General features: G+C 48.2%; 26 protein-coding genes across 26 annotated transcripts; 16 read left to right on the top strand and 10 right to left on the bottom strand.

The window, feature by feature from the left end:
* Window positions 1-3,653: 3,653 nt before the first annotated feature.
* On the bottom strand, window positions 3,654-5,666 carry N7509_008303 (uncharacterized protein; the record flags this gene model as incomplete). Its single annotated transcript, XM_056632940.1, has 3 exons — window positions 3,654-4,376; window positions 4,431-5,409; window positions 5,458-5,666. The coding sequence occupies 3 exons, from the start codon at window positions 5,664-5,666 to the stop codon at window positions 3,654-3,656; spliced, it is 1,911 nt and encodes a 636-aa protein (XP_056483560.1).
* A 20,402-nt stretch (window positions 5,667-26,068) lies between these two features.
* N7509_008302 (Short-chain dehydrogenase/reductase SDR) lies at window positions 26,069-27,076 on the bottom strand (the record flags this gene model as incomplete). Its single annotated transcript, XM_056632939.1, has 1 exon — window positions 26,069-27,076. The coding sequence occupies one exon, from the start codon at window positions 27,074-27,076 to the stop codon at window positions 26,069-26,071; it is 1,008 nt and encodes a 335-aa protein (XP_056483559.1).
* Window positions 27,077-27,390: 314 nt separating this feature from the next.
* Window positions 27,391-29,098, top strand: N7509_008301 (Zn(II)2Cys6 transcription factor; the record flags this gene model as incomplete). Its single annotated transcript, XM_056632938.1, has 5 exons — window positions 27,391-27,506; window positions 27,559-28,251; window positions 28,305-28,401; window positions 28,451-28,686; window positions 28,741-29,098. The coding sequence occupies 5 exons, from the start codon at window positions 27,391-27,393 to the stop codon at window positions 29,096-29,098; spliced, it is 1,500 nt and encodes a 499-aa protein (XP_056483558.1).
* Window positions 29,099-29,273: 175 nt separating this feature from the next.
* On the bottom strand, window positions 29,274-31,065 carry N7509_008300 (uncharacterized protein; the record flags this gene model as incomplete). Its single annotated transcript, XM_056632937.1, is given in 4 exon segments — window positions 29,274-30,231; window positions 30,276-30,482; window positions 30,538-30,775; window positions 30,789-31,065. The coding sequence occupies 4 exon segments, from the start codon at window positions 31,063-31,065 to the stop codon at window positions 29,274-29,276; spliced, it is 1,680 nt and encodes a 559-aa protein (XP_056483557.1).
* A 9,361-nt stretch (window positions 31,066-40,426) lies between these two features.
* On the top strand, window positions 40,427-41,937 carry N7509_008299 (uncharacterized protein; the record flags this gene model as incomplete). Its single annotated transcript, XM_056632936.1, has 2 exons — window positions 40,427-41,151; window positions 41,238-41,937. 2 exons carry the CDS (start codon window positions 40,427-40,429, stop codon window positions 41,935-41,937), a joined length of 1,425 nt encoding a protein of 474 aa, XP_056483556.1.
* Window positions 41,938-41,970: 33 nt separating this feature from the next.
* N7509_008298 (uncharacterized protein) lies at window positions 41,971-42,660 on the top strand (the record flags this gene model as incomplete). Its single annotated transcript, XM_056632935.1, has 1 exon — window positions 41,971-42,660. The coding sequence occupies one exon, from the start codon at window positions 41,971-41,973 to the stop codon at window positions 42,658-42,660; it is 690 nt and encodes a 229-aa protein (XP_056483555.1).
* Window positions 42,661-45,120: 2,460 nt separating this feature from the next.
* On the top strand, window positions 45,121-45,722 carry N7509_008297 (uncharacterized protein; the record flags this gene model as incomplete). The annotated part of the gene is made up of 2 exons (XM_056632934.1): window positions 45,121-45,265; window positions 45,541-45,722. 2 exons carry the CDS (start codon window positions 45,121-45,123, stop codon window positions 45,720-45,722), a joined length of 327 nt encoding a protein of 108 aa, XP_056483554.1.
* Window positions 45,723-56,344: 10,622 nt separating this feature from the next.
* On the top strand, window positions 56,345-58,581 carry N7509_008296 (sugar porter family MFS transporter; the record flags this gene model as incomplete). The annotated part of the gene is made up of 11 exons (XM_056632933.1): window positions 56,345-56,425; window positions 56,479-56,498; window positions 56,560-56,684; window positions 56,740-56,880; window positions 56,929-56,993; window positions 57,049-57,094; window positions 57,151-57,593; window positions 57,646-57,907; window positions 58,094-58,190; window positions 58,243-58,369; window positions 58,423-58,581. 11 exons carry the CDS (start codon window positions 56,345-56,347, stop codon window positions 58,579-58,581), a joined length of 1,566 nt encoding a protein of 521 aa, XP_056483553.1.
* A 5,131-nt stretch (window positions 58,582-63,712) lies between these two features.
* On the top strand, window positions 63,713-65,630 carry N7509_008295 (uncharacterized protein; the record flags this gene model as incomplete). Its single annotated transcript, XM_056632932.1, has 2 exons — window positions 63,713-64,926; window positions 64,967-65,630. 2 exons carry the CDS (start codon window positions 63,713-63,715, stop codon window positions 65,628-65,630), a joined length of 1,878 nt encoding a protein of 625 aa, XP_056483552.1.
* A 456-nt stretch (window positions 65,631-66,086) lies between these two features.
* On the top strand, window positions 66,087-68,816 carry N7509_008294 (uncharacterized protein; the record flags this gene model as incomplete). The annotated part of the gene is made up of 2 exons (XM_056632931.1): window positions 66,087-66,395; window positions 67,122-68,816. The coding sequence occupies 2 exons, from the start codon at window positions 66,087-66,089 to the stop codon at window positions 68,814-68,816; spliced, it is 2,004 nt and encodes a 667-aa protein (XP_056483551.1).
* A 2,610-nt stretch (window positions 68,817-71,426) lies between these two features.
* N7509_008293 (uncharacterized protein) lies at window positions 71,427-72,485 on the top strand (the record flags this gene model as incomplete). The annotated part of the gene is made up of 1 exon (XM_056632930.1): window positions 71,427-72,485. The coding sequence occupies one exon, from the start codon at window positions 71,427-71,429 to the stop codon at window positions 72,483-72,485; it is 1,059 nt and encodes a 352-aa protein (XP_056483550.1).
* Window positions 72,486-75,418: 2,933 nt separating this feature from the next.
* On the bottom strand, window positions 75,419-76,458 carry N7509_008292 (carbon-nitrogen hydrolase family protein; the record flags this gene model as incomplete). The annotated part of the gene is made up of 4 exons (XM_056632929.1): window positions 75,419-75,756; window positions 75,813-76,216; window positions 76,268-76,356; window positions 76,414-76,458. 4 exons carry the CDS (start codon window positions 76,456-76,458, stop codon window positions 75,419-75,421), a joined length of 876 nt encoding a protein of 291 aa, XP_056483549.1.
* A 3,682-nt stretch (window positions 76,459-80,140) lies between these two features.
* N7509_008291 (uncharacterized protein) lies at window positions 80,141-82,200 on the bottom strand (the record flags this gene model as incomplete). The annotated part of the gene is made up of 8 exons (XM_056632928.1): window positions 80,141-80,324; window positions 80,380-80,709; window positions 80,758-80,811; window positions 80,862-80,948; window positions 80,998-81,455; window positions 81,505-81,607; window positions 81,714-81,938; window positions 82,007-82,200. The coding sequence occupies 8 exons, from the start codon at window positions 82,198-82,200 to the stop codon at window positions 80,141-80,143; spliced, it is 1,635 nt and encodes a 544-aa protein (XP_056483548.1).
* A 2,058-nt stretch (window positions 82,201-84,258) lies between these two features.
* Window positions 84,259-85,427, top strand: N7509_008290 (uncharacterized protein; the record flags this gene model as incomplete). Its single annotated transcript, XM_056632927.1, has 5 exons — window positions 84,259-84,280; window positions 84,346-84,425; window positions 84,471-84,850; window positions 84,902-84,975; window positions 85,036-85,427. The coding sequence occupies 5 exons, from the start codon at window positions 84,259-84,261 to the stop codon at window positions 85,425-85,427; spliced, it is 948 nt and encodes a 315-aa protein (XP_056483547.1).
* Window positions 85,428-86,391: 964 nt separating this feature from the next.
* N7509_008289 (uncharacterized protein) lies at window positions 86,392-88,434 on the bottom strand (the record flags this gene model as incomplete). Its single annotated transcript, XM_056632926.1, has 1 exon — window positions 86,392-88,434. The coding sequence occupies one exon, from the start codon at window positions 88,432-88,434 to the stop codon at window positions 86,392-86,394; it is 2,043 nt and encodes a 680-aa protein (XP_056483546.1).
* A 2,506-nt stretch (window positions 88,435-90,940) lies between these two features.
* N7509_008288 (uncharacterized protein) lies at window positions 90,941-91,640 on the bottom strand (the record flags this gene model as incomplete). Its single annotated transcript, XM_056632925.1, has 3 exons — window positions 90,941-91,213; window positions 91,237-91,484; window positions 91,607-91,640. 3 exons carry the CDS (start codon window positions 91,638-91,640, stop codon window positions 90,941-90,943), a joined length of 555 nt encoding a protein of 184 aa, XP_056483545.1.
* Window positions 91,641-94,378: 2,738 nt separating this feature from the next.
* On the top strand, window positions 94,379-95,275 carry N7509_008287 (uncharacterized protein; the record flags this gene model as incomplete). Its single annotated transcript, XM_056632924.1, has 1 exon — window positions 94,379-95,275. The coding sequence occupies one exon, from the start codon at window positions 94,379-94,381 to the stop codon at window positions 95,273-95,275; it is 897 nt and encodes a 298-aa protein (XP_056483544.1).
* Window positions 95,276-97,608: 2,333 nt separating this feature from the next.
* Window positions 97,609-99,893, bottom strand: N7509_008286 (Zn(II)2Cys6 transcription factor; the record flags this gene model as incomplete). Its single annotated transcript, XM_056632923.1, has 3 exons — window positions 97,609-98,577; window positions 98,615-99,513; window positions 99,626-99,893. 3 exons carry the CDS (start codon window positions 99,891-99,893, stop codon window positions 97,609-97,611), a joined length of 2,136 nt encoding a protein of 711 aa, XP_056483543.1.
* Window positions 99,894-100,273: 380 nt separating this feature from the next.
* N7509_008285 (major facilitator superfamily domain-containing protein) lies at window positions 100,274-101,796 on the top strand (the record flags this gene model as incomplete). Its single annotated transcript, XM_056632922.1, has 2 exons — window positions 100,274-100,379; window positions 100,433-101,796. The coding sequence occupies 2 exons, from the start codon at window positions 100,274-100,276 to the stop codon at window positions 101,794-101,796; spliced, it is 1,470 nt and encodes a 489-aa protein (XP_056483542.1).
* Window positions 101,797-104,229: 2,433 nt separating this feature from the next.
* On the bottom strand, window positions 104,230-105,499 carry N7509_008284 (ketopantoate reductase family protein; the record flags this gene model as incomplete). The annotated part of the gene is made up of 2 exons (XM_056632921.1): window positions 104,230-105,068; window positions 105,274-105,499. The coding sequence occupies 2 exons, from the start codon at window positions 105,497-105,499 to the stop codon at window positions 104,230-104,232; spliced, it is 1,065 nt and encodes a 354-aa protein (XP_056483541.1).
* A 1,085-nt stretch (window positions 105,500-106,584) lies between these two features.
* N7509_008283 (uncharacterized protein) lies at window positions 106,585-107,165 on the top strand (the record flags this gene model as incomplete). The annotated part of the gene is made up of 3 exons (XM_056632920.1): window positions 106,585-106,754; window positions 106,821-107,062; window positions 107,158-107,165. The coding sequence occupies 3 exons, from the start codon at window positions 106,585-106,587 to the stop codon at window positions 107,163-107,165; spliced, it is 420 nt and encodes a 139-aa protein (XP_056483540.1).
* Window positions 107,166-116,725: 9,560 nt separating this feature from the next.
* N7509_008282 (amidase) lies at window positions 116,726-118,298 on the bottom strand (the record flags this gene model as incomplete). Its single annotated transcript, XM_056632919.1, has 2 exons — window positions 116,726-117,985; window positions 118,044-118,298. 2 exons carry the CDS (start codon window positions 118,296-118,298, stop codon window positions 116,726-116,728), a joined length of 1,515 nt encoding a protein of 504 aa, XP_056483539.1.
* Window positions 118,299-119,132: 834 nt separating this feature from the next.
* Window positions 119,133-119,849, top strand: N7509_008281 (uncharacterized protein; the record flags this gene model as incomplete). The annotated part of the gene is made up of 1 exon (XM_056632918.1): window positions 119,133-119,849. One exon carries the CDS (start codon window positions 119,133-119,135, stop codon window positions 119,847-119,849), a length of 717 nt encoding a protein of 238 aa, XP_056483538.1.
* A 240-nt stretch (window positions 119,850-120,089) lies between these two features.
* Window positions 120,090-122,702, top strand: N7509_008280 (Zn(II)2Cys6 transcription factor domain-containing protein; the record flags this gene model as incomplete). Its single annotated transcript, XM_056632917.1, has 6 exons — window positions 120,090-120,125; window positions 120,194-120,991; window positions 121,017-121,437; window positions 121,517-121,747; window positions 121,797-122,095; window positions 122,166-122,702. The coding sequence occupies 6 exons, from the start codon at window positions 120,090-120,092 to the stop codon at window positions 122,700-122,702; spliced, it is 2,322 nt and encodes a 773-aa protein (XP_056483537.1).
* Window positions 122,703-123,512: 810 nt separating this feature from the next.
* On the top strand, window positions 123,513-124,196 carry N7509_008279 (uncharacterized protein; the record flags this gene model as incomplete). The annotated part of the gene is made up of 3 exons (XM_056632916.1): window positions 123,513-123,646; window positions 123,773-124,064; window positions 124,122-124,196. 3 exons carry the CDS (start codon window positions 123,513-123,515, stop codon window positions 124,194-124,196), a joined length of 501 nt encoding a protein of 166 aa, XP_056483536.1.
* Window positions 124,197-125,069: 873 nt separating this feature from the next.
* Window positions 125,070-126,918, top strand: N7509_008278 (transmembrane amino acid transporter protein-domain-containing protein; the record flags this gene model as incomplete). The annotated part of the gene is made up of 11 exons (XM_056632915.1): window positions 125,070-125,206; window positions 125,263-125,393; window positions 125,448-125,577; window positions 125,628-125,825; window positions 125,882-126,006; window positions 126,056-126,191; window positions 126,241-126,373; window positions 126,421-126,455; window positions 126,557-126,665; window positions 126,715-126,769; window positions 126,854-126,918. The coding sequence occupies 11 exons, from the start codon at window positions 125,070-125,072 to the stop codon at window positions 126,916-126,918; spliced, it is 1,254 nt and encodes a 417-aa protein (XP_056483535.1).
* Between the last annotated feature and the right edge of the window lie 12,883 nt (window positions 126,919-139,801).

Below are 139,801 nucleotides of genomic sequence, written 5' to 3'. Positions count from 1 at the left end.
GATGTATGCTTAAGGAGCAAACTAAGAGACACCCAGGGTGAGAGGCCTGGTGAACCTCAAGAGTCCAGAAACCTCAATTATCGGGTGAAAAACTGGGGTAGTGGTCTATGCAAGTAGGCCTGTCAAAGCTACTTAATGTCTTTTGGGCCAGGCCACTCCGGGATAGCAGGGAACGAGACTGCCGATGAGCTAGCAAAGAGGGGCGCAGCGTTAGACGGCTCCCATATTCCCCCTTCCCTATCTTACCTAATGCGCGAAGCGAAACAACATACCCGCGCGGCAACGTGTACTGCGTATACCAGGGACGCACCTCAGGCATACCAAGACCTAAATATTCAACCTCACACCAAGAACAGCCGCGCTCGGGAACACCGGCTTCCCCGCGGGGTGCTCGGCCGGCTACTAGCCGCGCGGACTGGCCATGGTGACTTCCAGGCATACCACGAGAGGTTCCATCACAGGGACTCCCTTACGACCTGCTCCTGCGGTAAGCCAAAATCCCCCGTCCACTTCTTCTTCTGCCCGCCTGCGAGGAAACGCTGGAAGGATCGATGGAAAGGTCCAAAGGTCAGCCCATCTGCAATGATAGACTGGATACTGAGCACAGCTGCTGGGGCCGAGGAATTCGGCCGTTTCGTGCAAGAAACGTCCTTCTTTAAGGATATCTGCCCAAATCGGGCACAAACATGCGCCGCATAGCGCAACAGTCTTCACCTCTGCCTAAATGGGAGAGGCTGGCACCCTCTCCCATCCACGGGTAGTCAGACCGGGTACTCCACCCCCAGGAACCCAGGCCAGGATAGTGCCTGGCGCTCCTTCGATTCCTTTCTCAGCACGTAGTGCTCAAATTTGCTGCTTTCCAGCGTACATTTTGTTGAGCTAGTTAGCTAGTTGTAGTAAATCATCGCTTAGGTAGCACGTCCAGTTACCCCTCGGGAGGTAGCGGGTCACCTGCCAAGTGACCTGCCGGCGACGTTAAATAATTAATAATAATAATAATAATAATAATAATTTCAACAGGTTAATTGCCAGAGACACGCCCTGTCGCACCAAGAGCTTTACCGCTTCCAAGTGGCCATTTTCCGCCGCTCGACAAAGGGGTGAATCTGCCAAGTTTGTCGCATTGGTCTCTACGTCCCTCTTGCTCAAGAGCATCGCCATCGCATGAGTGTTGCCGTTCGCGGCCGCCGCGGAAAAAGGAGAGGCGCCTGCCACACAGAGATTGGGGTCGATGCCAGGTATCTCGAGAAGCCACCGCAGAGCGACTGTGTCACTTGCGACCGTTTGGTGCAGAGAAGTGGAAAGCGGTTGTGTTTGACCACGACCACCCACAAAGTTGACACCAATGTCTTTTGCAGTCAATAGTCTCTCGGTCATGTCGTCGCGCGAGGAAAATGTCGACAACCAGAGCGGGGTGTTGCCGTCTTTGTCTCGACAGTTGATCTTGGCACACGGGTGGCTCAGCAGCAAATCCACCACTTCCAGGCGTCGACATCGAACGGCGAGGTGAAGTGGAGTATCCCAGCTGTGATCCTGAGCATCCAGGGCCAGATGCTTCTGCATCAGAAGGAGCTTGGCAGCGTCTGCGGATCCATGGGCTACCGCTTGGTGGAGTGGCAGCTCATTGTCATCGGTCGTCTGATAGCCGGCGGATGGCCTGTAGAAAGAGAGCGAAGGCCCTGTCCCCTGTGCGCCTACAAAGATCCACTTTATGGGCGGCCGGTCGATGCGCCATGCCCATGCGCGGGGTGACTTGCAAAGTCATCTGTAGTGAGGGCATTGATGCCGCGGGAGAAGAGCAGTCGCGCCAGCCCCGTTTTGCCCCACCAGACCGCGAGATGAAGTGCCGTTCGTCCTCGCCTGTGCGGGAGGTCAACTCGTAAGTTTGGAACCTCTAGCAAGTTTTGTACCACAGAATAAGTTCCGTATGTAACGGCATACCATAGCGCGCTTTCTTGCGCCTGGTTTTGGAGGTTGATATCCAGTGCGGGGCTTTCCAGCAGGAGCTGCAATACGTCATAAGATGAGTACTTGAGAGCCCTAATCACCGGGGTCTTTCCTCGAAAGAACGCATTGACGTCTACCCTGCGTTGCAGGAGCCTTTCGGCGAGGTCAAGATCGTTGATCACGGCAGCAAGGCCGAGCAAACTGCTGTTTCGACATTCGACGTTGATTGCAAGTATGGCCGGTTGTAGTCTGGTTTGGATGTTTCGACACGTTCTCGCGAGAGCGAATATCTCGCAGCTTTCGAGATATGCTGCAACTCTGTATAAGACTGGATTCGATAGACCTCGCGTATGGGGCTGTCTTTAGTTTAGTATGTAGTTGCCAACGTAAAGGATACCTGCTACGAACCATGGTGAAGTCTGGGATGGCGAGGAAAGGATGGAACAATAGAAGCCCGCCTAGGGTTATGGTGGTCTGATGGAACGAGCGACTAGGCGATTTTATATCGTTCTCCGTGCCGCTACACGGGAATCATTGTACCTGAATCCATCAAGGCGGCTCGTACCACAAGAATGCGTCGCGAGTAATGGAAGTCCCTTAAAGCTAGTTGTAATAGCAGCCCTGCCCATGCCCCCAGGGTCACATTCATAATTCCTAGGAGCGCCAGGTTCCGGGGAGCCCCTTCGCGTATTCCTAGACACTACCTTCTACTCATAAAGGGGCTGGTGCTTGAAGCAATGCACTCTGGATGCAATGAGACTGCAGTGAAGTGTTCAATGAGAGTCTTGGTCCTGATTTCTACCCTCAGTCTTATTTGATTGAGTGTGACGGTTCATCCTTATTCCGTTTCGAAAGCTACTAGTCGAGGTTCTGTCCAAATGGACCAAGCCGACTATACATCCCATCCGTCCGCTATACGAAGCACCCTCACCCATATGGGCCCTATCATTTTATCTGACGGGAGTTTTTTCCGTTTGGCTTTCCTATTTATTTCTAAGGCCAAAAATCCTGGCATGTGTGGTTTCTGTTAGGTAGGCGGAATTCAGTCAATCAGTCAATTTGATTCGTCTGGATGACCGATTCTCTGTGACCTCGCTAATGTCTTTTCGAGCTCCAGAAGATACCGGAGACTAACGTCGGCGAACTTTGTCGCGTTCTCAAGCGGCTGCCGAAAGAGAATATTGCCGAGGACACGGAGCAACGAACGATATGCGGTCTGTCACAGACCATCCACTCCGTGTGAAAGTTTGCGCCATAGCTCTCTTTAATCGTCGTGTTGTTACTAGGAGAGCGGAACGCGATAGCAATGTGAAAGTGATCAAAGACGCGACTTACTCAGTCCATATACTTCCGTCTTTTGCTCCTCGGCTCTTGGGCAGATGAAACTGTTTTTCTCTCGTTCCTCGGCGGACCCGAACAATCGATTGGCCCGTGCCTGTGTTGGACATCAACGGGAGGCTGATCGCCAACGACAAAGGAGGGCCCAATCTCTGCCACTGCTAGGGGATACATAGGCTCCGGTATTATACCGTACAATGCAGACCTTTCGTTGAGTGAAACCATTGCGTAGTACCTTTTGGAGTCATCCAAGTCTGCGAACAGGCATTGTTTGGTCCGCTGCGGAACCAACTGCTGACGACACCCGCAGACTGAAAGGTTCGACGAGTCCAGGACTATATAGCAAGTATTAGAATTAATTGTCAGCCTTAAACGACGATCGAGAGGGTCTTACCTGGGTCCGAGTTGAGGAGCTCCTGCTTCATGCCGATACAGCTTTCCTCGTGTAGTATCACATGATACGCCGCCCCATCGAGACCATGCTTCCGAAACAGCTCTGTCTCGTTATCTTCCCAAGCAACCGCCAAGCCGCCCTTCGAGGGCGTCAAAGTGATCTGGTGTGGCATGTACCGGAGTAGACGTCGGATATGGCGCATATACCTCATCTCAGTGGTCCGAGGGGTCTGAGAGCCTCCAAACACCGACGAGATGGAAAGAGATAAGAGCTCCTCGACGATGTGGCCGCAAAAGAAGGGTTCGTACTCTCCGCTTTCCTTCTTCGCATCACGGAGAACCCAGTTCCGGCACGGCGTTCGCTGATGTATACCGTCAAAGTCCAGCCATCGTCGGTGGACCTTCAGCGTGCTTTGCTGAGGATTATACACAACATCCGCTCTACTATCGAAGCCCTTGACGTAAACCACTCGGATCTCCTGCATCGAATGCAGTAAGGCAAAACATGCTCTCAGTGCCTTCCGTACGGTTCTCGAGAAGGTGGTATCCGGGGGGCTACAGACCTCGGCATTCTGGAAAATCATCGAAAGCTCTTCCGCAGCACTGCGGATAGGGGTAGTCGATCGCAGCAGGCGCCACAGTTCTCGCGGCAGCCTCACTGGCCTTTTTCCAATGATCTCTCGTATCATCTTGACATCCTAGATTTGCGTTAGCCTGTGACAAGTGATGCGTATATTGGACTTTCCACAAACCTGGGCTCCGGATGTTTCGCAATAGAAGAAATCCTTGCCTTTGGACTCGTGTAGCAGATACGTCCAGATGCGGGATATCGTCGAGGGTAAGAGCAAATCAGCAGCCAGATCAACGTCCATCAGCGCTGGTGTTTTTCTGAGGAGGCTCACGTATATCGGGAGAAGGACGTCCTCGTGCGTTTGAAGTGCGGACTCCCAGATCCGGCACACTCGCTCTGCCAGTCCATGTCGGTCCATTAGCCATCGCCGATCGCGATTGAATTTCCCCTCTGTAAAGTTATAACCAAGTTTGCACGGGTAAATCGAGTTTGTTCCAGAGATTAGCACACCGTGGGCATAAATTCTACCGAGGAGATTTTGGTCAAAAAGCAGGTCCCCGTGGCTTGTCTCGACAACCGAGGACGGGTAGGCGAGGCCACGAATATCCAACGATATTTGCAGCCACTCAAGAAATTCTTCAGGTGCCACCAGCCGACCCTGGGTGGTGCGTCCGGGGCCGATGAGCACGGCAACATCTCGCTCGGTCTGGAAGCGCAGTCCCGCAATATCCTCGGCCCAGTCCGTCTGGGTGGAGCCAGATTGGCGCGATGGGGTGATGGTACAATGGAGGCAAGACTTGCATGGCTCCCGTAAATGAAAATACCAGGAACATCGGCTTGCCGCCACTTGCAGCCTATACCCATCCCGGGACAGGACCACGGCTGCCAGCTTGAGACCGTCGCCGTGGGAACCCGCCAGTTGGTTCTGGCCTACCTTGGTAGTGAAGCCCAACTCGAGAGACTTGACGGGAAATTCCATGCAGGCGTTCGCGAAAGTGACCCTACTGGACTTTTTGTCATACTTGATGAATCCCAGGGATCGGCGGCCCTCGGGGTCCGCGGGGTCTGGTACCAAGACGGCGTAATGATCGCAGGCGTCGACGAAGTATGGCCGGAAGGCGATTCGATCGATCTGGAACCGTTCCAATATGGCGTCCTTCCTGTTTTATGATTTAGTCTCATGATCCGACAAGACGACAGACACATACCAATTCTGATATAGTTCCCGAAAGGCATCGGCAGAGGTCCAGTGACTCACGTAATGAGGAGAAACGCCGAGCGAGACAATTCGCCGCGAATGCACAGCAGTTGGGGATGATTCTTTCTGGCACTGAAGAAGTTCGCGTTCAAGTTGCTGATTCGCGTCAGTCATCTCGCGACTATCGTCACTGGAGTCAATTTCCATGCGGTCGGCCATCCTTTTGCAGGGGGGTAGGTGTCCCTGAGAAACTAGGCTCTTTGTCGGCTATTTATATTCCGTCCGTCTGTAAGCCTAGCGCATAGCTCTGGTACGGTAATGCATGGCCAACTAGATAACGGTAACCAACGTCATGATATCAAGATAGAGCCAAGCAAAGGATCTTAATGGGAGAACGATGGTCAACCACCACCAATCCTGCGGCTGACTGCGCCTTCCCTTCCACCTAGGTGTATGTATCATCATGGGCCGTGCCACAGATTTTCCATCGCCGCCTGGCTTCAAGATGGTATGAGAATTTTGATCATATATTGATGTCTTCAGTCATGGCCTTGCGACGATTTTGCATCGTCGACAGTTGGTGCTCAACATTACGCAACAGTTACAACCAAGTTGTCGACAAGAATCAATATCTTTACAGAATTGGGGTGTGCATCAATTAAGTTCAAGTCATCTTGTTGAGATGAGTCCACGACACGCTGTCTCTGGCCGACTCGCAGACTGACCGCGGTGGTACTCGTTTCACCCGCGTCACCAACGTTGACGAGGCAAATGATTTGTCACGAGTCATCTGGGCCAACCAGGGGGTCAGCGCTTTCCGTGATTCAACCATCTTAATGCCCAGTGATGGTCCCTGCCAACACATTGCAGAATTACTTTTGCTTATTCTTAGAACTTAGCATTATGTTCCTCACCCGTCATCACATATCTTCAACCTTAAGCTACCGAGTACTGCCGGACGCCCATGATTCTATAAATTGGGATGATCTCTGCCCTGCTCGAAATATCCAACTCAATTGTGGCAAATCGTTTTAAAAATGCCAGAGAAAACAGAGGAAACTGGTAACGAGCTCTTCGAGGTTCTATCAAGTTACGAAGACCTCGATATTGAAGAAACGGACGACGATTCCACTACAGAGGAAGACCTTTCGGAAACAAGTGAAGATCGCAGGTTTGTGGTATCAGGGAGCGATGATGCCACGTATTCAGAAGAAGAGTCGCTAGGATCCAGTCTTTCCTGCATACACCATACCATGGATGGTCACGAGACATCGAGCACCGTAAGTGTGTCTGTGGGATTTCTTTGGACTGTCGAGCTAAATGGGTCAACTAGGTCAGCAAAAAGATACCGATTAGCGCCATTGCCTCTCGCTTGGTCTCCGAAGATGGGATTTCAGTGGTACAGTATTTGGTCTTGTGGCAATCGTGGGAGCGCGAGATGCCGCATGAGTATGATGTGAGCGAGGATCTGTCTTCTTCGCCAAGGTCATGTATATAATACGAGAAAGTTTTGGATGCTTTCTCATTATTCAACATCAAATGCTCACCACCAAACTTCTATGCAATATAGAGGTGATATCGAGCTGAACACGCAAATTGAGTCAGCTTGATCTCAGTGGATGGCAAGTCGGTCAGTCTCGCGTTTTCTTCGGAGCAGAATACCGATAGATAAAGTGCCCCCTGAAGATTTCAAAGATCAGATATATTTGCTTCGGAGCTCAACTTCTTTCCTTCTGAAATATATCGTCTTAGCGCTGCAATAACAACCAGAATAAGGCAGCAGTTCTGTCCAGGAACTTAAAACCCATCGAACACATTATAAATATTGCGTATACGGAATTCATACGTGCACGAGTGTTGTGAGTCCCGTTAAAGTCATACGAGGGGGATCTCTTTTGGACAGGAGATGGCCCTCACTAGACACAGTAGCGTATCGTATCTTCCTGATCATATGAGTATCTAAATATGACATAATTCCGTCTGTCTAAGATAAACTAATCATCATCTATGCAAGATGATTGATGTGAAATGGTATTGGTACCAACGAGGGAAAACGAGCTACAGGTGCCATTTCTTTCAAGAAAGCCTGAGCAGTTAATTGCCAGACTTTGGTCACTGTATAGTTTGAAATTACCAGCCCATCAATGTAAAAAGTAAGGTGTAACCCAGAGTTCCAGCCAAAATAGATCCCATTATGGCGTATAAGCCCCATAATGTCTTGAACCTAAATGTTCCTTGGCTCTCAGCCGCCGGTGTAGCAGCAGTTTCTGTGCCTGATGGCAGCTTCGTAGGAGACGTTGCCAGGGATTCCTGAGTGGAGAATGAGGCGCTCAGTACGCCCGGGAAATTTGATATCGTTGTCATAACTGGTATTGTCATCCAGTTGAGGTCTTTTGGGGCTAGTGTGGCGTGAACCGAAATCATGTTGGTAGCATAGCAGGACGCATACGTTGTTCCAGTAATATGACACGAAAGGGACGCGGTGCTGCAATAATTAATTAATATCAAAAGTTCTTTGAGTGTGTACGGGGTACCAACCTATTCTTTTTGTTGACATCCACCAGCTCTACGGAGTCCTTCCTAAGGATAGCCGTCATTCCTGCTTCGGAAACGCCGCAGTCAGATGCAGCGACGGTTTGAGGGCAAGTCACAAGGAATGTGGTCGCTTCATCATCCTAGAATGTAGATAAGAAATTAATTCAGATTCTTGAAGTCTAATATCTCGGCATTTCCCTCACATACGGTAGATAATATGCTCGCTTCCAATTCACCCCCTTGAAATCCGGGCAATAGGAAGCTGACTGTTTGTCCGAGAATTATTGTAGCTGCACCTAAAAAGGAAATGCAGTAAGTGAGTAACATATCCACTCAGAATTTGGCTGTTTCAAGCCTCGAAGGATGACTGTTTCAAGTTCGGACACTCAATCTGTCAAATCAGAGGCTTAGTATACTGCCGGTAGCTGGGATGACGGACTATTGTATTATGACTATGAAATTCTTGTTTTTCAAGGAGGAGCCGGGAAAAATCCTAAAGGCTTCTCTTGATAGACGAGAAAGCTAGAATTGAAAAGTGCGGCATTGAGGGAAACGTTTGTGGACATGTGGGAAGATTCTGTTGAGTGACCTCAAACACCCGGTGATTAAAAGCTATCATAATTGTGAGAAAAGATTTGGGGTTTGAGAATCTTTTCTTCTTTCAAAGATCCTTTGATGGATGTCTTCGAATTCTTGGGATACCCTCTGGAAACTTGGGTACCCCTTGAGCGGCCGCAAAATTGTGAAGGGAGCGGTACGACCGTAGTCAAAGGGCGCACACAACTTCTACCGATGAATGTCTCTTTAAGTAGATAGCTAGAATTATTTTATCATTTTTATGGGAACAATAAAAGGTTGCGGTCCGTTGGCTATTGATAAGTGAATAGATTCCCATTTATAATTCCACGACAACTCATCACAAAAAAGTCTCTACAGATACGTTCGGCATGAGTTCTTTGGCCAAGTCAAGATTTTGATGACTATGTAAAACCTACCGGAAATAGAGCATGCTCAAAATTTCGTGTAGCTTTGTTCGGAACGGAACTATAAGTAGTCTCGTGCGTGTCGCAAAATGCCTGGTTCAAAGAGCAAGATAGATCCCGGTTTGCTGAAGACACCCCATCTCCAGAAGCGAAAGAGACATGCGTCGTTTGTTTATTTATTCTACATTCATCTCGGCGGTCTTTGGCGGAACGCTTCAGATCATTGACCATAATAACCAATGTTTTGTGTATTCCACGGAGAACTTCGACTGCACCGGGATCTCGGAGCCGTTTGCGCCTCTTGACAGAATATCATGTTCCCGTAAGTAATGCAACCTATTGACAAGGAACTATTTTTCTGACATCTTCGAGACTTTGATCCAGACATTAAAAGCAAACAAAACAACTCCTCGTCTTTTAAAGCCATGCTATGTGGCTCCGGTCAGAATACTGCATGGGTTGAGGTACATCGAAGCGGCTTGATCAACTTCCATAATGAACAAGGGGATGCGGCAAGTTGCAAGGTCGCGGAGCCCCTGATTAAGGGAAGCTTGTGTACCGCCAGCAATAGAGCAAGGTCTTCGACGAAAGGCAATAAATCCCAACTGACTTCTTCGTCTACCACAACAATCCATGTGTCAGTGACAGCACCATCGGCGGCCCCGACTACTCCCTCGGGCCCGAACAGCTCTTCGAACACGACAGATTGCTGAACACGAAAATTGCTTGATTTTCAAAGCTTTTGCTAGTCTATGCTGCTTCCGTTCTATCGATTAAGTCTACCATTTGACAATGAAGCCCTAAGCCCAGCATGGGCCTTTGCTTGCGCCTCGCTGCCCAGGTTTCCAATTTACAATTTGAAGCAGTCCACCTTTTTAGCACAAAGATGAAATAAAATGAAATGAAATGACATAATAAAGAATTCGTTGTATGCCTGAAGTTTATATTAGAGTCCTGCATCTAGTGAGATAACACGAAGATTCAACCCAATGGATATGACTAAAGAGAGCCAGAGTTCTAAAGCACAGACTGGGTATTTGGTGTCTAATCTGATGCTGCTGTCTGTTTTTAGTATGATTCTCGGGCAATAGGTCGATCATTTATTCATTGCCGCTACATTTATCGGAATGGACAACCTCTTTAGGGGTTTATGGTGCCAGAGAATGGTTCTAGAATCCGCTGAATTGACAGCATGGCTAGTATATCAATATTATCTGCATGTATCACACGCGAACTACATCGAAATCTGGCTACACTTTATTTATTTGCAACCGGCGGCAGGAGAGGAAAATCCCTTTGAAGGCAATAGCAAATTCAGCTCACATCTTGGGGGACATATTTCATACTTTAAGGCGACCGGGACATCAGACGTAAGCCATGCAATAAAAGGGGTGGTCATTGCGGAACATCAACATCATCTTATAGGTAAAAGATTCGAATCTTCTCGAGAGTCGAGAGCTGGCCAGCCCTCTAATGTCAATCGACCGCGAAACTCGGGGTTGCAGGCAGGACTCGTATTGTCCAGGGTTGCCACATAGCGGTTGCGACCGCCCGATTTCGCATGAGTCAGGTAGTGAGCCTTCAGATTGTCCGAGCGTTTGAAGCTGCGATGACATTCTGGCACCCAACATACGTACGGTCTTTCATCTGAGTGGCATATCAGATGTCTCTCGAGGGCCGTTCGGCGCCTGAACTGGCGGTCACAGCCCGGGTATGTGCATTCGAACTGCCGCTGGGGTATTTTGTGTGGCAATTTCTGGAAGCTCCAGTCCGGAGGTACCTGAGTGGAAGAAAGAGACGTGGCGTTCGCAGGCCCTTGAGAAACCGGGCTCGTTGCAAGAACTTCATTGCTGTCAAGTCGCATAGAACAGGAGTTGCAGGCAGGGGCCACCTTTGCCTCAAAGGTATGAGGCTTGGAAGATGGCTCCGATGGGCTGAAAGGATATGAATGTGGCATATTTTCAAGCCAGTAAATGACAGGGATCGGCTCGCAATGGATGAAGCCAGGATCGGAAAAGTGTCCTGGTCGTTGAAAGCCACACCCGACGAGACCATTTCGATGAATCTGCCGAATGGCTTCTTCAGGGCTAAGCACCACAAGCGACTGTTGTGGAAAGGCCGTACGGATAGGACGTGTGATGAAGTAATTTTCGGAAATGAAGGGCCATTGATCGTTTGGCTCGTTCATGATTGATCTTTGATTCAAAGAATGCGAATTCATTTGGAAACAATCGTTCGGGAACTGCAAGCAAGTGGTATCGCGCAGTGGCATTTGGTTGCTTTGTACAGAGTAGAAGAAAGCGAAATACCACATTGGCGATCGCATAATCCAAACGCCAATATGCGACGGGAGGTGTTTGAGCGGCAAGATTCTGAGCGTGCGATAGACCGAGGCCGCCAGTAGCTTGATACAAACGGCGAGTAGATATGTATACAAAAGAAAATGGCGATATACAAATCGGTGGAAATATGGAAAATTTCCTCAATACTTCCATGGAATACTTTTGACAGCACCCAGTTGGTTCATTTTACAAATATAGGAAAAATACGTTTGAGCGATATCTCATTTTATCACTGTTTCAACGGCTGAAGTGACGGTGATGATTGCACGCTGAGACAACCAAAAGCTTACTCCGACTGTGCCACTTTTAAACTTTTCTCTTGCACGAATTTCTTCATCTTTTGTCAGTAATTACCAAGTTAACGTTGCTCCACTTGTTTCAAACTGAGTTATTTGTCGACCACATATTCCTTGCTAATAAACAATTGGTTATAACAACACCATCAAGCGTTGAGCATTATGGAGAACCGAATTTGCTGGCTTTATCGGTCTTCGTGGCTATAAATTAGATGAAATGAAGCTTAAGCTGTTCATACTACATATATCCAAATTCTCAAATATATTACTTTGAACAGAGAAATGGATCCTTTTGCTGTGTGCCATGACCTACAAGGGGACGAAAAGACCGATTCCGATCCAACTTCAGGCCCGGATGAGCGACTGAACCCGGAATTGATAGCTGAAGAGACTCCTACTCAGGTAAGAACTATTTTAACTTCTAATGTCGTGCATGATGCTAATCAACGCAGCCGGTCTCCCAGCGGCCAGCCGACGAAGAACAAACTTCAGCAGCAGAACCCTTCCAGCCGATACTACAGCTTCTTGCAGAGCTTGAACGGGATGATCCAAAGCTCGCCTTTCAAGCAGCTCGAATCTTGGGACTCTACCGACGACTTTGGGATTCATGCATGTCGAAACATACTGGCAGTGAGAAGCTCCGTCAGACCAACCAGGAGTTAAAAAGGGAGCATACACGACTGGAAAATGAAAAGGGGATGCTTCTAGCTCATCATGACGAGCAGCTATCTCAGTTCGATCATCTAAATCAAGCATTGGAGGCGTCTCGGGGGCGATTGCTCAGCATTCTCAATGATTGGGAGCAGTGCTCGGAAGGCCAACTGGCAGGGCTGATGAATTGCGAGCGAGGTTAGTGATAGAATTCTGATCCATTTATATTCCACTCTATCTATGAGATAGTCAAGTAAATTGTGGTGTTAGTCCAATTTTATGTCTTGCCCCTCGATATTCAATGTCGGATCCATTCGACCCCACACGTTACAGTATATCATAAATGAATTGATCACATCTGGAGAGAGCCGAAAAGATAGGATGGGCGTTTGATTCGATAAGAGCTGCAATGATTTTTAAGGTCTGTCTTTGAACTGTAAGAAAGAAAACAAGCTGTTCATGTTTGCCGATAGAAGACCTTCTATGTGAAAGGGAACCATATATGGATAGAAAATCACATTATCACAGTACAAGATATAAGTAGCTTATAGGTGGCTGGGGATTGAAGTCATGGAAGCTATTTAAGAAATATCACAAGACAGCAATTGAGGGGTCGTAGAGCTTCACCGTGCTTCACATACATGGCAAATCACGTTTCCGTGGAAGTTCCAGCTGAAGTTGTACAATCGAAAAGAATAAGTATTCCTTGACGGACAAAAGACGTATGGCTCCATGCATGAATCAAGGTCTTTCAATGTGATAGTAAGGGTGGTCGATGTTCTGCAAGGCCGACATGGCATTCCCGTGGAATGCCTTCACGATCCGTTTTTGAACCTCTAACTCCATTGCCTGTCGGTTGCAGCACTGAAGAAGACTATCAGTCTCTTCTTCCAGCAATTCGTTGGACTCGCATAACTGGCGCCGCTCATCTTCAAGCCGGATACTCTCCGCAGATTTCACAACATAACTTTCCCATAGACATAGATACAAATCTAAGAGTCTTAGGGCCGGTAGGGCGAGGTCGCTATTGCGGCGCAGGATTTGCTTAAGTTGCGTCGTAGGGAGGTTGCTCACTGCGGTAGAGCATGAGGCTGGTGAAATATCCTCTGCGTTTGGGTCGTTGCAAGTGTCCTCGGAGAGTCTTCGCTGTCTCTTGGCTGGCCGGTCGGCTGGTGAAGAGGATGCCGCGAGTGGATTCATTAGGGAAGAATGGGAGAAGATTGAGCGTGCACAAGAGAGCGGGTTTCCATGGATTTTAAATACAGCATATTACTCTGGGAGAGAAAAATCCTGCCATCAAATTATCCTGGGCCAGACTTCACCCTTTTTGAGTTGACAGACAGTTCACGCACGTTCTTACCTTTGATGCACGATGTTGAAAAACATGTGGTAAGAGCAATGCCGTCCCTGCAGCTTCTCGAGGCAATCTGGTTACCACCACGTATCCTGAGATCAACGATTATATTCCTTTCATGCTTGATATACGCTGCAGTGCACGTTGCGCATCGTGTATCAATACTGGTCGGCACTTTCCTGTAGCCCACATTCAATACCTCAAGCAGCACCACATCAGCACCCGCCCACGCAGACTACCCGCGTCAACTATGCCAGGGACCAGTGTGCCTTGATCCATCAACAATGGGCTCTGCGATCATCAATCTCGTACTGGATGGCTCTTCGGATACCCTCGTGCGTCGCGATTGCTCGTGCCTCTCGTAAGCTGTACGTATCCACCCTTTGATCCGCCAGCAAAGCGTCGACGACAAGAACATGTCCGCCTTTGACTGCCAACACCAACGGAGACTCCAGCCATCGGTTTTCCAGGCTAGGGTCAATTTTATTGTGTTTCAACAAAGCCCGGACTATGTCCAGGTTTCCCGCACGAGCAGCAATCCCCAGAGCTGTGTCATGCATTGTCAAGGTGCCTTGGTTGACTCTGAGCTGTTCGCCTTGCTGCACCAATAATCTAACAGCCTCCACATGGCATCCCGCTGCTGCTTGGCATAGAGGAGGATTCATCAAAATTCTACCTGTATTGATTTCCACACCCCTCTCACCCAAAAGTGTCTTCATTACGTTAACTCTACCCGCGGCGGCGGCGGCAGAAAAAGGGGGTCTATCTCGCAGCGCAGACGTTCAGGTCAATTCCTTGGGTCGCAAGCAGCTGCTTCAAAATCATTATATGCGACCGAGTCGCGGCATGGTGTAGTGGTGCCGAGGGTGTGTCATGCCGACCGAAGCCACCGATCAAGTTGGCATCAATGTCCTCCTTAGCTAGAAGCCTTTCGGTAATCTCGTAATATGACAAAAACATCGACCACCAAAGCGGGGATTTGCCGTCAGTATCTATACAGTTCACATCTACTCGAGGATGCCGGAGAATGAGGTCGACCACTTCCAAGCGTCGACTGCGGACAGCTAGGTGGAGGGCTGTCGCACCATCACTGTCGATTACCGCCAGGTCAAGACCTTTCCGCCCCAGGAGCAGCTTCACAGCATCCACTGATCCATGCGGGACTGCCTGGTGCAGCGCCGACGCATCAGAGTGAGCATACAGTGGCTGGACATACTCTTCCTCTCGTGAAAACACAGCCTTCATCAAGGGCCTATCGTATTGAAATGCCCAATCCCATGGCGAGCGACCAGAAACATCGTATGCGTAGGGATCACCACCGTTGGAGAGCAGCGCTTCCACCAAGTCGATTCGGCCCCACCATACGGCGAAATTGAATGCAGTCTGGCCTCGTCGATGCCGGAGATTCACTGCGCAGCTGGGCAATTCCAAGAGAGCCCGCAGCGTCGAGCATGATCCATATGTAACCGCAAACCATAAGGCACTTTCCTGCTCTCGGTTTTGGATATTGACATCTAGCCTAGGGCTTTCCAGTAGGAGCTTGAGCACTGCAGATGAAGAATATTTGAGAGCCCTCATGACCGGGGTTCTCGCACGAAAGAAGGCATCGACGTTTGCTCAGTGGTGAAGCAACATGAGCGTAAGATCAACATTGTCATCTTTGGCGGCCAGGCCCAGAAGATTGCTGTTCTGATATTCGATGTTGAATTGAAGGACTGCAGTTCGTAGTCGATAATACAGCGCTCTGCAGGATCTTGCAAGGGCGAACTTTGCGCTACCATGTAGGTATGTGGTTATCATCAACACTATTTCTGGAGGCAAGTCTCCGATTTGAGACTATTAATCTGTTTAGTTTCCCATGGGCAATATGTCGTGAGAATACTTAACGAACCATGATGTAAAAGAAGTTTGAGAGGGTGTGAAATTGAGAGAAGCTTGCAGAAAGCCAAGAGACGAGCGCAGCTTTATGAAGGGCTCCAGTCCTCAGACCAGACCATCCGACTAAAGCGTTTGCAGCTATAAATAGGTATTAGCACAGGGCTCCTGGGATCTCTTCGGTAGATCCAGGGGTCTTCTCTCTGATGCCAAAGTCACCATTGAGGGCCCAAGACGCTTTGTTACTCCTGGGAACGCGGAAGGTATTCCCCGGGTCGCTGCATTCTTTTCAGTATATCACAATCGGTGTGTCTCCAGACGACAGGCTATTTTCGCCCAGAGAAAAGGGTGTTGACAAAGAATTCCAAGGCATTACGAATGCTAGCACCCCGCTCCAGATAATACCACGTATTTCAAAGAAGAACGTGATCCGGTATTCCGAAAGGGCTCACTACTTACCACTTCAGGAGCCGTACAGCTCGCCACCAAAGCCTTGAAGAATGTGAAAGAAAAACGCCGTCCGAGGAATATAATGGCCACGGTTGCTTGTGTATTTAACGTAGACTCGGTGTAGCTTCGATTGCATCTCATCTCTATCAAAGTTTCATTCGAATCAGATATCCTCAAGCTACGAACTATCTCGACCGCTCGTGTTACAAATTGCTTCGCCTTTTGATAGAAGCCAAAAAATACATCTGCGATCAATCCAATATTGATGGTGTATTTCCGAAGCCATGACGGAGCCCCATGGAATGGCAGCCTCATGCTCTAGGAAATTACGGCGGCCCTGCATCCCCTGTCCTATTTCCAAAAAAGGCTGCAGTAGAGATATACCCGCCTGTCAGTCTTGCTGTGACCGTGGGCAACCGGATCTATGTTTGTATGAAGAACGGATCCCTTTGGCGTTGGGGTACAAAACAATGCCGCCAACCCAGCCAGAAAGCTTGAAGCGCCAAAAGGCTGTCTTCGAGGTCGAGCAGACGCATTATCATGAGCGTAATGACAAGACGATCGATGTACAAAAAAGAGACCGGGCAAGTTGCCAATCAATCGGGGTATGAATGCCAATCTCCATCTACCAATGACGTCTTGTTTTCCAGAGACTTCCAAGCCAGCAACGGCCTGATAGAAGATTGGAAAAACGAAGGCGAAGGGGTGAAATCGCAGGAGTCACCTCCCGGTCTCGTCGGTCGCTTTCCCCTCACTACAGGCGATCCTGAGGAGCGCCCGAGCTCTTCCAGCCCTTGTACAACGCAGTCGTACTTTAATATGGCACTTCCGGTAAATTCGGCAGTCTCTTTGTACATTAGCTTTCACAGCTCACACTATTCCAGGTTTCCTTGCCACCTCGACTCCAACCCAAATTCCAGCACCTGGCACTCTTTCAGCCGAGAGCCGCCACACCTTTCATCAGCTCTTACTGGTTCTAATCTACTTATTCATTACTGCAATGCTCCCTGGAAATGAAGGCTCCTTGTGGGCCATAATATACCGGAGTGACTATGACTGGGAGAAGAGTTTCGTCTTGCAGTACAGTCAGTTGCAGTCCTGGCTCAGTGATATCCGCGACGCTTTAAGCGAATCTCAGGGCTTGCGTACTATGTCATGTGAAGACTTGGAAATGCAGATCCGATATATTCTATTCCTTCTCGGACAATATTTATTACAAGAGCCTAGCTTTGTTCAAATGTGCTTCGAACAACCCTGTTTTCCTTACAGACCATTTGGTGTGGGAGCCAGTATCGCTCTGATATGCTACGCTTTTATGGGTATTGATGCTCTGCATATACGGGGCTACGAATCGAAAGAGATCTGGTTACGTGACGAGCTCTTCTGTTCTGCCATGCTGGAGCATCTGAGAATTTTACTAATATTCTCCTCTGACCTCTCGATGGGACAGCTGCAGTCCATCCTCATAAGCCTTCAAAGTGCGTTCCAGAACGAAGAAGTCAGGGTTGCGGCGGTACTTTCCCCAAAGAATCAATGTCAAAAATAGAGCAGAGGTGATAGAATATTACATATATGTATTCTTATCGTTACATCCGCTCCTTCTTCCTAGAATCTCTCTAGTTTTGGGGATTAAGCTATCTGCTAACTGCACTATTCGTGATTTGGCCACCACCTCTGTAAATTTGTTCTACAGGAAAAATCTGATTTAAGATCTAGAAGAGGATATCAAAATGGTCCCTGAACATATGCGATCTAAGCCCGATTGCATCGTGGTCACGGAAATGTTTTATGTCAAAGTGTGGCAGGAAATCTATCGGGGTGGCGGCCGAAAAGAATTGTATATTAATGTCTTTTATGTTTCTGTCGGACCTATGGCACAGCGGATGACCTAGAAGGGGCTGGTATGTTGACTGGATGATCAGATACGAGAAAGAAATCTATTTGCTAAATTCGAATAGAAAGGTCTATCTTGAAGATTTTTGATCGTATGTGTTATAACCGACAGAATAGGCTGCGGTAAAGTTATGGGAAGGAATCATGCACGGCCTGCTGTGGTAGAAAGAACTGAAGTTACCGAACTCGGTTTGATGGCATAGCTAGCCTGGTGGCTATTATTTCCTATGCAGCGGAGACAGCGCCCAAAAAGACTTCTCTGTGGCGAGACTGAGAACCTCTTTCCACAATTACAACGTTTTAAACTTTGGCCTCCCTGCGGGTGCTGAGAGGGGCCGAGATATATGTTTGTGTATCATTAGTTGCTGTACTAGTGAACTCAGTTCAAGTCTCAACGATATAGTGCTAGGTGAATCATTACTGAATAATCAAGATTATAATCCATCACTATCCTATTTCAAAATCTGTTTTGGACAACTGCATAGCTGTATAGCTCGGTATTATTGCTTTTCTCTCGATATCATCTTACAAAGAAGTGTCTTAGTTAATTTTTTTATACTACATCACCCCCCCTATACAAGACTTTGGATGGCCAACTTGTCCATCCCAGCTTCGCTGCATTACTTTCAGGCCCGTTCTGTATTCACGACTACGAAAAAATAGATCTCGATGGCAAACCATTGTACAGACACTCAAAGCTCGACTTTAATCGCTTCCGTAAAAAGCCCGTCGGTAGGTGATATCTGATTCCGGCTATGGCAAACATCAATACTAATCCTGATCAAGACAAGCCTCCATCTCCGATGCATCGCTCCTCTGAAGGCTTTGTGAACCGGCTCCCTTTTCTATATTCGAAAACCGAGGAGATTGTCTGGAAATGGGAGCAGTCCAGGCTCTGTGGCCAGAGCATCAACACTACCTTGCAATCCACTATCATGCCACAGGATCACCCTTCCAACAGACCTGACAGGGCAGACAGATTTGTTTCTATGCTAAATGGAAGTGTCGTCGTGAAGCCTCCGGCCTACCTAACGAATCTGAAGCCGGAGGATTATCAGGTGGGATTTCTGCATACAGAAAACCTGACAGATATGAAGATTATTCTCCTTAGGCTACCCAAATGGAAAAGACCTTCTAAATTCTGGGAAAGCATGCTTCGTTTTGAGAATTTGCTGGCCGGGAAAAGTTTTCTACTCTTCTACAATTGGTCAACCGAGTACTGGATCTCAGATTCGATCATTCTCGATCCACGGTCAACCGATGAAACTGAGATAATCAGTAAGGGAAAACGGACGGCAAGTAGTCAAGATTTGAGGTACCTTTGCGCTGGCCTTCCATCAACTACGATAGGACCTCTTTTCAACACGCTTGTGACCTCGGGGAATGCAGACCCAGCCTGCTTTGAGTATTCGATGGGGTTTATTTGGATTCATACGTCGATAGATAGGAGGAACTTCGAGATAGAGCTTGACCCTCCTATCGAACCGTCTTGCGATCGCGTTGATTACATACTACAACAGATGAGAGACAGGTCGTGGTTGGTTCAGGCAAAGCTAGCGATCAAGCTCGAGAGGTCTAGCAGGGTGAAAGCCGCTATCTCGGTTCAGGTTTTGGGCGTTTCTCAAATTTGCGTCACTTCTACTCATAAACCAATTACTCATCAGTAGGATGTGTTTCAGAGCCAGGCGCCATACCTTCGCCTGGGCCATGCTATTTGTGTCATCTTCCAATAATTACGTCATTCACGTCCCGTTGCCGCCGTACCGGAAAGGCTTACCGAAGGGACGAATTGGTACAGTATATAGACTCGGCCACTCCGAGCAATGATTTACCGCCGTGTAATACTAACATCGACTGACTCGGTGGGTAGGTATACTCATAAAAGGTACATTTGAAAAGCCTTTGCTGTATTCGCAGAAGACAGATGTAGTGTGTACTATGTATAGAAAGCACAAGAGTGATTCTAGTCCAAAATTCAACAGCTGCTAATCGTAAGGCAAGAGTGCACTCAGCGTGAGAGAGCCCATATGTCGAATGCTCGATAGATTTCTGCATAGATAATGTCCACAGAGGCCCCCGAGCCAGTCGAATTTTATCCCCGCTGCGACCGCCGGGTCCGCACCGTCTTCTGCTCCGGCCCATCTGGCGTATCAGTCATATCGCTCTTCATCCGCTCCTCTGCTTCCGCCTCGACAGCCTCCAGCAGGTAGAGAAGGTCTGCCAGGTCCTTGCGGAGATCCTCGATACAATTATTTTGGTCCGCCAATTTACATTCTAGGGATCTGGCCGGAGGTTAGCCCTTTGTTCATTGCTTAGAGGGAATGTAAAACTCACTTCACCCGCACGTCTAGTCTTGAAGTATCATCTGTTAGTAGACACTTTGCTTTCACGATAAGGGGTGACTCGGACTAACTCTGCGAGGCATGTGAGGGTGAGCACGTTGCTGTCCCTGGGCTGAGATAAGTGTCCGCCGTATTGAGGACTCGGTAGCACCCCGTGATCGTGGGTACTGGGAGGATCGCCCGGTTGCGGAACAGCTTTGTCGTTCTTGTTCGAGGGGGTCGATGGCTCTTCCTCGGTGGTGTCTCCAGACAGAGATCGGGATGGGCTTCGGCTGTATTCGGACTCGGAGGATGACAAGGACAGTGCGCGCTGCAATCGACGTCGGAAGTCTGGCATCTGCAGGGTGCGTGGAATCTTTCGAATGGCTCCCATAGTCGCGTATCGAATCAAGCGGGGTGTTGCCGACAAATAGATCTGTTTGAAAATTATGATGGGAGAGGCTCTTATATGATTCGTGACGGGTGTGACACTCTATCTGTGTGAAAATAGACCCGGCGAGCAAATGGCCGCAGTGGAAGAGGCCATCCCTCTGAGCCCCGACCAGCCATATCGGGTCTCACATTGTGAAAATTCAAAGAAGCGGGGCGCAATAAGCATTTGGCAACACTTCAACGGAGTTTCAACGGGACAAATGTTGACTAACAAGCTATCTGCACGAAGTGAACGTCCTAATCTGCGGCTTGCAGAAAGTGAGGAAGGGTAGATGCGTCCAAAATTAGGAGCACGCATTGAGGCAGCTACGATGCCAAAATCTACAAATACAAGTTCGAGGGTATGGCCAGTCGATTTGCCAGAGCCAGCCTATTCTTTCGAACTTACCAGCCAAGTTGAGATTGTTTCACCCTTTATCAACAACGTTGAGGCATTTTATTTGTCAGGCCTAGACCCCGGAGAGCCAAGGGTCCAGGTGGGGCGTGCCACTCCGCCCGCTCTCCACTCCAAACTCTTGAAATTTCTTATTTCAACGTTGATAAACCGCCTCAACACCCACGAAATTAGGGTCGCCCGCTGCTAATTTGAAGTCAAAATCTCTGGACTCGGCAAAATGTACGCAAGTGGTCGCTGCCGAAACCCCTACTCCGAATAGCATAAAAGACGCTCTTTTCCCGCCGAAAAGAAAAGCAGGACTTTCCTCCTCACACTCCGGGCCTCGCAGCCTTGGGGTGTCTTTTGCAGGTAAGATCTGCGTTACCAAGTGTTCTTCGCAGGATAAGCTCTGCGATATCAAGTGTTCTTCGCAGGATAAGATCTGCGATATCAAGTGTTCTTCGCAGGACGGGCTCTGCGTGATCAAGTGTTCTTCGCAGGATAAGCTCTGCGATATCAAGTGTTCTTCGCAGGATAAGATCTGCGATATCAAGTGTTCTTCGCAGGATAAGATCTGCGTTACCAAGTGTTCTTCGCAGGATAAGCTCTGCGATATCAAGTGTTCTTCGCAGGATAAGCTCTGCGATATCAAGTGTTCTTCGCAGGATAAGATCTGCGTTACCAAGTGTTCTTCGCAGGATAAGATCTGCGTTACCAAGTGTTCTTCGCAGGATAAGCTCTGCGATATCAAGTGTTCTTCGCAGGATAAGATCTGCGTTACCAAGTGTTCTTCGCAGGATAAGCTCTGCGATATCAAGTGTTCTTCGCAGGATAAGATCTGCGATATCAAGTGTTCTTCGCAGGACGGGCTCTGCGTGATCAAGTGTTCTTCGCAGGATAAGATCTGCGTTATCAAGTGTTCTTCGCAGGATAAGATCTGCGATATCAAGTGTTCTTCGCAGGATAAGATCTGCGATATCAAGTGTTCTTCGCAGGACGGGCTCTGCGTGATCAAGTGTGCCTCGCGGGACGGGCTCCGCGTCATCAAGTTTGCCTCGCAGGAGACCGCTGCGATACCAAGTTCTCCGCAGGAGACCGCTGCGTCACCAAGTTCTCCGCAGGAGAGTGCTGCGTCAACAAGTTCTCCCTCGCAGCAATGAGCCCTGCGATTGTAAGAGTGCGCTTCCTCACAGCCAATGAGCCCTGTGTTGTATAAATGTGCTCCCTCACAGCCAATGAGCCCTGTGTTGTATAAATGCGCTCCCTCACAGCCAATGAGCCCTGTGTTGTATAAGTGTGCTCCCTCACAGCCAATGAGCCCTGTGTTGTACAAATGTGCTCCGCGGGGACCTCCGCGACATCAAGAGCCTCCGCAGGGGAACGCTGCGAAACCAAGGGAGACCCGCAGGAGACCGCTGCGTCATCAAGTTCTCCCTCACAGCCCTGAGCCCTGTGATTGTATAATCTTGAGCTTCCATGCAGCCTTGAGCCCTGCGTTATCAAATTTGCGCTCATTAGGCGACCCGTGGCGCCGCGGTCCTCGTCCTGATCCTCTGGCGATTGCAGGCACCTCTTCGTGGTGTCAGAGACTAGTATTCGGGGAATCCTCGAAGAAGCCAAGACCTGCTCCAAATATCGATAGAATCAAGAATTCAACAAGACGTGATCTGGAATGACTTCAATATTGTATGTAAATGCCGCCGTACATGACTCGAGTTCGCGCAATGTAATTTGTGGCGCTCAACCTCGCCCTGAGCTTCAGGAATAGACATTCTCTTCCGCGTAGTGTGAATTAGAGCATCGACTCATGGCTGATAGTGAGATGGCCATTTGGGGTGGCGGCTGAAATTCAAGTAGTCTCTATTGGTTTGAGTATTTGTCCCTGCTGGCTGGAGTGGCAGCAGGAGTCGTCCGAGTGAAGGGAGATGCGGAGAGTCGATGGTGAGTGGTTGGTTTGTCGGTGTGTGATGGTGTTGACGGGTTTATGGTGAGAGTATGTTGGCGGTGATGGACGATGATGGACGGTGAGGGCCAAAGGTGAGTGAGGGTTGAGAGTGAGAGCTGGTGATAACGGGGCCAGACCCACTGGTCTCCCTGTTGATGTACAGTGCGGGTGACTCCCGGGCGGTGAAGTGGCGGTGAAGTGGCGGCGAACGGTAAACACCGGTCCCGCCATAGTGAGGTTTTTGTTTCTTATGTAAAAGTCGATAAACAGTGCGAAATGATGATTTCTAGAAATTAAAATCGACATGGTCACATATACACCAGTCAGTCTTCTTTATGACATTCTCTCTGCTTAAGATTCGTCGCGTGCTCTGTGACGATATTCTGTACCTGAGGTTATGTCGCTGTATCTCAGCTTGATATCAGATATATATACTTAGACCAACGCTATTATGTACATCATCGACGGTAGAATCGGCAAAGAACCATTAGGGTACTGGCTATAGCAAGCTCCATACCTCTAATCATATTTCAGTTATCGTTTTGTGTCTACCCGATCAAATGAAAGACACTCCAGGAGCTCGAAACGCTGATCTTAGTGCCCGGAAGAACGGCGGGTATGATTATTTGGAAAGTAGTGGGTATGATGAAGCAAAACCACTGCGGGCGGCCCTTCTGTTCGCGTAGTCTGGTGGGATTCCTCATCTACTATCAGTAGCGGCGCGGGTTCGATTTCCGCAGGGTACATCAGATGAACCTGATTCAGAACCCACCCATGCGGTCCGCCCGAGCTCACAGCCCGCTTTGTGTGTTCCGAATCATTTTCCGAGTATTCGCTCTGCGGATTAATTTTACCGCTTGCCCGTCTCAAATGAATGGCGAAGCCACTTTCACGGAGTCGATCAACCTTCTCGCCAAAGTCAGCAACCGGCGGTATTGAAATTGATGGCCATCGAGGACGCCGCACCAGACGCATGCTACGGGAATCAAAGGCTGGCGCGTCGCGTAGAACACGCGTGCCACACCCACACTGAGAGTACCATCAGCGGCCACGTTCGACTACGTCTTTTCCATATACATAACAAACCAATCCGACCTGCATCTTTCAAATAACAAGTGACAACTGTGCCATTGTGACCGTCTCGGCAATCGACTGGCCGGTCCGGCGAGGCTACTTCTGCCGGCGGGTACGTGCGATTCGGTGGTGAAAGCGAGGAGGCACTCGGTCGGCGTGCGGCTGCATCGAGCATAGCATCTGGGGAAAATACCTAATTTCATTACAGTGACTTGACTATGTTTAGTTGCCTTCCGAATTATCCTGGAGATGGAAATGTACTAACCAGGATCAATTATGAATAAGCCATGGTAGCAGCTTTAATGACCGACTGCACCAGGCCACAGCCAAGGCAATTTGCCGTTGGATATACCTAATCTAGCACCGATTATCAGCAGCTGGCGCAATATAGTTGTTCGCAACTTACCTTGTTCGCGGCCTAGATGAGGTCCCCTTAAACCAGCTATAATGCACATTCTCGATCGGACTCACCAGAACAGCTGAATTAGGGCTGTCTCACAGCCTCTCTATGTTAATATGATTTCTGGTGACCGATGGTGGGATAGACTTACCGTGAGCAGCCTGGAATCAGCCTAGAGAAACCAGGAACTAGGTAGTGGGATCAGATCCGGGATCACTTTGTACCACTGGGAATGGACTTAGCCATACCTGCCAATGTACGGCTCTGGGCTAATATTCAACCATGCCAGGGCAAAGCATCACTGGGCAAGAGATTCATGGTTCTTTTTTTGCGACAAACTTTGCCCCGAAAACTCGCTCAACGCATCCTGCGGTACCTCAAAGGAACAAAGAGCCTCAAACTCGCGTACAAGGGTCAGCCTCAGAGACTGGAAGGCTTCACAGATGCAGATTGGGGAGGATGTCGTGACACGAGACGATCAACAGCTGGGTATCTCTTCAACATTGGAAGTGGAGCAATCAGTTGGCAATCGAAACGCCAGGGCGTCGTTGCCCTCTCAACCTGCGAAGCCGAATTTCTAGGGCAGACACAAGCCACCAAAGAAGCAGTCTGGCTGAGAAGGCTTCTCAACGAATTGAATATGAACCAAGGAACAAACGCCACGATCATCTGCGGGGATAACCAAGGAGCCATTGCGCTCTCCTCGAACCCACAATACCACTCCCGCACAAAACATATGGAGATCCAACGCAAGTGGCAGGCAGAGGTCCAGGACAACGGAACAGTCAAACTCAAGTATATCCCCACCACAGAACAAATTGCTGATGGGTTCACCAAACCCCTTGCTCGGGAAAGATTTGAGTGGTTTCGGAGAGGGCTTGGCATCGAGTGATTGCGACACCTTATTTATATTGAACGAGATTAAGGCGCAGGGCATCCTTTCCTTCCTTTCTTCACAAATGAAGTTTTTGAAGGTTTTAATGGAGCCCGTCGCAACCGCGATCATATGGCCGCTGACACCATTGGTAATGGGTTGCCATCGAGTGGGAGTGTTGAGTATCGCGGTGGTTAAAGCTTATGGCGGGACTAGAGATGGACATATCAATAGATGTATTCCCACTTTTGATAGTAACCTCAACAAGAACACTACAACTACCTATCTCAACACATATATTCGCATTCCTTTATTCCTTTCGGAACCCTAGTGGGCGGCCCTCGGAGGGCGGCTCGCGGGCGGTTATGAGGTCTATGTTTTATACACCCTTATGAAAAAAAGGGACCCTCATTGAGGGACCCTTGGCGGGTGGAGGGTCTGGACCTTAGAGCCCCCCGGCCAGGTCTAACGGGTGGTATCCGTGTGGTGCTTTGAACTGTTCCTCTGCCGAACCCCGCTACTGAACCGCGATCACCTGGTGCTCAAGGCGTACCTCCTCCCCTCTACCGCCCTCGACACATGTGGTCGACAGCTACCAAGGATGTTTGGGTGAGAACCGGCTATCTACACCGAGAGTCATGGCACATAGCCAACAACAAGGACGAAGCATTGTTTAAAAGAAAGAAGAAGACATCGCAATACTGGAAATCAAGTCCAACTGTGCACAGATCACATTGCCATACTAGCTCTCTTGAGCGCTGTAATAATAGCATCTATCAACGCGTGAAAAATGATCACTTCACTCCAGTCCGACTATCTTAAGGGAATCCTTCCAGAGACGATCCTCCTCCTCAGGGTTATATGTTTGCTTCACCCATCCGGCGCCGAAGGTTTGGCCATCGTCCTCACCACGGTCCGCTTCCTTGCAGTCCTCGAGATACTTGCCACCCTTTGCCTCCCACTCCTTGCCCACAGCCGCCCACACCGTCGTAGCCGCTCCCTGCTGGGAAGACTTTAAGATCTTCAGAATGTAGGGGTTGGTCATAATAGCCTCTAAGAACTCCGGAGGCATATTACGGGATATATCAGTGTTGATCGCGCCGGGGTGGAGACTGGTAGCATGTAGTCCCTGGGAACCATATAACCGCTCAATGGTGTTGGCCAAATATACCGCAGCAAGCTTAGCGTTGTTATACGCAGTTTCGTGGTTATATCCGCTCTTTTCGAAGTTGTAGTTGTCGCTACTTGGGAGAGTGCTAGCTCGGTGGGCAGATGAAGCCACGACCACGACTCGCGAATTGAGCTCGGGAGTCACACTGACTAGCAAAGCTTCCTTCAGAAGCTGGAAGAGGAGGAAGAACCCCACATAGTTGCCAGAGAATTGCGCCTCAATGCTATCTTCGGTGAGCGTACGGTTCTGGATGCCCATAACACCCGCGCCGTTGATAAGAATGTTGACCTGGCCCTTGGACGCGGCGAGGATTTCTTTAGCCCCAGCACGAATACTCGCAAATGAGTCCAGATCCAAGTCGATCAGCGAGACTCGACCGGGTTCTAGGATCCCGGCGAGGTTCTTCTCGGCCTTAGATCGGTTGCGGGCTGTGAGGAACAGAGTGGCCCCGGTGGTCTTCAAGGCACGAGCTGTCTCGAGACCAATGCCTGATGTGGCTCCAGTGATGACAATAACCTTACCGGCCAGCTTTCCTTCGGCACCCTCATCTTTGATGATTTGAAGGGCGGTTGGTCGTGCATCTCCGGCGCCTTGAGGGTCGAGATGCGCGGCAGCGTAGGGGCTTGGCGAGCCCATGTTGAGAAGCAGAGGAGAAGACTTTCAGATAAATATCAAGGTATAATGACTTGAATGAATCGACAATTATGGCTACTTATGTGAGTCCATTCTTTGTATAGTTCGGCCTCCAGTTTCTCCGTCCATGGCCGATGTGCGCGGTTTGTCATCCTTTGCGGCCGCAAATGCGGTCGCAAATGATCCGGTCATCTCCGCCCAATTTCCGCCTGTCATACACATCCCGCATTTTGCGGTCATCTTTCCCCACTTAGTCTCCTTGCTGCGGCCGTCAAAGCCCGCCAGAAACCGAACTCCGTCCACCTTCTACCTTCATCATGCAGACCCCCAGTCATGAACCCAGCCTCGACCTAGCCCCCCAGTCCTGCCAATCCTGCAGGTCTCGCAAGAGGAAATGCGACAAGGCACTCCCCAGATGCTCCCTCTGTGCTAAGTAAACACGAATGATTACATTACAGCAGCAGAGCTAACGCGGGCCAACGCAGGCGTAATCGAAATTGCGAGTATTGGAGACCAGATGCGCTTAGTCACTCGGCCACCACTTCAAGCCCGGAGCGAGGATGGTACCCCTCCCCTCTGGACGAGCAGGCAGATGTTCGGACTATTGACTTTCCGACCATCTTGTTTCTCGATCCGGCTCTGCTACAGCACGGCTTAGTGGAGACTTCACCTGCGACAGGGACTGTCCCGCAGTGCATTATACAACTACTAGGCGATTTGGATGAAATCCAGCTCACGGCAACGCGGTTTTTCGAGCATGTTCATCTATGGATGCCCTTCATCTCGAAGAAGCGCTTTTACGACTTATACCTGCAGCCCTCATTCCACTGGCGGCCCGATGTTGTTCTTCTTTTATTGGCACTGAAGCTCATCACTACCTTCCCGCCGGCTGGTTCTCGTAGTCCCCGGACAGCCTTGTATAACTCAACTAAACATTTTTATCTAAACGTGGAAGGGTGTTTCTCTATTTTAGTACTGCAAGCTGGAGTTCTTGTTGCTCTTTATGAGCTAGGACACGGGATCTACCCTGCTGCATTCTTGTCGATCGGGACCTGTGCGAGGTATGCCTATGCCTTGGGTATTAATGTCAGTCGCACGGTGCCGAGTCGGAGAGTGCTCACTTTGGTGGAGGTTGAGGAGCGACGGAGGGTCTGGTGGGCTATTGTCATTTTAGACCGGTTCGTTGCTGTCCACCGTGAGTCTTTTATTTCGGATACTAACAACACAAAAGCTTTGTGAGCATCGGCTGCCCGGGACGGCCCTTTGCAACTGCAGATCCAAAATTGGATGACTTTTTACCAGCAGATGATGCTGCATGGGACCAGGGGGTATGTCAATTCGTGATCTTTGGCTTTTAGCTGCTGATCTTGAAATTAGACCGTCAAACCCGATAGGTTCTCGACTCTCTCGTCTCCAATGACGGGACATATGAGTAAATTTGCTCTGCTTTGTCAAGCCGCCAGATTTTTGGGCCAAGTTCTCTATCACCTCTCAACCGACTTCACCAGCGAAGATGATGTTTGGATACAGCTCGATCGTACCCTGCAGTCAATGTTAGCCGCTGCATTGAATATTGATTTCCCGGACTATGATCAAATCACCTTCGTGTACAGGTTAGTACTACAATGGCCACCCTTATCTTGTACAGGCGTTTACACCAAACTTAGTGCCCTGGTCGCCCTATACACACCCTGGTTATTATCCGATGCAGTTGAAGAAATCGAGGCCTATCGTCCACGACGAGCGAAGGTTATCCTTCAACAAATCACGGAGCGTATTAGTGCAAATTTAATCGAGCGACAATGCTTCTTGGGTCGGGATCCAGAGGATATGTCCCCGTGGGGCCTGTATTTTGCCTATCGCATCTGTGGCGCCCATATGCGGACCAGCAGTAAATCAGCGCATGGCCTTGAGGTGGTGAGGAGCCTGCGTGAGGGGTTCATGAGTATTGATGTACGGTGGAATGTTGCGGGTGTTTATCTGCAGCTATTGGAGGCCCAGGAGGCTATCAATATGGAGGCGTGAGTTTGTGATCTATATATTGCATTCAATTATGTGCACATCTTCCTATGCAATTATGAACAGTTCAACCATGTTTTCCATCGCAATCTCTATCCAAGCCATCGACAGACCAGAATAGACGACTCCCAGTGACAACTAAACTCTACATAAGCGCCCGTTTCCGTCTTCATCCCACCGGTCACTTCCCACTCCCGTCTTCACATACAATAACTGCTGTGGGTCGTACTTGTTCTTGACACTCAGCAGTCTCTCGTACTTGATTACCGTAGAAGCTTTCCTTCCAATCTGCGTACAGATGATTGGCCTCATTCAGATAGACCATACCACCCGGTGTCGCCTTATCCATCATCGGCTGCAGTGTTTTAGCAGCATACTCATCCCGCGCCGTCATTTCCTCTGGCGTCGCGTTCCAGTCCCAGCTGCCCGCAGGAGCACAAAGAAGCATCCCATCGCGCCACGCGGGATGCAACGAGTTATCCGGATGGGATTGGGTGGCGACAGTGAAACTGTCGCAGTAGAAGGGAGAGAAGGCTTCCACAAGAGTAATATTGCGGAAAAGGTCTGTGACGACAGCATTCGTGGTAGAGTTTGCCACGAGTGATCGAGGGATGATGCGGCTGTTGGTGAAAGGATAGAAAGCGTCGTAACCGTAGGGGGCTGGACCCAGGTAGGTGTAAAAGTGGGTATAGTAGTTGGGTGAGACTTGTGGCGTATTGTAAGGAGTGATATTGCGGTGAGCTAGGTCAGCTAAGAATGGCTTAAGCAACCGATTGACCTCGGTGAGATTTGCACCAGGCATTGTTCCGTATGCGGATAGGGAGTTCTTCCCGACGGAGTAAGTGAAGGAGTTGCCGCCATCAAGGAAATCAGGAAGGAGTGCGTGGAATACACCCACGGCCTCCCAGTAAGCAGCGTTGCCAACGATCGAGTCGTTGAAGCTGAGAAGGGTACCACCCACTATACTGTCCGTGTGCAATCGAGCGGTCATCGAGAGAACGACGGCAAAAGTGCCACCGCCACCACCGCTGAGGGCCCAGTAGAGGTCCGAGTTTTGATTTGGGGTCGCTATGAGGTGCTGACCGTCGACTGTGACAACCTCCCACTCCAGCACATTGTCGGCACTCGTGCCGTAGGAGCTAGAGAGGATTGAGTGGCCGCCGCCCTGTGTATAACCACCTACGACACCGACGGTAGGACAGGTACCCCAACCATGCGGTGACCTGTCGAATTGGCAAGCCCGTAGGCTTCCCATCCTTCAATACCAGCACCTAGCTTTGCAGCGGGCCCTTTATAATAGGGGGAGCTGTAGGAAGGGATGTACTCGGTGGACTTGAGATTGTGTGTCCAGAGGGACAAGCTGCCTCTCCCGGTGGACTTGCCCAGGTAGCTGGATTTATTAGTAAATTCTGGTTCAAATATCAATTGAGAGGTATAGTACGTACTCATGTCCTGTGTTCTTGATCACGATTCTTATGTTGTACTTTTTAGCAAACGCAATGGCGCCCCGGACATCGTTTACTCCAGTGACATTGACAACGTAGTTGGGGAAGTTGCCCAGCTCACAATTCTGAGACACATTGGTGAAGGGAACGCAAGTGTAGTTCTGGAAGTACTGGCTGAGAACATCTCCAGGAGCGGAAATACTGGCGTGTGTCAGTGATGGGACCCCATTTGGACAGACTGTGAGACTCACTGGCTGGGAAGTGCCACATCCCATGTAGTTTTGAGTTGGGCACAGGCGAGGAATCAAAAGTTCCGAAAGAAGATTCATGGCATACGCTAGCCTCAGGTATAGTTGCAATCAAGTTTCCATTGATGGTCTTGTTGAGCTTGGCCCACTCGTGGGATTTGGGCCATGCGGCGTCCCCAGGGAGAGCACGACACGACGGCAGATTGGAATGACTGGTACTTGTTGCCAGTCCAAAGGCCGTACTTATCAGACCAAGAAACACAAGAGATTTCGTAGACATAATGGGTATCCCACTAAGTGAACAGTGAATGAATGGTTGTGATTCGAGCCAACAAGCTTTCCCTCGAGGGGGCTTTTATACCTGACACGAGAAGAGGTGGACATTCATGTTAGCGGAGCCAGTACATCCGGAAATCCCATCATGACAATGGCTGAGCAAGAAAAGTCAACTCCCAATCTAGTTAGCTAGAGCTTCCTTCCATACCTGACAATCGCCACATGGTCGCCAAGCGATGAGATCGCAGCTGAGGCTTAGCAGCATGGCACGTTAGCGGCAGAAGCCTGCATGAAGTGGCATGATGGGCTGTCTTAACGCTTGATCAACTGAAATCAAGGATTGAAATAACTGGCCTTAAGACTATTGCCAATAGCTCTTTTTAATTTGCTGATTGATGCCACCTGGGAAAGAGTTGGTTGTCTTTTTCCGTGGCGGTGGATTCTCGGCCTCTCTTCGTTGTCGCGGATGCTCCGATGGCTCGCTCGGTCATCAGTGAGACCGGCTTATGGCTACCGACAAGCCTTCAATTTGGACATGGGTAAGAGGCTCATGGCCGTCAGAATATGGTGAGTTGCTAATATATTGGCTGTTAATTTCTGTTCGGACAGGGTAATGTAGAAGAGAGGAATGGAGAGACTTTGGAAGTTTACTGTATGGCTAAGCAAAGGGCATCGAGCCTTTCTGAAATGGGCTTGCTTGATGCGCCAGGCGAAGTGCCTGTGTTAATCATTTCTTCTGAAACAACAAAGACGTAAGTGAAGTGAGATTAAATGGCTTGGCCCGTTAGGTTGTTGCAGCTGGTTTAGTCTCGAAGACGAGGGGGAACATAGCTCTGTCAGGTCTAGTGTAAAGAATCATCAGCGATATTTTCTGAACAATGGAGAGCCCCGAACAGCCAGCGTTCATTTTGAGATCGAAGTGCAGTACCGGGCGTTGGGAAAGAGCAGGGAAAAGCCTAAGCGTGACTTACAAGACATTGAGTGACTTGCGATAGAAAGTTTGCCATTCTACAGAGAGGGCCGTCAGTACATGATATCTACGATTAATTTTGCCGTAGTTTTTGGACTTACGTTGTCGGTAAATGCTGTTTACTGTAGGGAATTTTGTAAAGTATGACATCTATTTATCATCAATCATTAGTAGGTACCCTGTGAAGGCAGCTTGGAACTTACTGTGCCCCTAGCTTAGACTACTCCAGATCCTTGAAACGTTTGTTCAATAAATTCTCAGTGTTGAGCGGAGGATAGGCTAATATTGAGTATCCTCTACGTTAGCATGGTTTCAAATGATTGGGTACCTACACTTACTTCTTGAAGGATTGACTATTGAGAAAAGTTAGGCTTTAATGATGTAAGAGGTCAGCTTATTTTATTGTATGATTTGGAGGTTAATCCATACCAAAGAGTAGCCGTAGAGACGAATCATACTTGACACTTTTTGTACCAGAATCACAAAGGAATTATTGTGAACGATGGTACTGCTGGCCAAGGACCGGGTATTTATAGTTATTCAGCAAGTCATTTACTCTGCGTCAATAAGATCATCATGTTTAATTGCGAGGGCTCAAACACGAACTTCTCTTCAATGATGACTGACTCAACATTTCATCATTGGTTTAATGCAACTCTCAGAGGAATTAAATTTTGCGTATGGTGATCCAGACAGAAAATAGAAACGTTTCTGGCTGTTGGCATTGTTTAACAGTTATGATACCGTAGATAAAAACCGATAACAGTTATCAACATTTATCACCGTTAGTCCGCCCTTTACTGCGACGGGCAAGGTGACAAGATCGTGCGATTTCATCCCACTCACCGGCGATGAGTTAGTCCCCGCAACAACAACTCAACGGAGGCAGGTAGACCGCAGGTTTCTTCGTTGCCTACCTCGCATATCGGAGAAAATCCATCACCTACACAATATCAAGTAGATACAAGCTATGGGTCGGCGCGCGGCTGATTCGCACAGCCCCATCTCACAACAGAGTTTCTTGTAGGGTGAGCCAGTCACTAGTTCGATTACGTTTTTGAATAACAAACCTCTGCGGTCAGCCGCGTCTTTGCAAAGGCATTACCTGCATCAAACTCCTGGGAACGAAGCGGATGCAGGTGGGTACTACTACTCGGAAATATAAGCTAATTAGTGCCATCAATAGCCCACATGCTCACAAGTCGTCTTTGAAATTATTGGTTAATAACTGGCCTTGGCTCCCAGGAGCCTGTAGATCGTAAATATTAATGCGATCATTGGATACCACTAATAGAGAGGAGGAATAATGAGCTAATCGGTGCCATGACTAATCCATATGTGCCACAAAGCCTCCGTAGAAATGATAGGTCCAAATTTGTCTATAAGTTCCTGGGAGCCAAAGCCAAAACTACACCTACCCTAGCTGAACAGCCCGTCATCAGTGTGATCATTGGACACTATTTATAGAAAGACATTTACTGAGGAATAATCAGCCAATCGATGTCCATATGTACTACAAAGCCCCAGTGGAAATGGTTGGTCTAAATTTTGCTAAGAGCTCCTGGGAGCCTAAGCCCACCATTACACCTACTATAACTGGATAGCCTACCAGCAGTACCTGCATCGAATTCTCGGGAACTAAGTCGATATATAAAATTGGGTACCGCTGCAAAGAGATCTAAGCCAATCAGAGCCATGAATGCCTGGGGACGCCTCAGGCCAGAAGCCTGTGATTATCGATATACACGCTGTCGTTGGATGCCAATGATATAACTGATATAGTCCAAGAGATAATGGGACACTCGGTGCCGTGAATGACTCGAATGCATCAACACTTTTAGTCTGTCACGCGGAGAAGACTGCCGCGTAAGCAATTTGACCCAGTAGAATAGATTTTTGTTGTTTAGAGGTATAAATCGTATTATTAGTTCTTGAAGAAATATAAGGCTATATATACAATTTAGAGCCAAGTTGATATTAAATCAACTTGATTGTATATGTAGACATCTCGTAGCTATTTCTGATAGTGCGGCTTGCTTCCTGATCTGTAAATCCTCATCCCACGATGTATTCCCTTGTCGCCCAGACTGATCGTAATGTACCAATCTTCTTCTCTTACCCTGAATTTCTTCGATTAACAATAGCTTCAGCGCCAGAGCTGTAGACTTACTGCTGTGCTCGGCTGTGTCATTGTGATCATCTAAAGTTATATCCATCTTCTGTGTCAAGCCTAAGACAGGAAATAGAGTTAAGCGGGCTGGCATTGTAGGATGGCAGCTCTCTACGGACTGTCTTTTACCAGGCCCCTTAGTATACAATCATTTTATATAGTGTAAATCTAGCCTACATGAAAAAGTCACAACCGAAATTTACAGCCATTTCACCCCTTTCTTCACTTAAGACCCCTTTTCATTAGAGCCAATGATATGATTGATTCATCATTGGCAATTTGTATTTTCTGATCCTTCGGAATGACCTAATCTGGTTCAGCCAATGAACATAAAGCCATACATTACACTTTACGTAATAGCCTGGCTGTACGTACATCGCCCGCATAGTACATATGATGAGCTGGATCTAACCTATGTCAGCTCTCCCATGATGTAAGCTTAGATGATGGAAAATCACCTCAAGTGCAATGTCCCATTTTCTTGAAATCGCGCCAAAGATAGCGACTCCTAGCAATATAGCACCCATGTTTGATAAATGGGTTAAGATAAAATGCAGCTTCTTCCGGCCCTGCGTGGCGCTTTTTACTAACCACAGGCACCAAGCCATTTCACTGAGATGATCCAGGAAAAGTAGGAAGGGAGTGGTGAAATGAATATCACCCAGCGAGAATATTCTAATAAACGTAAATATTATTTTTAAGACCGTTGATGTCAAAGCATAGATTCTGAATACGACACGCGTTGTTCGACTTGTGAATGGATTATTGAGCTGCTGGAGGTCGATGCGGAGAAACTAGGCCAGAATAAGCGTAGAACTGGCGTTCTTAAGCTATAACGAACATTTTGCATAGAAGGAATTGTTGAAAGAATTCTAAGGAGAATTTGAATCCATATCGATTTCTTCTCGCTCCAGAAAAGCCCTGTCAATACAGCGGACAGGAGAAAGGATAAGACGTATAGGGCCAAGTCTGTCTTATGAAATGGCCAATCATCTCCGAACACCCATAAGAGGAGCAGCCTGGCTATCAAAGCAAATAGAAGTATTGCAATTAGCAGTGCTTGGAAATATATTTCGAAAGTCATGACAAAAGATATTGAAATAGCATGTCACGGTGAGAAGAGGGTCCCGATTGCGAAATAAAGATCGTTAAATACAGTGACACTTGATTAAAAGCCAGAGGAGCCTTAGTATATCTAAGGAGGAGGAGAGTCGTCATTCTTTGCGTTAAGAATATTTGCCTTGCCACCAGGTTTGAGCTCACGCAATGAACTATTCACACTAATTTCCTGGGAACTCTGCTAAAATGTCTCGGGGACTGGCATTCAGTATACACGACTTGTGCAGGGTACGGTCCCACATAGCTTATCTCTGCTACTCTCAACAAGAAGAAGCTAAATATTTTTCAGTTGCCTCGCGCTAAGTCTTGCGTCTATGATCAGCTTGTGGTTTCCTACTTTTGGCGGTTAATGCTTCGAAAAACACCATCTGCACCTACGGATACATTAGCCCATGACAGCTTCATTCCTGGGAGCTAATTGCTTGCTCTGCGGAATCGATCTCTTCTGGGAACTACAGCGATCTATATTATAATTGGATGAGCTTCAAGTAAAGCTGAAAATTGGAGCAAACCAACTATGGGAGTTCATATGTGAAAATATGTGAATGCAGATCAAATATTCTCAAGGTTAAAGATGCTCGGAATGAAATCTCACTATAAATATCACCTTGAATGTCTTTGTGCTGAATTAACTGTTGCATGATACAGCAACGAGATCTCCTTTGTTGAGATACAAATCATCTAGCGAAAAAATAGCGCGATAATCTCATCCTTTTCTAAAACATGGCGTGCCCCCCTCCTTTCGTTCGTGAGTCACCTCTACTTATTCAAGCATAAGTACGACCAAAGGCAGCTAATCCGTCTGATGAGATCAGCGCGTCAAAAAGCCTCTTGTCTTGTTGGTCTATTGCCATGCGGCAAGTCTCTAGATGTCTCTTACCCCAAACAATGGGCACAAGCCGCCCTGCTTTGCTATCATGCAAGGAGAACTACCAACCGTTCGAAAGCTACTTCGTCGATATGATACTGATATCAATGGTCGAAGTCCAAAATCTCAACCTCCAATCCTGATAGCCCTCGAATATCAACAACACGAGATCTTAAGGATCCTTCTGAAAGATCTGCGACTTAATATCAACATTCAAAATGACCGAGGATACACCGCACTTCATCTGGCTGTCATATACGACGACCCCGTTGCAATACAAATTCTCTTAAATCATGAGCACATTGACGTCAACCATCTCGACTCCATGGGGAATAGTGCACTTCTCCTAGCTACCATGTCATACGACGGTCTGAGCCCGAAGAGAAACGAGATCACAGATCTTTTACTTTCAAGTATGAATTCTCTTGTAAATGAGCGAGACCAGAGAGGCCGCTCGCTACTGTGGCATGCTGCAAATAATGGCCACAAAAGACTGGTCCTTCAACTGGCGCAGCTGACGGATCTGGAGCCTGAGATTCCAGACAATGATGGTGTATCTCCCCTGGACCAAGCTAGAAAAAGGGGAGCATCGAGATAGTTTCGCTTCTGCAGAGCCTTGCTGCACGTGCTGGCTCATGGGGGTAATCCAGGCATGGCATATGATAGCCTGGTAATCGCAAATTTGAAATGTATTGATAAAAGGCTAGGTCTTTCAAGCCAAAATAAATTTCAGCATTTCTTGTCTAAGAAACGTACTTAGGGATGCTTTGCAAACAAAGGGGGTGTTTCTTAGGGGTGATCTATTTTCGAAATCTTCTGAGTGCGTAGACCGTATACATACTGAATCTCCTCGTATACCTTGACGTCTTACCGCTGAAAGTCCCAATCGAGTGGTAGGTCAGAGGAAGCGATAGGCTAGGTCGCGAACCTAGATCGTAAAGTTGGCGTTGAATGTTTGAATTCACCCTCCCAGTGATATTGTCCCGTATTTTCGTGGCCCATTCGTTCCATAAAGCCGATACATCAGATTGCAGCCATTGGACTCTGCCTTTGGAAAGATTAGTCAGCGTCCGCCACTAGAATTCCGCTGAAGAATAGTGCCAAGGTTAATTCTCTGGATGGAATATACAGTACTGCTCGCCGCTGAAATGGTTGATCTATGCTGGTAGTGCTCAATCCAAGGGTTCTCCAAGCTACTAGATCATACCTCAAAGAGAACGGGGCCACTACGAAGGGTGCAAAACGCGCATGGATACTTAATAAATTGCGACTCCTCTGAGGACGAGAATGGGGCTGTGCTTGCGAAGATTGTATTTGAGAGGAGAACTGGGATTCGTCTTGCCAGTGCCTCATGGCCATCAAATAGAGCGTTATTCACGACGCAATGAATAGTCTCTTGATATCCGTGCCCAGATCACTGGTGCATCTTGCACTGCTCCAGCTCTCCCATTGCCTTATTGTACTCATGATACCATCTTGGGCCATAAGTTTGAAGACACCGCCTAATCGGGTAATACTGCCATTTTACCCACCCTACATTCAAATATATATATTGCATGCAATATGCAATGTTATTGCACCAAATTTTGCTATAATATAGAATAATCAATTACAAAATATATAACAAAATTTCAATCGCTAAAACCGAGTATAGTAGCCACGTGCCTTACGAGTCTCGCTTACACGCTGAGGCATTGATCTAATTATACTATCAATTTTATTTTGATCTAGTACATCCCAGGCCTCCGATATACACTCTCTAAATAGCTTCCAATCTGCCTCAGATGTACCACAATGTAGTAGATTAGGATAGAGCTCATATAATTTACGTTTGAGCATACGCCACACAGGTTCAATAGGGTTAAGATCTGGCGAGCGTGGCGGCCATTCCATGACATGTATACCATGACGTTCAAACCATCGCTGAGCAACGTAGGAGCGGTGGATTTTAGCGTTATCTTGCTGAAATATATTTCCAGGTTCATAGTGTTCAATAAACCCTTTTTCAAGCGCTTTCAGGTAGGATTTCGTTGTATAACCACCTCCGCGACCTCGCTGTCCTTCTGAAAAGTCACGCTCCATAATCACAAGTTTTGTACGCCCTCCGAGCCATATTCCAGCCCAAACCATTTGACAAATATCTTTCACATGAACCTTTACTTGTACCATTCCCTGCCGGTAAGCTTCTCCTCTAAGCCGGGTAACGTATTGGCCGTTTAAATTAGGGATACGTTGAACGCTGCATTCGTCGGAAAAGATGAAGCTTTGTAGTTGGGAATTGTAGCGTTCAGCCCTCCAATTTCGGCAAAATCGGACTCTTTTGCGGGCGTTCTCCCTCGAAATTGGGATACAACGTCTTGCTCGATAGCGCTGGAGGAATTTTGAACGTAGGAATCGCTTGATTGTTGATCGAGATGGATGACTGGGTATACGGGCGCTCAGCTCACTAAGGCTTAGCCAAGGCTCACGGCGTGCAAGTAAACAAGTGTATTTGATAGTAGAGTACCTATAGACTTTAGGGGCACCTGAACGAGGCAGTGATTTGAGCGTTTGGTGCTCTCGGAATCGTTTGATTGTAGAGTATATTGTTGAGCGTGCGACGTTGAACTCAGCAGCCATTTTAGTAGGCGATACACCACATTCATGAGCGTATATAATAGCTGCGCGGGCCTCAGATGAAAGCTCACCCCCTGGCCTTCGATTGCCACTTATTTCAGTGCCAAACCGACGCATATTGGTGGTGTAGGGGGTAGTTGAAGAAGATGGGTGGGGGGTGACGCGAAATTCGCGCTAAAAAAATAGCGCGATGTCTTCAAACTTTTGGACCGCCTTTGTACAAGGTCCATGAATAATTGCGCAGACGTTCGAGCTCAGAAATGAGACTCCGTTCACGATTTTCAAGTAGCGATACCTGCTCCTCAATTTCGCAAAATAAAAGATAGAAGGGTGTTCTTGCTTGGTGATATCTTGAATATTCAAGGAAAGCTATTCAAAGTTAGTAGGAATATTTTGGTTGTGCACAGTAGACTCACGGTAGCGCCGGGAACCGAGATGAGAGGCGAGGGCCGTGGATGACACGTATCTGTTGGGGGTCATTTCGCAGGCTTCCTTTGCGGGTGTACGTTAATCGATAGTCCGATGGGTTGTTATGGTAACAGATTTGACTGGATACTTATACCCTGGCTGAGGAGTCACAGGATGCCATGATTCGGCATGCCTCCAATCCTACTCCCGGGATTCAAGTCGCGCTTCCTCGAGCCCCGAGCCCATTGCTAGAGCTGTGAAGAATCAAAAAGACGTATTTTTAAGATGAATGACGTGAAGGAGTAAAAATATATCTTTCTTTTTATGTGCCCTCGAGCTATGAGTGGCCCTCCTATGAAGTTAGACGGGGTGGAATCCACACTTTTGTATATTCCGAGACTAAAAATGTAGAGGCAGACTGCACTTTTTCGGTCTAAAGTCATAAAAAATATTCTATTCCAACCATTGCTACACTGCTACAAATAGAGATGAGTGAGATATTTTTGGCCCGTACGGGGCACCTGCAGTCTGAACATGGTGATGTAGGTCTCCTTGGCAGAAGGCTACAGCGCCGTAAGGGCTGCAGGCGGGCCCGTAGCACTCCGTATATTCTTAGGAGGAAGCAAAGCTATGCGGAAGCATACTTAGTACATAAATGAGGGGGTCTGCGGTGGGCGGGAAGAAAACCGTTGCGAAGAGAGCGCAACTCCCCCTCGAAAAGGCGATATTCCTTTCGAAGGAGAGGATATACTAGCGATATCTGTGTGCGATCACAAGCACGGAATATCGTGGACCCGACGCAAGGGGGGGCCTCTTCGCAACAATCCCGAATAGAACATATCATCTTTCACCGAGCAGGCGGTTCCATGGCTCATCGAAAACTCATTTGTCGAAAATGTTTGGAGGTTGACTCCTGATCGACGGTCCTTGTGAGTAATGGTTCCCCGGTATTTGTGAAGCTAATTGATCCCCATGACTTGAGTCAAAGGGTCCTGCTATTCTTGTTTGGTAGGGAAATAATTGTGCATCACGCCAAAGATTTGTAGCGCGTGCATCGAAAATCAATCGCAAGCCTCAGCCTCGACACTAGAGATCACTTTGCTTCCGACCCGCCCATCCAATTTGATTTATTTCCCCACCGCCTTCATAAGCAATACTGCACGCGTCTAATTTGCGTTCACTGATCATCTCTTGCTTGATTGCGACCCTCCAGAATGTCAGCCTTACAGTTCAGAGGGAATCCAAACTACCGTGGATCGCGTCCGAATCCATCAACTCCCACTGCAGACCGACCGCTGCTATCTAGAAAGAGTGATAGCACACCGGAAAAACTCCAAGGTGAAACCAAGACCAAACCTCCACGCAAGTTCGCCTCCTTGCTTGCTTCGAGCAATAGCAAAGAGACCAAAAGGGACACGTCCGATGATGCCTCCGACACTGAGCGACCACACAAGAAGCGCACAATGAGTGTTGATGAATCCCAAGACCCTACACCAATTTCAAACCCTTGCCCCTCTGTTCCGAGATGGTCCAACCCGGATCCTTACACTGCGATACCCTTACGAAGCAAACAAACGAATCAAAGGCTCGATGTTGTCAAGCTGATTCAAAAACCAAGACTTGGCGATAAAGCGAAGGCAGCTGAGACAGATGAACTCAGGGAGAACTTGGATTTCGTTTCCCTCAGCATGATATCAGAATCAGAGCATCAGAGCAACGCTCCCGAGAACGCCTCCGATATCGCCCTCAAAGGGCCAACAAGCCAGGAAAATGTGTACTCTGCCGACCCGAGTCGAAAGCGAACCCGGAGGGGTGCGATCAAACGCCACGTTAGGAAGACCGGCAAGCCTACAAGCAAGTACAACTGCGACGGTTCAGTTATCAAGGAGTGGAGACCACCGTCCCAAGAGACGGGTACGCCTTGGTTTGAGTCCACTCCGTCTTCCTTGCACATAGAATTTCAGTCTGTACTTCCCCTGTCCTCTCGATCGCTATTGAGTCTTTCCTTTTCTAAACCCGCACTAGGTTAGATCGCGAGATTCTCAGCTTTTATGACTGGGCCAAGCCACAGGAATTTGGAAACGTTGTCCGTAGAGATCTCGTCGAGCGATTGAATATTGCATTTCAAAGTCGATACGCTGGCACTGAAATCCATGCTTTTGGCTCTTCTGCCTCTGGTATCTACCTGCCTACCGCGGATATTGATCTGGTACTACTGTCCGACAATTTCAGACGCACAGGAGTGCGTTCATTTGGTGAGAGGAAAGGAAAACTAAACGCAATTTCGGGCTTCCTGGAAAGTACCAATATTGCTGTTCCTGGTTCGATCGAGTGCGTTACCCATGCTCGGGTCCCGATCCTGAAGTTCGTGGACCGGCTGACTGGGCTGCGTGTTGATATGTCCTTTGACAACAACAGTGGGTTGATGGCCAACGAGACATTTAAAACATGGAAGGAGCAGTTCCCCATAATGCCCGTTATTCTGTCAGTGGTCAAGCAGTTTTTGCTGATCCGTGGCCTCAATGAAGTCCGGACTGGTGGACTGGGAGGCTTCTCCGTCACTTGCTTGGTCACAAGTCTACTCCAGCATCTGCCCAAAGGACATATGCAGCTCAACCCTGGCAGCATTCTCATGGAATTCTTTAATTTCTACGGAAACAAGTTTCAATACAATCAAGCGGCAATCTGTTTGGATCCTCCGGGATATTTCAGCAAGGTGGGATAGGTTCAAATGGTCCACTTATGCACTATCTGACTCATGAAACACAACAGAAATCATTTGGAACCCCCCGATCGTCTCACTATTGAAGATCCTAACAATACGGACAACGATATCTCTGGCGGCACAAGGGCGATCGACCTGATTCTTCGCACCTTCGCTAGTGCTCATACCACCCTGAAAAATCGTATGGAACACCTCGCACTCGTCCGAGGCCCGAACAAGAGCATTCTGGGGCCGATCATTGCAGCGAACTTCGAAAAATACACTGAACAGCACAATCAACTTCGTCGGGTCTTCATGACAGAAAGCAGATTCGCTGGGCACAGAGTGCCTCCACCGCCGCCGTCAGAACTTTATCATGATAGCGGAGTGCATTCCGCTCCCCCGCCGCTGCCCGCCGGGCCGCCGCCTATAAACCCTACCCTACCCTCGGTGCAACAACCCATCAATAATGCAAGATCAAGATCCAAGGGCACGAGAGCCGAGCCAGAAGATGTTTCCGATGAATATTCTAGTGAAACGAAGCTAGTCAAACCCCGCAAAGGCCAAATAGGACGACAAGCGCGTCGGTGGCGTGCCGCAAGAATGAAATACCTCAGGCCTGATCTCAAGAATCTCCCCAGCTCCATCACTGTCAAACAGGCTCTTTGGCACGGCGGCTATGCTACCAACGGGGAAATGAAACGTGACTTGAGCTCGAGAGAACGGAGACAAGTCGCGGCCTAAGTGGTTCTCCCCTGCTTCGGACCTGACGTCCGCAACGACTTTCTCTTGGCTTTTGTTTGTACGATCATTTTGTACGATGATGTAAAACCTTCTCATGTAGTTGGCCGGCCGTGTGTTGTCAACTCTTCGCGGGTGACTACCTTTGGTGGTGGAATTCTATGCTTGCCTCCACTGGATAACAACAATCTTGCTTCAGATCAATGCCTGTTTTCCTTGCGAGTACGAGGCAGAAAGGGGTGTGGTCTGCCTGAGCCCCGCGGCGTTCCTACTCAGCCATCTTGCTGCGTCGTTTCCTGCATTACTGTACCACAGTGTCCCGGTAGCCATTGCAGGCGGAGCGCGAGTCCATTCGCCTGAGCCCCTGTCGCTGCCCGGAGGTCTCACGCTTTGTTCACTTTGATGTTCACTTAGATTCTTTAAGTGTCTTGACTCGGTCCACCCAACCCTTCGTTTGGCCTAGCAGGGGGAAAAGTGTCGAATCAGGATAGACCCCTTAACAGGAACTATCGGTAAGCTCAGCTGTCAGTGGTTGATTGCCACTAGAGCCCGTTTCGGAGAGGATCTACAGAAGAGGAGCTTACTAAGAAGCAAGCCCGTGAGTCTGAGTAACTATGTATGGAACAGGCGGACGGATGTACTTAGAAGGGAACAGCTGTTTAGCGATAATCCATTGCTACGTACCAGACCTTACCGATTGATCCATCGTCGACAAATAGTAGTGGAGAGGATATTATGTCAGTGGTAAATTACCACTGGAGCTCGATTTGGACAGAATCCACAAGAGAGGGGCTTACTAAGAAGCAAGCCCTGAGGTTCTGTCGGTAAAGGTGGGAAGGAATCTGACCAGCGCAATTTGATTCATTCAAGACCTATGTCGGTGTTCCGTATTGTGTAATGTATGGGTCATTTCTGCCGCGGACTCGTTCACGATATCTGTAAAGTTGTCTTCAAAACCAAGACGGTGACTCCGTACCAAACATAATCAAGGTGTCAGAACAGGCTAATACAGTACGGCATAGTATGCAAAGAATGGGGATATCTTTTCAGAAGGGGAACCAATCAGTAGAATTGACATATAGGATTGGTTGATTGAGATCAAAAGAATGGCAGGTAGAGGGTATGTTAAATACCCATCTGCAGAATTGGCTCAGTCGATATGTGGATGGAACCAACTTCTCCATGTCTCGTAGGACCCATGGGATACTCGAGAGTGACTTTGTGTTGTCTCGGAGCCCCAAAAGTATATACAAAAGGCAAAGGAAAGCGGCGTAAAGAAGAAACCAATAGGAGACAGCTGTAAGTAACTGCTCCACTATTGTCGACAGATTCACATCTCAAAAAAAAATCTGTAGATGCGAATTACTTTCGAATTTCAGACTTTGTCTCATTTTCAAGAGAGTTATACTTCACAGCGTGAAGCCATGATTAGTGCTAAGCTCATGTCGCACTTTTAATTTGCGCTTCCTCCGGTAGTTGCCCTCACTATAGTTGATATAGGGGATATGCACCCAGTATGGAGAATTTTGTATCGCAGAGCAGCCGATGCGACATATATCCTTGCTCGTCGGTCCTACATGTGTTGTGTCTGGCGATTTCCTCCCCAATCTGACAGTATCTGTCATTGTAAACGAGGACTGGAAGAATTTAGCTGTAATTCCTCCATTGGGGCCTGTAGTGACGTACCTGAACACCCTATGTCGATAAATTCTACATTGACAGAATGAATCGTATTATTGTCGCGCGATTGCACACACAAACCGAGCTGGCTGCCATAGATACCTTCTTCGCCTAAACTTTTGCCATAGCAATGGCAACTATCCCAAAGACGAAGTTGCGCATATCGGTGGTTCGGGATGTTATTTCCAACAGTGCTTTCCAGAATGAGTAGCTGGAAAAAAAGAGAAAATGGGAAATACATGTTGAGGATTTCCTGTTAAAAGGATTTCAGTCAATAGGAATTTTCAATCGGAACCTTCAAATTCTCAGGGCATTCAGCCCTCAAATATAGATCGAGCAGACCAAGAGGCTTGCCACATTAAAACATGCATATTTCAACGCGCATAGAATGGATGGAGGGAGTTGGCCGTTCAAAGCCAGTACAATCTGGTCATCAAGGATGAGGTTTTCTCAATACAACAAACAGGCGTTGGTAGTATTCGATGAGTCACAGTTTTGATTGCGAAAATATCGGTCAATCAATTTAATAGTTGAGAGTTTGGTGAATTAGAGCTGTGACCGATCTTTGGTCTACCGTTGGAATCCTGGGCCTGACCATGGATGCATCATGTTTAACCTGTCATGACTGAATTATCAACGACGCAAGAATCAACTGCCTTGAATATGATCCTGGCTCACGAATACAAAATTTGAAGTAATTTACTTCTACACATGTTTTTGATAAGTCTACAAAGGAGAGATTGACAGCCCCCTCATCCGCCAAATAAAAAGTAACTTTTCATCATGGCCGGTATGGATATCACAAATGACGTCCGAGTCGGCCAAGGCATGAAAGAAGGCCAGCTGTCTGAATTCAAGTTGGATCAAACGCTTGAGTGCGACAGTCCCATCGGCGTTGGCCGAAACCCCGAGAAGAACCCCCCTAGTGGTAGGTAGCGAGGCCGCGATGCCTTCTCAGATGTTTTGAATACTTTGGCTGATGATTTTTCTTCTACTCGCAGTAGGAAACATACGAGCGAGTCATGTCGGTGAACGAACCTTACCAGCGCGTTATGAGGGACTTGACAGATCTTGAGCGGGAAGATCCAAATTTAGCCTTCCAAGGAGCGCGAATTTTGGGTCTCTACCGACGTCTTTGCAGGTCATGCGTGTCCAAGCACCTCGATGGCGAGAGCCTCGAAAGTGACAACTAAACATTTCGAGAGGCTAACATGCATCTGAACGACGAAAGAGATGGACTTCAACTCCACCGTGACGAGCAGCAGTCTCGATTGCTTCTCTTGGACCGAGATTTGGAATTGTCTCGACAGCGATTGATCAGCATTCTTAACGACTGGAGCCAGTACTCTCGCGGGGAGCTGACCGGTCTGGCGGGTCTTGAGTAATTTTTCGGGCTTTCGGGCATACTTTTGGAATCGCCACTCAAACGAGACTGGTGATGTTCATTAGGTACAGGTGGAACATAGTTCTGGTTCCGAGCCAGCGAAGAATCGCTACCTCCAAATAGGTCTACTGGAACATATCTCAAACTACTAGACACTCGCTACTCGGGTATGTAGCTAAAGCATTTCATCTCTTTCTGTACAACGCTGCCAAAGGCCGTCCCCTCGAAAGTAAGTGATTTACTGCAATGTAAAAGTTTTGAGCATACACCAACTGTTCAGGGCACTCATCATACAGTAAGAGAGGAAATCAAATCTTTGCATGAAGCTGAATATGCGAGCTGTGGGTACCAAAAATACCTATTCGTTCTAAGCATTGCCATTTCAAAAATGATTCCTATAAAGATACGTCCAATTCCTGGGAGCAATTACAGTTCTGGGGAATGCTAATATGATCCTTCCAACCGATTGTCTCAATAGCTAGGGATAAATGGTATTCCTTATCTGCTCCTAGGATATCTGGTGCTATAACGGGTATTTATTGACAGGCTGGTGCAAGAAAGGAATCGTAGGCAACCAATCTATCGTGGCTTGTAAGCTTGCAATGATGATGCATTTGCCGATGCCTTTATAATCTAAAAAAACTATTTATATGCTTGTTCCCGGATAATTGTCCTATTGTTCCAACTCCTTTTACCTACTCATTTTGAGCTTTACCCAAGCCCCTGAAATCTTGCAGCTTAAGCTTTTGGCAGTTTTTCATCCCCACTTCCCCATTTGGCTACACCATGTCTCAGTATACCGATGCATCCAGTATTCTTTTACGCCTAGGAGTCTTTCTCCTCACCGCGATTTGGCTACTCGTCGCTGCATTCAATTCCGCCACTGCTCGCTTTGCAGATGTTTTACGAGACCAAGCAACAGCTGGCCTCATTGAATCCAGCAACCCAATCCTGTACGACACATTCAAAAAGCTCATGAGTGACTTTCGCAGCGCAATGATCATTGTCGCAATTTCCTCGGCTCTGTTTTCCGTGTTTGGCGCTACACTTTTCGCCCACCCAAGGTGGATACGAGAAAGGAGAAGCTCTGTTGATAACTTCTTTTTCATCCAGTTCTTCTTCGGAGTAGCTGTGTTGTCTTTGGGTGGATATATTATGGACCAGATGCATGGGTTTCTTGACGTCTTTGCAGCATTGGACGACCGAAGCGTCGTTCCTCGTTGCAGCATTATATACCATGGAGCTATTGGACAGATTGTGTTTGGTGGCCTTGTGATTTTGACCAGCCTCATGAGCTTCGGGTTTCTTTTCTGTATTCGTTAGCAGGAAATATCGAGGGGCTTGCGCAGGCAGTATACAGACAATTGGAATGAAGATACAGGTCCATGGATATCAGTTTACTTCTCTCCTCTTCTAATGAAATGAGGAATGGAAAATTAAGGAGTATCTGATATACGGAGAGCCGAAATTAGCAAAATAAGGCAGAAACAATGTGATTTTGTTTCATTGAAGCACCAAATGTGGAGTCCTAGTGACAAGGGTCTTGAAGAATAGGGGAAGAATAGAGTGCATCAAACAACTTGCTTGTGGCGGATGTTCTCTCGAAACTATTTGATTTCATCTTTGGCATTAGAGCTCAAAAATTTCATTCGGCAAGGCGAGTATCTCGGCACTGGTATTTGCAGCCTACTACTTCTCGGAACAGATTTGTTGCAGTCCGATTCTGTATTACTAGTTCAATTGCCACTTCTATCTGAAATTTCCGCGCAGATTGTGGACGAAAACCCCCGGATCGAGGCAAGGCAATGTAGGCAGAGTGGAGTGCGGCGACATCATGAACTGCTGAGTGTAGGGAAGGGACTCCAAGCGTGGCCACATGGACAGTCGGAAACGGGCTGTCTGCGCTGCAGAGCATACTTGAGAGATGATGTCGAGAATCTGCTTACGCACCCGAGAAAGATTCCCCATCGCTGTCTCGAATCGTGGTAGGAAAAAGAGATGCTCACCCATCAACTCATCGCTGTGGGAGTCAAATCTTGAAAGACGAAATTCCACCCAGTAGACTTCCTCTGATAGCAAGAAGGCAGAAAAGTATATAAAAATATCCTCCGCCTTGGTAGACGGAGACAGAGGATCCGGACCTGTCCACGGAAAGCTTTGTTGGGTTTCATGATTCGGATAAAAAACACAGTCGATCAAAGATAGCCCGTAAATTTCAGAACTGGAGACCCCTGATAAGTTGAATGAAGTTTGCTTCAATCCGCGGTGGTCGGTAGCAAGGCAGGGGGGTACAGCGGGTACGTTAGAGGACTCCTGCCAGGCTGCGTGGACATCATCATCGGAAACAAAGTCTGCTTGGTGTAAGTATGCGTTTTGAGAGATGTGGAATGGACTTTACCAACCAATTTGGGCCAGATGGTTCATTTCCTCGGACGTCGAGAGTTCAAGGAGTTGGAGAGAACAGAACTGGATCATTGGTATTCGATCGACGAACTTGCGGGTTAGAAAGGGAGCGAGCAATAGGCCAATTTAACCTTCTTATCAAAGCCAGACATCGTACTAATCAAAGGTCCATCGATACTTCTATTTGAGCAAGGTATGGGTAGTCACAAGCTCAACGGGAGTTAACTCTCGGCTGCATCGGCATCTCAACGGTCATCCCCGTTCATCGTAAGAAAAGATCATCCAGCGTCCTCGCTTTCATACATATTCACCAATGTTTGTTGAACACTCAGAAACAATATTTCTGGCCAGAATTCCGGTCACATGTCCGTAATATCGACACAATTCCATTCTGAACAGCGTGGGCTGCGCGCCCACGGTCCCAGAGTACCAGGGCCTGCTCATTACAACGCTGCTGTAGAAGACCATTTCCTGTTTTTAGTTCGTCATTAGACAGCGAAAATTGGCGTCGTTTGCTCTCAAGTCGGATTTTCTCAGCAGATTTGACTACATAACATTGCCAGAGACATAGGAATAGATCGAGTAGGTCGAGAGCTGGTCTCGAGATGGAAGAGCCCATCCGGAAAATCTGCTTGGCCTCAGTTGGCAAAAGACTGGCAGCGCCAGTGGTGTTCTATTACATGTCAACTAGGCTCCCATTTTGCTACTGGAAAGATTCTGACCTTGAACTCGATACTTTCACGCCACGAAGGTTCTCGGAATATGCCATGCAGGTTGGCGGTAGTGTCATCCCCAGAGTGTTTGGGGCGCTGCCGCTGTCTTTTAATTGGTCGCTCGGTCGATGAAGAGCGATCTGGTGCGTCCATTTTCTTTATGTACGAAGTGAGCTGCATGGGCTGGGAGAAGAGAATCTTCAGAGGTTTCTTATATGCTATCATGACAGAAGGCACGCGAAGCCCAACATGTTCTCCACACCCGCAATTATCAGCTTCTTACCCGGAATGGAGCTCTATAACGACGCATATTTCAATCTAAGCCCGTTTACCATATCGCATAGATGAGGATCAGCAACAGGGTCGCTCATGAATTGATGCAGAGAGAAACATTCTGTGGCAGTATCTATACTTGATTACTGTCGAGCTATCAACGCCGCGTCCTATGACGGTTGGCATTATTCTCAATCCATCAAGTTCCTGGCCTTCCACCATCCCATTCTGTTGTAGTTCAGAAGTGTGTATTGTTATTTTTATATGAGAGGGAAAGATGAGGCATGGAGAGAAGGCCACCAGGCCGCAATGTGATAACAATACGTCATGACGTGCTCACATGCATGAATTCTCATACCACTGTTCTCAGCACCCTTTGAGTCCTAGTCCCTTTAAAATATTTATGCTGTAATCATAATTTCATCCGTGATGATTTGTCACTAGTCCAGATCGCTTTTTTTCCAGGCAAGATTGATGGATTCAATTTTCTCCAGCACGAAGAATGAACCTGTCCTTCGGGCGCAGGCCTGGATGCGTGGGATTGCAGATGATGGCGCGTACTCCGCCGGAATGTTTGCCATTTGAGGTATTATTTTTAATCACTTACTGGATTTCTGCCAGCACTGGCACGCGGAAGGTGTAATTGAATTGGATGTAGCCGATACTGAATTTAATTCAGCAGTCTTCATGAATTGAAGTTGATCTAGGTTTACAGTGATTCTCGAAATCGCCTTGACCACTACAAACTGAGAGACTCTCTCCTGGCCCCACTGCCAAGATCCTGGCGCAGATAATTAATTGGACTCGCCACCCACTACTGTAATATGCACCTTATCTAATACAGTAATTATCGTCGTTTACCCCACATTCAAGTCGTAGCGCGCATCTTTACGAGGGGCAGGTACAATACGATACAGGCTTTATTGCACAACGGCCCTCAACTTCCTGAGAACTGACCAATTAATGATCTGCGCTAAAGCCTTGGCCGTGGGGCCGAGAAAGAGAATCTCAGTGTAAACTGGTCAAGGCGATTTCGAGAATGACTGTATAGGAGGGTGGCCGGCGACGACTCTCACCTCCCCGTGGTGCCGGCTGGGAACCTGCGAATGCCTTGCCCGATGGCATTAGCAGAGCTGAGAAGAGTCACACCAGCCAGCACTGTCCGCTGGCTAGGGCTACTGCTAGAGCGAGAGCTCAGGGGTCAGGACCCCCTGACCCCACGCACAGGCGACAAGGGAACAATTTGAAAACCACCCGACACACGACTGCGAAACCGATCCTACAATCAGTGGACACTAGGGTCGTGGGATAGGACACCCTTGGGGTGCTCTCGGGCTGCTCTGTTGAGGAGGATATCGCTGGGTCAAAGATCACAGAAACGACGAAGTCAAACAAAACACGAATGATATGGCAGGATCCAGCATGCTTGAACCCACACAGAGAACGACGAGGTACTTTGGTTAGTAGGAGGGACAACACTGTGTTGCTTGGCTGTTCTGGGTACAGAGAGGATACAACTGGGCGAACTCCTGCGAGACACGGTCGGCCTTGCCAGAGAGATCTTGCAAGGTAGCGCGAAACGGATTTGACAACCTGCGGGGCGCAGCATATAATGGAAGCGACGGAAGGCTGGGTGGGCGGACCGCAGATACGACACTTTCTATATGGCTCGAGAGGACGGACGCGCGTGTCGGTCTACTGAGAGAATAGGATCCCAAAGATGGCCATCGTGGATGGAATCTTCAGGGCGGCTATTGAAGGAGGCTTAAGGTGCAAACTGGTATTGACTTGCGGAACTGGCTGTGCCCCGCGAAGGATGCGGAATAGGATCGGAGGGGACGCAAGGTGGAGGGTCTATGTAGGTAGACATGCTGCTACCTCTACAATGTATTTTCAGGCCTGTTTAGCTTAAAAATTCAAATCAGTACTTGCATCAATGACGCGCTCGATTGGGAAAGGAGGAGCGGCGCAACCTTTGAAGCAGACAAAACAGCCGTTATACATTTCGCACCCAAGGTTCGCAAAGTCGACCAAGAACCGTTCACTGTCAGGGGACAGACGGTCGAGCCTAAAAACAAGGTCAAAATCCTGGGGGTCCTGATGGACACGCGACTGAAGTACAAAGAGCATATCGCAAGGGCAGCGTCCAAAGGTCTGGAGGCCGCGATGGAGCTTCGACGACTCCGAGGTCTCTCTCCAGCGACAGCGCGGCAGCTGTTCTCGTCGACGGTAGCTCCAGTGGTGGATTATGCCTCGAATGTCTGGATGCACGCCTTCAAGAATCAAAACATGGGACCGATCAACCGGGTGCAAAGGGTAGGAGCGCAAGCAATTGTGGGCACATTCCTCACCGTTGCGACCAGCGTAGCGGAGGCCGAGGCCCACATTGCCACAGCACAACACCGATTCTGGAGACGAGCCGCGAAGATGTGGGCAGACATCCACACACTGCCAGGGACCAATCCTCTTCGCAGAAACACAGATCGGATCAGGAAGTTCAGGAGGTACCACCGCTCACCACTGTATCAAGTGGCGGGGACGCTGAAAAACATCGACATAGAATCACTGGAAACCATCAACCCGTTTACACTGGCACCATGGGAAGCACGCGTGCAGACTGATGAGCCCATCTCAGAGGGGTCAACTGTACCAGGCGGGTCAATGCAGATTGCGATCAGCAGCTCGGCGCGGAATGAACTGGTTGGGTTTGGTGTGGCGATCGAGAAACAGCCACCGCGCTATCGGAAAGTGAGACTGAAGACCTTGTCCGTCACGTTGAGCGCGAGAACAGAGCAAAATCCATTTTCCGCGGAGCTGGCGGCAATGGCGCATACACTGAAGACACTCGTGGGATTGAAAGACTTTAGGATCACACTGATCACGAGCAACAAAGCGGCGGCTCTTACGTTGAAGAACCCGCAACAACAGTCGGGTCAGGAATTTGTCTGCCAAAGCTACAAGCTGATAAGCAGATTGCAGAGGCATGGAAATCAGATCAGCGCCCGGTGGGTCCCCACTAGCGAAGACAACAAACTACTAGGGTTGGCGAAAGAGCAGGCAAGAGCCGCGACGCAAGAAAATGCTATCCCGCAATTACAGGTCCCCAAAATGAAATCGACCACTCTAAAGATTGCGCGTGCCCAAGCAGTCCCCAATAGCGAGTTGCCCGAGAATATAGGGAGACACTCCCGACGAGTGGACACAGCACTCCCAGGAAAACACACGCGACAGCTGTATGACCGATTATCGTGGAAAGAGGCGAGCGTGCTAGCCCAGCTCCGCACGGGCATGGCAAGACTCAATGGATATCTCTTCCGGATCAATGCCGCCGAGACAGATCAATGCGCATGTGGACAAGCAAGAGAAACTGTGGACCACTTCCTCTTTCGATGTCGGAAGTGGACAGCGCACCGGACGGAAATGCTGCAATGTACCCACACTCACCGAAGTAATATGTCCTTCTTCTTGGGAGGGAAGTCACCCTCTGACGATCAAAACTGGAAGCCGAATTTGGAAGCAGTGCGAGCCTCAATACGGTTCGCGATCGCTACGGGCCGACTTGAGGCCACCTAGGCGTGCCGACAAACTGATAGAATACCTCACCTTACTAACCCCTACACCTTGTGATCGACGGTAGACGCGCTTCAACTGCCGAGGATAGGATGTTGAACACTTGAAGAAGCGCCTTCAAGCAAGTCTACTAACCAATACTAACCCACAGGGACCAGCTCTGAGATTGGAAGCGGAAATGCCAAATACGGAAGGAAATACTGTATGGGCTTCAAGGAGACACGGCGTATACCCAAACATGCATGTACTGGTAGATTAGTGATAGTGCCCTTTCGGCTCAGCCGCCGGGCGTTAATGAATTGTGTGTGTGTATAGGAGGGTGGATTGAGTGTAAGTGAATTCCGCAGTTGGGATCTGTGATAGAAAATTACCCGCAGGAGAGTGCTGCGTTAACAAGTTCTCCCTCGCAATAATGAGCCCTGAGATTGTAAGAGTGTGCTCCCTCAAAGACGATGAGCCCTGCGTTGTAAGAATGCGCTCCGCAGGAGACCCCTGCGACACCAAGTTCTCCCTCACAGCCTTGAGCCCTGTGATTGTATAATCTTGAGCTTCCATGCAGCCTTGAGCCCTGCGTTATCAAATTTGTGCTCGTTTAGGCGACCTGTGGCGCCGCGGTCCTCGTCCTGATCCTCTGGCGACATGCAGGCACCTCTTCGTGGTGTTAGAGACTAGTATTCGAGGGAGTGACTCGAAGAAGCCAAGACCTGCTCCAAAATCGATAGAAATCAAGAATCCTCCAAGGAGACTTCGTGTATGTGCACTTCAAAATTGTGAGTAGATGCCACTTTCATTGTCCTGGTTCGCTGTATGTACTTTGTAGCCTTCAATCACGCCCTAGGCTTCGAGAATGGACATTGTCTTCCATGTGGTGTACAGTAGAGCATCGAGTCATGGGGGCTGTTGCTATCCTGGTGCATGACAGCGAAGTAGCCAATCTGGGCGACGGCTTCAATCCAAAGTAGTCTCCATTGGTGTGAATGCTTGTCTCTTGCCTAGGAGTGGCGGTAGAATTTGTCCGGAGAGGCGACTATTGTGGACATCGAGGATGGCGCGTGTTGAGGGTAACAGTTGAGGATGAGGATGAGGGTAAGGGTGAAAGTTGAAGGTGAGGTTCTATGGTGATTGACGGTGATGGATGGTGTGTTGGTGGTGAGGGCTAGAGGTGAGTGAGGCTTGAGGGTGAGAGTTGGTGATAACGGGATAACGGGATAACGGGGTCGGCCCAGTGGGTTCTGTTGATGTACAATGCGGCGTAACTGCCGAGCGGTGATGTGGCTGTCAACAACGGTATTTAACCACCCATCGCCATCGTAGTGGGAGTCTTCGTTCCTTCACGAATTCAAAAGTTGATCAACAGTGCGAAATGATGATTTCTACATATCAGCTTCGATCTGGTAGTACACCAAACTGAAGTGTATTCAAGAGACTGTACATGTAGTCTTTTCTGATAAAACTCGACTATGAGCTAGGAGTTGAGTGACGCAATCAACGTAGGTTGCCAATTCAAAACTACGTTAAAGGTACATTATCGATGGTAGAGTGTATCCTTATTTCCGTTCCAGTCGCTCTATTATGTGACTCGAGCTTTGTCGCATACTCTTTGGTAATATGCTGTATCTGTTAGCACGGTACAGTCAACTCTCACTTATTGCACACCCTCCTATCCAAGGAAAATCATGTGCAATAAGCGGGAGGTGCAATAAGTGAGAGGATGACATAATCAATAAATTAGCTAGCCCTTAGCCCCATTGCCTATTTAGGCTTCCATCCCATATCCTCTAGGGTCACCTGACGTATATGGTCTGATGTGCTCTTTTCCTTGCTTCCAACCCATAGTAATATATCCTGTAGATGACCCATTATATCAGAATTAGACAGAATCTCTGGTGGAGGCCCATTTTCTTCAATATCTTGTGCTTCCGAGCTCTCTATATCAATATATATATCTTGCCCATCAGTCTCATCTTCATATATAATATCTTCCTCTTGTTGTAACGACAAGAGATATTCTAGTCTTATCTTTCTTCTTTCCAGCAATTTTTCCATGGGAAAGACCCCCATTTGGCATCTGCCTCCAGAATAGGCCAGTTTCATCCATATTATATATCTCAGATGGTTCATATTGATCGCATATCGTACGAATTTCTTCCATATGATTGTGTACAGAAGATGGGACTGAAGCAGCTTCTCCATGGAAAGTATGATATCGAAGATTATGCCGGTTTTTGAAGCGCGTAAGCCAACCCTCTGAGAAAGCAGGTTTTTGTTGATCTCGATATTCAGGGATCTGAGACCAAAGCTCGTTTGCTTTGATCTGGATCAAAGGACCAGTGATGGGAAACCCTGATTCAATATGCTTATTCACCCAATTCGAAAGCTTCTGGTCTAGAATAGGCCAGAAAGATGAAGAAAATCGTGAATTTGCCTTAGTAAGCCCTATATCAAGATAATCATATTGAGATGATAGAATTCTTGAGACCGTTGTACGATTAATCTTATGTTTAAATTGGGACAAAAACCAATCTACACACGCGGATTGGGTTGGTCTAGGGCTCGAATTAGACCAGAAGGCACGTAATGCCTGCTTTTGGGCATCTGATATGCCTAATCGAGCACGCTTTGCTGGTGGTAGAGCAGCTTGTGTAGCTGGTCTGACAGTTGGAAGAGGTGGAAGATCGGAGATTTCAGGCATTCTGATTGGTCGACATGACTGACTAAGCGCATGACTCAGCAAATATGGGATGAAAATTGTGTGCAAAGGGTGAGTGTGCTAAAAGTGGGAGTTTTGTATGTAAAATCAAGAAAAAGTGGGCCCATCCAAGCGAATTGTGTGCTATAAGCGGGAGTGTGCTAAGAGCGGGTGTGCAATAAGTGAGAGTTGACTGTACTGGTAATAATACATACTGTATTGCCATCCTTGCTGTCTGCCATTATCGTGAAGCGAGATAGAGATTATTAGACTTCGCCTTTACTGGATTTAATCCTAATAGATCGTTATCGTAAAAATGCACCTCAGAGCCAACTGCGAAGATCGGAGTAAGGCCGACGGAGCGCACTTCTCCGCGTTGCACTCGTTGGTGGTTGGTGCCCCGTCCCCAAGGGCTACCCCATCCAACTCCACCCCGAAGTTTCTCCCTTCTCCACATCCCCGGCAGCCTTTCTAATTATCGGTCAGGCCCGTGCTCCAGAATACCTCAAACCCGAAGCAATAAGAAAGGTGAGCTTGCCAGAGCTATGGGGATACATCCCATCGATCAGCCGCGGCATCTTCGTACGACCTTGACTTTACCCGTTCCTCGCCGTTATCCTTCCTGAGTTCAGGGCGTCCATGGTCCAAAGTTTCCCCGCATTGGGGTCCGCCACCTTAAATCGAGTTAGCCCATCCACCAGGGAACCGGGTCCCGATCATCACTCCTTTAGTGCCGTCATTGGCCGGACCACTGCCCTCCGCCCCGAGCTCACGACGTTGCGGCCGTCTATGACCACCTCGCTCGGACTCGGGATCCGGAGTACTGTAGTCCTGTCGGCATAGCGAGTGTTCAGAAAAAGGTTGCTTTTCACCGGGCGTGATTTCCAAGGCCGAATCTCATAAATAGAGCTCGTCCCTCGCCGGTATAAGTCTTTCTTGATATCGAGTGTGCGAAGATCGTGACTATCAATCAGAATGGGTTCCGTTGTTGATACTCCGCCAAAGGGCGGCTTCAAGCTTGTCTTGCAGAATCCATATCTATGTGGTGTGGCATCGGTAAATGCTTATTTCGTATAGCAGAATGATCATGATGCTGACATCTATACCAGTTCTCAACTCTCGGTGGCCTGTACGCGCCTGATACATGTTCATGAAAGCTACACCCTTTGCTAATTGAATATAAAATGAAGGCTGTTCGGATATGATCAAGGTGTCATCAGTGGTGTGATCACGATGGAGTCCTTTGGGGCTCGATTCCCGCATGTCTTCAGTGATAGCGGATTCAAAGGCTGGTTTGTGTCAACGCTCCTACTCGGTAAGTCCTACAGATATGACCGGTGCCTTTTGGACTGCATCTTAATAGTACCTAGCTGCCTGGTTTGGATCTTTGATCAATGGACCTATTGCGGATCGGATTGGGCGAAAGCTTTCTATCAACGTTGCAGTAGTGATCTTCGTCATTGGATCTGCGATTCAGTGTGCAGCAGTGAATATTCCAATGCTATTTGCCGGTAAGTCGAACATGTACTAAGCTACTGGAGTGGAGCTAACTCCTATAGGACGAGCTATTGTTGGTTTAGCTGTCGGAATGATGACAATGGTGGTGCCGTTGTACATCTCTGAGGTGATTCCTGCTCTCAACAAGGTCTTGGTTGAACGGCGAGCTGATTATGATACAGGTTTCTATTCCTGAGATTCGTGGAGGCCTGGTCGTCACTCAACAATGTTTGCTTTTTCTTCATCCCGGTCTGAAAACTATGCTTATACTAATATTCCCTTAGTATCGGTTACCATTGGAATCCTCATCAGCTATTGGATCGACTATGGCACCAACTACATCGGTGGCACTCGCTGCGCCCCCGATATGCCCTACACTGGTGGGACCTCAGCAAAGCCTACATTCGACCCCTATAATGATATTCCAATAACGGGCTGCAATGGTCAATCAGAGGCCTCTTGGCGTCTTCCACTGGCGATTCAAATTGTCCCAGCAGTTATTCTGGGAATCGGAATGGTATTCTTCCCAGAATCACCTCGGTGGCTGCTAATGAAAGAGCGTGATGATGACTCGCTTGTCGCTCTCTCGAGATTACGGAGGCAATCCCGCGATAGCCCTATTCTTCAAAACGAATACCTGGAGGTTAGAGCATCTATCATGCTAGAGAACTCTTTTGCCAGAGAGAACTTCCCCAACCTTTCAGGTGTGAAGCTGCATGTCGCTCAGGTTTGTGTCCCAGTTATCTTTCCACAGCTCTAGACTTACGTGTCTCTTATAGTATGTGTCTTTGTTTACGAAATGGGCACGCTTCAAGCGACTTTTCATTGGCTGTGCGGTGATGTTCTTCCAGCAATTCATCGGCTGCAATGCCATGATCTATTATGCACCAACAATTTTTGGTCAGCTCGGCATGGATGGAAACACCACTTCGCTTCTCGCTACCGGAGTGTATGGCATCGTCAATTGCCTGGCCACTCTCCCGGCACTATTCTTTATCGATAAATTTGGACGTCGCGCTCTTCTCATGGCTGGAGCCACGGGTACTTGTATCTCGCTAGTGATTGTGGGTGGAATCCTGGGGGGCCTATGGTGCTGATCTGATGAGCCACAAATCGGCTGGATGGGCTGGTATTGCCTTTATCTATATCTACGATATAAACTTCTCTTATTCATTTGGTGAGTCTTTTGGTCAATTTTTCCAGACCAGCAGTTAACAGTTTCTACAGGCCCTATTGGTTGGGTGCTCCCATCGGAAATCTTCAATCTTTCGATTCGATCCAAGGCCATTTCTATCACTACCTCAGCCACCTGGATGTGTAATTTGTACGTTGAAATCACAAGAAAAGTGTCATTCTTCTGCTAACATTATTCTCAGCATCATCGGCCTGGTCACTCCGGATATGCTCGAGACCATCACTTGGGGCACTTACATCTTCTTTGCGGCTTTCGCTCTGATTGCACTTATCTTTACATTCTTCTGTATCCCCGAAACACGTGGAAAGGTACGAACCATTTTAACCTATTTGGAGGATAATACTGATTTTGTTGAATTTAGACCCTGGAAGACATGGATCTCATTTTTGGAGATACCTCAGCATACGAAGAAAAGGAACGTATCAAGCATATCGAGGCCGACTTGCGTGGGACTAAACTCAATGACGCAGAGGACTTGAAGCCAGCAGACCAACACAGAGAGATTGTTGATTCTGTTTGAATATTAAACTTTACTCATAATCTCAATCGTTTTCATCCTGTGATGCCTGACGATGCTGGCATCTAGTTGCCCGGGGATCAATACAAAGCCTTTCATGAAGACCAACCACGATTTATCCTGTATATCATAGCTCTGTATATGATTGGGAAAGCATCCATCAAAATTTATGGGCGAAGACCCCACACGCTTTCATAGCTTCTGCCTACCGCGCTCCAAAGCATACTCGCGCCACCCCAAAAATCCGGCGAGTAGAGCAGCTGGATCCATAAGGAGAGCGACTGTATTGATAACAACGAAACTAGCGACCAAAGGAGGCCGGGTTAAATATACGCGGCGCATATCCCAAACCGTAAACAGGCACCAACCCATGATAACAAACTTAAACATCCAAGCTGACCGAGCTCCCATGAGGTAGTGAGCTTGAAGAAAGAGATAACAGCGATAGATCGTGGGAAAAGTTGACTCATGAATATTGCATGAGAAAAAGCTGCCAAGAGAACGAGGAAGCCATAGAAACGAGTGAGGTACTTCAGGTCACGACTTTGGAAGTGAATGTGACCAACTAAAAGTCCCGCTGAAGAACTCTTGAAGACGCGGCTTCCGATTTGAAAAATCGAAGTTGCCCGGTCATTGTGAAGGCTGCTTTGGATTTATTTTTGGTTAATGAATGGCAGGAATTTCCTCATGACCGGCATGTATGCGATAAGAAGTCCTATTGGGAGTGACTTGGCAATAGACGGGTTTAGTGCTCGTGGTAGTGGATAGCAAAATGACCTTTCTCTGCTCACAATTATATAGACATCAAAGTAAAGTGGCATAATTAGTTCTTATCTCATCCAAACCTAGTGGACGCCATAGCAAATGGGATCGAACTATATCCATTGCTATTAGTTGGGGCTCACTGAAAATTTAAGCAAATTCGTAGAGCTTACCTGAATAGAGGGCTGAGAAAAAGTCCGAAACGGTGTGATTCGACCACCCAGATCCCATTGATGGCGATGGTGAGCATGAAAATGTAAAACTGCCCAGCTCCATGCCCATTGTGGTTTGTGAGTAAGCCAAGATCAAGTCGACGCAAATACCAATTCAGTAAGGCAATAAGAAGCATATAACTTGACCAAAGCACCGTCATGACAGTTGAACGAGCTTCAGCATTTACTTTGACGTCCTCATCTAGAGCCACTGCCCCATGTCTGATTTTTTTTCAGGTAAATACTTCAATATCTTCCCTGGTGTAGATGAAGCTGCGACCAAAGGAGCAATATACTCGACTCCGGCCCTGCTAGCAACTTTGAGCTGCAAGAACTTCTTGAATGGATTGTCAAGATGGCACTTTGTCCTGACACAGTTGAATATTTGCCTGGCGCACGAACAGCAAAGACGAAACAGCTATGCATTGACAGATATTGCCCACATCCATTCCCGCGGTACGGGGTGATCCCGGGCCCTCGTATACGTGTGATCGAGCCAACGCCTGCTACCTCGTCTCTGGTTTTCCTATGCTGATGCCAGACTATATTGACGGCAAGTCTGTACCACCCTCATTCACTGGAAATCATGCTGACATAGGCAGTGAAACACAGCCCTGGTTCGGCCGTTCCTAGGAGTCCGATCGGGGTAGCGTATTGTAACTGTTATTGGGAATCTCATCTAGGCCGCGAGCAAGGTAAGTTGCGAACACCCATCTTGCGCCAGCGGGTAATAATTGGTGCTAGATCGAGTGTATCCAACGGCAAATTTCTTTGGCCGTGTCCCAATGCAGACGGTGATGCAAAGCTGCCACCATGACCTGAGCCGGAAAATACATTTTCACCACTAAGAGATTTTGGAAACCAAATAACCATGCTGTCAGGTCGCTATGATGAAGTTGGCTATTTCCCCCGATGCTATGCTCAAGGCAGCCGCAATCCGACCAAATGCCTCCTCGATTTCACCACCGAGTGGCACGGACTCGCCGGCAGAAGCAGCCTCGCAAGTACGGCCAGTCGATTGCCGCGACGGTCGCAATGGCCCAATTGTGATTCGAAAGATGCCAGGTCGAGGTTTGTGATACATGGTGGAGAAGACGTGCCTGTTGACTTCAAACGTAGCCGCTGATGTTACTCTCAGTATGGGCGTGGCACATGTGTTCTACGCGACGCGCTGCGACGCGTCAGTGCACCTTGTGCCCTCCGTAGCATGCGGCAGGTCCGCGATGACCATCAATTTCAATACCGCCGGTTGCTGACTTTGGCCCACATGTCCAATCGACTCCACAAAAGTAGTTTCACCATTCTCATTTGAGATGAGCAAAAAGTAAAAATCAATCAATCAATAAAGGATCCACGCTAAGGCCTTGGCAGTGGGGCCCGAGAAGAGAAAAGCGATCAGGAGGGTAGAAGCCGTTTTCGCTATCGACTGTATCCGTTGCCCCCAGTGAGCTCGCACTGGGCGACAGTCCTCGCCAGGCTGTTGGGACAATGGATTCATACCTTCTCGTGGTGTCCGGTGTTAATCCCCGTTGGGGAGACCAAAGTGAATCCGCCGTGGTTGTGCGGTCCGGCCCGGCGCGGTGGGCGCGGGGCACGACCGCACAACCACACCAAAAATCAGGGGAAAACGGCATATGAAAACCATCCGACTTCTTCTTACCCGACTCGCACTCGGGCCCAGACGCTGGTCTTGCATTACCAGTCGAAGTGGTGTCGCCCTAGGAAGAAGACAGGACACCCCTGAGCTTGTATACGGTCTGGGATCGCATCGTGCGAGATGCGGCGAGGCGGTAGTGAACCAGCGACGCAGGCAGTCAAGCTAACATCGGACAGACCTCGTTCAAGGCCCAGAGGCCTCGTTAAGACTCGAACTCGTTAAGGCTCGGAGACGTCGTTCGCTGGAGACCTCGTTAAGGCGAAGCTACGGGTAAGCTCTAGCACGGCTGTTCTGCGAGACACGGGCACCGCCGAGACACGGGCAACCCTCTTGGAAGACACACGGGCAATCTGGAAGATATTGGTGGTTGGCTGATGGCAACTGATGAAGCTCGTTAAGGCTGTGCCACGGGTAAATCATCGGCCCTGTTCAGTCGCTGGGGACCAAGCTTGGTTAGTAGGGAGCAACCGACATACACTGCCGGCTGGAGTGTATACGAGGGCTCTCTGCAAGACACGGTCGGCCTAGTGGAGGGAGACCTCCCTAGGTAACGCGAAACGAGAGCGCAAGCTTTCGCGGGGCGTGGTGTACAATGGCAGCCACTGTGGCAGGGGTGGGCCCTGTCAAGAGACTGTCTGTATAGCCTGAGAGGACGGATGCGCGTGTCGGTGTACAAAGAGACGGGAGTCAACTACCTCACTCGCACTGGGGGCCTGACACTGACCTCGGTCGGTTGAAGCGGTGTCGTCCTAGTTGGCCTGCCCGTGATGTATGCTTAAGGAGCAAACTAAGAGACACCCAGGGTGAGAGGCCTGGTGAACCTCGAGAGTCCAGAAGCCTCATTATCGGGTGAAAAACTGGGGTAGTGGTCTATGCAAGTAGGCCTGTCGAAGCTACTTAATGTCTTTTGGACCAGCGACGCAGGCAGTCAAGCTAACATCGGACAGACCTCGTTCAAGGCCCAGAGGCCTCGTTAAGACTCGAACTCGTTAAGGCTCGGAGACGTCGTTCGCTGGAGACCTCGTTAAGGCGAAGCTACGGGTAAGCTCTAGCACGGCTGTTCTGCGAGACACGGGCACCGCCGAGACACGGGCAACCCTCTTGGGAGACACACGGGCAATCTGGAAGATATTGGTGGTTGGCTGATGGCAACTGATGAAGCTCGTTAAGGCTGTGCCACGGGTAAATCATCGGCCCTGTTCAGTCGCTGGGGACCAAGCTTGGTTAGTAGGGAGCAACCGACATACACTGCCGGCTGGAGTGTATACGAGGGCTCTCTGCAAGACACGGTCGGCCTAGTGGAGGGAGACCTCCCTAGGTAACGCGAAACGAGAGCGCAAGCTTTCGCGGGGCGTGGTGTACAATGGCAGCCACTGTGGCAGGGGTGGGCCCTGTCAAGAGACTGTCTGTATAGCCTGAGAGGACGGATGCGCGTGTCGGTGTACAAAGAGACGGGAGTCAACTACCTCACTCGCACTGGGGGGCCTGACACTGACCTCGGTCGGTTGAAGCGGTGTCGTCCTAGTTGGCCTGCCCGTGATGTATGCTTAAGGAGCAAACTAAGAGACACCCAGGGTGAGAGGCCTGGTGAACCTCGAGAGTCCAGAAGCCTCATTATCGGGTGAAAAACTGGGGTAGTGGTCTATGCAAGTAGGCCTGTCGAAGCTACTTAATGTCTTTTGGGCAAGACACACCCGTTCAGTCCCTTGATATCACGCGAGAGAGCACATATCAGGCAAGTTATTCAGGACCAATGGGCAGAGGAATGGAAAGGGTCGAAGACTGGCAGCCACCTGCGCCGGATTGACAACACCTTGCCAGCCAAGTACACACGTGGCCTCTACGGTTCCCTCCCGAGGAACCGGGCTTATCTACTCACCCAATTGCGAACTGGCCACTGCTGGCTATCAACATATGCAAAGACGTTTCGCTTCCGCGACAATGACCTATGTGTCTGTGGCGAACGCGAGAGTGTAAGCCATGTTCTGCTAGACTGTCCAGAGCTGAGAGCACTTCGGCGAGAGCTCCGAGAAAAGGTCGGCGAGGCGTTCAACAGCATTTCAACCCTACTAGGAGGGTCTGGAGGAGAGGAGAGAGGTAAGGTTAGCCATGCTTCGAAGGCGAAGACGGTGGAAGCCGTCTTGGACTTCGCTGAAGCATCACAACGGTTTCAAAGCCGAGCACCATGAAGACAACATGAGAACGAAGGGCTAGGGAGCCACGAAAGGCTTCGGCGAGGCATTAAGGTCGCTTAGGAAATTAGACACGGCAATTACGAAGAGACACATGTATATAGTTGTTGAATCCTGCATATCGTTCGCGAGGGGTTCGGGTAAATGAAATCATCCATCCATCCATCCGACTGTATCCGTTCGCGATCATCAGCTGGCTGCTTAGAGAGTGGCGACAGTTTCGCGACGTACTGTATGACCTCTCGGGAGCCCTGTATCCAGGAAAGAACACACGTGGCGACAATACCGATTTCCTGTACTGATTGAGAGTGATGGCGGGACGGGCCGCGATGCGAACCCCTGAGCCGCCCGACCGCGACGAACGCGAAGCTTCGCCACCGCGACTGGCAAGACCGAAACGCATCACCAGACCACCCCGAATCTATGCTCAAGAACAAGAAACCGACAATGAACAGAGGCAGACGCGACCTCAGCAAAAGAAGAGGACTGGACCCGAATCTCAGCCTGATAAGGCAGCTTCGGATGACTCCGCGACTGAGAGCGACAACCTCGATGTGAACGATTTGGTAAAAGAGATCGCCAAACTCAGGACAGAAATCAGGCTACGAGACGAGTTGCACAAGGAAGAACTACAAAAAGCCAAAGCAGAGTTCGGTGCTGCCCTCGCTGGGGTCCGGGACGAGCTACAGAACCTGACAGACAGGACCCCGACATCGCAGTGCAACTCCGAAGCGTACGCCCAGACTGGTCACGATGAAATCCTCCGAGAAATCCAATCCCTACGTGAAGAAATCAGCGCTCCCGCCTTCACAGGATCCCCGTCCTATGCCGATGTCGCCCGCACTCCCCCGCTCAGCCACCCGAGTAATATACGGAGCCTCTCGACATCGAACACAACACCAACCACGCTCACCGACACACTCTATTGCACAATCGACACCTCCAGGATGGCAGAGAACGAAAACGAGAGGATGTCTGCAGGCTCTATCCGGGCGGCAGTCGAGACAGAGATCCGAGCGACGGCAGACCACACGCATTGGCGTTGTCGCGCTGTCACTGTGGACCCAAAGAACACGAACCGGATCAGAATAGCGTGCCGCGACGAGGCCGAGCATCAGCTGGTTAAGAAAGTAGCGGAAGCCAAGATCGGCGCAGGGGCACAGGTGCTCCGGGATGAGCTTTACCCTATCAAAGTTGACAGCGTAAATAAAGCCGCAGTTCTGGATGAAAAAGATGAGATCCGTGCCGGAGCCGCAGCCGCCTTCAGCGAGGAGAACGAAGCCACCGTTGCAAAAATCGCATGGCTTAGCAAGAGGGAGAGCGCAAAAGCATATGGGTCAATGGTCGTCTACCTCACTAAAGGTAGTGACGCACGGAGACTGCTAGCCGACGGATACTTCCATGCTGGGGGAGAATCCGGCGTGACCAGCACCTTCGAGCATCGACCACGACCGATGCAATGCTATAAGTGCCAGGAGATTGGGCACAAGGCTTTTCAGTGCAAGAATGCCCAGAGATGCGCAAAGTGCGCCGTAGAAGGCCATCGCCACAGTAACTGCGACCAGACAGTTCCAAGGTGCGTTCCATGCGGAGGCCCTCATGAATCGTTCAGCAGAAACTGTCGGAAGCTCTATCCGCCACGCAATGAATAAAACGCTCCGAGTGATGCAACTGAATGTGAGGAAACAGGGTGAGGTGCATAAAAGCCTTATGAACGACCAAGATACCGCAAACGCAGTGGCACTAGCGATCCAGGAGCCCCAGGCGAGGAGGATTCAAGGCCGGCTCTTGACCACCCCGATGGAACATCATCAATGGACTAAGATGGTCCCCTCCACGTGGAGAGAAGGGAGATGGGCGATTCGAAGCATACTGTGGGTAAATAAGGATGTGGAAACGGAGCAAGTACAGATCGAGTCGCCGGACCTAACAGCGGCTGTGATTCGGCTTCCTGAGCAACGGATTTTGATAGCATCGGTTTATGTAGAAGGAGGCGATGCCGCTGCGTTGAACGATGCATGCAATCATCTCAGAAAAGCAATCACTAAAGTACGACAAGACTCGGGAACGGTGGTGGAGATCATGATCATAGGGGACTTTAACCGCCATGATCAACTGTGGGGAGGAGACGAGGTGTCCTCAGTCAGGCAAGGCGAAGCGGATCCGATCATCGACCTTATGAATGAATTTAGACTCAGCAGCCTGCTCAAACGAGGCACCAAGACATAGCACGGTGGAGGATATTCCGGGGACTGCGAGTCGACGATCGACCTCGTTCTCGCCTCGGAAAACTTGACGGACTCGATGATCAAATGTGCGGTACATGGAATAGAGCACGGCTCAGACCACCGGACCATTGAGACGGTCTTCGATGCTCCTTGGACAGCTCCGAAGCAGACGGAGCGGCTACTTCTGAAGAACGCACCGTAGAAGGAGATCAATGCTAGAATTGCAGGAACGCTAGCTGCCACCCCGGGGGGAGGCTCAGTGCAGCAAAAAACCGACCGGCTCATGTCCGCGGTGTCGGAAGCAGTTCGCGCGTTGACGCCGAGAGCCAAACCGTCACCATACGCAAAGCGATGGTGGACGGCGGACCTGACGCAACTCCGTCAGATATACACATATTAGAGAAACCACGCCCGCTCGGAGCGACGAGCAGGACGAAAGGTGCCGCAGCTGGAGGACATGGCCGCAAGCACCGCGAAGCAATACCATGACGCAATTCGGAAACAAAAGAAGAAGCACTGGAATGACTTTCTGGCCGACAACGACAACATTTGGAAAGCTGCTCAATACCTAAAGTCAGGAGAAGATACAGCCTTCGGGAAAGTTCCGCAGCTTCTACGAGCAGACGGAACGGTTACCACTGACCATAAGGAACAAGCCGAAGAACTTCTGACCAAATTCTTCCCGCCCTTGCCGGAGAACATTAAAGACGAAGGAACAAGACTACAAAGAGCGCCGGTCGAGATGCCGGTCATCACTATGGAAGAGGTAGAGAGGCAGTTGCTCGCAACGAAGTCTTAGAAGGCGCCAGGTGAGGATGGTCTGCCGGCCATCGTGTAGAAGATGACCTGGCCGACGGTCAAACACCGGGTCCTCGATCTCTTCCGGGCGTCACTGGAAGAAGGCACACTGCCGAAACAATGGAGACACGTAAAGATCATCCCACTGAAGAAACCGAGCAAGGAAGACTACACTATTGCTAAGGCGTAGAGACCGATCTCACTCCTCGCAACGCTAGGCAAGATCCTGGAGTCAGTGGTGGCAGAAAGGATCTCGCACGCAGTAGAGACCCACGGCCTGCTCCCGACCAGCCACTTCGGGGCTCAAAAGCAGCGGTCCGCGGAACAGGCACTCCTGCTTTTGCAGGAGCAGATTTACACAGCATGGCGCGGCCGACGGGTGCTGAGTTTGATCAGCTTCGATGTCAAAGGAGCCTATAATGGGGTCTGCAAAGAACGACTGCTCCAGAGAATGAAGGCGCGAGGAATACCAGAAGACCTTCTTGGTTAGGTTGAGGCGTTCTGCTCCCAACGGACAGCGTCCATTCAAGTTAATGGGCAAATCTCTGAGGTCCAGCACCTGCCACAGGCTGGACTGCCTCAGGGTTCGCCCCTGTCTCCAATCCTTTTTCTTTTCTTCAATGCCGACCTCGTACAGAGACAGATCGACAGCCAAGGAGGAGCAATCGCGTTCGTGGATGACTTTACCGCGTAGGTGACAGGACCAACTGTGCAGAGTAATCGGGACGGCATCACGGCCATCGTCAATGAAGCGCTCGACTGGGAGAAGAGGAGCGGGGCAACTTTTGAAGCGGACAAAACGGTAATTATACATTTCGCACCCAAGGCTCGCAAAGTAGATCGAGAGCCATTCACTATCAAGGGACAGACGGTCGTGCCTAAGAACAAGGTTAAGATCCTCGGGGTCCTGATAGACACGCGATTGAAGTACAAGGAACATATTGCCAGGGCAGCGTCCAAAGGCCTAGAGGCAGCGATAGAGCTTCGACGACTTCGAGGTCTCTCGCCAGCGACAGCGCGGCAGCTGTTCTCATCGACAGTAGCCCCAGCGGTGGACTATGCCTCGAACGTCTGGATGCACGCCTTCAAGAATCAAAACATGGGACCGATCAACAGGGTACAAAGGCTAGGAGCGCAAGCAATTGTGGGCACATTCCTCACCGTTGCGACCAGCGTAGCGGAGGCGGAGGCCCATATCGCCACGGCACGACACCGATTCTGGAGACGAGCCGTGAAGATGTGGACAGACCTCCACACACTACCAGAAACCAATCCTCTCCGCAGGAGCACAGATCGGATCAGGAAATTCAGGAGATACCACCGCTCGCCACTATATCAAGTAGCGGACGCGCTGAAAAATATCGACATGGAGTCACTGGAAACCATCAACCCGTTTACACTGGCACCATGGGACGCACGCGTGCAAATAGATGATGAGCCTATCTCAGAGGGGTCAACTGTACCCAGAGGATCAATGCAGATCGCGTTCAGCAGCTCGGCGCGGAATGAACTGGTCGGGTTTGGAGTGGCGATCGAAAAGCAACCACCACGCCAGCGGAAAGTGAGACTGAAGACCTTGTCTGTCACGTTGAGTGCGAAGACAGATCACAATCCGTTTTCCGCGGAGCTGGCCGCCATAGTGCATACACTGAAGACACTTGCGGCATCATTGAAAGACTTTCGGATTACACTGATCACGAGCAACAAAGCGGCGGCTCTGACGTTAACGAACCCGCGACAACAGTCGGGCCAGGGATTTGTCTGTCAAATCTACAAGTTGATGAGAAGACTGCAGAAACATGGAAACCACATCAACGTCCAGTGGATCCCCACTAGCGAAGACAACAAACTACTTAGTCTGGCGAAAGAGCAGGCGAGAGCCGCGACACAAGAAGATGCCATCCCGCAAGTACAGGTTCCCAAAATGAAATCAACGACTCTCAAGATTGCGAGCACCCAAGCAATCCCCAGCCGCAAGCTGCCCGAAAACGTAGGGAGACACTCCCGTCGAGTGGATACCGCACTCCCAGGAAAACACACGCGACAGCTGTATGACCGATTATCGTGGAAAGAGGCGAGCGTGCTGGCTCAGCTCCGCACCGGCATGGCGAGACTCAATGGATATCTCTTTCGAATCAATGCCGCCGAGACAGATCAATGTGCATGCGGACAAGCAAGAGAAACGGTGGACCACTTTCTCTTTCGATGTCGGAAGTGGACCACACACCGGACGATTATGTTACAATGTACCGATACACACCGAGGGAACTTGTCCTTCTTCCTGGGAGGGAAGTCACCCTCCGATGATCAAAAGTGGAAGCCGAACGTGGAAGCAGTGCGAGCGTCAATACGATTCGCCATCGCCACGGGCCGACTTGAGGCCACCTAGACCTGCCGACGAGCTGATAGAAAAACTCACCTTACTAACCCCGACACCTTGTGATCGACGGTAGACGCGCTTCAACTACCGAAGATAGGATGTTGAACACTTGAAGAAGCGCCTTCAAGCCAGTCTACTAACCAATACTAACCACAGGGACCAACCATGAGATTGAAAGCTGAAATGGCAAATACGGAAGGAAATACTGTATGGGCTCCAAGGAGACACGGCGTATACCCAAACATGCATGTATTGGTAGATCAGTGATAGTTGCTCTCTCGGCTCCGCCGCCGGGCGTTAATGAATTGTGTGTGTGTGTGTGTATCCGTTCGCGCCCCCAGTGAGCTCGCACTGGGCGACAGTCCTCGCCAGGCTGTTGGGACAATGGATTCATACCTTCTCGTGGTGTCCGGTGTTAATCCCCGTTGGGGAGACCAAAGTGAATCCGACGTGGTTGTGCGGTCCGGCCCGGCGCGGTGGGCGCGGGGCACGACCGCACAACCACACCAAAAATCAGGGGAAAACGGCATATGAAAACCATCCGACTTCTTCGTACCCGACTCGCACTCGGGCCCAGACGCTGGTCTTGCATTACCAGTTGAAGTGGTGTCGCCCTAGGAAGAAGACAGGACACCCCTGAGCTTGCATACGGTCTGGGATCGCATCGTGCGAGATGCGGCGAGGCGGTAGTGAACCAGCGACGCAGGCAGTCAAGCTAACATCGGACAGACCTCGTTCAAGGCCCAGAGGCCTCGTTAAGACTCGAACTCGTTAAGGCTCGGAGACGTCGATTACTGGAGACCTCGTTAAGGCGAAGCCACGGGCAAGCTCTGGTGCGGCTGTCCTTCGAGACACGGGCACCGCCGAGACACGGGCAACCCTCTTGGAGACACACGGGCAATCTGGAAGATATTGGTGGTTGACTGATGGCAACTGATGAAGCTCGTTAAGGCTGTGCCATGGGTAAATCATCGGCCCTGTCCAGTCACTGGGGACCAAGCTTGGTTAGTAGAGAGCAACCGACATACACTGCCGGCTGGAGCGTATACGAGGGCTCTCTGCAAGACACGGTCGGCCTAGTGGAGGGAGACCTCCCTAGGTAACGCGAAACGAGAGCAACAGCTCTCGCGGGGCGTGGTGTACAATGGCAGCCACTGTGGCAGGGCTGGGTCCTGCCAAGAGACTGTTTGTATAGCCCGAGAGGACGGATGCGCGTGTCGGTGTACAAAGAGACGGGAGTCAACTACCTCACTCGCACTGGGGGCCTGAGACTGACCTAGGTCGGTTGAAGCGGTGTCGTCCTAGTTGGCCTGCCCATGATGTATGCTTAAGGAGCAAACTAAGAGACACCCAGGGTGAGAGGCCTGGTGAACCTCAAGAGTCCAGAAACCTCAATTATCGGGTGAAAAACTGGGGTAGTGGTCTATGCAAGTAGGCCTGTCAAAGCTACTTAATGTCTTTTGGGCCGCCATCCCGGGCAAGACACACCCGTTCAGTCCCTTGATATCACGCGAGAGAGCACATATCAGGCAAGTTATTCAGGACCAATGGGCAGAGGAATGGAAAGGGTCGAAGACTGGCAGCCACCTGCGCCGGATTGACAACACCTTGCCAGCCAAGTACACACGTGGCCTCTACGGTTCCCTCCCGAGGAACCGGGCTTATCTACTCACCCAATTGCGAACTGGCCACTGCTGGCTATCAACATATGCAAAGACGTTTCGCTTCCGCGACAATGACCTATGTGTCTGTGGCGAACGCGAGAGTGTAAGCCATGTTCTGCTAGACTGTCCAGAGCTGAGAGCACTTCGGCGAGAGCTCCGAGAAAAGGTCGGCGAGGCGTTCAACAGCATTTCAACCCTACTAGGAGGGTCTGGAGGAGAGGAGAGAGGTAAGGTTAGCCATGCTTCGAAGGCGAAGACGGTGGAAGCCGTCTTGGACTTCGCTGAAGCATCACAACGGTTTCAAAGCCGAGCACCATGAAGACAACATGAGAACGAAGGGCTAGGGAGCCACGAAAGGCTTCGGCGAGGCATTAAGGTCGCTTAGGAAATTAGACACGGCAATTACGAAGAGACACATGTATATAGTTGTTGAATCCTGCATATCGTTCGCGAGGGGTCGGGGTAAATGAAATCATCCATCCATCCATCCAATTGAACTACTGGGGGGTTAAAATATTTCCCCCCCCCCCAGCTAGAACCCAACCCGCCCCATTGTTCCGTCCAACTGGAAAAAGTGCGACTTTCTTTTCACCAGCTGCTCTTATTCCGAATTACTTTGGGTTTGTTGAAGGCGTCACGGGGATTTTAATTATCATGGACCATTTTAATGTGTTAGAATCCAGTCAAGATCTTCAAGTTTATGAGCTCCTCCGTCCTGCAGGTTAGCATCGCATCTTCTTCTTCGGCCCGACCATAAACTAACCTGTGTACAAGGCGTGATCGAGAGCATATACAAAATTCATCATGATCAAGGCGTTTTATCAAACACCATCGTTTGCGCGGTATATAAGCGACCAGATAACGTGCCCCTATCTCTAGCCATTGTGTACAAAGCCCTTCCCTTAGTGATCTCGAACATCCAGCCTTGGCAACAATTCTTGTTGATTAGCCATCGATGAAGAAGATGGGCAGGAAAAGGACCTGGCAAGCACGTTTGAAGAGGATTTGTTTCAAAGACTGTGTCAGATTCATTGATGATGTGGCGGGGAAAGAGCATTTCACTCAGTTGCTGCAGGTGGAGCACAACACTTGGTTTAATACCGACGATAAGACGAAGCCACTGTGGAGAGTAGTGGTCAATGGTTCGCAAATACTATTTGTGTTTCACCACTCAGTCTGTGATGGCCGGTCGGGGATGATATTTCACCGCAGTCTGCTCGCTGCATTAAATAAAGTCACCAGGAAGCAAGAAGAGAGCGGCCAAGAAGATATCTTCCCGACTGATTTCAATGTGCCAAATTATGAGCTTATGCCCGAGTCAATGGCTCTTTTTCGGCTCCTCGGCATGAGATTCAACATTTACATTGGTCTACTGAGCTATCTATTTTCTATCTTGGTCAAGTTCTTCTTACGGAAGAATTATACCTTTTTCACCGACGTCATCTTCAAAGACAATTTTCCCTCCAAAGACAACCCAGTGCCTCTCCCAGAACGGCCTCTTACCAAGCTCAAAAGGATCTGTCTCAGCCCATCACAGCTCGAGGCATCTCTTAATGCCTGCAAGAAACATAAGACTTCATTCACTGCTCTCATTGGAACACTGATTCATGTGACACTTGCATGTGAAGTTTATCCAGTAGCGAAACTGGGTCTGTCATACTTTGCAATTGACCTACGGCGTTTCCTGCCGGCCGAGTATTCTAGCATTATTGGAAATTATGTATCAAGTCACCAGTCTAATCAGTGGCTAAATATTTACCGCCAAGCTGGTGTCATGTCCCCAGCTATCGATACACAAATTGCGCATATGTGGCAGCTAAGCCAAAGAACCAAGGCTGACCTTGATTCTGCGATGCTCACGCATCACACACCACTTCCAGTTGCGAACGCTTTAGGGTTGACAGCCATTGGGGAAGATGATGAGACCATCACGACCGGGATATATCATGTTCTAGATGTTGCTGTCACGAAGTCCTTTTGTGTGTCAAGTTTGGTGGAACCAAACTTTGAATAGTTTGGGCCTTGGCAACTGGAAAGCGCTGAGTTCTCTGTGTCAGCGCAAAAATCACAGGTTGGGCCTATGTTGTATTTTGCAATGGCGAGCGTGAAAGATAGCCAGTGTGTAATTAATGTCAGCTACGAAGAGGACATACTCCAGAATGGAGTTGTCCGGAGGATCATTGAGGGGGCGGAAAGACGGTTAATTATGCTGCTAGAAGCCGAAAGGTGTAGTTGAAATTTGAAAGCTAATACAACGAAGTGACTCATAAATTTGAGTATAATCAGATACCATACCGCATTAGCTATGCACGACTCTAACTGGATGCTCGTAATATTTAGCAGGCACAAGTCATCTCTATCCGACTCTTCCTAGCGGAAGCACGGAATCACCGCCATCATCTTCCCTGCTTGTGAAGGCAGTCTCAATGGTAAGTGTCCTGCTAATACGAAGAAAACTGCTCTATTTACATAGCTGCTTCTCCACGTGCGCCCAACTGATATTAGTGTGATCATAGGACTTTCCCTGATCTCCCTGAGACTGTTCTGTTTAACTTTACCGTAATGGCCGTGCCGTCAGACTTAAATCGTCCGTAAAGTCAGTGACGGTAGAAAGAACGCCCGTTCTTGCGTCGCGCTAGCCGTCTCGTGGTTTAGTGCAGTTAATTTAACCTCGGCACTGCTTAATGACTAAACTAAAGAATTTAGATCTCGAGGAGTTAAGCATCGGCCATTTCGGAGAAAAGAAAAGAAAAGAAAAAAAGATAGATAAATCCCTCACGTGATGACAAAAAGTCCTAAACAGAGTACATAAGAATGTCTGGTTGTGATGTTACTTTTACAATATAGGTATTATAATCCCTGTAATAACCCACTGATTAAGAGGCTATCATATCAACGATAGCCTAGCGAGCGAAGCTATACTAATCCAAATTCAGCTTCTCATTTCACATACAATACCCACCACTTAGGTAGATAAACCAGCACATATGGTCAGGGGGCAGAGATAAGCACTAAAACTAATTATTCGTGAACATAGGGAAAAGCTACAAATTTCCCCCAAGAGACATTCCTCAAGTAGATAGCACCGGTAAAAGCTCTACGTCACCTATTTTTCCAAGTAACGGTATATAATATATCCAGTATCAAATCAGGACTGTGAAGTGGAACTAACTAGTGTATCCACGGACAGTACCGGAACATACCCAGCGAAGGATTTAAGACACTCGCTCATGTAAATGTCGATATTCCGAGCTACATAATGTTTGAGACTGCTGAGTTTACCATCGACCCACCGCTTTATACCAGACACAGTTCGTCGTCGATATTGATCCATCCAGTTTTGTCCGCATCTAATCAGCCACAGATTGGGTAGCTGCACTTGTATTTGGGTCGAACTTTAGATCCTGGTTCCTTCTAAGAAAGTTGAAGGAGGACTGGCGTTTTTCCAGGGAGGTCTTTAGGACCAGTGACTAGAAATCAGTCAAAAGCGCTATACAAGCTCGCCAGAAGCTTACCAAAGCTTTTCAACAAGCGCAAAATTTACGCTCTTAAGTAAAAGAACAGACGTTGACAATTAAAGAGGTAGAACAGAGGATAAAAACAGTCTTTGGAACTCTTGCTAAATCAATAAACAAGATAGATCTTTGGACAGATGAAGGACCCCCCTAACCCAAAGATATCTATTTTATAGGCTAACAAGCTCAGACTATTGGTTTGTGCTTGCTGTTAATTTCCAATATATTACCAAGGGCTACTTAAAATAATAATTAAGCTAGAATAGTGAGTCAATTGTCACGGGATTCGAAGTATACCCCAGACTCCTATTCAAAGCCGATCCACGGCCGAATCCCCCGCGAGTCGCTCGTGTATGCAGGTTTGCCCTAACCCTAGCAATATTAGAACACACGACGATAACTATGATTCTTGTTCTTCAAGAATCAGTCTGTGCATCAACTGTCCAATCTGATCTCTACTATCCGATATCCTTGCCAAGTCACAGGTCTCTCGCCTGACAACTTAGTAACCATTATATTTATAGAACAAAGCAATACACGCCTAAGTGTTACTTGGAAGATTAGAATACTAGTAGTAGAGAAGGAGAAGTTAGGGAACAGGAAGAGGGATGTTTGTAGATCAAAGGTACACAAGATACATGTCACGAGGCAGTAGCCCTAAAAGATAGGTAAAATACAAAAAGTCTGCTATAATGATGGATCAATACTACTAGTATAAGAAAAACTAATTGGATGAGATACGGTAGTATAACTATGATTTGGAAGGTATTTTCTATAGATATAGTATTGTATACGGTATTTCGAAGCTGGGTGTAGGCGCCATGGAAATATTTCTGGGTTACCTATATGATAAATCAAGTTGATTGTAAATCAATTTAGTCTTCTCCGTGTTTATATAGCCTCGTGTATCCCCTCATAAATATGAAGAATAATCTAATTTCTTTAAAAAACAACAATATACATTCTCTTAACTTCCATAGGATAGGGATGGTTGTGATGTCCATATAGTACAGACATCCTTTGTTGGCGGGGCTTACAGCATCATAAGTTATTATGAGTAAAAAGGTCCTGAGAAAACAATCCGTGTGTTTTTATCTAATGGCTCTCCACTTATAGAGTCACATGGTGCAATATTGTAATGTTGTAATGTAACTAGAATTTGTGCTTTCTCTGATACATTTTATCAGCCAAAGATTACAGAGATCACTAGAACAGGTACCCATGACGCGCATCTGTTTGTTCTTTGAATGGATTATCTACATGTCTTTCCGGACGTCATTTAAACTTTGTCTGGGATCTCTTCCAAATCCTTCCTGACACCTTTTAAGGCCTCGCTTTCTAGGACTTGTTTTTATGAAGTATGAGAAACTGAAATTTCTTTTCGGATGTCTTATGCGGAAGAAGATTCTAGATCGACATTCAAATCAATGATTCAGGACCCTCTACGCGACGAATGCCGGTAAACATAATGCCAATCTTCCTTCCCAATGTCCTGCCGAACCTTATATGTCTTCTCCGCAATATCCAGAAGTTCCAGATCCATATCAACAACCCGAACGCCCTCTTCTGTTCCCATCTTCACTACCGGCCCGATCATCGGGAGCGCAACCTGAGACATGCCCAGGAAGTTCTCCTTCGGACCTGTTGCGTTAACAAAGATGATGCCGCAGGTATTCTCGAAGCAGCGGGATGTGATAGTGGATTCTAGGAAGAGGGCCTCCGAGGCTGGGATGTGGCGAAGGGTCTGCGGAGAAGCATCGTGTGGTGTCCCTGAAAGAGTAAGTCACTGATATTTCAGATCCGAGAAAAGGAGTGAGGTGGCTTACAAAAACTGGGGACAATGACTATGTCAGCGCCGTCGGCGATCAACTCGCGGAATGCCTCTGGGAACGCCAGATCCCAGCAGATTAGCATGCCGATGCGGCCGATCGGCGTGTTGATTGCCTCGTGGCGCTCCAGAGCCGATGAGGTCAGATACGGACGCTCCGGGTGCCAGATATTCTTCTTGCGGTAGCAGCCGAGGATAGCGCCGTCGTTCGAGATGAAGTACGCGGTGTTGTAGAAGACCGCCGTGCCATTGGGCACCGCATGTTTCTCAATGATAGTGCCAGGGACAAGGCAGATCTTGAGCTCCTTCGCAAGAGCCTGATAGTTGACGAGGTATTTGGCTGACTCGCCGGCTTGGACAGCCCAGCAAGGGTCGTTTGGGCTCCAGCCGGTTAGATGGTATCTGGGCGGAGTGAGCAGCGGCTTCTGGGACAGAATAAACAGATACACCTACTCAGGGAGAACAGCTAGTTCTGCACCGTCAGCCGCTGCTTGGCGGATATAGTTGCATGCTCTGGCATGGTTGTCTTCAGTTGCCAGCTCCTGCACGTCTCCGAATTAGTTATCTGCGTCATTGATTTACGGACTTGGCGGAGACACCTTGATGTACCACTGGATAATCGCAACGCGGCGAGTAGGCGCCATTCTTGGATCAAGTCAGCTGAAATCGGTATGTATATAATTTAAGATAGTAGTTGTCCAGCAGATAATTTCTAAATTCATGCCGAGGGTTTTATAATACTCCAGCGACACCAATTACTTCGAGTTGGAGATGGTGGGCCGCGGACTCATGCGCGAATCAGCGTGCCGTAAAAGAAATAACCCTCGCCGAACCTCTATTCTCGATGAACATGCCATGCCATTCGCCCCATCATTACGTCACTCACGGAATTACAAGCGGACTTTTGACCGCCGACAGCGGAAGCCATAGTGCAAACCTTTGAAAGAATTTAGTGTGTTGGATTGAATTCAAAAGACTGCTTTAGCCGCTTCCGCTTCATACAGCGTTCCAGAGGAGGAAAGGTCCTGCTGATTGACCCAGATCAGATTAGGGCAGGCTATCTGACACCAGATCGTAGGAGAATCATTCATCGGTAAGATGCTTTTTAACAGGTTGCATTGCGGCTGCGTAGTAACTAGTATTAAGACTATTACAGATCACAATATCAATGAGCGCTAGACTGAGATTCATAAGGGCTCTCTTTTTTTAGCAAGGTTGACTCACTAAATTATAGAGACCTATCATCGTTGGTAGCGATGGCGACGGTGACACTGATAGCAACGACCTTACGATATCAGATCCCCCCCCCTGCTGGCGTTGTATTCCGAGACCCTAGTCGCGCCAGTCGGGATGAGTCGGTGCGTTCTAATCGTCCTACGATTAAGGCTAAGGATGCCTATTACGACCAATATTCCTCACGATCTTGTTTTGTCGGGCTTTTGGCGGAACGTGGAGCTCCCGCGAGCCTCGCGTTGAAATCTCAGATGCGTCACAATTTGAATAAGTTCACTAGATGTGATGAAGTTACAGAATACCTACGTCTCGACTTCTGAAAGCCTACAATCTATGTCTGTTGCGCCAAAAATATCACTCGGTTTAGTACGTATCTAAATCTGTGCGACTTTCGTGACGGTAGTAGTAAGTGCGATAACTGCGTTGCCGCTAGACGAACATACTTTGAACTTCTAGAGCATGAGGTAGCAGTTCTATGCTGATGAACACTATATGAACCTTTTAGTAGGACCTTCTAGTTTAGTACTATATTATCTCCCGTTCGTATTGATATTTGGATACTTCGGTAATACTTTCCTAGGCTTCTGGAATTCTTTAATCTATACGTGGTGTATGAAGGGGTAGGACTCTCTTAACCAAATCGAAATTAAGAAGAGACCTAAGGGCCAGGTAGAGGGAATGACCACATAGTCATGACTATAGAGAAGTGGTTGTTTAGATAGTGAAGAGGTAGTGTACCTCGAGATAGGCCTGTGCACGGGACCGAAAAGACCGCAACCAGGACCGTACCGGACCGGACCGCGCGGTCTTTGGTCCCAGATATTGAGACCGGTTGTGAAGGAGAAGATAGGGAGTCTCCTGACAAGATTATATTCTCTTTGAAAAGATCCCTTGATAGAGCCCCAAGGAGGACCTGTCAAGTCCCCTACCTTTCGAGCTCGTCTCGAAAGCCTTTATGAAGGATGTCTACACAAACCTTGTTCCTTTCATACTGACCCCTTTTAGAAGGCCACTTGTTACGCCAACAATACAAAGAGGTATAGGGAATGCGGAAGAAATGCCTATGCACCACCAGAGTTGATACATCACCTCGCTTGCCTGCCTGCATACGCACACAGGAATCCACTCAAAAGGAGAAGTTGGATCCTCTTAGGAGGACCAGCGATTAGTCTGAATATCATCATACCAATATCAGGCACATCTCCCATTCTTCACTCGTATCCTTATCGTATCAGGATGCCCTCAAGAAATGGTCCTAACACCCCTGCTTGCCGATTGATCCTGTTAACTATGTCATGTAATCGGAAGATCTTGAAGACAAACGGTCCCATATAGAGGGTCTTGAGAGCATATATATCGTATAGCGCCTAAGACCGTTCGTGGATTATTATCAATACATCTAGTCATAATACCTCTTGGTAATTTATTTTGCTGCTGCTAAATTACCCTAGGAACATAGAGATATTTTACCGTTCTTTATAGAGCGAGGATATAAATGGTGTATATTCTTTAACTAGCAGATACCTGAAGTCTGTGATTAGTAGAGCTAAATATTACCCTGTTAAGATGAATCAACTAATACTGAGACGTAGGAAGCACGCGTCTATATAAGCCGATTATAGGAAATATAGGACATCTGAGACGAGACCTAATAAGACGTAAGATACATAGAGGAACGCCAGCGATAATATGAAATTGGTATCGACTTAAGGAAGATTTATGCATAGGAGATATAGTCTACATCATAGCTAGATACTAGCGAATAGATTAGCCAAGATGTAAGCTCGCTAAGTAAGTAAGTAACCCTTATAAGATCGTTGTAAAGTCAGATATTCGTATCCAATCAATCTACCAGACTTGATTCGTGTTCACTTAGTGTTTATATCTAAAGAAAACTACCCAGGACCTCCAGGAAAGAGCCACTCTTCGGACAGGTTGTCGACCCTACGCCACTAGTGGAAGTGACTGGCGACTCGGAATGGGAAGTTCAAGATATAATTTCCGTCCGGATATACTACTGAAAACTCTTGAAACTATAGTTAAAGTGAAATGGATTAGTAATAAAGAATAAAGATGACAACTGGAATCTGGTGAGAGATTTCATGAACGCACCCGAAAACTAATGGAGTTCCACCGTCGGTATTCCGATCTATCTGTAACTCCCAAACGATTTACAGATTTAGGCCCAAGCTGCATTAAACGACTGATTTGAACCTGACCATCCTGATAACGATAAACCAGCCTGATGAGAGTTGGTGGGCCAGGTCTTTTTAAAGAAGGGAGGAATATGACGACGTTGACGAAAAGGGAGCAAACATGTTACATGGCCAAATAGGGGTGATAAGAAAAGGCATTCGCTCCTTTTCCTGGAATACTCAAACACCACCTCACGAGATAGCTTTGTCTTTCTTCTCCTTCTCTATTCTTGATACTTTCACCAAATGGCACAAGTTGATCCCTGATTCCTTCCGGGTTGTGACATCTGCCAGTATACACTCTAGCGAATGAGGATCACGCGTAACTAAAATAGAATGAATTGATTGCTTGTAGATAAATGAGTGGCAGCCAGAGGATGTATTAAATACACATCTACAAAGTTGGTTCATATTGGATATGTGATGGTACAAAATGATCTGATTGAAATTGTCTGTCCCGATCTACAAGCCTTTTAAATTAGTCTGGCAGTCGGCCGAAGAGGAGTCTTGGCCCTGGTTGACGCCCACAGTCTAAACAAATGCAGGTAATTTAGATCCACTAGATTCAATTAAGCTTGTGCTTACAACGTTAGTAGTTGACACTTAGACCTGGCCGGCTGGTCTCACATTATATTGTGATCCAATTGGGACCTGTCACACGTAGAGGGGCATATCATGGACTGGTTGGGTCGGAAAAAGTAAGACCTTTACTGTGAATGAAAAAAAGGGTTCAATGGGTGCCTATTTGCGCTGGCTAAATGTGCGGAACAATCGAGATGGGTAGTTGGGCAGTGGATAGATACAGCATTGCACACGGAATTGGGACGGAACATTGGAATAAATACCACAGTACACTGTCTCGGTGAAGTAAAGGAACTATCTATGCTACCAATGTGGCCTAGTGCCCCATTCCCTTCTCCCGGTTTTCCTGCACAATCTTCCAGTACGTCTCCCGACTACGAATGCGGCAGGACTTGCCAAACTTGATCATCACGAGAAACACGGCTGCACAGGCCATACCAGCAAAAGCTGCCGATATGAAACAGTTCTGATAGCCCAAATTGTTTATCCATGGCGTAATACTATCATCATTAGTCATCCGGCTTATAAGATGGCAGATTAGTGTTGTGAACTCACCCGTAACCGATGGCAAAGGACATTGTGTTCCGCACCAGAATCACACTAGCGATTGCAATGCCACTCAGTTCTCGGTAGCTATCAACAAGGTAGTTGACACTTAGCGTGATGCCGCAGGTAGTGGTGAATGCTAACATGCACATAGCTGCGACTAGACCAAACCAATGAACTTCGTGTGCAGCGCCGACACCCCACAGCAGGAGGGATCCAGGTACGAGGATTAAACAGGCAAGGAAGGGCCAGAGACGATGCTCTGCCTCCATGATCCCACCGTTGCGACGGGCCAGTTTAATCGTCAGCCAGTCACTGAATCGGCCGGTGAAAATGGAGCTGTTGTTTATGAGTATTGGATTGTGGAACTTTCGTAGAGAAACTTACCCGAGGATAACTCCCAGGCAGCATGCTAAGTAGCTGAGGCCGACCATAGAAGAACTGAGACGTGTTAGATTCTTACCCCTGACCGTAGTGAGCTTGGGGCTTACCTAAGGTTATATGGGGCCGATCCCAGAATGATCGACGCAGTTCCGTTGAGGATATTGAACAGAACCAGGTAAGATCCATACGAGAAACTATCCAAACATTAGCTTTCAGTCATCCGTGGAGCTAGGAGGGAGGGACGCATGCCCAGCATAGAAGATCACCGGCCATGACAGGTAGTTCAAAGTCTGCCAAATCCGACGCAACATGGTGTTCTGCTTCTGGCGAGGGCCCAAAAGCGAGAGCTTCTGCACATAAGACTTCTTGGTGTAGAATACGCCAGTTTCCGCAGACGGGGAAGAATAATCAGAGACCGGCACGACTTTCTCAGGGTCATCACTATGAGAGCGGTGGCAGTAGCTCAGTTGAACGTTGGCGATAGTGGCATCTTCAACATGTTCGCGAACGTAGTTGGTTTCTTCCATGAAGAAAAAGAGGAAGATCATGGCACAACCAACAAAGATACTGGGCCAGTAGAAGACCCAGCGCCAGCCCTGGTACTCGGCGATGAAACCACAGATCACCGGTGCAAAGGAGTTACTGCCAGCGAGGAAAAGGGCGTATAGCCCCATATAGGTTCCGCGCTCATGGGTGAAGTACTGACACTGTTAGTACTTGGTGCCTCGCAGGTTCGGGATGCGGACGTACCACATCGGTCACCGTAATCTCCGGTAGGGCTTCGATAGGGGCAGTGAAAAAGCCAGAGAGGACGTTTCGTGCAATCCATTGGCCGTTGGTGTGTGCATAGGGACTGAAATGAAGTTAGGAATGGTGTCTTTTTTCCCGAGGCATCAAAACTCCTTACCCCCACATTGTTGTACCCTAACACTTGTTAGCCATGGTTCTTCATGTATCACCTCAGCAAAGCACCTACCAAAATGCCTGCCAACGACAATATATAAGTCAATCGCTTGCCAAATTGCATTGCAAAGGGCTGCCAGAAGAGCAGACCCCATCCCATCAACAAAAACATATACCCCGTGCCTTCATTAAGAGTGCTGACCGGCAGTCCTGTCTGTTTCGAGAGCGGTGTGATCACCGAGTAGAGGACGGAGGTGGCGATACCGGCGAACAATGTATATCTAGAAGATCCGCGTGGCTCATAAGTATTCACCTTCCGTAATCTACACTTGAATTTATTGATACTCACACGCTCACACAGACAGTTGACAAAAGTTTCCTCTTGGGACTCCAGTTCAGCGGATCATCCGGGTCATGCGAGGGTGTCGGGATCAGCACGATATCTCCATTCCCACTTTCCAAATGGCGAGTATGCAACACATGCTCTACATCGACAAGCGTGACGGTGCCAGGGATTGCCGAGCTATCCACAGCCAGCGCCATGATGAGCAGTCTCGTGGCAGAAGCAAAGAATCAAGGAAATAAAAAAATGAAATAGTGAGATACAGAGATGAGAAAGAGCCGACAGTTTTATGGCTGAGAATTGAATGGTGTTTAAAAGCACCAACCCGGGCCTTTTATACCCCCCAACTTTTGCACTTAAGAGGTTCTGGTATGCAGTCTCTAGGGTATGTCTAAATCGATCATTGCTTCCCCATGGGGCTGCTACGGGAAAAAGTTTGTTAGTCAGACGGGCTTTTCAAGGTTTGAGAGAGAGTCCTGGTTCAATTTTGGTTTGAGTGTCCCATAGAAGTCCACTTTGACCTTGCGAGTGGAAGCACGCACCCAATTGGGAGAATAGCCCGGGTCGGGCGTCTAAGCAAGTGACGGCTCATCCTTAGCTCCGAAATTCGTAGTTTAACTTCCGAGAATAGCATTCCAGGGCTTATCGTTCCGTGGCGGCTCTCCGGGGTCCAAGGCAAAAGTATATTATTTGTCGCGCATGCGGACTAAAGTCCGCTGGGATTTTAGTCCGTTGGAGATGAGGGTCGTCCCCACTAGTTTCCGTACACTTCGCGCGCTCACGCGTCCGACCACTACTTTTTTCTTCAACAACAATGGTACTCAGAACCCCCCTATCGCCTATTGATCCAAACGAGGCGAAATACTGCGTTATCTCCCTACCGGCGTGGTATTTTAGTTGGTCAGCACCTTGTTGGTCGCAGTATTCCCCAAATCGCTAAGGCTGTTCAATCATCGCCTACTACGGTGCATATAACTAGTATATCCTCAAGAAGAACAGGCAACGTCACGACGGCAATAGCATTCCACGCAGCGGCCATCCACCGATCCTATCGCGAAGCGATACGCGAAGGATTTTGACGTTAATTAAACGCGATCACTTTACCACCTATCACGATATACACGTCCGATGTGGCATTACTGCATCGAATAGTACTATACTTCGATTGCTAAACCAGTCTGGTTATGCCAACTGGCGGACCTCGAATATCACTTGAAGTGGCCCACATTCGCTATGAATGGGCTATAAAGCATCGAAATTGGACTTACCGCGACTGACGACGAGTTATTTGGAGTGACAAATATGTTCTTTGGAAATCGGCAAGGGCAACGCGAACCTTGATGCTTTAGGCTTAATCGGCTTGGCGAGAAATGGAAAAAAGAGTATATACAGCCGTAATCGAAGTCCAAAGTTAGGTCTATTATGATTTGGAGCGCGATCTAGGGGGGGTTCACTCAGATATTCATATCCTCTAGCACCCCTGAACAGTATGCAGCACGGTCGCTGAATATAAAACTAGGTACGTTTGCGCATGTGCTTAAAACCCGAACTGCACCAGAACTGGTAATATTACGGTATTTGGCCGAATTGTGGTTAGGTGGCGGCGTAATGCTTCGTACGAAACAATATTGGCTCGCGAGAGAGACTGCCTCCATCGAAGTCATGACGTATGTGGCATGACACTAGAGTATCGTTACGCCCCTGGACAAGTGAAGTACAGAGGATAATAGATCGCCAAACGGTGGAGGTAATGAGAGGCGTCGCTATGAAAAGGGCAAAATGAAATTTATTAGCTGAATGTAGTATTGATCTTGCCCGAGAGTTGAGTGTATTGAGACCGGATCCTGATAACTCCGATGGGGAGCCATGAGGAGAAAGACTTCCCTATTCTATTAAGAGGCAAATTAATCTATAAAAGATTGGTAGACTGATTTTCCCCCTTTCCCAACTTCTTATAATACGCATGACCCGATCCTTAACAGTTTAACTGCTACCACCCTATGATCCAATGAGTCGACCGAGCAGCAAACATGTCCAATCATCTCGATCAGACGCCAGACAATAAAGGCCCGTTGATTACCAGACTGAGCCTTTCTATAGGTGTTCTGTCGACGGTCTTTGTGGGTTTGCGGTTCTGGGCGAGGGCACTCACGCGAACAAGGCATGGACCTGACGATTGGATGATGGCAACCTCCCTGGTATGCCTCGAAGAGCAGTCCAAGCTACCTGTACTAACTTCTAAGCTTTTCATATACGGAATGATCGCTCTCACTATTGTAGGTAAGGAACTAAGATCATGAAGTGGTCCGAAAGGATAATTTTGAATACTCATATAACTACAAAAGCCGTCTACTTGGGAGACACTGGAAAACATGTCGATTTCGCCAAATCAAACAACGTCATAACAATGAGCAGAGCTGAGCTAGTCTGTCCAAGGAAATCTTTGTTTCACCTAAAACTGACGTTATAGAAGTACCTTTCCTTGTTGGATATCCTCTATACCACTAGCATCGCCATTATCAAAGCTTCCATCCTGACTATGTACTATCGAATACTTCCTACCCGATTTGTTAAGATCAGTGTATCGGTGCTTGGAGTAATTGTGTTCATGTGGTGGTTCGAGGGCTGCCTTGTCACAGTGTTCCAATGCCAGCCAATCCAGAAGGCCTGGGGCATGTCAACTTTAGAGGGCCGGTGCATTGACAAGGGCAAATGGTACTTCGCTGCTGCGGTCCCGAATATTGTCACTGATGTGGCAATTTTGACAGTACCAATCTATGAGATTTGGCGACTGAGATTACCTAATGCTCAGAAGTTTGCCATTGCTAGCACCTTTCTACTGGGCGGATTGTACGTGCCAACTCCTTTGCAGCAATACGATGTTGAACTGACACAGTTAAGCGTCACTATTGTCAGTTGCATCCGAGCTAGATGCGTCCTTAACCTTCACGAGGGGGACAATACAGACTTCATATGTAGGTGACAACTCTAATGCTGATGCCAGAAGCGACTGTTGACCTTGACAGACCGTGTAGCGTGTGTCTGGTGGTGGTCTGTCGTGGAGATTTCAATTGGATGTGTCTGCGCCTGTCTCCCGACACTGCTACCCGTGGTTCGCTTTTTGTTCAGACACTTACGCGGCCGTGGGGAGAAGGGCAATACCGCGACTAAGTGCGTAAACGGCGTCGCGACTATTGGCAGTTCACCGACTAGGAGGCACCCGCCTACAAGCCCTCACAGAGCTGGAACATGCGCTGGACAGAACGAGGAAGGAGCCTCTGCCAGTGACCTATACCTGCAATTTGAGGAAAGCTCAAATGACCGAAACTCTTTTGTTTCTGACGAGCTAGAACCGGGCCTACGAAATGACGGAATTACCATGGATACCATGACAGGAGCTCGCACAAATCAGGAAATACCCCAGTAGTTAGTGCTTTAATACCCAATAATTCCCTCCCTACGAACAATATACGTTTTGGAGGTACGGATTTATTATGAAGTTGGTTAATAAGTACATCGCGACTAATAAAGCTATGGTTATGTGGGAATGGTACGCTCGATAGTGGCTCTGGGCAGGATTTTGGTGGCTTTAGTAAGTCAAGCCACTGTTAACTAGTCACTTCGCTCTGTCTGGGTCTATTTTCAAGGACCTTGAGGAACATACCGGGAAGTTATACTGTATCGGGCCTTGATTTGTCCCGATCTGTATTCCCAAATTTACGTCGCCGAATGATACAGTAGCCATGTCAACATGTCTTACTCTTTTGGTAGGAAAATGCAGCGAGCCCATAAATGGTACCATACTCAGCCCCACCATCAGGTGACTTGTTCAGCGCTGAAAATTTCATTATAACCTTAGCCCATGGCCTTTCAGAAGGATTGGCCTGCATTTAGTCATCCTGGTAATTTCATCTCTCCTGCAATCGAAGCATGAAGGTGGTTATTTACCGCTCCTATCGCCGCCTTCCGATAATAGGTTAGAACATCTTGTCGCGCAACGGAATGCTTTCGAATTCTACTGTACACGTGCAATGAATTTGGCCGACTTGGCTAGTTGCTGGAGGGACGCAATGCCGTATATGAATGTGTTCGAGTTCATTCGCCAAAGGACTTATAGAATACTATCACATTATAAATCTAATCTAGTGCTCTAATCTTACTGGAAGCGGCTGAGTTGAACTTGGAGCAGTTGAAGAACCGTGACTTGCACCGAGCTGACTTAGGGATGATTGAAGATATGGTGTATTGTGGGAATATGCCGTAGGAGTTATTACAATGTGTTTTCATGGAGATATTGTAAACACTGAGAATTTTTTATTTGATTTCAAGCGTGTTAGCAACATTAACGAGTGTTGGAAAGAAGAATTTGATTTTATGGCGACACTAGGTATTTACAAGAGGATCAACTTGCCAGCTGTCGAGCCAAGTTTTGTACATGCTGTTATAATCACAATTGTCTGTGTCAATGCAGGACTCGACCATCTCTTCCATAATTGATCACGATCCGATGCGGGGTAGGAAGCTACGAGGACCCACCTCTCGCCCTCGACGATCGGCTTAAATAGCTGACCGTTAACATAGCACTCCAAGGCCGTTAGACGGGTATCTCTGGGTACAATTGATCCCTGAATTTGAACAAAAACCTTAGAGTCGCGAGTTTCCTTCACATGGGTATCCACGACCACCTCAAAGGTCGATTGAGAAGTCCATGGCCGAATGTCTCGGCCAACCTTAACGCAATCAGATTCAAGAGCAGGCACGAGAGGTGGCTTGACACGGCCCTTCATCGCTTTCTCAAAGGAAAACCCATATTTAAGGAGGCTGTTATCATCATAGGCCTTCCCAGCAAAGGTAAGATTCACAGGCATCCCGGTATCTTCCATAACACCCATGGGAACAGAGATAGTTGGCACACCAAGGTGACGCATAGGCCTATTCCCATTCGAGTACTTAACGCCATTGCTCCAGGCATACTGCGAGGCCTTCTCATCCCCGTCCGCATTAGCAGCTCCCACATCACCATTAGCCGGGAATACCACAGCATCGAGTCCAAGCCCATCCATCCAGTTTTCAAGATTCTCCTTGCGCGCATTTTCGAGAGCCTGGACTGCCTGCTGAATACCTGGAATGTCAAAAATAGACGCTGGCCTCCGGTGTGGGTATTTAACCATCTCATCCCACATCAATGCATTAGCCGCATCCGGCGCACCCTTCAATGACCCCGGGGCAAGTGGGAAGATAGTTGTCGGATCAACCTGAGAAAGAGACTCGAGACCCTTTTGGCCGTTGTTGACCAGGAAGTCATCCCAGACATGCGCAACCAGGTCGCACCTCTCCAACGCAGGCCAGCTTTCTGGTAGACCTGCGACGGTGACGAGCAGGCCCTTATCTGCGTTCGATTCGTAGACTGTCACGAGCGGGAAGTCGGTTTCGATCACCTCCGCACCGCAGGATTCGAGCACCTTTCTGGCCTGCTGCCATAGCTTGATAACAGAGGGCCGGGTATTGACTTTGCTAGCCGGGGAAAGAGACGAGTCGTCGCCTCCGATGTACATTGATGGTACGCCGATACGCTTCCCGCGCAAGGAAGTGTCATCCTGTAATATTGAAAAAGACTGTGGTCGTAGTGTATTGAATGAAGGGAGTGAGATGAGTTTCTGTTCCTGATAGAAATCCCCTGAAGGGGTTTTATCGGAAACAGCTAGAACATCGAGAACATGGAACATGTCTGCCATAGTTCTGGTATGAGGCACCAGGACATCACAGGTCGGGTAGAGTGGCCAGACACCGCGGAGAGGAAGAAGGCCTTTGGAAGGTGTGTATGCAATAATAGAATTATTAGACGCAGGCGAGCGTCCAGAAGAAACAGTCTCGGTGCCGAGAGAAAATGCGCAAAAGTTTGAAGAAGTTGCGACGGCCGATCCATTTGATGAGCCGGAAACATACGCTGCAGCCAGGTATTTGTTGTTATATGGGCTTTCAGCACGCCCATAAGACCCGCGTTGCATACCGCCGTACGCCATCGCAGGCATGTTTGTCCGACCCAGAAGTATGGCACCGGCCTCTCGGAGATTTTGGATACACGCAGCATCCTCGTTGGCAACGAGCGTCTCGAATGCAGGTGATCCGCTGGCAATGGTCATACCCTTGACTTTTATACTGTCCTTTGCGAGGTATGGGATACCCTCCAGTGGACGAGGTGGTGAACCAGTAGCGCGCCGGGCATCGGAGGCGGCTGCTTCTTCGAGAACGGATGGGTTAAGGATTGGGATGGCGCTGAGCTCTAGGCCATTCGCATCGTAAACGCTGATTCGTCGCAGGTATCGTGACACCAAGTCCACGCTAGAGAGCCATCCTGAAGAAAGGACGGATTGCAGCTCGGAGATACTTGCGTCGAGGAGCGAGAAGTCTTCGGGTTGGTTTTGTTGAGCCATGACGTTTATGATTGAGGATATATTTGTCCAAGTTGACATTTTGAGATGCGGCTTATATGATCAATGCCCGTACATCTTCAGAGAGTAGTACTTGGCTTTTTACTAGGAGGCCGGTAAGCATATACCCCGTCAACGTGAAGGTGGCGGAGAAGAGTCCGCCTGCTTGGAGCACAGCGGACAACAGTCCGCTCCCCACCAATATTCTCTTTTTACTTACTAACTTCAAAGATCTCTAGAATTTGTTAACTTAGATCTCTAGGTTTTGCTAGTCTTTTAGATTTTACCCTGACTCGGATACGTGTTGTTTTGGTGATACGTCTCGGCACGTTCTGAATAGTTAGTTCTTAGTCGTATGTAGTAGTTACAAGTAGTTAGCAGTCTATAACACAGCAAAAATATAGTCATACCAATAACATTCTCTCCAGTATAGTATTAGAAAAAATATTATCAGATGACAGCTTCTTTTCAAAATACTATATTGGAGAGAATATTATCGGTATGACAATATTTTTGCTGTAATTCCCGGCCGTCCCGAACACCCCATCCAAAATCGCGTCTTCCTACCTTCGTACCAACTTCAACCACCTGCCATGCCACCAATTCGCACTGAATCTTCGCAAAAATTAGCCAATCAAGAGGGCAAGATCCTATTGGCTCTTTCAGATTTAAATTACGGCGGTGTCAAATCTCTTCGCGCAGCAGCGAAGCTATACGCAATACCGCTTACTACCCTACACGATCGCGTACACGGCCAATCTTCTCGCGTTGATTCTCGCCCATCGGGCCATAAACTGACCCAATTAGAAGAGGATTCGCTTGTTGAATGGATACTCTCTATGGATTCACATGGAGCAGCCCCTACACCAGCTACTGTACGAGATATGGCTAATATCCTACTGACTACGCGTGGTAGCCAGCCACCATCTACTGTTGGCAAAAATTGGCCATCAACATTTATTAAACGGCGCAATGAGCTTCGAACACGCTTCTCACGGAGATACGATTATCATAGGGCCCTAAACGAAGATCCTAAATCACTTCGGCAGTGGTTTCTTACTGTACAATCTATAATTGATGAGAAAGGGATTCAACCAGAGGATATCTATAACTTTGATGAGACAGGATTTGCAATGAGTCTTATTGCAAATCAGAAAGTGGTTACGCGCGCTGAATACTACGGTCGGAGGTCTCTTTTACAGCCAGGAAATCGTGAATGGGTGACTACGATTGAGTCAATCTGTACAGATGGCTATTCATTACCGCCATGTGTGATCTTTAAGGGCAAGGTTGCCCTTGCTGGTTGGTTTGATAACCTACCGAAAGACTGGCGATTTGAGGTCTCAAATAACGGCTGGACTACTGATGAGATTGGTCTACGTTGGTTACAAAAGCTCTTCATCCCATCAACAAATTCGCGCGTACGCGGCCGATTTCGTTTATTGATTCTCGATGGGCATGGTAGCCACCTTACACCCCAATTCGATCGAATCTGTGCAGAAAACGATATTATTCCTCTTTGTATGCCTGCACATTCATCACATTTATTACAACCACTAGATGTTGGCTGTTTTGCAGTACTTAAACGCGCATATTGTTGCTTTATTGGTGACCTCACGCAGTCAAGAGGAGCAAGAAGAGTGTAGTTTGGCCGTAACGGGTCACCTGTTGCTGCGGTCGTAGACCGTAGCGTCAGATAGGGCCCGTCCGCGCTCCCCTGAAGGGAGGCAATGTGTTTGTATTGTAGTGGATTCTATTTACAGGGGGAAGGCGAGAGGGACAAAATCAAGACTTGACTGCGTGAGAGATGACGAGCTACCCGCAGAGGCAAGGAACTGACTCTCGTGAAGCAGTTGTGGGAGGAAGAGGCCCTCAGTAATGTCGGTGTAGATATCACGTGAGGCTACGGGCATTGTGAGGCAACCCCAATAAAACCACTCCCTAGAATGCTTGCTGTCTATCAGCAGTGACCTCAGGCTTCCACTGAAACCAGGGCTTCATGTTGACAAGAGTTTCAAATTAGTCAAGATGGTGGTAGAGATATGCAATCCATGTCACAAGCTGGTGATGGCTCTTAGATATAGCATTCATCTCAAGAACCTCAAGAAGCTTGGCTGCATGCTCATGACAGAGGATTTGCTTGCTGAAACTGTAGTTCAGGCAAATGGATTTACCAATCTCCAAAAGTATAATAAGTTTGCTCTAAAGATCACCAGCTTTGATAGCAGCCTGAATACAGCAATTCAAACTACTATATTTGACAATTACATATTCAGGAGCTTGGGAGATAAGCTTTTGAGACAGGAACAATAACTGCCAGGGAGATATCCTCTGGCTGCTCAGGTCCAGGCAAATTCACCATCTCAACATGCTTAGGCTGGGAGATGCTGGTGTTGGTGGCTTCAGGTGTTGGTGAAATAGTGCTGATGCAACTGGGAGGGTTAAGATTATTGCTGCCATCATTGTTGTCATCATCCTTATCTTCTTCATCTCATGGGTATCTGCTGAGTCAATCAATAATGGAGTTGTTGACAGCATTGAGCAAATGCTTCCAAGGAAGCTTCTGCATCAGCATCTTGCTGATATTTTGGTGCATAGTTGCAGTCTTTGCATGGATAAGGAATGCTTTGGTGGCCAGGCCGCCCCAGTGCTGAACTGCCTTTGCCACAATACCATCCATGTACTTTTTGTCCTTTGCTCTCTTTGTAGTGATCTCAGACATCCTTGCCCAGCACTTCTCAAACTCTGTCTTGTTATCGGTGCCTTTGTACACCTTGTGGCCCTGGGCCCAGTCATGAATCTCACAGAGCACCCGCTCAAAGTAACAAGCTGTTCGAGGGCGATATCTTGTGAGGAATTGACAATCTGGTAGGCGTCAGGCTTTGGCAGCATCTCCAGATACTCAAACAGGGCTGCAGTATCGTGGAACACATGGTTGTCGATGGCGATGGTACCATGGCTCTCGGAGAGATCTGCAATCAGGGCAGTTGAGGAAGGAGAGCTAGGGGCAGAGACAGAGTTGTTGTTCAGAGACAGGGAAACTGTGTTATACGCTATGATATTGTTAGCAGATGAAGATATTTGTTGTAGTATAGAGATGTTACCAAGAGTATCAGTTTCGGCAGGAGAATCAGCTTTGGCAGGGAGGTCGTTTTGGGGATGGCCTCAGATAGACATTGAGGAGTATCGACGTCCATAGTGTCCGTCATTTTGAAAAACCAGAGGAACAGAAAGCTCTCCTCAGAGAGAGGGGGGCGAGGTCTGAGTTGAAAGGGGTAGGCTGAAAGAGACAGGTTGAAAGGAAGCAGAGGTCAAAGAATACAAAAAAAGGAAGAAGTTTGAAGCAGTTAAGCTTGAAACAGCCGAAAGAATAGCTTATATCCTATGCTTGCTTTTGATTGGCCAGTTTAGAATGTCCGAAAGAGGCAGTTTTGACATGAGGAAGGCACGTCTGATAGAGACGTTCGTAGCTGAGGAAGGTACAACCCAGAACGGGAAAGATGGCGGCCCTGTAAACAAGGCCGGGCCTAATCTTTCGGCTGAAAGATGGTCTCCTAGGTCACTGATAAATAAAGCTGCTGGGTGGCCATAGGTATAGGCATCATGTCAGAGGCTCAAAGCGACAGCAGTGGCTTCGTCTAAAACAGGAAGAAAGGCAGCCTTGTGAACAAGACCAAGCCTAATCTTTCTCCTGAAATATATTCTCCTAGGCCGCGGTAGCTGCCAGAGTAAAAGTAATAGGCATCAGGGTGGCCTTCATGGCTAAAGTGAGCCTTCAGGCCTGGCTAAAAAGCCTAAGGTTGGCTAAAGTATAAAAGATATGCTAGCCATATACTAAGTTAGCTGGTAGTTAAAGGACTGGACCAAGTTTAGTTCTGGGTTGTATCACAAGATGCTGTTCCTGGCTAATTCACCATCTTCGCAGGAAATGTAACCTACGAGTGCCCTGGAATTCAAGCCTATGTTGGCGTCCATGCCGCGTCCGGGGCGAATAATCACACTGCTGGATTTACTGCAGTAGCAGGAACCAAGGAGTCTCATGATCTCTGCCTTCATGCAGCAAAGGGAATGGCTATCGCGGGTGTGAGCGTCCTGCAGAGTGATGATCTTGCTGAAAAGGTGAGATTGGATTTCGAGGACGGCAGGAAAAGGCGCTCTGTGTCCTCAACAACCAGGACGTTTGATTCGAATGCGGGCTTTTGCTAGCGAGACACTTGATGAATCACAATCACCGAACCCTTTTTGATACATTTGACTGCTTCCTGACCATGGATGACCTAGCGGGGCGTATGTCACATCGTACTCAATATACTGTCCAGATTCAGCAATAAATATCATCGAAGCCACCCTTTCGTAATCGTGGTTCAGGCCGTAGGTGTGAATAAACACCTAGAATTCGAACTTAACTCTGAGAAACTACAGAAATAGCTCTTAGATACTGGATATTTAAGTATAAGACATTATCTCGTAGCTCAAGTTTATGTTTATGCTGTTTGACATACTTGAGCCTGAGCTCTCAGTCGCAATTGGCCTGGTCCCCCAGGCCTGGAATTCAGGCCAAAGCTGAGGCTCTTACTTAAGTCCTAACTACCCTCTACCCCGCATCCACACTTATCACAAATAAAATAACAGACAAGCAACCAACAAGCAACGGAACAAGCATGCCCCCAGCCAAGCCACCTCAAATTCGTGATTATTCCCTCCAACTCAAGCACTAAACACAGCTCGGGCCCAACAGATTGACTTCGAAAAATTCAACGCCCTACTCCCAACATACAAAGGCCACATCGCCGCTGTGATAGATTCGCTGCGGAACCTCTAGCGCTCTCCAACGATATTATTAGCCGAATGACAGCAGCAAAAACACCACTACGGCGGAAATACACCTGTAGGCAGGTTAAAACATTAGGCCACTCTGGTGTATTAATCGTACGCGATGCCAACCGTTCAATTGCAACCAGAAAGGAAAATGCCAGAAAAATTATATGGTAAACAGCCACTACCAGAGGTTACACAAGAGAATGAGAGTTTAAATTTCGCAGAAAGGGCTGCAGGATCGGGTGAGGAAGTTTTTATTGTAAATGCTATACCAAATCCGCTATACAGTTGAGAAAATTATCAATTTTGTGATTTCGGTGTGGCGCACCGCGAAAGAGCGGCGGGTGCGCTTGGCACTAAGACGCCAAAGTTCGGAATAAAAGGAGTAAGGTTGATTGACATCCAAGGCACCATCTACTACTACTATTCAGAACGGGCCCAGACATATCACCAAAACAACGCGTATCCGAGTCAGGGTAAAATCTAAAAGATTAGCAAAACCTAGAGATCTTTGAAGTTAGTAAGTAAAAACTTGAAGATGATATTTGTAAAGATCAGGTTAATCAGGGGTTAACACGTACTATAGAAGAAAGATATATTTCGAAGGTAAGAGCATACTATTACTACCAGGCAGGCAGCAGCGGGAGTTCACAGCAGCAAATACGGCCCTGGAGATGAAATACATTTGGCTGGCATAATATAGTATTATCAAAATAATACAGTCGGGACGACTATATTGTCCTCTAATATTGCCCGGATATGTGTATTGTAAACTTGGAGACCGGCGGGATGGCAAGTTGCTGCCTATCTAGGTAAGAAAGGAAAGCTTTAGCGAAATCTGCTGCTCGTCCCGAGGTCGGGATCTACAATTACTATGGTCGGGGAGACTTTCCACGGGAAAACCGTCCTCAAAATGCCTAGTGTCACCGCCCCCAGATGTATGGCTATAAGTTTAATTCGAGGTTTCCTCAATTTGTCGGAATATATATTACAGCAACAGGTTGTGTTAGAGTCACCACAGGTTGGACCAAGTTATCCGACCGTCTTTTTGTCGCTTCACACGAGACGCTAGTGTCGTTAACGACGACCTGAACGGATCTGATTGCAAGAAAAGACCGTCGCATCAAGAATGGCGTCGCAATCTACCGTTATCACTTCCTCGTCCGCCATCAGTCAATCCCCCGTTGACAAGACTGAGACATCACCTACGGGCGAGATGACTGCACTCCAAGCCCTCTCACGAGGCCCAATCCTTCCCGGAATCCCTATATTGCCAACCTACGAGAAGCAGCGCCGCCACCTTCTAGAGCACATGGCTGGTGCATTCCGAGTGTTTGCCCGCAAGGGCTACACCGAAGGTTTGGCTGGTCATATCTCTGTGCGTGACCCTGAAAACCCTCATACCTTTTGGACCAATCCGCTCGGCCGCCCGTTTGGCTTGATGCGCGCTTCTGATATGGTCCTCGTCAATTACGACGGAAAGATGGTAGGGGGTAATATGAGTCGTCCTGTAAATGCTGCTGGGTTTCTTATTCACAGCGCCCTACACAAGGCCCGGCCAAATGTCAATGCTGCTTGCCATACGCACTCGCCGTACGGAAAGGCTTGGTCGGCGTTTGCACGGCAATTGGAGATGATCAATCAGGATTCCTGCGTGTTTTATGGGCAGGCCCAGAGCGTTTATGAAGAATTTGGTGGCGTGGTCTTTGACGAAGCCGAGGGGCGGAGGTTGGCGGATTCTCTAGGGAAAGAGGGGAAGGGGATGGTGTTGAGAAACCATGGTCTCTTGACTGTAGGGCAGACCGTCGATGAGGCTGCTTACCTTTTCACCTTGATGGAGCGGAGCTGTCAAGTGCAGCTTCTGGTAGAGGCGGCAGCTGCGAACGGAATTCCTAAGCGGTATGTAGGTGAGGCTGAGGCTGCGTACACTTTCAAAATGACTTCAAACCCGGAGTCTTTGTACTGCGAGTTCCAGCCGGACCTAGAGGCAGAGGACGTATTGTGCAATGGCGATTTCCGCAATTGAACGATTGGGAAGCAATCGGGTTGAAATTCGATATATCTCTACTACCTAGTGTAATGGGGATTTCCGCTCTCAACATCGGTATCCTGGAGTCATGTGATTGAGGCCTTAGCAACAAGGCCACCATTTCGTTTGTGAGATTAAGTAGCGTTCGTTCCATAGTACCAATAACAACGACTATGTTCCCCCTTATGAAAACGTTCTCCTGAGGCTGATGAGGGAGCGGTATCGGTATACCGCTCATGAAAGGTTTTATTGTTCGCTCGATCATCTCTCTATAGTGTCACGCTTTGCCTATCTCGTTCCTGCACTCTGCGAGTGTGGTGGTCTTGTCCTTTCGTGATCGACCCGTCTGCATGACAGACTGCCAGCGAGCATTCCCATCTTACACTAGGTAGTTGGCAAAGTATATTTGACACATGAATTTTACTCTCTTAATGAATCTATCGCGCACCTTATAAATTTCCCCTTGCTATCATTGTACCGAGAGCGCTGTAGAAATGGTCAGTTTATTGGCGAATTCCAGTCGCTCTAACTAGTTACATGTCTACAACAATAACGTACTATATGTGTCAAAAGTCTGGCACCACTCACTAGCGCGCTTTTTCGTGTTACCCCCCCCCTCAACGCGTTTTTTTTCCTTCACCACCACCCTATGGCTTTATATACGCAACAATCAGTTGCTAAACGTGGCAAAAACGCTGAATTACCACCTGCTACGCGCGCAGCTATATTATATGCCTTAGAAGCTGGTATATCGGTTACACAGATTGCGCTTGATTTCGGCTGCCAACGCTCTACAATTTACCGCACACGAATCCGCTTTCAACAACAGCAAACGCTATTATCACAAAAAAGGACTGGTAGGCCTCGATTATATAGTGACTCAGCTATCCGATATATCTATCGACAAGCCCGTCGGCGTCCGTGGTGGACCTATAGACAGCTTCGTGCTAATTGTCCTGGGTTCCCATCCCGGAGTACTTTATATCGAGTTTTGAAAAGAACAGCACTTCGAAGATATAAATCTCGCAAGAAGATACCAATTAAACCTGAAACTGCACGTATTCGAAAAAAATATGTGTTAAATTGGCAGCGTTGTGGTATGAATGAGCAACTTCAAAATGTTATCTTTTCAGATGAATGTTCTGTACAACGAAGATCCTATTCAGGCGATCGCTGGGTTTGGAGGTTATACTCAGAAGCCTATAGACGAGATCTTGTGAATTTAGTTCCTCATGTAAAGGATATTTCACAAATGGTTTGGGCCGGAATATGGCTTGGTGGCCGTACAAAGTTGGTTATCATGAATCGAGACTATTCTAAAAGTGAGCGAGGTAGTTTTACTACCAACTCATATTTAGAAGCACTAGAAGAAGGTCTTATTCAACATTATAGTCCTGAAACTATCTTCCAGCAAGATAACGCACGAATTCATAAATCAGCAAATGCACAAGAGTGGTTTGAAACTCATGGTATACACGTGATGGATTGGCCCGCGCACTCGCCTGATTTGAACCCAATTGAACCGGTATGGAGGCTACTAAAACTTAAGCTTTTCGAGTTATATCCAGAGCTTGGTGATATGGGAAGATCTCAGGAAGATTGGAAGCAGTTTAAACGTGCAATTGCGCATGCATGGGATGTTTTAGATCAGAGTGTTATAGATGGGCTTATTCGCTCAGTGCCAAAGCGGATTGAGGCTGTACGTATTGCTAAGGGCTACTACACTAGATATTAAAATGGATTTATATATATGGTATATTAACCTATATTTTGTCAAAACTTTAAGCAATTTGAACAACATTCGTTGTGGTTATATATAATTGCAAATGTTGGTTGAAATACATGGGGGATTACCTAATTACCGAGTGGTGCCAGACTTTTGGCACAGACTGGTACGATAACTATAAGAATCCAAGCACATACTTGCTTTGACCCGCCAATGCCTGTATTGGCGGCTATTTTTCTCTTTTCAATGTAATAGTATTTGCTGGCCCGTGCAAAGAGCTTTTCTTGAGCAACTTTCAAACCTCAAATCTCCAGACTACTCGCTAAATAGCGGCACAAGGGGGTTAGTATCCACCACCTCGGCCAGCCCACGGGCCCACAGGTCCTTAAAAGGATACTAGGATCCAGAAGATATCCTAGCATATGCTATAGGTTCGCTTTATGTAAACTTTCTAAACACTTGATCGCATCTGATGACATGGTAGTAGCATTTTGTGACTTTCAATCGAACTGGCGAGTGACTAGAAGCGCGGACCCGGCGTATAAAAAATAGTTTCCTGGTCATAGACTTGATGAAACCCGAATCTTCCAAATTCAATCTCACGTCAGGTCAAAACCAACGTCAACTTCCGTTCGATAACCAAATCTACCCAACTAATTTCCGCGTTCCCATGCCCCCTCCGACGTTTCCAGAGATCCTGCAAAAGGCCTTCCGCAACATCAAAATTCCGCAAGCCGCTCGTTTTGGCACAATCCCGTAATAGTTTAGAAGAGCGCACTTGTAGGTCTGGATTCATTGTTTCGGCAGCAGCGATGAAAACCGGCCACACAATGCCGGTGTTGACAACAGAGAAGCCAAGCTTCACCTTTTCAGTGCGTTCAATGGCGACAATGGCCTTCTCGGCGTACGATTGAAGCAGAACGGAGTTAAGCTTGCGCACTCGCCGGTAGAAAAATATTATAACGGCGCTGTGAAGAGCTACAACCAGGTGCGGTATAAAAGCACGGTTTGCAGACATCAAGATAGGGTCGTCGATATTGTCACCAACGCTGTCTCTGTCGCTGCTCCAAGAGCAGATTTCATTTTCGAGATTTCGACAACGCCTCTCAAGCTCATCAGTCATGGTAAGCCCTTTACTCTGATTATTTAAGTTCCCAATTTCATCGGCAAGAGATGAAATGCGCGAGATAAAGGAAAGTAGCGTTTCAGGAATTCCATAAATTTGCCCGAATAGTGTAAAATTCTGCTGACAATCCTCATCTCCAGGCGCACCAAATAGCCCAAGTTCCAAATCCCCGCCGCAGTGTTCATCGAGATCTCTGCCAACATGAAGACTGTGTGTCCTTAGAGAAGGGAACTTCATCTTGTTGTGAGGAAGTGAGAAACTCAAGCGTTGTTGTGTCTCTTGTGGGAAAACGTATGTGCTCTCTTCAATAATTCGCAGGAAGAGGTATATTTGATGAAGCAGCTTTACCTTGCGAGACTTGTTCACTTTGGGAATTCCTCTAAGACAAATGAACATATCCGCGTTCAGTAAGAATGAACGTGCCTCGGCCTGTTGACCATTCACAACCTCCGCAGACAGTTCAAGTTAGTGACGCGATTCCAACGTGGCACCAAAGACTCACGGAAATGGTAACCATTGTCAATATGGCCATCAAAATATCCTTATATTTTGATTTTCCACCACCAGATATTTCCGTATCGAAGCTTCGTCCAAGCTCCACCTTTGCTTTGTGTCTCAGGCGCTCACCAAAAACCCACCAATAATCTGAACTGCCGTCCTGTTCCAAACCAAGCCTATCAAAATTAAAGGCGCTTACGGCCAGTGTGCCATAAAAAAGTGCAGTTTCAGCATGGGTCGACTTATTGAATACACTCAATTCTGAGAATATAGAAAGCACACGCGGGAGGTGCATGATATCCCATGGTGATTTGTGCACGCGGCGAGGCGAGAATAACTTCCCTGCCTGAGCCCGATAGTGCCTTAGAAGAAAATGCGTGGTTGGAGATACTGGTGCTTCCAAATCATTCTCAATATTAAGACTGACATGGAAGCTAAGAGGAGATGGTAGGGCAATTTGAGAATTGTTCATTGGCGACCAGTTGACAGCCACCAAACGCTCAGAAATGTTATAATTAGGATCCGCATCAATGTGGATATCGGGGTACGTTGACCAGAAGGGGGCGAATAGGCTGAAAGGGCCTGGAATTTGGCCAAAGGACGAAGTACAATCCATATCTACAGTCGGGGTCAAACAGATATCATCATGATCACCCGCGACATATAGGAAATCCATGCTTGCTGATGGCTCGGATGGGAGCTCATGGTTGACAGAAGCCTCAGGCAAAGCCGTGTTCGCCCAGAACAGTGCAAAAGGGCCCATCACAAGGAGGCCATTCGCTTGGAATTCATGCGTCTCCGAGTCAAGCTCACTCAGGACTTTGTCAATTTCGTCATCATCGACTTGGTGGAGTATCTCCCTGGACATGGCCGCTCGCTCCGCTTCTGCCGGGATCATTAGATGGTTGGTTTCTTATTCTTTTGTTTTCTCCCAAGGGCAGTGCCATCGTCTTTCATCATCAGACTCGAAGACGCCGTGGGATTGATAGGTAATTACCTGTGAAAAGCACTCGACGACTGCGACCGCCTCCACATTGTCCGATATCATCTGCAGCAACAGTTGCAGCAACAGTCCAGTCTGAATGAAAAGTATAATATATAAAGCGAATTCTAGCTGCGTAACCACCACAAACAAGGCTAGCTCGTGAGCACTGGCCACACAGGGGACGGGCCTCGTCACACTTGACCTTGCGCGATCGACAGGTCAAGCATCCTCCGAAGGACCGCGCCCGGTTCTGCGATGATCTCGCCGTGACTTTCGACATTGTCTGGTGTAGACTCGAGAGAATAGCCCCTCGCTGTCGCTCGGAATTGCATGCAGTTAATGGAGAGAAATAATGATAAATTAGGGTTTGATGATTGCTTGGGCCGCTATCGGCGTGGCAAGTTATCCCGAGCGGATCACAGCGGGGTTTTGTCCGCTGTGGAATGAGGATGAACCACTTAGAATACAGTCGCAAAAGCCTTCCTTGCCACTATCTGATAACTGCAATACCCCATGATCATTACCCCAAAAGGTTTGATGAGACCGATGCCATCTTCGAAGGGTCGCTCATATATAAATGTAAGGACTGCGTAACATTGCACGGCCAAAGAGTTGCAAAGTCATTACCACCTCATCGCAACCGGAATCCCAAATCCCATTATGGAGAAGCTCGATAAGGAAACTCTCCAATGTTCCTCGCAAGACGCTGAGTCTGCCGCACTGGGCACTCTGGTCCCTGTCGACCAAAAGGCTGAGCGATCGTACGGTAAGATCTACTCTTGGAAATTTCGTGTCTTCCCCCTAATAACGAATATGCAGTTCGCAAACTCGACACATTTCTTCTGCCTTTCCTCTCTTTGATGTACTTCTTCAACTCCGTGGACCGCTCAAACTTGGGGAACTCTAAGACAGATGGACTGGAAGAGGACCTCAATTTCGTTGGCAACGAATACAGCCTGTTGATCCTGCTTTTCTATATTCCGTTCGGCACTCTCGACCTCCCTCTCAACTTGCTCACAAAGAAATTCTCTGCAAAATGGATTTTGCCCAGTCTGATGGTCACCTGGGGTTCAATCGCCACTCTTCAGTGTGCTGCTAAGAACTTTGCAGGCCTGTTAGTCATGCGTTTGATTTTGGGTGCCTGCGAGGCCGGCTTTTATGCTGGTGTAGTATTCTACTTCACCCTGTTCTATAAACGCTCGGAGCTCGGGTTTCGTCTCGCGATCTTTTTTGGTTCCGCTTTGCTAGCGGCAGCTTTCAGCGGGCTCATCTCCTACGGCGTTTTCAGAATCCAGGACCCACACATCGCGGGCTGGCAGTGGCTTATGATGATCGAAGGCATCTTGACTGTCATTGTTGGCGTTTTCTCTTTCTGGTGGCTGCCTGCCTCTCCTGCTTCGGCGTGGTTTCTGAATGACAGAGAGAAAGCAGCCGCTGTGGCCCGTGCCCTGCGTGATGGCTCTAACAACGTTGATGTAGCTTTTAGTATGAAGGAATGTTTCATGATCTGGAAGGATTGGAAGTTTGCTCTGTGGTGTTTACTTTGCTTTACCTATCCCGTCGCCTTCGCAACAACTTCGAACTTTCTTCCGCAGATCGTGCAACGTCTCGGGTATAGTGTCGTCAAGACTAATTTATGGACTGTCGCCCCTAATGCCGTCGGATTTTTGGTTCTCCTCGTTGTTGCGAAGTCATCGGATTATTGTCACGAACGCACTTTCCATGTCTTTGCTGCGCTTGCCACCTCTCTTGTGGGAATGTTAATTCTCATTACTATCGATGTTTTGAACCACAAGGCAATCGCGTACTTCGCATGTTTTCTTATGGCTGCCGGCTCTTACATTCCTTCATGTCTTGTCCAGTCTTGGCACAACAACAACAATCTGAATGAGAATAGCCGTGCCGCAACGACTGGTCTCCTGGTGGGCTTAGGCAACTTTGCGGGCATTCTCTCGGCGGCCACTTTCCGCGTCGAATATGCGCCGAAATACATACCCACGCTTATCACGACTTGCATCTGTAACGGCATTGCTATGGTCTGTGTGTTGATATTAGGGTGCTGGATGAAGTGGGAGAATGATAGGAGAAACAAGGCACAGGGTGTGAAACTATGTGCCTTAGATGTCGATACATCCGATCTGCCCGATGGAGAAGCATCTCCGAGATTTCGATACTTCACTTGAGATGGATTCTTGGCCTCAGGACCAAGTCGACTTATAGGGAATGACACTTAACCTTTATAACGTGACAATGCCTGTCGATGCTATAGTTCGTTTCTGTATCCTGAGATTTTAGTTAGCCTTGACTGCAGAGGCGTTTTGAGCTTCGCAGATGGAATGGTGGTTTTAGCTAAGAAACGACGCTCTTCAACAAGAGCTAAGAAGTTACTTTGGCTTACTCAGGCTTCGAGTACCTTGAATTTTCCAAGTACTTGTACTCTCAGTTGTTAGACTAAGCGCAGTATTGCTTGATATTTCTGTCTCGTTTCACTTGGCCTACGTAGACCGTGTACAGTAATAAATCTAGGACTTTAGGACTAAAAGTCACCTTAGGCGGTAGTTAGTTAACATACGGAGATGCCTTAAGCCTAAGGCTGACCCACACCCAGAGGGTCAGCCCGGAGTCAACGCCATTCCGTAGTCAACGCCACTTTTTTTTCATTTTTATTATTACAACAACAATAACATCTAATAGTGCCTATCTGGTGGCCAGTTATCATCAGATAATGGTGGCAGATAGTATGGGGTGGCAGATAGTATGGAACAATATTTAATGGTCCATGTGGCGTAGGCATTGTATTAGATGCACCTAAAGGTGTCATCTGGTGGATATGTGTGTTGGCCTCCTTTCTTTCATCTTCAATATTTTGATTTTTGGCATGGCGAATAGCATCTCTGGTAGTCAGGGCACTGAATTTGCCCAATTGCTCTTGAGATTTGTGTGCAATTGTAGATTTTTTCGGCAATTGGTTCGCCAAAGTATCAGTTAATAAACCAATATCCTTGGCCAGTTGAACTTGTGTGATTGGCCAATATAAAGAATTTGATAATGTATATTCTTGCTGCTATCATTGGTCAAATTGATCAATTTATTATGTGTTCAATGTAAACTGTAGGTATCTGGAGGACTGCTTGGAATACAGGATATATTAGGTGGTGGTAAAGAGCCAGTAAATATTCTCAATTTAGGCTCAGGTGTAGATTCAGCAACCGAATAATCAATAATTAACCCTGGATTATAGGGCAATATATCACAATCTTTGAAGAAATTGTGAATAGTTTGTTTATATAGAGCGACTCTTAAATTTGAGCAATCTCTTGGAAAAAAAAACTGCAGTATCTTGAGCATCTCCATCCCATTGAGTAATCTGATTGTTCTTGGTTCAATAGGCCTGTTTCAATGTACAGAATGAAGATCCATCAAGTGGCTAAAAAAGGTAGATTGTATATAAAGAACAGCAATATGGAATAATATTGTAGGAGTTAAAAGGTCAAGAAATTTGTAGATAAGGTGGTTGTAGTGTCTGTAGTGGCTATCCATGATAAGAAGCCTGGGCTGAATCCTTTTTTTGGCAGGTGTTCCTTAGTATAAAGATGGAAAAAGTGCAGCCAGTCAATAGCCAGAAGATTATTGGAATAGCCAGTGTCTAAAACTGCTATTCTTGTCTCCTCTGACAGATTTCCACCTTTATACCAGGACATTATATAAACCTTCCCTGGTGCAACAAAGTATGGTTCCATTTTCCATTCATCAGCAGCAATATATTCAATTCCAGTCAACAATTGACCTTGTTCAAATAAAGTAGTTTAAGTTTGATAAAAATTGCCAGTAATCATATTTTGAGGTCAACCCTGGCCAAGTAAAAAGCCAGTTTAATCAAAATTGTATATATACTTTGGTGGAATCTTCTTTAAAAAAGCTCCAATCACTTATACCAGACAGTCAAAAGACCAATATCCTCTGCAGTAATACAAATTTGATCTGCAGGCTTTTCATGAACCCAATTGAGATCTTTTGGAAGACATTTGTTGATAAATTTATACACCCAGCTTTTTCCAAGTGAAGATGCGGCAGGGTTTTGGCAATGCAGTATTGCATTTGCACTATCAACCACCATTCCTGCTGTTGGTGGAATATCTAGGCTATCAAGACATTGTATCGAGCCTATTAATAAAGCTTCTTGATCGTCATCTAGACACTTGTAGGCCATTTGGCATGTGATGCAAGATGGCGGACCCCTGAAACATCGGCAAAGCCAATCAAGGGGAATATCATATTTGCGTGCCAACGCAGCAATATTAGGCTTTTTGACAGCCCTGGCCGCTGAACAAGCAATCTTAATACATGCTTCAATGGTCTGATAGTCACTAGGCATTGTGGTGGTGGTGGTGGTAATGGCAAAAATATGAAAAAGTGGTGTTGACTACAGAATGGCGTTTGACTCCGGGCTGACCCTCTGGGTGTGGGTCAGCCTTAGGTTTAAGGCATCTTTGTATGCCGCCTAAGGTGACTTTTAATTGGAGGTTATTTCATTGCTAATTAGGAACGCAAAAAGATAATTAGCGAACATATTTTGACGAGAGCTTGCATTTCCTTCTCCTTCGTTGGGATATAGATCACGAGAACTTTTGAGTATCAAGAATATTTGTCCCCTTTTCATGATCAATTCTCCACTTTTCTACCTTTAAGAGTTCGTATACTGTGCTCAATATCGGTGTCGAAACACCATTCTGCTTTGCCTTTCTCAACGGATTACCCAACAAAACTTCAAGCTCCATAGGCCTGTTGTTCTCCAAATCTAGGAGCATACTCGGCCGGTATCGGCAGTCATTGGATGACCGATAGGCATAATGATGTATCATTTCCTTAGCAGGAGCATGTCCCACAGCTTTAGCAATTGCGTAGACTTCCCACATGGCAGGTATCAACAGGGTCTCCCTCCCACCTGAGGACTGCAGCTCTCCAACATCCATCCTCAGAAGTGTGCAGAGTGTGTTAAAAGTACTGTTCCACAGTAGCTTCTGCCAACGTGCAACCAGCATATTATCCGTAAATGTACATTTGCCACTTATTGCTCCTGGTCCCACAGTACCAGCTGCATATATATTCACAAACTCACGGGTTTGCTGGTGCTGCACAGTTCTGTCCTTTCCATCATGGAAGTGTGTTCCAATTACCAGGTCGTCTGGTCCGTCATGAATGATGCAGTTTTCACCATTTACCCGTGAGCCAATCATGCTGATGCCGGATATGACAGTGTTGTTTGGAAAGGCTGCAATTATTGGAACCTCGATATCAAGGCCATTCTGAATGAGCACGATAGAGGTGTGTCCTGGGGAAACAGCAGGCTTGACTAGCTCGGCGACGGAGTAAGCTTCTGGGAGCTGCTTTGTAGTGATGACGATGAAGTCAAATGGTTCATTGGGCACGACAGCATCCACAATGTTCGAAACGACTATTCCCGGGATCAGTCAGCAATTGAGCAGTTTCATATGGCAGACGCTCAAATCAAGTGTTCAAACCTGTATCTTTTCGAATAAATATTGCTTGACCATCCTGGACCACGAAGATCCTAGGTATTGACAAGCCTCTTTAAAGGATAGAAGAGGGATAAATAATTGACACCAACAGGAGAAGAATTCCAAGTGAAAAGAACCAACCTCTTGTGGGCCTCCAACCCTTCAAACATCCATGATCAACAGACTCAATATCCCAACCTCTTTCCCTAATCACCGCAAATTTACTCCGCAGCACAGCAGTAACCTCTGCGCGTCCGGATTTCTCAAGCACGAGACTTGCAATTGTGCCAACACCACCGCTGCCAATTAGGCAGATGTTTCGTTTTCGTTGATTTGGGGTTGAATTGAGAGTGTTGCCATGGTCCATCGTCACGGGGAAATGATTAGAGAGATCGTTGATGATAACAAGGGCAAAAAGGAATCGGCGTAAATTTATGTAAGGGTTAGAAGTTTATCGCGATGGTAAAAGCGGGGCTGGAAATGAATTTGTCTTGGGAAAGCACTGACAACTAGGCTGAAACACGGCAAAGGAGTTGCTTTTAGCAGGCAGGTATTCCCGAGAGTAAATAATGTACGAAACGTGATACGCTGTCCCTTATCCTGTTCGATTATCTTTTTGGTTGAATTAACCGCTGAGGGTTCATCGCCGCTCGGTCAGCGACGGTGGTTGGTCCTCCCTATAAGCGGTGAAGTGAGCGGACAATCCTCCGCTTTCATTGAAACAAAAATTACTAAGCCCTGGAAGCTTTTTGGAATCCACTAAATATCGAGAGCTGGTGTGCCATTACGAATGGTTACAATACTCAGAATGCTTGGCACTTTATTAGTAATCGTATTTTTCGTAACGTAATTCCCGCCCGAGTGAAACACCTACCCTATTAGAAAAATTCAAAATCGATTATCTCAACCAACACGTATCAATTCAGCTAAATATAACGATCTTTACATGTATTAATCTTGTGTCCAGTCTTCCTGCACCCACTACACCTAGGCAGAGCCCTAGTGCGTGGTGGATCTGCCTGAGAAGATAATTCACCCTGCTCGTACGATACTACCCTATCACCAGTCACTACTAGAGCAGTGCTATAAGTCAGCACTCAGCAGTACTTCGTACTGCTACTGCTACTCCCAACTACATCGCCCCGGATTCCCCTCGCCCGAGATTGGACTCCACTCGGTCGTCATTCTACTTTTCGTACTTTTGTCCCACGCTCGGTTCCGTTCCTCTGTTCTGTGTTCTGCAATAGGGCCTGGAGGATGGTGATGCTCTGCTAACCACTCCGAGTATGAGGAAGCAAGAGATCCAAAGAGGAAATCATGACTCCACGGGGGCAGTCCTTGGGGGCCATTCGATGCCCTCAGATGGGAGGGGAAGACCGAATGGAGGAGTGGATATACTCCCGGGGGACCAAGGAAGGGGATTAGGGTTCACGTTTCCTATTGCTCTTAGTTATGCGTGTGATGTATCATCTAAAGATGCGATATCACAACTTGCTCAAAAGATATCTGAAAAGGAAACGGCTTTGGACATCCTCATCTCGAATGCCGGTATCAGACGAGACCCCCCCTTTAGCATGCAACGTGCTCACAGCATCCGTACAAGAACTTCAGCAGTCAATGTGGTCAATTGAAAGCAAGGACTGGGAAGATACATTCTGAGTTAATACTACTGCCCATTATTTCCGCAGCGTAGCCTTTCTTCCTCTCCTCGCGGCTGCGGCGAATCAACTGACCAGCACTGGAACAACGGGGCGAGATGAGGGGCGAGGAGTCATTGTGGTAACCAGCTCGTGTGCAAGCATGCACAATTCCACTAATGTGGATCTCACAAGCTATGCCACAAGCAAGGCTGCTACTGATCATCTTGTCAAGTTGTTGGCGGCAAAGTACAATCGATTCTATGTGCGTGTGGTTGGAATTAATCCCGGTTGTAAGTTATGCAGACTTGAATTGTTGTCCACTTTACGTTCCAGAACACTCCCCAGCAAGGAAAGCCAACTGAAAATTCTGTCCAGTCGTTCCCAGCAATATGAATCCCGTCGGCGCCGAAGGAAATATTTTCAGCTCCTTGTTTGACAAAGTCCCGGCAAAACGGGCGGGAAATTCCGATGATATAGCTGCTCGTACGATACTACCCTATCACCTTCTACTAGCTGGTTTAGCTGTTCAACTAGCTGTAGGCCCTCTTCGACGGTCAAACCCTCTTCGCAGGGTATATGCCTCTTCGACCGATTGCGTTTCCTGCGCTTCTTCTCATTCGCTATACGTAAATTCGCATTGTCTTGCGCAAGTAATGCAGTATGGTGTAGCGCTATCATATGGCCCTTGATAATCTGATCTAGTAAGATCTTTGATGGTGTTGGAGGGCTGTTTGACCGTTGCTTTAGTAATTGCTTAAGCGAGGATGCTTGCTTATGCAATTGAGCCACTGTCCTAGGCGTTTTTGGTGTGGATTGGCTAGATCTGCTGCTTGGTCGGCTGTTTGATGGTGAAGATGTTCGTAGAAAGATATTCAGCTTCGAAAGGACCCTTTCTGCATCTACTGGATTTATACCAGTAGCTATAAAGCTGTTTTGAATAGTATTCGGTTGAAAGGCTTCTAGCCGTGCGTGTTGGTAGTTATCCAAAAAATCAAACTTGTCGATATGGCTATATCCCACACGGGCAAGATCGCTTATAAAGGGAGTGGTTTTATTGGGGTTGCCTCACAATGCCTGTAGCCTCACGTGATATCTACACCGACATTACTGAGGGCCTCTTCCTCCCACAACTGCTTCACGAGAGTCAGTTTCTTGCCTCTGCGGGTAGCTCATCATCTCTCACGCAGTCAAGTCTTGATTTTGTCCCTCCCGCCTTCCCTCTGTATATAGAATCCACTACAATACAAACACATTGCCTCCCTCCAGGGGAGCGCGGACGGGCCCTATCTGACGCTACGGTCTACGACCGCAGCAACAGGTGACCCGTTACGGCCAAACTACACTCTTCTTGCTCCTCTTGACTGCGTGAGGTCACCAATAAAATAATTGTATATCACCGTAGTTTGAGGGGCTCAAAGAAAGACAATACGTAGAGAGCTGAGATCCTACAATGCCAGCCCGCTTAGCTGCATTCCCTGTGTTTAGGTCGATACAGGGGATTGTTATAACTTCTGATAATTACAATGTCACGGTCGAGCACAGCAGGAATTCTATAGCTATTGTGCTGAAGCCATCTGTCAATCCACAAAATTTCTAGAAGCGTAAGGAAAGGAGATTGGTACAGTAAGACCAAGCGGGAGAACAAGGGAATATTTTGTGAAATGAGGCTGTACAAGTCAGGAAGCAAGCCGCACCATCGGAGTTAGCTCCAAGATGTCTATACAGACAATTTGTTTTACAATCAGCTAGGCTCCATGTTGTATATATCGCTTCATATTTCCCTCAAGAACTACTAACACGATCGATACCTCTAAAGCAGAAGCCTATTCTATTAAGTCAAATTGCTTATCCGAGCAGTCTTTTCATGTGGCAGACTATAAGGTCTTAGTGCATTCGAGCAGGAGCTCAGAGCTAAATTAAGACCAATCACTTCTATTGGGGCATTGTGGCACAGTGGAAACTCATTGCACCGATTGGCTCACTGTTCCTACGTATTTTCACTCTATCAGTGGTAACCAATGATCGCATCAATATCTACGACCCCCAGACTCCTGGGAGCCAAGGCCAATTATAAACCAATAATTAAGACGGCTTGTGAGCATGTGGGCCATTGATGGCAATGATTGGCTTGTATTTCCGAGTAGTAGTACCCTCCCGCATCTACTTCGTTCCCAGGAGACTGATGTGGGTAATGTCTTTGCAAAGACGCGACGCGGCTGACCGCAGAGGTTTGTTCTTCAAGAACGTAATCAAACTGATGACTGGCTCGCTGTACAAGAAACTCTGTTGTGAGATGAGGCTGTGCGAATCAGTTCCGCACCGTACCATAGCTTGTATCTACTTGATATTTTGTTATAATTTTTCTGCGATATGTGAAGCAGGCAACGAATAACCCTGCGTTCTGCCTGCCTGTGGTGATTTGCTGTTGCGGGGACTAACAGGCTCATCGTCGGTGAGTGAAGCGAAATGAGATGACCTCGACACCTCGCCCGTCGCAATAAACCCCTAATGACGGTGGTGAATGTTGATAACTGTCATCAATTCTTTTCTGTGGCATTCTCACGACTGGTTACACGATGCAAACAGCCAGAAAACTTTTCTCATGTTTCGGAACACCAGGCGCAAAATTCAGTGCCTCTGAGAGCCGCTCTGAACCAGTGATGAAATGTTGAGCCACTTATCATTGAAGAGTAGTTTGAGCTTGAGCCCTCACAATTCACAATGATTATCTCATTGACGCAGACTAAATGCCTAGCCGAATTTCTATAAATACCCGGTCCCTCGCCAGCAGAATAGTCGTTCGCAAATATTCATTTGTGATTCTGGGCGAAAGAATACCGAACGTGATTCCTCTTCGCAGCTTCTCTTTGGTATGGATTGACTTCCAAACCATGTCATGGAATCGACTGACCTTTCATGTCGCAATAGCCTAACATTTCTCGATAATAAAGTCGTCGAACAGTAAGTGTAGCTGCCCAGTCAATTAGAGTTATGCTAACTCGGAAGATGCTCGATATCAGTCCCACCTCTGCTATTCCTCGAAGAACCCGTGGAACGAGCCTTTCAGGATCTGGAGTGGTCCAAACTGCGAGCACGGTGAGTTACAAGTTGCCTTCGTAAGCTACCTGCTAATGGTTGACGATAAATAGATGCAACCCTTTATAAATTCCCCTGCAGCGGACAGCAAAGACTTCGAACGTGAGTTTTAAAATTTGCCGCAGTTTCAAGGCAGATATCATGTGCTGACGACCCTCTATATAGGATGGCAAATTTTCTATCGCGAGTCGCTCAATGTCTTGTAAGTCACGCTAGTGCTTTGCCCCTGCCCATTCCTAAAGCCCGGTACTGCATTTCAATCTCCGCACGATTGCTATCCGTTCGTGGCTCTCTGTTCCTCAGCAAAGATCGTTGATGATTCTTTTTCGTCATAGGGTGAGCTTCAATATTACACTCAGCCGGGCCGAGCTATGTTTCCCCCTCGTCCTCGAAACTGAACCAGCGGCATCAACTTGATGGGCCAAGCCACTGGTCACTACGCTTGCGCTTTTGTTGTTTCTGAAGACGTGGTTTACACGGCTACTCCGCCTGGCTTATTAGCAGGCCCAATTCAGAAAGACTTGATGCCCTCCGGTTAGCCATATGATTAAGTTCCAACATGCTCTCACCTCTTCCAGGCTCACACTGTCCGGCTAAAGATTGACTGTCACTGCATTAGAAACCTTCCGTATTCCGACAGGCATGATCCAGTCCCATGCTAGGCCGACTGAGTGATCGCAGCACCGATGACAAGAAAGGGAAGCGTAGCATCGACGACCACCGAGAAATACCACGGCTTCTCTGAGGATAGCTCCGTCGAGCCCTGATTGCAGCTGAGCAAGTGATGAGGCAGACCGCGGCGCTCGATCTACCCAAATCTCTCGCCACGAGAGCAGTCGTTTCAGGTCAGTTCCTAGTCTACCCGGGACAAAACACCACGATTCTCTCTTCAACGGGACTTTGTCCTAACATGTTTGACGATTTATCTGTTACCTGAACAGCAAAGACGAAACAGCTATGCATTGGCAGATAATACCATCATCCAATTCCAGCGATACGGGGTGATCCCGGGCCCTCGTGCTTGTGGGGTCGAGCTGAGCCCGCTACACCTTTGGTTGGGCTTCGCTGATACCAGAGTACATTGACGGCAAGTCTGTACCACCTCTGTCATCAGAAATCATGCTCACACGGAGAGGCAGTGAAACACAGCACCTGGTTCGACCGTTCCCACGAGTCCGGCCGGGGTGCTGTTCGCGGCTAGTATCAGGGGATATCATTTAGGCCACGAGCACGGTGAGTTGCGAGCCACCACCTTGCGCCAGCTGCTGATAATCGGTGCTAGATCGAATGCTCCTCCCTCGATGTCATCACCGAACGCCACGAACTCATCAGCAGAAGTAGCCTCGCAAAGTACGACCAGTCGGTTGCCGCGACGGTTACAGCTACTCAATTATTACTCGAAAGATGCCAGGTGGTTTTGTGATAACTCGTGGATAAGATGTATTTGTTGACTTCAAACGTAGCCGTCATGTTTCTGCCAGTGCGGTCATGTCGCATTTGCCCGACGCGAGACGCGAGACGCGTCAGTGCACGACCTCGTCGCCTGTGGCACACGTCCGAATATCGCCGGATGCTGCCTTGGGTCGGCATGCGCAAGTGACTACAGGAAAGGGGGTTCATTATAATCACGAAGTGGCCAAGAGGTAAAAATCAACCGTAGAAAACACGAAATCACCCGGAAAAATCAAGCGGGTTTTGATCCGTGTTTCTGATGAAGCGCCGTCTTTCTGATGAAGGATCATCTGAATGTATCCCGCAGGAATCGAACCCGGGCCGTTATTAGAAAGCCAATGCAGCAAATTCCATTAGTCCATACAGAGAGAAGTCCCGCCGCGCGGGATTTGCTTAATTATACTCGCAAATTTCCAATTAATCATAACCGCCGTTCTTCCGGGCACATATCCAGCAAGATCAGCGTACTGAGCTCCACAAGTGTCTTTCATTTGATCAGGCCGACACAAAATGATAAATGAAATATGTTCGGAAGAATCAAGCTTTCTATCGCTGTTACTCTGGTGGTTCGTTCCCGATTTTACCGCCGATAATGTGCATAATATCACTGGTCTGGCGATATATATATTGATATTAAGCTGATATACAGCGACACGACCTCAGATACAGAATATCGCCAGAGAGCACGTGACGATGCTCGAGCCGAGAGAATGTCACACAGAAGAGCGACCGGAGTATGTACTAACCTATCGAATCTAATATGTAGAAATCATCATTTCGTACTGTTTATTAACCTTTGCATTCGTGAGGGAAATAAAGATCCCCAATCTGACGGCGATGAGTGTTTACCGTTGGCCACCACTTCACCGCCCGGGAGTCACCCGCACTGCACATCAACATGTTGATTCACGATTCACTGGTCCGGTCCCCATCACCATCATCACCAATTCTCAACCTTCACTCATCTCCAATTCTCACCATCTACGCGCCAACGCCATCAACAAATCAACACCATCACACACCGACACATTAACCACTCACCGTCGAAACTCCGCATCACCCTACATCTGGACGAACCCTGCTGCCACTGCCAGCCAGCAGGGACAAGCATTCGCACCAAGGGAAACTACTTTCGATTTCAGCCGCCACCCAGATTGGCCATCCCGCTATCAGCCATGACTCGATGCTATAATTCACACTACGTGGAAGTGAATGTCCATTCTCGAAGACCAGGGCATGGTTGAGCGCTACAAAGTGCATTGTTCAAAACAGAGCCATGTACGGCGGCATCTGCATACAATACTGAAGTCATTTTACACCATATTTTGTTGGATTCTTGATTCTATCGATTCTTTGGAGCAGGTCTTGGCTTCTTCGAGGACTCCCCCGAATACTAGTCTCTGACACCACGAAGAGGTGCCTGCAATCGTCAGAGGATCAGGACGAGGACCGCGGCACCACAGGTCGCCTAACAAGCACAAATTTGATAAAGCAGGGCTCAAGGCTGCATGGAAGCTCAAGATTATACAATCACAGGGCTCAAGGCTGTGAGAGAGCGCGTTTTTACAGTCACAGGGCTCATAGGCTGTGAGGGGGGCACATTTTTACAATCACAGGGCTCATGGGCTGTGAGGGAGAACCTGTTGACGCAGCACTCTCCTGCGGAGAACTTGGTATCACAGCGGTCTCCTGCGGGTCTCCCTTGGTTTCGCAGCGTGCCTGCACATCGCTAGAGGCCTTGTTCTCGCAGCAACCCCCTTTGAGGGAGTTTGTTGACGTAGAGCTCGTCCTGCGAAGCACCTTTTTACACTCGCGGGGCTCGGGGCAGCGAAGGAGCACATTTTACAATCACATGGCTCATTGGCTGTGAGGGAGCACGTTCTTATATCTCTGGGCTCGGAGCAGCGACAGCCGTGGCCACGGAGACTCTCAATCCCGCAGGCAAGAGAGGGACACCATGACACATCGGAGTGTGAGGACCGAAGTCCTGATTCTTTTGGGCTGGGAATCCGGCCCCTTTTATATTTTTTCGGCTACGCCTCTACCAAGGAACCAGTTGCGCAGATAGTAGCGAGAATCACTGTCTCGTTGATAGGCGTTGAAGTGCTTCAACAGATGCCGAAATAATGGGTTGGGGACTTTGTGGCCGACAGAAATGCTGAGCTGTACCTGCGGTTGACCGGAGGACCCTTTGGTCTCCCTAGAATCAATCCTGTTCATCCTTGGCCCCGCGCCGCTGAATGTTGTTTCTTTCCTGTCTAATCGTAGCCAGGTAATGTTGCCTTTACTAGAATCTTTACTCCCTGGCCCCGCAGGAACTAACATACTCTTAAACTCAGGATGAAGATTTTCTTTCTTTTCGAGGGCATAATCAAAGTCCAGACCTTATTGGAAAGCCTTTCATAGGAAACCGAGCCTAGTTTCCAGGACAGCCATATGCACTGTTGCAGCCAAGACTCACGAGCTATTTTCTTGTGGTCGCCACCCCTCGTAAGATTGCAACGCTACTATCACACTGATGAGACCCTGGATACAAAAAGCACCTGACGGACCAATCAAACACCAGGCGCGAATTTAAACAGACGCAGGTACGGGGTGCGATGCAGATCTCAGCGACGACCCACGGGACCGGAGCTCAAGGAGGTTCTATGTGTGGTCTGGAGAAGAAATTAGAAGGGTTTGCAAAGGTCCAGACACGATCCACAAGCCTGAACCTGACGGGCCGTCAGCGTACCGATGGAACAGGTCTTTGTTGCTTAGGAGGTCGGTTGGGGCAGGTGAGGTATTTGGAATATCCCACATACTTTTGGCAACAGAGATTCGATCCGTGGTCGTGTTCTCCTAGTTGCCCTCGCAATAGCCTGACTGGTGAGGACCTCCGTCGAGTGGGAAGCTGCTGCTTTCTCTATCTGGTCTAGAGCGTTCTAGAAGCTATGTATCTTCTGCAAGAACCTCCCCCCTAATGAGTAAACTCTTTGGCACTCGACACTTCCTCTGCCTATCTGCTCCAATTTGATCGCCAGTCTGACAACTCTAGTAGACAGCGTATGAAAATCTATGCTTATCATCGACACAATGGCTTACGTAAACGGGTCCCCGCCTTTTGCACTGAAAGCCGAGAAACCGATTGTCACGAAAATGACAGAAGCTGTCGATTGCTTTCCGGACGATCATGACCCACCGAGCTGTGGGTCCTGCGCTAACCATTTTCAGCGGCGACGGAATATTCTCCGAGGCTGCACTTTGGCGGAGCGAAAGTCTAATCAAAGGACTAATCGGCGCATATTTTTATCTTTTACTATTTCATAAGACTGTGGTGGTACTAGTGAAGATTATGTCATGAGCTATCTATATGCGTAGTGGTTATAGAAATCGACTATGCGGGTCGCCACAACTGGCAGAACGGCGGGATCCATGGAGAACTCAACACATGAATTCCAACTCGACTGCCATTTAGAAAGAGCTTGATTAAAGCGTTCGATTAAATCAGCGGTAGGCCCGGCGATAATCCCATCAAACAACGAGATCCGTGTCTTTCAAGCCAAATTTGCTGCAAGTTGAATGTTACGGTTTGAAGACTTAGAACAATATATGCCGCGAATATTGTTCGCCGGTATACTTCCTATTGACACCATGTCTCTCATTCAAAACCTGAGCCCGTGCCAGTAGCGTGTGCCAGGCTTTCCTGAACGAGCACAGCTAGTTGGCTGGTCATAGAAAAGGCGTCATATATCACTGGCGGATCTACCCACGACGTGAGCTATATGAGAACTATCAGGGCTTGAGCAATCTCGAGGTCTTTAAAAGTTATGGGATTTTCGGATATTGACTCATTCTGATTGATTGCATTGAACCTGGGAAAATCATCACCAGGAAGTTTGGAATAACTGCGATACTTCGCTATGAGATTGCGCAGAGATTCGGGGTCGCCGCTGTTCGAATTTCTGACTGATGGCAGCTCTTGCCGCAAGATAGAGGGAATAACCCTGCGGGTGTTCGAAAGCATAAAATGCCCCAGCAGTGGCGACAGCCAAAAGAAGCGGAGAAGACATATCATTTGGCGACGTCGTCGGTAAGTGAAGAAACGGTAAATGTGGATCAAAGCCGCGCAAATAATTTGACAGATATCGAGAAAATGCAGATCGGCCTGGAAACTAATATCCACTTGGCTTTGCGTCTGTCAGCTTCTTGACTTTGACTGAAAACCTCTCATAAGCCTGCGCAGATATCGTCCAAGTTCGATCTTCCACTTATTGTCAGAGAGATAAGTCTTGTATAGAAATAGATCAACCTGGTCATTTGGCTTATCCCAGTGGGTGCCTGTGTATGGTGCTTCCCCTGTTTTCTGCTGGGCTATTGGAAAAGTCTCAAGATCCCTAGTCGGGATTAGAATGTCTGTCGAATTTGCGTGGAGTATGTCATTAATGTAATATTCACCACATATACCTTGCTCAGCCGGCGGGAATTGGTGATAAAGAGACGACAGGGCGATATCAAGGTAATTGTTGTTTGTGATTTCGCCCAAGGAGAAGTCAAAGCCTAGGGAGAAACATTGGATGTTATCGGATATTCCATTCGTCATTCCTATACTGCCATCGACCTGATAATTCTCGCTGATATGGTTTCTTGTGTTGACTGAGGGTTCTTGAAATAAAAAGTCTTCCATGAAATCATCTCGAAGATAATAACCCGGTGGATCTAATCAAAATGGGGGACTGGATGTGCCTGAAGTCCTGCCACCCTGTGCAGTTTCACTGGGAAACCCTGATGCCCCGTTTTCTAAAGTGGACAGCGAGCGCTGCTGGGGATCGGCCACGAAAATGAAAGGCGTCGGAGTAGCAAGCTGCATGGGACCAGCAATGGATTTATTCAGTTGGTGATCTTCGAGTAGTTCTTGGTCAGTTTGTCCCCAGTGTGCAAGTCGGGTGTGGCGACCAAGTAAGCCCCTACATCAGGTCAGGAGATGAACCTGGGTAGTAGGGAAGAAATGTCGCACTGTCTGGAAAATATCTTCCCGCGGAAGCATTTAAAGGGTCGTTCCTGAGTATCTTTAGGAATATAAATGTTAGAAACATGGGCGGGTGGACTGAAACGTTTATGACATACGAGTGTGTAGATGACGTTTAAGGTGCTCCTGTCGCTTGAAATGTCTATCGAAAAATTTGCAGGGTGGTACAAGGAGCTTCGGTCGGCCTTTCATGACAGAAGTGTGATGGAAAAAGGTAGTAACAAACTCAATTGACTCGATTGACTCAAATCTCATTTTGGTGAGTTAGTAAGATCGACTCCTATTACCTGGGTAATCGACCTTTTATAGGTTCCTGTATTTTTTACCGCGCTGAATTCAAGTACATCAAGTTTACGGCTCATACTATTTTATAAGCAGAACCGTCAAATAAAAGCAATTATCGAGCCCAAGAATCCTCACAAGGCATCATTCTAGCTTCTAATGTAGCCTCAACACCTCGCGCTAACTCCAAAAGATGCTGCTCTTGATACTCCAGCCCGAGAAGCTCAAGACCAACGGGTAGCCCGTCTTGTGTGAATCCTGCTGGCACACTAATAGCTGGCAGACATGTCTGGCTCGAGAGGAATGTGTTCGTAGGAAACTTCGATGTTTCAATCCGGCCGTTCGTGGCATCTTCAAATCGCGGCGGAGGGATTTGAAGATCAGGAAACACTAACGCGTCTAGGCCAAGGGATGCGATGAGACAGTTTATTTTTCGCTTGAGTTCATCTCGTGCCAATAAACGACTCGCGTATGTGGGTTCCGTGGTCGGGTCCTCAGGGCCATGGGCAGCAGCACTCAAAAGGTCTAGATAAGGCTTGTTGGGCGTCCGCGGCACAATCTCCGCAATGTCTGCTGGCAGATGGGGCTTTGTAGCAAGGAAGGTGTTGATATCGGTACGGGATCTGACGCGGTATGTTTGACTATAGATCATGTAGTGTCTTAAATCCTCGATGTTCACATCCACAAAAGTCACACCAATGCTTTTCAGCTTTTCAAATGCGCTAGCGATGACTCCATTCACGGCCCGACAACTGAGATCATCATCGGAACCGAAGAGCTGTCTCACAACTCCAACTTTTGCTTTTCGAATCTTTTCCCGTCCATTCTCGAGGAAGGCTGTATAGCTTCCTCCTTTAGGAAGTCCCATGGCGGCGGCAGTCGCCGCTAGGCCGGTGAAATCATCTTCAGGATCAAACCCGACCATGCAATCAAGCATTGAAGCACAGTCCCAAACGCTTCTTGCCATAGGACCTGGTGTATCTTGTGTCTTGATCAATGGACAAAACCCGGTTCGGGAAATAAGACCAGGGGTCGGCCGGATGCCAACAAGGTTGCAGAATGACGAAGGCACTCTTATAGAGCCCCTAGTATCCTCACCAACTGCTAGAATTGCAAAGTTGGCGGCTAGAGCTGCTGCAGAGCCACCAGAAGATGCACCGACATCGTGAGCGAGGCTGTATGGGTTCTTGGTGAATTCGTAACCGGTCGCACCGTTCGCACTGAACCAGCAGCAAGCCCACTCTGAGGTCGTGGTCTTGCCAAGTATCACAGCTCCAGCTTCCTTCAATTTAGTAATGACAAACGCATCCTTTTCGGGAACATTGTCTAGTGCCACAGCAGAACCATATGTCGTCACTATTTCCTTGGTGTCGGCCTAATGTGAGGCATCAGCTCTATGGTACTTTTCTTTATATGCCCCAGTGTTTGTTTACCTGATCTTTGACCACGACTGGAATGCCGTGAAGTTTGCCTTTGAATTTGCCAGTGTTCTTAAAATACCGATCCAACTGAGCTGCCTCTTCGAGGGCCGTATTCGACAAAGCCATCATAGCGTTGATTCGAGGGCCGACTTTATCAAATGCCTCAATGCGTTGAAGGAAGGCCCCAACCAGATCTGTCACAGTGAAGTCACCTCGCTTGATCCCCTCGTGGGCTTGCGTAATACTCATTTCTTGAAGTACAACCATGTTGAAAACTTTGGATAATTGGTATGATAGCGGATCGATTTTGTGTAGGGTAGCAAGTCTTGGTACATTCGAACACTTGTGAAATTGTGATTTTCATTCCCTTGATAATAAACACACATTCTTATGGCAAACGCTGCTGCGTATCTTGTATTTGTAATACCTGGTCGTTGCAGCTGAGGCATTATTGCTATTGATCCATGAAATCCCAGCGGACTAAATTCCGCATACGCGACAAATAATTTGCTTATGCTTTGGTGGCGGGGCCTCCACGGAACGATTAGCCCCAGAATGCTATTCTCGAAGGTTAAACCATAAATTTCGGAGCTAAAGATGAGCCGTCACTTGCTTAGATGGCCGACCCGGGCTATTCTCCCAATAGGTGCGTGCTTCTACTTATCAGGCCACTAAGTGGGCTTCTATGGGATAGTCAAACTATAATTGATCCAGAACTCTCTCTTAAACCTTATAAAATCCCGTCTGACTAACAAAGTCTTTTCTGTAGCAACCCTATAGGGAAGCAACGATTGATTTGGAATCCGGCACTTAGTGCATCTCCGGCGGGAATACCCGGGACTTTAGAGCTTATGTGCGGGGTCGATAGGATTCCTGAGGTTCTGGTAGGTAACCACATTTCACCAAGTGGAGAAGAACGTTCACCAGGACTGGGTTGACCTCGCCAAACGCGGGTTCGGGCGGGTTTGGCAAGACTTATGACTGGGTTAGCCCAATGGCCCACGTGAGTTGAGGTTTTTTTTTAAAAACACACCTCGTCAGCCATTATTGACCGACTTATTCCTTACAAGATAATACGGAAGAATTCAACGACAACCAAGAATGAACCCCTCGGCTCTGCAGAGAATCAGCATTCGATGGCTGCCCGAGTCAGCCTATGAGGATACCGAAACAATCGCTCTCAACGTTGGAGGCTACTTTGTTGATTTGAGGTTAAACAAAAACGATGCCACCATCCAATGGAGTCGAGCTGGAGAAAGAATTCTACTCCAAAGTCACCCCGGTAAATTATCCCTGCCGCCTACTCGTATCCTTGCACCTATTCTGAGACTACCTGGTCTCCTAGCAACCTTCCGATGGACCCATATCATAGACTCGCTAGATCTAACCATTCCCGATGAGGCTTACTTCAAAAAACTGCCAAATGGGGATGATCTAGAAATTGGAACTACGCCTTGCCCTTTCAAAGACGGTGTTCCGACTGACTATGAAGAGGTGTGGAGAGATGTTACTTCGACGGATCCAGGAGATATGTGCTGGATTCTACAGAGTGCTGATGGTATAACATTTTTGGGAAGGGTCGGGTCGAATTATCTGGCTATTCAAAAAGAGATAAACGGTGGATTTGCTGCTCGAAAAGAAGATTGGCTTGCTTCCGATGGCTGGCAAGTCTCCTTCGATAGTGATGCCCAACCCAACCTTCCTTTGGCAACCGCTGCAATTGAAGCGATGAGACAGAGAGATTCAAACATGGCTGCAGGGGATAAAATCGATGTTTTAGGTCGACAGTATGTAATTAGAGGCGTACAGAGGACTTGAGCCATATTTCCATGATGTCAGCTTCTAGTTCTTGGGTGGTATGCACGGAGCATCTCAGGATAGTTTTCGAACAGCCTCCGAATGGGGGCGTTCATGACCAATGGATTAAAGTTTTTATTACGAGACCAAGCGTTGGGGTAATTGTCGTGCATCCGACTGGCTGGAAACCACCGCTTACCTCGGAGATTCATAAAGAGGCTGGATATCCCCGGCTCGGATCCTTGTATCTTTTCGCCTTGCATGTCTCATGCGAAAGAACACAGACGAGTGTACCAGGTATGTGGGCCTTGACTCCTTAACCCCCCGCATTTTCCCCTCTGTAGATCCACTGACTCTGTGCCCAGGCTTGTGAGCCTTGTAGAGAGAAGAAAGTGCGCTGTGAGTTGGGATCGGCTGATTGTCCGAATAAACCACCTTGTGCGCGATGCCGCAGAGAGAGCAAACAATGTTTCTTTGCCGCCTCGCGGATAAGGAAGACTGCCAATCGGAAAGCCCAACCTCTTTCGCGAAAGCCCAGGTCTCAACCTGCGACTTTCTTTCCTGATTCGACACCTGTGCCTCATAACAATATTACTCCTCTACAAGAAGAGAGCCAAACATTTACGGGAGATGGACGTGCTGCAGCTGCTTTGCTTGAGGGTCACCCCCGAACCTATCATGACGCATTGACATTGCTATCAGAGGCGTGTGATCACAGTGAGGCTCAAAAGGGGTCGACTGATGGCCCACCAACCAGCCCTCACTCAGGCTTCAACCCGAATCCCACCGACTCACCGCTTGGCATTCATACCGCTAATAGCAACAATAAAGGCACCAATGAGGCCCTTCGCGCCTGGTCAAACCTACGCTTTGCCCGTGGCGGGCTTTTCACAGCAGAGGAAGCGCTGGACATGGTGGATCATTTCTACAAGTTCCAGTCTGCCTTCTCGCCAGTTGTGCCGGAATACTTTCGATGTCATTCCCAACACCCGACGCTGATGGAGGAGGAAACCGTCTTGACAATCACCATATTGATGATTGGGTCGCGATACCGAAAGTGGACAGGACCAGCTGCGGTCGCGCGTTCCTATATCGTTCATGATCGCATTTGGAGATATCTACAGGGGATGATTTCAGGATTGTTTTGGTTAGAGGATCTGTTCGTGGGTGAATTCCCTTCTCTCAAAGGGCCACGACTGGCATACACAGACAGTTGGTCGCAACGGGTTCCGCACGTTGGGAACGTGCGAGGCATTGTTATTGTTGCTGGATTGGCATCCTCGGGCTCTCCACTTTTTGCCCCCCGATGAGGATACGTCGTCGATCGTGATCCCGGAGCCAAAGAGACCGCGCCAGAGTCCTGGTACTGCCGGAGTTTACGGGCCTGGGTCCGGACATGACTGGCTCGCTCGATCGGATCGGTTGTGCCACTCCATGCTTTCCACTGTTTTGATGCTGGCAACCGAGATGGGAATTTTCTCCGAGGATAATTCTTTTTGGCAAGATGAAGCTGGCAACGACCATCTGAAGATAGTTAGTGACCACGAGAGATTTCACCGTATACGGTGCTTGATATGGGTTTACGCGACCCAGCAACCGGGTCGACCAGGTATACACTTCTTCAGCAAACAGGTCCCATGCGACGCTTTTGAAAGATTCAAGCTAACGAAGAACATGGAATATTGTAGGACGAAGAAACCCGACCCCATGCACTACCATAAAAAGCCCCGGCATTAGGAATGACGATGCAACGGAATCCTGGATGCGCGTCGCAACTATCATGAAGAATGCAAACGACCTTCTCTTCGTCTCACCGGGACATACAGGAGAAATAATTCGCAATGGACAGTACCTTCGAATTGTTCGCAGCCTTGGGCCACTTCTAAACGAATCACTCATCGAGTTTGACCATGCCAAGTGTATGTACCAACCATCCCATTGTGTGAATTAACGCTCATTCGAGTCTAGTGGCCAAGCAGACCCGCTATATCTTGAATATTGGGTACGAGTATGCCCAGCTCTGTATCTTCAGTCTCGCTTTACAGGCTGCAATCAATCGAAATCTCCGTGACGGTGCAAGTGGCAGACCGGAGAGCTGTTCACGAGGTGCTTCAACGGAAGAAGAGAAGCATCTAAGGGGAATTGTTACAGCCGCCCAGACTATACTAAGAACGGTCCTCGATGATCTACTTCCCCATGGAAGTCTGACCTATATTCCCGTTCGATCATACTCCAGGCTTCTCGGTGCAGCTTTGACTCTTCTCAAGGTAAGTCGCTCGTCATTTGTCTGTTCCTTTCTCCTTTTTCTTTTCTTCTCATGCTAAAGCGTGGGATTAGTGCTGCGCCGCTGGCATCAACGAGATCGATATACCCACTTCCCTTGATCTAGTCTGGCGAGTCGCTGTTGGTCTTCGCAACTCCGCGGTCGATGATACTCACTTAAGTACGCGCTGGGGTGATCTTCTCGAAACCCTCGCTAGTCGGCTAGAATCGCGCCTGGCCCAACCAACCACACCCAAAGCGTGTAATGTGAGATTCCCATCGTTAGCAACCCCGTCAAAAGATCACCCGGACGTATCTCAGGTCTCCCATGATACACAGCCATCGACAATACATTATGTCCCTCAAGATATACAAGTTAGTGCTGATCTTGGACACATTGATTTTTTGGATCTGAACCGATCAAGTTCAGGAGATGCTAAATGTGACACGCAGTTTGATGCCTGGTCGATGTGGTGGGATGATCAATTCTCCCAGGTGAACCTCAATTACATGCCTTGGTTTCCAACTTTGGGGCTAGTGGGTGGAAGTGATCCCCAGTTCTCAAATGATGCCGGTGATGGCATTTTTGAAAGTACTGGCCCACCTCATTGAGCATTGATTTACATTCCGTCTAGAAAGTCTGACGGCATAGTTGAATATTCCTTTGCTGCCATCTTTCTATAGCTTTTTATACACCTTCTATCCCTCTTCCTAAGGGTCCTTTTTTCGGGTCTTTTCTAGCATTCTTTATAGTATAGCGGCTCATGATTCCTTATTATCGGTGTAGTGGAATGCTTTCAACAAGAGGTGTTTCCAGGCTTTTTAAACACAATTTAGCATCGCCAAGGAACACGTATATCTGCTGCTTGTATATACCAAACCAAGTCATTCCCCTTTAAACCAACTGTGGCTCCATTATGTAAATTTTTCTTTTCATTTTCCTTCGACAAGAGACCTCTCATGTCTTAGATCCGCTTGCCTTTGCCCACCATTTTCTGGCATCTTCAAATACCAGATTGAACAGTGCGTTTGGTCGCACGCAAGTCTTGTGTGACGACTGCTTATTATTGATTTTACAACGGTCTCATATCTGTGGGTCTTAAACTGCAGGCAAATAGAACCTCTCGGGTTAATGGAGTCGGCACGCCCCGGATAGTGCAGGAAAGCGGCTTGATTCCGAGCCGGGTCAGCTCCAAAATGTGGACCTAGTATTAACACGTACGAGTGAAGCAAATAAAGTAGACACGTATTGCAAGATCTAGAATGCTTAATTTTGATTGACGGATGGGTTTATTTTGTTTTCTTCGTTATCTTCACGATTTCAAAAGACTTCCACGCCAGCACACCACGGAACATCCCTCACACTCTCGTTACTGCCACTCTCACTCATAAACAATCTACCGACAGTTTCTAGGTGCCATCATGGGACCTATCCAGCACAAGGCCCTAATCAACGTTGATCTGGGAGAGGGTTTTGGAAATTGGACAATCACTTCGGATGAAGACTTGCTTCCATTCATTGACCATGCCAATATTGCTTGTGGTTTCCATGCTTCGTATGTCTTTCTATTTTTCCTATGTCAAACTCCCACAATTGGAACAGTCGATCAGTCGCTAGAAATATTACGCGAAACAATCTCACCAGCATGGTAGCTTTGGCTCACGCATATCTCTTCGGGTAGTGACCCCCTTATCATGATGGAGGCCGTTCGCAGCTGCAAAGAACACGGCGTGAAAATTGGAGCACACCCCGGTGTGCCAGATCTCCAGGGCTTTGGGCGTTATGAAATGAAACTTTCACAGGACGAACTTACTGCAATCACTATTTACCAGATTGGTGCACTCAAGGGGTTCTTAGACCGGGAGGAAGTCCTCCTTCATCACGTCAAGCCCCACGGATCGCTCTATGAAATGTGCTGCAGAGACTATGAGACTTCGATGGCCGTTTTTAAGGCTATCCCCAAGGGTGTCAAAGTGTTTGGGCTTCCAGGTACTTGTATGGAACAAGCCGCTAAAGATTTAGGACTCTAGTTCGTCGCGGAGTTTTATGCGGATGTCAAGTACAATGCGGATGCTTCTCTCTTGGTCGAGCGCAAAAAGAAGTGAGTGCTTCATTCTTGTTTTTTCTTCCCCTGATATCTAATGTTGTCTTTGTTTCACTGCTGCAGGGCTTGGGATCTTGCCGAGGTCCGAAGAGGTGTCACACAGCAGATAGAAACATGTACTTCTTTTGCAATCGATGGATCAGCCTGTGACCTGCCTGTCAAGGATTACCCCATTTCCATTTGTTGTCATTCCGACGTTCCTGGGTGTCTGGAGTTGGTGAGGGAGACAAAGGTGTTGTCGACACCCTTAATAAGGCGTACTTCCCCAACAACTAGACATATACATAATTGAATAGTCAATGGATTAAACAAATTTGTGACTGTTATACTTGTATTATCTGATCCTGACAAACATATTTCTGTTAATGTTTTCTATCATTCCGTCCCGCGCTCTTTTTTTCAGTCACGATACACCAACTGGTGCAAACCATTAGAGCTTCATAGTATTAAATGTACCCCAAATTCCCCAACACAAGTGACCCCAAATGGCCAGTGAATTCTGATTGGCTACAGCTCAGATACCGGGAAACGTCGTTTGGAGTCGAACCGAAAGAAGAGGTAATCCGATTGGACGGCTCTGTCTTAGCTAACATCTTATCAAATAAACTCTTGATATCAACTCAATGCGGGGTAAAGGAAAGCTAGGGCTCCACTCGCGATAATGACTTGACTACGTGAGTTCTTATTCTGTAGCTAGCCAAGGCAGCTCAGCAGCGCGACTTGATTTGAAAGGAGCTTCAGGCCAGTCTTCCCCGAGTAAATAACCTTACTCGCTTTCTCATCTCCGGTCGTGGTATAAATCCTTCATTTCCACTCCCTACTATTTCTTGTCATACTCCCAGAATTCAGTTGAAGTATCAATTTCGCTTTAATTATGAGCCACTACAAAATCACAGACACGGCAGATCTCGCCATGCAGTCCAGCGTGGATCCCGAATACCCAAAGACTGAAGTAATCGAAGAGAGTCAAAGAGAGGTTTTCAACCACGAGAAATACCGTTCTCTGGGATGGTGAGATTCTGTAGTGTTGATTTTTGAGTCATAAGTCTCTGACTGCAAATTTACAGGATCCAAACAACTGTCATTCTTGTCAAATTATGTTTCGCAACTGGTGTTCTTGCAATTCCATATGCATTTCAAGTCGTGGGATACGCACCGGGGATAATTTTGCTGATATTCTGGGGCGCACTGGCTACATGTGCGAGCTGAATTCTACGTACCTTCCCTTGTATTAGCTAACCGTGACATCTAGACTACGCACACATAATGTTTCGCTTTCGAATGAGATACCACGGTGTGCACAGCATTGCGGATGCGGCGGGGATCATGGGAGGGCCCATTGCTCGTGATATTACCGCTGGCCTCTTCTTGCTGACTTGGATGTAGGTTGTCTTGCGTTGGGCTGAGAAGCTCTCTGGCTGACGAATACCAGATTGGCAACTGGTTCTAGTCTCATCGGATTGTCTCAGGGATTCAAGACACTTGCTAGCAATCATGTTTGCACTGTTCTGTGGACATTGGCTGCTGCTGTGTGTGCCGCATTAGTGGCTAGTATTAAAACGTTAGGAAGGCTGGCAGTGCTGACGTGGATTGGACTGACATCGATCTTTATCGCTGTTTTTATCGTTGTGTAAGATGAAGTCTCTGAGTATCGATTGAGTCCGAGCTAATAAAAATTTCTACTAGAGTCGGGGTTACACAAGTGGATAGACCTGCTGCTGCTCCACTAGAAGGACCATACGAGCTGAAGGTGATGGCTGTCGGATCACCAGCCTTTGTTGCTGGGCTTACTGCGGCTATTAACTTATTTGGTAAGTCATACACACATGAAGGCACTAGCATCATTTTAATAGATGATAGCTGGATACGGGGCCACTCCGACCTTCATGCCGGTTATCTCCGAAATGAAATCTCCGAAATCTTTCAGCAAATCTCTTTTCTCATCCCAGGGATTTCTGGTAATTTGTTACGTCTCATTTGCAATTGTGGTTTATCTGTATGCGGCAATCACCCCTGGCTGAGTGAATTTGTTCTGATTTCCCTAGGTTCTGCGGGCAATATGTCGCAAGTCCATCGCTAGGCAGCGCAGGGGGCACAATCGAAAAGATTGCTTATGGAATTTCAATTCCTGGCTTCATTATGACATCTACCCTCTGGGTTCATCTAGCGTCAAAATTTGTTCGTGATGTGAACTCAGTCAAGAAGCTCATGGCTGATATTTTTAGCTCCTCGTGCGAATCCTGCGGAACTCCAAGCACTTGTAAGATAATAGCATCACCCACTGGACTGTTTGGCTGTGAGTGGTGTCTGAATTCGAACATGAATAGCCTAATTCCGACATATAACTGATAACTTGGCTAGAGGATCGACAATCGGCATCAGCTCTCTTGCTTTTATCATTGCCGAGGCTGTGCCCTTCTTCGGTTATCTTATTGGCCTTATTGGCTCCCTTTGCTGTGCTCCAACATGCGTAAGTACGAGAATAAAGAAAGAAGATTATATCTAACCAAGGAAAACAGTTGATCATCCCTGCTCTTATGGGCCTCTACATGTACTCCGAGGACAACAGTCATGGTATTATGTCAAAGGCAATTTGTGGTCTTCATATATTTACAGTACTACTTGGGTCTTTCTTAACGATTGCTGGTACTTACACAGTGGTGCAGAGTGTTATTGACGCATACCAAGCTGGGAACGTGGGAGGGGCTTTCTCGTGTTCATGAGAGGGAATGGTGCTGGTAAGATAATATGTGTCGGATGTAACGAACCTGGCCTACACCGAACCAGGTCACGTGCACCAGGCCCCCATTTCATATATGCTACTACGTGAGAGCTTCTCTCTCTTCTTTTTTTCTCCAGCTTTATTATTTTTGTCTAAATACTACTTGGTTTTCGACCATTTCGAGTTCTCACATTGTAATAAAGCTCTCTACGCCACCTACTGTCGCACAGATCTCTGTTCATCTGAACGCTGACCTCGACACTACGGTTGCGTCTCATCTCTCACTTTCACCCAACACCCCCACGCCAAGACCGACGATCTACGACCCACGATCGATGATCGATAACCGACTGGGTCTCGACTTGATCCAATGCTGTTATCAATAACTCCAAGCATTCTCCATGGTAAGCCGAAGCTTCCCAATCACTGTCATGGGCCAATATCGCATCGTGGCGGGCAGAGAGGGCCAATATCGCTTGGTGCAGATCAGGAACCAAGGCGAACCATCGGAATTAATCCCGAGGTATCTATACGAAGAACCAAGTTAATTGGAAATCAACTTGTTCTTCTCGTTGTATATATATAACCTAATGTTTCCCTGTGAATAACAATACAATTCATGCCTCTGAACTACAACAGGTTATGAGCCCGGGAGCAACTCTCGGATGCCGTCTCTACTCATCCGAGAACCATCTTGATCATCTTCATTATATATCTACCCCGCTTTCACAGCCATCACCATGCCTGCTCTGGTTCACGACTCGCCCGACCGAGCCGTCACGGCCATCGAGCCTCTGACTGGATGACGCGCGCTGTCGCACGCAGCGGCCCTGAAACGAAGACCGGAACGAGAAAATTGGTGACCAGATCAGACTGTCACATTCGTCATGTTTGCACTCCAATTCTCCATAGTGTCCTTTTCAAGGTCCTGCAGTCGGCGCATCTCGTCTAACAATTGAGGATCGGGCTGAAAGCCCAAATCTCCCATTTCAATTTTTCGTAGGAGGTGAAGCCCTCTCAGCGATCGCAGCCGTGACAGCTGCACATACGTGGAGCAGAATTTCTTATGATGATCGTGGCGTCGCTCTTTAGGGTTGACTTTCAGATCGAGAATTGCAGTTGTGAGTGTCGAGCCCTGCACTTTGTAGTCGGTCAAACAGAAAGCGGGGCAGAGTGGCACCTGTTTCCGTCGAACTGAGTAACCTTTTATCGTGATGGATCTCTCTAAAGGAAACACAGGCATGACAGTGGGTTCGAGATGTGTGAATGTGGCAGCCTTCGGCTTATGCGGTCTGAATAGAACACACGCCGGGGGTCTCGTGCACAAGATGTAAAGATCATCAATCTCATAGAACTCAGCTGTGTTGCTGGCTATTAGTATAGTGTTGTCACCCGCAGCCAGGACTAGTAAGTTGAGAAGGACTTGCCAGTCGGGTCGATGACGACTCCTACGGCGGCGCCTGTCGCTCCGTTGACCAGTCCTAGGTGAGTGCAAACGTTGGTTAGTAGTGCCACAGGCATGGCCGGTGAGTACAGGAGCAGGCCTGGAAATGGAATCTTGGTGCCTTGTTCTGGAAGGCCCAGCAGGTCATCGGCGTGCGGTCGCAAATTCGTCGGCCCAGTTGACTTGGTGCGTCTATGGAGCCCGACGAAGGCGAAGATCTTCTGTCCTCGAGACCTTGCAAAATGCTCCATGCGAATGCGGTTTACCTGCTGTCGAGGTGTATTTAGTTTGACTACTATCGTTGTATCCCCCAAGTCAGGAGCAACGAGTGACGTGATTGCTTTAGAATTGAGCAAGTTCAGATCATCTACGGACAAGGTGGCAGTTCGTGCACGGCTGAGAAGGTGTCGGAAGGGTGGGTCTTCTGCCTGCCTCATTTGTTCATCCAGGAGGATTACCTGGTTGAATTGAAGCCAGATCAGCTTGCCATTCTGCTCCTCGTCTTTCCCAATTCTTGGTGTTTTCCACAACGGTGGGCCACGGACAGGCGGAAACTGAAAGAAGTCGCCCATCAGGATCACTACTGGCAGACCGCCAAAGAAGTCGGTGGAACCCCGTTCCAGAGATCGAGCGATTTTACAATGACTATCTATTACGCTGAGCATTCCGAGATCCACCATACTTATCTCGTCCACGATCATAATGGTCTTTCGAGCCCATAGTTTTCGGACACGAGCACCCATTGCTGTACGTCGCGACCGATCTATGGAGATACCAAGTGACGTGTGGCACGTGTTCCCGCCGATATTATCAGCAGCGGCACCCGTTGGGGCCATTAGGATAACTTCTTGCTTACGGCAAATCAAGTCCATGCCGGCCATGATGGCTTTGATGATCTGGCTCTTGCCAACGCCGCCCTCGCCGCCAACGTATAGCCGGGACTGCTGCCGCTTCGACGGATCGTACGGATGGTCCGCCCACGCCAGCGCTTCTGATAAGATTCTTTCCACAACCATTCTCTGCTTTGTGTTGAGAGGAATATGTTCGGCGACAGGGGTGGTAAGGGAGGCACCAGTAGGCTTGTTGCCGACATGGGAACGGCGGTCCAACAGGGTGGGGATTGTATCCGAGTCCGCCAGTACGGGGTGCAGGATGCTATCTCCAACATACAAGTTAAAATCATCCAGCTCAAAGCCGTCCTCAATTGCATCAAGAGCGGTTGGTTCTCGATAGACGGAAATGGAGGGGGTTTTCAGGTGCGATTCCCAATCCTGGAGGGTGGATGGCGGGAGAAATCTGAGGCCTGAGGCTTTCCATGCGTCAGCATTGCAGATGTTGAGAGGTTGAAGGTTTTGTAAGCGCAAGTTCTGAGTGGATGCGAATCCATGCCGTAGTACAGAGATGTGTCGTGCTGAGGCGAGAGTTTCACGGCTCCATGATCTGCAGATCGTGTGGAACGCAGCAATTAAAGTGTCTGCATTAAAGGTCTCGTCTACACCTTGGAAGGGTTCCCCATTGTCCGTGTCCAGTTCTGTTAGTTCCAGGTCATCAATATCGCGACCGAAATGGCGGGAGGCACAACCCGACCTCTTCCGTAACTCGGCATCAGCCCGACAGTCCTCCTTGGACTTCCGTAACAGCTCAACGTTTCTCGCAAAATTTCGATTATGCGGCATGAGCATCGGCTCTGCGGTCGCCCGGACTTGAGCGCAGACATCTCGTTTTACAGCGGCCGCAGCAGCATGGTGTTCGAAGTGTGCTGCTAATTGCTGCCAGGGAACAAACAGACCGAGCAAGATCTCGGCGACGTCATTTGCAATTGCAGTTGTTGTTGGGTTCCCGCCGGGAACGCTATCCTCGGCCGTTTGGAACTCAGTCAGCTGTCCCACGAAGGTGACGGTTGCTACCTGAGACGGCGTGCGAGCAACGCGCTGTAGGTGTGTGCCATATCTTGGGTGAACGGTATCGAAGTCAAAATCGGTCGCGAAGGAGTCCCCTAGGCTCTTCGTGCGCACGAGCATGCCGTATTCAAAAAGTGACAAGGAAGTCAAGTGTGGACCGCGCCATTTATAGTTATCAAATATGCTAGCAGGAGCCGTGTCATTATCGAACGTGCATGGTTCTTCTGCCATCGGATCCGAGGAAGCATCGGTTTCGTTAGGTTGAATGACGGCCCGCACATGCCTCTTTAACCACCACAGATTGATTCGCGTGAAATTATAATTACCCGTGTAATAAGAGGGGAGCTGGAGTAAAGTGCTGGCGACTTGGACGCCACTGACCTCGCGGTCATGCGAAAGGGCGTTGAAGCAACGGAGTGCAAAGCTGTTCATGCCCTTTTCACGCAGGCGCAAGTCTGTTGCTGTTGGCGACTCTGTAGTTTTTGCGCAGTCAATGGATTTCTTGAGCAGAGCCGCTTTTAATACTAGCTGCAGCGGAGAGACGTCGTCCTTCGTGGCGTAGTTGGTGATATAGTAGAGCAGCGACAAGCATTTGGAGACCGTTGGGATCCACGATATATCGTGATTTGAACGGATACAGCTAGCAATGGCAGGGTTCCACGGCGTAACCCAGGCATGATTCCGAGGTAGGTGGATCATGCCCAGGTCATCTACCTTGGCCTTGGAAATCAGGTCACGGGGCATACCGAACCGGCAGACATTTTTACCGGCACCCCTGGGTTTATATTTGAAGCATGTTGCGGAGTGGTGCTTCGAGTGGACTTGTTTCTTGCGAGCCACGCAGTTGGAGTCCTCGGCTAATGCCCGAAGAAATTGCCGGTCAGACTGCGCATCACTGGCAGAAGAGGGTATATTTGTCGAGTCGCCCTCACGATGATCCGGTTTGCTCTCATCGATACTTTGCACGATGATAGTTTCTAGGTAGCGGATCATGCGATCCGCGAAGTCACTGTCGTTGACCACTTGCTCTCGCAGAGTGGTGAAGTGCAGGTTGCCGCGTACCCATACTAATGTGTGTAGATGCAACATTCCTCGGCCATTGGTTTCGACTACACCAAAGTAATTTGATACATCACCAAATATGCCAATTCCACCAGATTTGGACCGAAGAAGACCGTCCAGGATGGCGTTGCATGTATGGTGGAAGAACTGCGCAACAGCCACCGGGTTGGAGGTGGCCACAGCCTGGCGGACGGCCTCAGTTGCAGCTGGAAAGGCCTCAGAGTCATATTCTATGCCCGCGAGGATCACAACCAAAGGATTTTGTAGGTCTGAGGGGTTTATAGTGAGCCAAATGGCGAGCATCCCTTCCCGTACGGTTAATCCTCGGGCCTGATAGCGCAGCAGCATTTTCTGGGAGAACGAGCCAGGGACCCGCACACCAATTATGGCGATGTGGCGCAGTAGCCGCCGGATGATGGGGTCCTCAATGTCCTGGCCCGCCGCAAGTGCCTCTGCTGCTTTTTGCAGCTGGACCGCGGTCAGGAACTCCATATCGCGGGACACCGATCTCCAGTGATGACGTTTGACGAGAAGGCTATTTCCCAGTGAAGCTCCTCGAAGTTGGATCACATCATATAACAGATACATGAAGGTTTTATGATGAGCAAATCTAGGAATATTAGTATCTAAAACGAATGCAATGCAGACGTGACGTGCCTTCTGCTGTGGTGAGTCAAAGCCCACTCCGCAAAAGCGGGGACTGATACTGCTATTCTCCGTTGCTCCAAATGGCCTCCCACGCCCGTTGGAAAGAGGGTTGGGAAGGCAGCCGTGAAATAATGAGGATCATCCCACTGGTTGACGAGGGCAGTTCTCCCACGAAGAGTGTAATGGACCGACGGTGTCCTTCGGTGGTCGGGTTGAACAGTCACCTGTGATCTTTTGGCAACTAGGTCCATTAAAGTGTCCAGGATGCGAAGATCAGGGTTTTGCCGTTCGCTGTTGATGTCAGTGGTGACAGAGGCAGTCATCAAAGGTGCTCCACCCCCAGGATCAGATGGATCTTCTTCGGCTGCCTGGAAATCATTCTCATAGTTGCCTTCCTGCAGACTCACCGTATACCCCTCCCGTTCATGGTGATCAGTCTCGTCCACGCGAATAATACTATCCCGTAGATCCGTCGGGATGAAATCATCAGCCCATTCGTCCATCATCGTATGATTCACCGTCACGTCACGGTATATATGGTTGTGGCAGACAAGGTAGTTCAACGCAGCCAGAACCCGCTGCTTCCGAACAAGCAAGAACGGGTTTAAATCTGTATCCGTTGGACGTCTGGTTCCCAACCAGAACACTTTCATGAGTGTATGCAATCGCAGTTCAGGACTCGGCAGAATCTGGAGCAGCGGCCCAGGGTCCTGTGGAATGACGATAAAATGGCCACGGAGAGCATGGTAGTTGAGCGGGGATGAGTGACCACCTGGTCGTAGTTTCACAACTACTCCAAGTGGATGACATTTCGCAATTAGGTACTCTTCCGACAACGTGAGATCTTGTAGTTCGTCCGGGTAATGTTGACACAGGGTCACATTGACCATGTTCTTGGCTGAGAATTTAGGGATAGTGGCTCGCGTAAGTGCCGCATGGCATGACGAACAAAGATCCCATCGGTTACCTTGTCGGCCGCAATGGTCGAGAGCCCCTTCCAATGGCTTTAGTAAGGAGTCACGGTTGCCAATCTGGAAGATGTCTGTAATGCGAACTAGCCTACCGCAGGAACAACATACGGATGTCTTGGAAGCTGCGGCAATCTCTTCTTCATACCTGGCCACTGATTCCCGAATATGTGACGGCGAAATCTCAGGCGGAAAGGCGTTCGACACTGCAACACGTTCTTCATGTTCGAGACGCAGAAAGTCTATTGCCTGACGAACAACGTCCTGTGCAGCGTCAAGTTGAAATAACGCTGGTCTTTTCGTTCGCGGACAAAGAAGTTGGTTAGCCGGTCGCTTCCCGGAAGTTGGCCGGGGTGTGTTGGAACAGCGTTCCTGTGGGATCGTGGAAGCAGGAACGATGGAGTTCCGAAACGGATCGAAACCGACGGGAGGGGAGGTAGGGTGCTGTCGTATCGACCCCGGACGAAGAGTTCTATATCTTGCGAGCCGGCAATCTGCGCAACGGATCAATCTTGGAGGGCGTTTCTCGATAAGATTGCCGCAGTCCGGGCAAAAACGTTGGTGTAGAGACATGCTAGGAAGCAGTTCAACCTGGGCAGGGCAGTGGTTGTAGTACCACGAACACGCCGCAACGACACGGAAGAAGCACGGAGCAGGACATGTCGGAAAAGAAATCCGAGTTGGTATATGCAATATGTCATCAGTAGAAGCCGAGTAGACGGCGGCCGGAGACATATGTTACAGGGCGATTGGACGAGTACGGAAAAAGGCTACATGGCAACATTAATGCTTCATGCACGAAGCGCGCAGAGGTGGCAGGGATCACGCATGAAGGAACACGACGAGCGTGGCAAGTCCCGCAAGCACGGCGAAGCAAACGAAACGATCTCACATCATGAAGAAAAAGAAATCAAAACGACAGACAATCTATTTTAGTTCCGTAGAACAGGGAAAAAGGCGTCGCGAAAAGCAGGGTGGGCAGCGGGAAAGATAATAAATATATTCCATACAACCACACCAGATTCAAGAGAAATCTTACGTAAGTGCAAGCAGTGAGAGCAAGGTAGGCAAACAGGGCAAAGGCACGCAGATGTGTACGCTAAACCCAAGAGAGCGAAAAAAGCAGCGAATGAGCAGTGGGCTTGGCGCGGAAGTCCGTAGTGGGAAGGGCAGCAGAGGTTGGTGGAGCGGTCAGGGGTGGTCCTATTCCCTTTCTCTCACTGCGTTCGTTTCAGGGCACGGGCGGTGAGGCAACGCGCGATTGAGGCGCGCCTCGAAGTGGAGGGCCAGGCATTCGAGCGCCACCGTGAATGGTCGCGCCGCGAGGCCGAAGCCTACCACACCATCTTCCGGTACCTGTCCCCCCACATCAGCATCCATGTCGCGGGGCTTGAGACGTCTCGCGACCTTTGGAATGAACTCGAAGAACGGTACCGGCGGATGGAGCTCGCCACATTCTGCGAGCTATTTGCACAGCTTCGCGAGACAACTGGCGAGCGCTGCGGCAGTGCCCGCGAATTTGTGGATCGAGTACGAATGCTCGTCCATCGACTGAATGCGATTGCACCGGGATCCATTGGCGACAAGGCGCACATTGCAATCTTGCTGACGCAGATCGGACCGGAATACATCCTGATTGTGGACGCGATCCAGAATGACAAGGATCCGGTCAATCCGGCCAATATCGGCAACCGTCTAGCAAATGCTGAGCAGACGGTGCAGCGAAAGGACGCTGCAACGTGCCCGCAGAGAGTCCCCGGCGGAACAAGCCACCCTTCTATCAACCTGGTGCAGAAGAACACCAAGAAATGCAATTACTGCAAGAAGCGCGGCCATGTAGCTGCGGAGTGCTGGAAGAAGCAGCGCGAACAACAGCCGCCCAGGGACCATGCCCTGAAGGCGGAACGGAGTGTTTCCGGCTCACTAAGAAATAACCTACAAAACATACCATCAAGCCAGATGGAAGATCGGCAGGGCCCGCCGACTTCCAAGAGACCGAGGATCAATATCGTGAGGGCGAGGGTGACGACCCTTTATACCCACGCACCGCAACCCCGGTGGATCCTGGACTCGGCCGCCACCAGCCACATCTGCTGGGACCGGAGCTGCTTCAGCAGTCTTCGGATCCATCGCGAGATGTTGGCACGGCGGGCGATCCAGTGGAAGCCGAAGGGATTCGTACGGTGAAGCTCACGCTCCGGGGGATGTTCAACCAACCTCTGGTGTTGAAGAATGTATACTTCGCGCCATGCGTTGGGATGAACCTGATCAGCGTGCCGAAGCTGTTGCGAGACCGCTATTCGGTAGTGGCGCACCCGCAGAACGTCTTTGTGCAACGCCGAGGACGGACTGTGGGGACCGCCTACCACGCGGAGGAGGATCTACTGATCCTGCGGTGCCATGTGAGCAAGAGATCCGGAGAGCGAGTCCAACTGGCGAGGGCGCCGGCGACCCATGACCATGCAGATTCCCTGGAACCACAGGCGGTGGCCATGGACGTTGACGACCCTCGAGAGTCAAGTGACGTAGAATGTACAGCGTCAGCCTCTAAACTCGGTGGTGAAGCACGGATACTCGAAGCAGATGCGGGCAAAGGAGTGGACCAGGCCTCCGAAGCGTTGTGGCACGCTCGGATGGGACATCTCAACCGGGGCGACTTGCGGGTGGTCCTCCGGCAGACCGGCACTCCGTACCGACCGCTGACGCAGGCGCAGCTGCAGGCAACACCACAGTGCCCGGCGTGCATGTCGGGTAAGCAGCATCAGAAGAGGAACTTCCGTGCACGACGGCCACGTCTGCATTCAACGAGAATTTTCAAATTGATCCATTCGGACATCATGGAGATGCCGATGGCCAAAGATGACTCCAGGTACGTGATTACCTTTACTGACGACTATTCTCGAGGCTCGTGGGCATATGCCATGAGATGGAAGCATGAAGCGCTCCAGAAGTTCCAGAACTTCGAGGCCTGGGTACACCGACGGTTCGGCGCCCGGATAAAAAGGTTCCTCACCGACAACGGGCGAGAATATTTGCCCATTGGAACACATCTCGAATCCCAGGGAGTTGAGTTTGACACCTCGCCGCCCTACTGCAAAGGGCAGAATGGACTGGCCGAACGTACCAATCGCACTATCCGGGATCGGATCAACACGAGAGCCTGGACGGACAGTTGCATGCAGGCATTCACCAACTTGATCCGACTGGATTTCTTATCACACTCGATGAATCCTAAGGACCGGCGACCCTCGGTGTCCGCGGGGTCTGGTACAAGGACGGAATAATGATCGCAGGCGTCAACAAAGTATGGCCGGAAGACGATTCGATCGATCTGGAACCGTTCCAATATGGCGTCCTTCCTGTTTTATGATTTAGCCTAATGATCCGATAAGACGACAGACACATACCGATTCTGATATAGTTCCCGAAAGGCATTGGTAGAGGTCCAGTGACTCACGTAATGAGGAGAAACCCCGAGTGAGACAATTCGCCGCGAATGCACAGCAGCTGGAGATGATCTTTGCTGGCACTGAAGGAGTTCGCGTTCAAGTTGCTGATTCGCATCAGTCATCTCGCGGCTATCGTCACTGGAGTCAATTTCCATGCGGTCGGCCATCCTTTTGCAGGTGAGGTGTCACTGAGAATCTAAGTTTGTCGATTACTTATATCCCGTCTGTCAGTGACTCTAGCGCACAGTCTAGTACAGTAATCCATGGCCAGCTGGAAAACGGTAACCAATGTCATGATATCAAGATAGAGCCAAGCAAAGGACCTTGCTGGGAAAACGATGATCAACCACCACCTATCGTGCGGCCGATTGCGCTATCCGTTCCACCTAGATATATGTACATATGTATCATCCTGGGCCTTGCCACAGATCTGGCCATCGCCGCCTGGCTTCAAAGATGATACAAGGCCTTTGATCATATACGGATGTCTTCAGTCGTGGCCTTGCGACGATTCCGCATCGTCGATCAACATTACGCAACAGTGACACCCAAGTTGTCAACAAGCATTAGTATCGTTCCAGAATTGGGAGTGCATCAAGTAAGTTCAAATTATCTTGATGAGATGAGTCCACGACACGCTGTTTCTGGCCGACTCTGCAGACTGACCGCGGTGGAACACGTTTCACCAGCGTCACCAACGTTGACGAAGCAAATCTTTTGTCACGCTTCACCTGGGCCAACCAGGGGCATCCGGTGGGGCTAGCAATCCCCCCCTTCGTTCCCTGAATCAATTCCCGACGAGTCAACCATCTTAATGCCCAGTTATGGTCCCTGCCAACATATCGCAGAATTTCTCACTTGGACGCGTGCACAAAGCAGGCCAATGCGAATAATGTTTGTTTATTCTTAAAACTTTGCAATATGTGCCTCACTCGTCATCACATAGTTTCAACCCCAAGCTACCGAACACTGTCCGCCCATGATTCTACATATAAATTGAGATGATCTTTGCACTGCTTAAATTTTCTAGTCACTTGTGCTACATCATTTCACAGATGTCAGAAAAAGCAGGAGAAAGTGACAACGACCTCTTCGAGGTTCTATCCGGTTACGGAGACCTCGATATTGAAGAAACGGATAACGATTCTACTTCTACAGAAGGTGACATGTCGGAAACCAGCGAGGATCGCAGATTTGTGGCATCAGAGAGCGATGATGCCACATATTCCGACGAAGAGTCGCTAGGATCCAGTCTTCCCTGTATACACCACCTCATGGATGGTCAGGAGACATCGAGCACTGTAAGTATGCCCATGGGATTTCTTTGGGCTGCCGAGCTAACGGGAGTAACCAGGTCGGCAAAAAGATACCGATTAGCGCCATTGCCTCTCGCTTGATCACGGAAGATGGAATTTCAGCGGTACAGTATTTGGTCTTGTGGCAATCGTGGGAGCGCGAGATGCCGCATGAGTATGATGTGAGCGAGGATCTGTCTTCTTCGCCAAGGTCATGTATCTAATACGAGAAAGTTTTGGATGCCGTCTCATTATTCAATATCGAATGCTCACCACCAGCCTTCTATGCAATACCGAGACGAATACTCAGATTGAAGTCAGTTTCATCTCACTGGATGGCAAGTCGGTCTGTCTCGCGTTTTCTTCGGAGCAGGTTACCGATGGATAAAGTGCCTCGCCAGGGGTTCAAAGATCAGGTGTATTTGCTTCGGAGCTCAACTTCTTTTCTTCAAAATTCTATCATCCCTAGCACTGCAGTACTGTAACTACTATAAAAACACTGTAGTTCTGTCCAGGGACTTTGAAACCCATCGGACACATTTGAAATATTGCGTATGCGGAATTCATATTTGCACGAGTGTTGTGAGTCCCGGAAAAGCCATACTTTGGAGAACTCTTTACGTCCGGTCCATAATTATGAACTTGGAAATACGCCTATCTGGCTCTGTTACACAACTTAAAAATTTTCAAATCAAGGACGTCTGCATCGAAAGTTTTCTAAAATCTTATCTTTCGGCACCCTTAAGCAGAAAAAATGACTTCTTTTTTGGACAGGAAATGGCCCTCACTATACACGGTAGCGTATCGTGTCTTCCTGCTCATCCGAGTATCTATATGTGACACGATTCCTTCTGTATAATCTAGACTGATCATCATTTATACAAGATGACTGATATGAAATGGTACTGGTATCAACAAAGGAGAATGAGCTGCAGATGCCGTTTCTTTCGAGCGAGCCTGAGCAGTGAATTTCCAGACTTTGGCCACTGTCAAGATTGAAATTGCGAGCCTATCAATGGGAAAAGCAAGGTGTACCCCAGAGTTCCAGCCATAATCGATCCCATTGTGGCGTATAAGCCCCATGAGGTCTTGAGCCAGAATGTTCCTTGGCTCTCAGCTGCCAGTGTAGCAGCCGTTTCTGTTCCTGATGGCAGCTTCACGGGAGATGTGACCATAACTTGCTGGGTGGAGATTGAAGAGCTTAGAGCACCTGTTGTAGTTGATATCGCGGACATGACTGGTATTGCCATCCAGTTGAGGTCTTTCGGGGCTAGTGTGGCGCGAACCGAAATCTCGTTGGTAGCATAGCAGGATGCATAAGTTGTTCCGGTAATATGACACGACAGGGACGCGGTGCTGCAATGATTCATTAATATCAAAAATTCTTTGAGTGTATATAGGGTACCAACCTATTCTTTTTGTTGACATCCACCAGCTGTGCAGAGTCCTTCTTAAGGATAGCCGTCATTCCTGCTTCAGAAACGCCGCAGTCAGATGCAGCGACGGTTTGAGGGCAAGTCACAAGGAACGTTGTCGCCTCATCATCCTAAAATATAGTTAAAAGTTATGTCAGAGCCCTGAATCCTAATGTCTCGGCATTTCTCACATACGGTAGATAATATGCTCGCTTCCAATTCACGCCCTTGAAATCCCGGCAGTAGGAGGCTGACTGTTTGTCCGAGAATTGTTGCAGCTGCTCCAAAAAGGAAAATGCAGTAAGTGAGTAACATATTCATTCAGATTGTGGCCGTCTCAAGCTTCGGAAGATGACTGTTTCAAGTTCGGACACTCAATCTGTCAAATCAGAGGCTTGATATGCTCCCGATAGCTGGGTTGACGGACTATTGTATTATGACTGTGAAACCTTGATTTTTTTCAGCAGGAACCACGCGAAATCCTAAAGAATCCTCTTGATAGACGAGAAAACCAGAATCTATCAGCAAAGTACTGTAGGAAACGTTTGTGGTTACCTGGGAAGATTCTGTTGATGACCTCAAACGACCGGTAATTAAAAGCTGTTGTGACTAGAAACACCGCTTTGGGGGTCTTTGAGGCTTTTTTTTTCAGAACCTCTTTGATAATTTTCATAGAATTTTTAAGATTCTATCTGGCAACTT

This window comes from Penicillium cosmopolitanum (assembly GCF_028827165.1).
Source record: "Penicillium cosmopolitanum strain IBT 29677 chromosome Unknown utg000009l:1.0-9042332.0:1.0-9050551.0, whole genome shotgun sequence".
NCBI lineage: Eukaryota > Fungi > Ascomycota > Eurotiomycetes > Eurotiales > Aspergillaceae > Penicillium > Penicillium cosmopolitanum.
This window is presented reverse-complemented; position numbering and strand designations above follow the sequence as displayed.